Here is a 138,337-nt window from a genome sequence, read left to right on the forward strand (position 1 = left end):
AGGATTTGTTCAGGACATTGCTAGCAAGTCCTGGCCAAGTCAATGCTTGGAATGGTTGTTCCTGGATGCTTTCCAGTGCTGGGGAGTCTTCCAGCTACCAACTTATGCAGGGTTTATCCCCCACATTGTCCTACTCATTCAGTAGCTAGATGCAAACAGCTCTTGGAACAGCCACTACCTTTGACAAAGTTAATGATTGCCTTTTGGTCAAAGACTCAGCTGGGAATCTTTTTAATCTTTTTTTTTTCTTTCTTTTTTCTTTTTTTTTTTTCAGAAGATTAGAACAACAGGGCCAATTTCTTAATGAGACTGCATTCATGCTGGACACACATGCAAACCAACTTTGTGTTTCTTTCACTATGCAGCAGTGGCCAGAGTTGAAATGCTCATTCACATGCTAAAAGAATGATGGGGTTGTACTAGACTGCAGTAGCTTATAAAATCTTTCATGATATCTTTCCTCTTGTGCAAAATTGCCAGGGTGAAGCATAGGTTGATTATAATCTGCCATAACAGCTATGAGGCATAAAACATATGTTCGCTTGCTATAGGGAAGGGAAAAGGAAAGCATAATAAAGGCAGCACCAATACACTCAGGAGATGGTATTGTTAAATTGGTCTGGTTAAATAGATGCTAAACAAACTCCTTATTAGTTTCCTGTTTTCTCCTGGTAAGGGATAGCATATTTTAGCTAATTCAGGAAAGGAGCTTAGGAAAAGCTGGCAGGTCGCTTAAGACAGCAGAACAGACAGCCATCATGTTACTCAAGGAAACAAGCAAATGTACTAGGAGAGCAGCTTGTTAAAAAAAAAAAAAAAAAAAAAAAAAAAAAAAAAAAAGTACAAGAAAAAAAAGGAACAACAAAGCAGTGGGTGAGGGTCAAAGGAAGGGATTAAATGAAAAAAACTCAAACATGTATTACCTAGACAAGATTGAAATTTGGGCCCATGTGAACTTCATGATGTTCAACAAGTCAAAGTGCAAGGTGCTGCACCTGGGCTGGGACAATCCCAGACATGAGCACAGACTCGGGGAAGAACTCATTGATAGCAGCCCTGCTGAGAAAGACTTGGGGGTTCAGGTGGATTAAAAGCTTGACAGGAGCCAGCAGTGCACAACTGCAGCCCAGAAGGCCAACTGCATCCTGGCCTGCATCAACAGGGGAGTGGCCAGCAGGGAGAGGGAGGTGATTGTGCCCTTCTTCTCTGCCCTTGTGAGGTCCTACTTGGAATGCTGCGTCCAGGTCTGGGGCCCCCATCACAAGAAGGATGTTGATCTGTTCGAGCAGATCCAGAGGAGGACCACAAAGATGTTCAGAGGGCTGGAGCACCTCTCCTATGAAGACAGGCTGAGAGAGCTGGGGGTGATCAGCCTACAGAAAAGAAGGCTCCGGGGTGGCCTCATTGCAGCCTTTCAATACTTACAGGGGGCTTATAAAAAAGATGGAGAGCAACTCTTTGCTCAATCAGATAATGACAAGACAAGGGGGAATGGTTTTAAACTAGAAAAGGAGAGATTTAGATTAGAAATTAGGAGGAAATTCTTCACTCAGAGGGTGGTGAGGCACTGGCACAGGTTGGCTAGAGAAACTGTGGATGCCCCATCCTTGGAGGTGTTCAAGACCAGGTTGGATGGGGCCCTGAGCAACCTGATCTAGTGGGTGGCAACCCTGCCTATGGCAGGGGGGTTGGAACTGAATGATCTTTGAGGTCCGTCAAACAACCCAAGCTATTCTGTGATTCTACAAGACCCAAAAAAATTTATTCAAGAGTGCTGAGACCTACCAAACCCATTCTCTCTCATCTTCAGAAGGTTGAGGAGACCAGGCAGGTTTTTAATGACTGAAGAAAGGCAAGTGTTGCCACTGTCTTCAAAAAACAAGATCAAAAGTTTCTCATAGAACTCCAGGCTTGTCATCATGGAAAAGTCATGAAGTAAGTCCTTTGGAGCACATTTCTGGGCATATTAAGGAGAAGGTCACTGGGAGCAGTCAGGTTGGTTTTACCAAGAATATCTGTGACAACTGGAGTACCACAGGGCTCTATCCTGTTCTGTATGACATCTTTATCAATGACCTAGGTCTCATCGTGTTTGTAGATGACACCAGATTGGGGTGACCAATTCATTTTCTCAAGATGAGATTTGCTCAAGATGTTGCTGCCATCCACAAGGACCCACACAGGCTGAAGGAATGTTAAATATATATATATATATCCATTACTCAACTGAATTTAAGTTGTCCAGAAGAGGAAAAGGTAACATATATATCATATATATTTATTTTTTTAGAGTAGCTTTTTCAAAATAAACATTGTGGAGGAAAAAAATGCTGTGCATTTCCTAAAACTATATGCATTACACTGGCCCTTGTTAGGTTGTTACAAAACAACTTCATACCACATTGGGCAACTTCTTGAATGTTATGGAAACAATTGTTCCATTTACTCTTTACATATGACAGATTGGTGACATTTACAAGCTTTCATTAGCCTGGTGTGGGTTTTTGTTGTTGTTTTCCTCAGGGCTTCATCTAACAGTAGTAGATTTCGCCTTATTAGTGGTATATTTTTAAGACCATGCAAATTGAATGTCTATTTCATTTATGATAAATAAATTGGCTAGCTACACCTGCATCAACACTGTGGCACCTGCCACATGGGGCACCTGCCCCATGCAGCAGCAGGACAACATTTTCCCCAGTCTTCCTTTTTCTGCTGATGTATTTGAAGAAGCCCTTCTCCTCTTCAGTGAACGGAATAAGTCTCTGCCTGTGCCTCACTACTCCTGGGGGAGTCTCAGCTTCTGACACTGACAACACTGAACTAGAACAAAGCACAGAGTAATACATACACAAAACCCAATCTTTGCTGGCTCATCATAAACAGCAGGACATGGAGTGTCTCAGTTCACAAGCTGTTGAGATGATAGCTCCCAGGAGAGGGTGAGGACTGATGAAGGGGGGCACAAAAGAGATGTCCTGGCGGAAGCTGGTCTCCAACAGAGTCACAGTCCTGGGCTTGGCCATGCAGATATATCATGGCACAAGGAGGGTCAATTGCCCCAAGAAGGGAGCCAGGACCTGAAGAGATCCGTGGGGCAAGCAGGCCATGCCCTCCCTGAGCAGGACCCACCCCACAGCAGCCATTGAGGGAGCAGGGCAGACACGACCTGAGCAGAGGGGAAGGTTGGTCGAGCCAATTGGTGCACACAGAGACCTGGTGAATTAATCCAGACTAGAGTTTAAAACTGATTAGTCAAAAGTAATTCAGCTACTCTGAACAGCCTGAAAGTACTAGTCAGATGAGACTGTTAGACAACCCTCAAGTTACCCAGAACCTGACCAAAAATGCCACCACAACAGGAAGTAAATTCCTTCATAAAAACTAATTGCTGTTTGGGAAAAATAAATAAATAAATAAATAAATAGATAAATAAATAAATGATTAAATAATAAATAAAAGTGGGTGTAAAATGGCTCAAGGTTGTCTCTGAACACTTATTGATCATTTATTTATCTATTTCCTTCACCTGGAATGACTTGTCTTGTTACTCTTTTAGGCACCATCATTTAGACCATCTTCAACCCTTTTCAATCCTTCTTCCCCTTCTCCTGCTCCCAAGTGAAAACCATCTTTTGAGAGCAGACTCAGGTGCAAATCCTCCCTGGCATCTATCACAAGGCTGAAGGACTTCTCCTGCTCTTTTGAGAGCAGACTCAGCTGCAAATCCTCTCTTGTACTATCACAAGGCTGGAGGAATGTTCTCAACAACCAACAGACAACAGTGAACAATACTTGCTTGAATTGTGTCCTGAACATTGCTGAACTATTTTAATTCCCACTATCAGAATAAACCCAAAACAGACAGTGTATGAGAAATGTCTGAGAACTCTTCTTTGGTGGATCTGATCACATGCACAAGCCAACTACTACTACTAATAAAGAGAGAGATTTTGGTTCAAGGAAAGCAGGGTTAAGACCTGCCCTTCCTCTAGCAGACTAAGGATCCCGTCCCACTCCTAAGAAGCCAGGGAGCTCTCTTTCCTGTTATTATGCCTGCACTAGAGGTGGAAAGTACAGGGTAATTCAAATCACTCTGGCTATAAGTGCTTGAGAACAACAAGAAATAAAAAGAAACATTTGCATGAAGAACAACTAGCTTCTTCTATGTATATCACATACCACATAAAAACAACTGTGAAGTAGCTAATTCTCAGCATCACCCAGAGCCACATCTAACATTGCTGAAAGTTAAAGTAAATATTGTGGGTTAGATTCTCACATTTATATGACTGCAAAGTCTTTTACAAACTTGACATTATTCAAAATATCCAATACACTTTGGATATTTTCTTTAAATTTGAACATTCAGGAACTTTGGCAGGGTATTGTAGCCTAAGATGAACCAAACCAAATCAAAAGTCATTCATTTCAGAAATGCACTTCTTGCATTTTCAATGCCACTTCTTTGCCTACAAATATACGAGACAGAATTTTCTTGGCTGCTTCCAGATGAATGCCTGAGGATTGATCTTACTCAAGGGAGAACCTGGCCATAAATAATATATACAGCCAGATAGGTCATGATAAAATTTAATAACCCTGTTGTAAGCACTTTAAGTACGGACTAGTTCCACAAAACTTCAGTTTTTATAACAGAACTGCAGTAATGTATTTCCAGAACATGTTATTTATGAAACTGTTCTTATTTATAGGAGGGGTATTTTTGTGAGCATGTTCACAACTATTGTGTATTTTAGTTTGCACACTGTGACTATGAATATTTAGCTTATCCAACATAGCAGGAAGGAAGAGTTAGTTGCGTGATCAGTTCATGTGAAATCATTAGCATCTGCAAATTAGGAAATTTAAGGAAGTTCAAATGCAGTAGGGGAAATGATAATCTGAGTAACGTTGTGACTTGCAACATTTGCAATTGAACATTTGTTTGCAGTTTAAAAAGTGGCAAAGCAAAACACAGAGTCTTTGCAGCTCCGATCCATAATCAAACACAATAAAGGAGGAGGGTTTTTTCAAGAGGAGGTAGGTGACTCTCTATTCTTTTTTTTTTTTTTTTTTTTCTTTTGCCACAAAATAAATAAATAGCTTGTACAGAATCTAAATGTTTGCCAAGGATAAAATTAGGTTGACTTATAATACAACATGTACAAAATCTGTATTAGTTTACTGCTTAAGAAAACCTAGGCAGAATGTTTGTGATGCATAAGCCTATTTGATTAAAAACATGAATTTGTATATATATAAAACATCTAGAGCTTTCTGCAAGATTCAGGGAAGACTATGAAATGTCTATGATATCCATTGCTGTATTTATTAAAAGGGCAAACTAAAATGAAAAACAAAACATAAGAATTTAGTGGTGATTAAAACTTACATTACAGTGATGTGTGATTGTGTAAGAGTGCAGTAGTATCTCTGTAGAGCTTAGTACTATTTAACAGATATTTAAAAAAAAAAAAAATCACACTTCAGCCCTTTTAATCCAGATAAAATTAAAAACTAACAAACTAACTAACTAACTCACTAAAACCAAAACAAGCAAGCAACAAACAAAAAAAGCATACTCACTGAGGAGGTTATCAAGAAATATTCCAGCATGGAAATTGCCTCTGCACAGGTGAGTATTTCAGTATGTATGCATGGAACTCGTCTTGTTCATAAGAAACTTTAATTGGAAGAAATTACTGTAGCTTAAAGAAATCAATCACTTCTTGGACAATCATAACTATCTTGAACAGTTTATTTTGCTTGCAGCCCTGGGGACCCCAGGACAAGAAGGAAATTGGGGCAGGTTCAGAGGAGGGCCACAAAGATGCTCAGAGGGCTGGAGCAACTCTCCTATGAAAACAGGCTGAGCGAGCTGGGGCTATTCAGCCTGGAGAAAAGAAGGCTCTGGGAAGACCTTCTACTGGTGTTCCAGTACATACTCTTTGCCAGGAATTGTACTGACAGGACAAGGGTTTTAAGCTAAAAGAGGGAAGATGTAGATTCTATATAAGGAAGAAATTCTTTACTCAGAGAGAGGGGTGAAGCACAAGAACAGGTTGCCCAGAGAAGCTGTGAATGCCCCCTGGAAGTGCTGAAGGCCAGATTAGATGGGGCTTTGAGCAACCTGGTCTGGTGGGAGGTGTCCCTGTCCATGGCAGCAGGACTGAACTAGATGATCTTTAAGGTACCTTCCAATCCAAACCATTCTACAATTCTACGATTTGACGTTTGTTATCTGGCATTTATTTTGCAATAACTAAAATAAATGTTCTTTTCTATACCCTTTCTATTAATTATTATAACTAGAAATATGTGGGTTTCTGTTTCTTGGGGAAAAAAAAAAACAAAACAAAAAAAAAAAAAACACACAAAGTGAATCCTGAAATAAAGAACATGGGTAGTCGATGCAGGAAGGCACCTCTGGAAACTGTCCAGTCCCACCCCCTGCTCAGAGCAGAGTAAGCTGCAGCAGGTTGGTTAGAGCTGTGTTCAGTCAGCTTTTGAATATCTCCGAGACTGAGGACTCAACAGCCTCTCTGAGCAGCTCTGCCAGTGTCTGCCCACCCTGAAAGTAAAAAGTGTATTCTTGTGTTTTAATGGAATGTCCCATATTTCATTTTGTGCCCATTGCCTCCTGTCCAGTCACTAGGCACCACTAAGCAGTCTGGCTCCCTCTCAGTTGATAAGATCCTCAAGATGAAGATGAGCATTCATCTTCCCAGAATGAAGTTCCAGCTCTCTTCACCTCTCCTTTTATGAAAGCTGCTCCACTCCCTTAACCATATTCGTGGTCCTTTGCTGGACTTATTGAGTCCATGTCTTGCTTGTACTAGGAAGCCCAAACTGGCCACAGTACTCCAGGTTGGGCCTCACCTGTAGTAGAGAGGAAGGATCACCTTCCTTGTAGTGCTGGCATCATTACTCCTGATGCCAAGGTTGCTATGGATTGCCTTTGCCATAAGGGCACTTGCTGGTTCATGGGCAGCTTGTTGTTTACCAGGACTCCAAGGGCCCTCTCTGCAAAGCTGCTTTCCAGCAAAACATCCTCAGCCTGTGTAAGAACCCCAAGAGCTCATTTTCCTTTAATGAAATTTATGAAATACTTGTCAGTCCATTTATCTGGCCTGTCTTGGACTCTCTGAAGCAAAACAGAATAGTGGTATATCACTTCTCCCACTTTCGTACCATCTCAAAAAATGAAAATACTGACCTAGAGACCGAATTGGTTCTGGAAAAGCTTAATTAAAGTATCAATGTGAGGTAAATATTTAATTGCCTTGTGTGTGTTGCCCTATTTTTATCCCTATTTCTATGCCTCTGGGTATGCTTAGCATGTGTATGGTGCTCTCCATATGTCCACAATGTATAAGCATCAATTTATGTCCACATCACCCAGAGAGTAAAATCCAAATTTTCATCTCTAGAAGGGTGTCACAAGCAGGAGTGCTTTTCCCAGATCCATTCAAGAAAATAAAGTCAATTGAAGAGCTAGGAATTAGAACCAAGGGACCTTGGTCTCAGGTGGCATTTTCTGGTAGCTTCCTACACTCACACCCTGAGAGAAAAGACAACAGCCTGTACAGACTAATAGGGTAAGAAATTAGAGTGTTTAAGTTAGTATTGAATTGATGCTTTCTGTAAAAACTGCTACAGATACGCCACAACTTTTAAATGTGACCTTGTTTTCCTTCTGGCATGTCAGTACTAAGATCTTTCCAAAGCATACTGCATTTGCCCATGCTATAAAGGATTGAATATGCTCAAGTTCACTAGCATACAATGAAAGAATCCACCTTACCAGGGATATGATCACTATTTCTGAGTAAGTCAAATCATACATCTGGTAATGTTAGATAATAAGCCTAGCAGTATTTTAAATGTTTTCCTTGATAAGATTTTGCTAGTGAAAAATTAACCATATAGTCTATGTCCATACATCTAAAGAAAAGAAAGCTAGAGCTTTTCATAGCTCCAGGGTCATGTAGCACTGACCAGCTCATATCCACATAGCTTAGGTTAGTCTTACAGCAAATCTGCCTTGGAGAGAGCTAGGGGGTGACCTAAGAACTGAGGAGTGTGGAAACCAGATTCTTGAGCTCCCTCTGCATCCCTCCCCCATGCAGTAGCATAGCCACATGCTGAAAGGCCAAGGCACCAGTAAGGCTGGTCAGGAGGAAAAAATAAAGAAAAACAAACAAACAAACAAACAAACAAACAAAACAAACAAACAAACAAACAAACAAGCATAGAGTTAAGAATGAGGGAAACACTACTTATACATGTTCTTGTTCCTGTTAGTTTGATCCTCCAAATAACACTCCCAAGCAGTCTGAGATAACTACACCTTTCTTCTGACACCCTGAGGTCTGTTGAGAGCAGAGAGAGTTTAACCATACCTGTTTGCAAAACATCAATCTGGGAGAAGATGCAGGTCCTGAAAGTACAAAGCTCCTGCAGATGTGGTGCTGGAGCCATTTGCTTGGCTGCCAGGCAGAAGGTATGGAAGAGTAAGGCAACTGAATTAAGTCTCTCTGCAGCTCCTCTATCCTTCACCCTGCCTGCAACCCAGAGAAAATTCAGGAGACCTGGCTATGTGTTGGTACTTTCAAACCTGGTGGGGCAATGGAGAGAACACAGCAATAACTCAACCCAAATCTCTTCTTGTGTAATTTATTTTAAAAGTCAGTCAACAGTGAAACACAAGTCTATTGGGAAGCAAATTCCGTCAGTGCTCTGGTCAATGGAAAGGGACATTTCTTATGAGGAGAGTAAACACAACTTCTACTTCTACTGCAAGCTCACCGACAAGTCCAGATCCTGGACACAACAGTGCCAGCAAGCACTCCTCTAAGCAGGAAGGGCTGCAGATGACTTCTTTGGCAGTGATCAGATCAGTGATCAAATGAGCATTTCCATGAGAAAACATGGAGAACATTTACAGAATGGGCCTGCTGTCATTCATAAGAATTTGAAAGCCCAAGAGTCACAAGAACAGACAGAAGGAGATGACAAGAAGAATGAAGCAAAGACGATAAAGGAAAGGAGACCAGAGAGTTGAGAGAGAATAAGGAAGCAAACACCTAAAATTGAGGGTAGGATGAGGAAAAGAACAATGAAAGGTTAAGAGTCATTAAACAGAAGGCACAAAACCGAGAAAAATATGGCTATATAAAAAGAACAGGAGGTCTTGAGGTTCCTGTGCGCAGTTCTGAGGAGATCACTGAGAGCATGGAAGAGTAGAATAAGTGTTGAGACCCTTATCTTGCAGAGCATTTCAGTGCTGGTCCTCCATACAGTTTGCGCTTAAAATTCTTCAGTATCACTTCCCAGCAGCTGTGGCCACATCCTCACTGTAGCAGGATGATTTGCAAAGAAACGATTGATGTTGCAGAGATAAGCAGAAAGGCATCAGGCTACAGTGAAGAGTCACTCTGTCCTGCCTCAATTTCTGGAGACTGTAATGGACAGGCCATGCTAAGCTATTTCCATGTCTTCTTCTGAAATGACCATAAAAATTAATCTAGAAAGACAGACAAGTAACAAACTATTAGCAAACTTCTTCTTCTCCTGAGTTCATAAGAATTTATCTAACAGTGTTAGAATTAGCCTTAGAAATGCCTACAATCAAGAAAATGGCTACTAGAAAATTACACTACTAGGAAATACTAAAGCAAATAATACCATGAATTGCCATTGCTTCTTAACATAGAAAGGAACAGAAAAACAACTTCTGGTCATAGTGAAAGGAAGTGGTGCTGGTGCTTTCCCAAAAAGAGAAGAAAAAGAAAAAGAAAAAAGAAAAAGAAAATGAAAAAGAAAAAGAAAAAGAAAAAGAAAAAGAAAAAGAAAAAGAAAAAGAAAAAGAAAAAGAAAAAGAAAAAGAAAAAGAAAAAGAAAAAGGAAAGGAAAAGGAAAAGGAAAAGGAAAAGGAAAAGGAAAAGGAAAAGGAAAAGGAAAAGGAAAAGGAAAAGGAAAAGGAAAAGGAAAAGGAAAAGGAAAAGGAAAAGGAAAAGGAAAAGGAAAAGGAAGAAAGGAAGAGAAGAGAAGAGAAGAGAAGAGAAGAGAAGAGAAGAGAAGAGAAGAGAAGAGAAGAGAAGAGAAGAGAAGAGAAGAGAAGAGAAGAGAAGAGAAGAGAAGAGAAGAGAAAAAAGAAAAGAAAAGAAAAGAAAAGAAAAGAAAAGAAAAGAAAAGAAAAGAAAAGAAAAGAAAAGAAAAGAAAAGAAAAGAAAAGAAAAGAAAAGAAAAGAAAAGAAAAGAAAAGAAAAGAAAAGATATTTCTTGATTCCCATCAGTGACCCTGAGCTAGAGGACTGCTCATGAAAGCAAAGCCATGAAGTACCTTGATAAAGCAAACAGCAATACAGATCCTCTTCTACATTCACACAGTCTGATTGGGAAGGTCTATCCTTCCACTTTCTGTATGTATAATGCTCTACCAAAGGTAATATTCACACACTCTGTAAGAGATGACAAAAAAAAAAAAAAAAAAGTAGGCAAAAAAGAGACCCAGCTAGGTATAAAATTTGGTTGCTGCTTTTTCTTTAGGAAATTAAAAATTAAAGAAAAAATAATTTAAAATTAAAGACGCTCAGCAGAAGGAAACAGAAAACCAGATATGCAAAATAAATAAATAAATAAATAAATAAATAAATATTAGAAAAACATCAACAAGGTTAAAAAGACCTGCATATAATCAAAGGATTTAAAACAAGAACTGAAAAATTATTTACTTGTACCAGAAGCAGTGAATAGATTTCAGCCAGATCTCCAATGCCTGTAATGGGAGCTTAAACAATTCACGCATATGTAAAGACCTTATGAAATTATTATTCTGTAGAAATAGAATATAAAATACATAGATAAGAAAATCTGATTAAAGCATAAATACATTCTCACACAGGGAGTCACATATCTCTCTCATCTATGAGCATTTGGTCTGTATATCCATAAAAAATTGGATAAAAATCAGGGAAATAATGTAATATATTTAGATTATAAAAAGATTGATGTAATGATCATACCCCCCCAAAAAAAACATTTAACTCAGAAACATATTCTTCTGCTAATTTTGATTTGGGTCTCATCAAGGCCCTAGGTACGTTCATTACTTTTCCCAGCTTCTCAAATGTATTTTGTAGCCCAGGTTAAATTGTGCATCAGTGTAGTTTAAAATTATTATGGAGATGGTTCTATGAGATATCTTCATATTTTGATTACAAAGCAGATATTCTAGAGGTTCAGCTGAGTCCAGAGTAAGCTTCAGCAAGTTCTGGACCCAAAACAAATGAACAACATAGAAAGTGCAGAAAAAAAAAAAGTATCATATTTAATAGTGATAGAGATGCAGGAAACTATACCTAACAATTATGATTCTTTATTATACTCAGTCTTCTGTGAAAACAGGTGAAAAGTGAGGGACCACAGTAAATAACAACAACTACAAATAAATAAAGAAATAAAGCTCATTCAGGTTAATCAGGAACTGACAGAAATGTTCAGCTTTATGATGAATGCTTCTATTGGAGACATTCAGGAAAATGGAAAAGCAGACCTGTGGTCAGGAAAAAAAAAAAAAAAAAAAAAAAAAAAAAAAAAAGGATTATAGTAAATAACAAGAAAACAAAAACAAGAGAACCCACAAAAACAGAAATACCCTTTGCTTCTAAAAATAATAATAATAACAATTATAAAAAGTGATTCAGGGAAATGCTCCAAGCATTATTAATGCTTTCTTCTTTCCTACATGAAATCTTGAAATCAGCCTGAAAAGCTTTTCAAGCAAGACTGTAGATTTGCCACAGTCAGAAATAAATAAATAAAGTAAGCAAGCAGGTCAGTATTTAATTCCTTCCAAAACCTGACAAAGCCTTTCTCCTCCTGCTTTGCTTAGGTAGTTCATATCTCATGGGTGTTTTCCATGCACACCTCAGATACTGACAGGAGCAGGCAGATGCTTTGAACTTGACTTGGTGGTGATGCCGGCTTTAAAAGAGCACTCACGGAGAAGTGAGACAATCGTCCATAGCCTGACAGAGCCAAAAAACAATTTGTCCACTTTCCAAAAGGTGCCTTCAACAAACAGCTGAAAGCCAGTGTTCACTTTACAGCAGAAGCAGGAGTGCTGCATAGGAAAATTGGCAGGGTCATTCACAGGATAGGGAAGCAAGAGAACATGACTTTTTGATGGTATGGTTAGGACAGATATTGAGAGCAAGCTGAAGTCATGGTCTCTGCACTGAAAACTGAGTGGATGTGTCATAACTTGTGGTGTCTCCATCTCAAATCACTGTGTTGTAATAGCTGATAGTGAGTCTGTTCCGTTCTTTCAAAGAATAGGTGCCTACCAGAAGTCCTGAAGCACAACTTCTGCTTGGTTTTTCTAAAGAATATGTTCTAGGAGTGAATTAACAACTTCTTTCACACTTCTCATGAAGAAAATGAAGCTTTGCAGAAAAAAAAAAAAAAAAAGTGTTCTTTGTTATCACTCTTTTTAAATTATTATTATTTTATTTTTCTTTTCCCTGAAGGCTTCATTACCTCTTTCCAGAGAAGGAAAGATGTTTGATACTCTTGGACTCATTTGGATGAGTTGGTGGTGTATGACACTATTTCATCCCTTGCATGCTGACCCCCAGCGTATGGAGCGTGAGTATGATTTTGCAGACATAGTCTGAGAAATAGGGTTTACTTCCTCATTTATTAGAGATATTTATAATTAAGGTGGCAATAGTCATCTTAGGTCTGGCAGATACTATCCTCTCTACTCAATAACAGCATGTCCTTACTGAACCTGTTCTTTAACCTGTTAGGAATCTGTTCAGCAGAGACAGAAGAATCACCTATCACAAACTTGACATGGAATTGGAGAAGAATGGAGCTGTCCTGGGAGAGTAGCAAGAATTTCCCTAGTTATACTTGTACGATGATCAGCAGTGGTGGACATAGAAGGAAGCAGGTACACTTGCTATTCATTGATAAAAACTTATACCTTTTACTTTACCTCTTATAGACTACATTTACCTTTAAAAAATGGATCAGTTGGAGGTAAAATCTGATAAGTGACTGTTTGCAGTCTACAGCTTGATCTGTCAAGAGCTATGAAAAGCCACCACTGACACCAGGGCATATTAATTAGAAGAAAAGTACCTTGTGCACACTACAGAACCGAAGTTCTGTCACCAAAGTGGGTAGGAGATGATAGCCTGAAGTGCAGCTACAATGAAGTATGAGAAGGAATATAAATGCTGAAAAATCATTATGCCACAAAAAAGAGGTTGTGAGACTAAGTGAGGTGCCTAGATAATTTAGAGAGAAAAAGATCCTTCAGATGAAAAGTGAATTCCCCGAATACTATATTGATGTTCAACATCTCAAGATCTTCACCTGTTTCCCAGTAAACTGGATCTTGCCTCTAGGACATGTTGTTATAAGCTCACACTCTCAGAACAGAAAAGGTGATTGGGTGGAGAGGGAGGAGGCAAGAGGGAAGGCTTATTTAGCACAGAAAAGGAGATGCTTAATTGGAAATACGTACTACAGTAACACCACACTCTTATTGAAGATTATAAGCTTAATGCCATAGACACCTTTCTTAGCCCCTGGGGAGACCAGCTGAGGACTTCTATTTAACCAGGATCCTCTGGTTAAATTTCATCTTGGTTTACCAGTTTAGCCACCATCTTCTCTTATGGGGTAATATTAGCCTTCTCTAATAGTCACACACCAGTGTAGGAAGCTTTTTGTGTACTTACACGTTCAGTGACTCGGCTTCATTCTATATTACCCTCAAGTGTTAAAAGAGGAATTTAGTTCCTGAGACTGAAATATGCGTAGATATATATACACACTAGATTTTGGTCATAGGACTTGTTGCTGACTATCGCTTTCAGAGTCAGTGCCATCTAACACAGCAGAAGAAAAACAGACAAATAGGGTATCAACTTGTTACTTTTCAGGTGAAGAACAGAAATTGCGGGTTTTCAATAGAAGGTAATCTACCTCTGCACAGAGGGATAAACTTTACCATTGAAGTACCAAATACAAACATCTCAAAACATTGCCGATTTATCCCTGAAGGTAATGCTTATGAGCTGGGTAAGGTTTTCTCCTTTTGCATTCTTTTAAAGATAAACAGTGCCATAGAAAACAATTCCTTACATAGTAATTAACTATTCCTTTGTATTTTTTTTTTAAAGGTTGTTTCTTTGTTTATTTTCAAATCTTTTAAAATTATTTGCTCTCTAATGACTTTTCTGCACTTCTGCAAGAGAGTTATTATTAAAAATGTATCAGTAATTACATTATTCTTTTTCTTGCTAGGGCTCCAAAATGTCACTAAATTACAGTGGTTTTAGGACTGGATTCAAGTGACTGTTCTGGCTATTATGAGTCTGAATCTTAGTGCTTGCATCTTTATTAAATGTTTTTCTGCTGGGCTGTGTTGGGTTTGTCAGAAGCCAGACCACAGTGCTAGCAAAAGGCACAGTCTAGAGAACAGTGAAACCCATAAAATGGGAGGAAGAGAGGAAAGGAAATGCTGGTGATAAGCAGATGGGGGCAAACTGAATGTAGTAATCTCCTAATCTGACCTTGGCTCTCACACACAGTAGGGTTCCCGCAGCTGGCATCCACCCATTGTGCTAAGATAATGGTTCACAGATAGAAATATTCTGTGTCTGTCCCATTTGTGCATAAGTCCCAAAGTGGGATTTAGGCAGATCCAAGATTCATAAGTCCAAACCTGGCGTCTTTATGGCCCATTTTCAACTTCCTTCTGAACTCAGTATTCTCCATTAAAATCATTCAGTCACCAGTATTTCTGCAGCTGTGCACAGCTGGGATGCTTCAGATGTGACAGAGAGGATGTGCAGCCTGCTCATATCTGAGCAGCGAAGGCACTGCCCTGCTCATCTTTTCCTGGGGACTCCACAGAGGAAACTTTCTCACGGTGCTGGTCAGAGTGAAAACAGGACGCTGCCTTTTAAAACCTCTTCCCCAGTCAGACCTCACGTCCACATGTGCAGGTTCCCCAAGGGAATCCCCACTGCTTCCTGAGGCACACTCAACACGGGGCGCTGGAGGGCGTCAGAAGCAGAAGTGGAGGAAGGCCCCACCCTTTTGCTGAAATTGGGGCACACCGCAGAATTAAGCAGAGAATTGGCTGAAGGAGAAGGAAGAAGTGGGTCGAGCATGCCTGCACAGCGTAGCTGCGAGGGAGCCTCCAAAGAAAGGAGATCCCCACTTGAAAGTGCTCCAGGAAAGGGCAAAGTTGCTCTCTCCAATGTCAGGGTGGAAAGCTCTAGTGAGTGGGCAGCTTGATCAGGAGGCACCTCAGGAGAGGGTTCCCGAGTGTTGGTCACAGAATGAGAAATACTTCTCTCTGTAGCACCAATGATAGTGTTAAAAGCCCATGGGCTTTGCTTTACCAATGTGAATGCTCTCCTTTCCCAAGTCTCACAGTTCAGAGGTAGGCAAAATACAGTGCGATTGCAGTTTTCTCTCAACTGTCACTGCTAACCTAAGCAATAATTGGTTGGAGATGCAGGTGTAACTAGCATATCCAACCATGTGCCAAGACAGAACAGAACAGAACAGTTCAGTTGGAAATGACCTTCAAAGATGATCAAGTCCAACTGCCTGACCACTTCAGGGCTAACCAGAAGTTAAAGCACATTACTGAGGGCATTGTCAAATGCCTCCCGAACACTGGCAGGCAGGGGCAGCAACCACCTCTCTAGAAAGCCTGTTCCAGGGTTTGACCACCCTCATAGTAAAGAGATTTCCCTAATCCCAGCCTGACCCCCCAGCACAGCTCTGTGCCGTTCCCGTGTGTCCTGTCACAGTGCCCAGGGAGCAGAGACCGGCACCTCCCTCTGCACTCCCCTCCTCAGGACGCTGCAGAGAGCCCTGGGGTCGCCTCTCGGCCTCCTTTCTCCAGACTGGGCAGCCCAGGTGTCCTCAGCCTCTCCTCATAGGACTTGCCTTCCAGCCCTTCTACCTGCTTTGCTGCCCTCCTCTGGATGCTTTCGTAGAATCATTAGGTTTGGAAAAGCCCTCCAAGATCATCTGGTCTAACCATCCCCCTACCACCAATATTACCCACTAAACCATGTCCCTAAGCACCAAGTCCAACCTTTCCTTAAACACCCCCAGGGACCATGACTATTTCAATGCTTGACCACTTTTTCTGAGAAGAAATGACTCCCAATTTCCTACCTGAACCTTCCCTGTCACAACTTGAGGCCATTCCCTGTAGTCCTATAGCTAATTATCTACAAGAAGAGGCCGACACCCAGCTCCTCACACTTTCCTTTCAGGTAGTTGTAGAGAGCAATAAGATCTCTTGAAATATATAATATAAATACTTTAATTTGTAATATATATGTTAATATATGTATTATAAGATATATAATATAAATACTTCGAATATAAGAATATTTCATGTACCTTACTATTCTTTTTTATATCGTGGAGCCCAGAACTGCACACAGTATTCAAGGTGAGGCCTCACAAACACTAAATCCCGTAAGAGAACCACCACTTTTGACCAGCTGGCTATGCTGTGTTTAATGCACCCTAAAATGTGGTTTGCCCTCTGGCTGCCAGAGCAAACTGCTGGCTTGTGCTGAGCCTGCTGTCACCAGCACCCCCAGGGCCCTTTCTGCTGAGCTGCTCCTCAGCCGTTCAGCTCCTGTTTGTGCCAGTGTCTGGTATTACTCCATCCCTGGTGCAGCACTCAACATTTACCTTTGTTGAACTACATGCTGTTGCTGGTCACCCAGTGCTCCAACCTATCTACATCCTTCTGCAAGGCCTCTCCTCCCTCCAGAGAGATAACACTTCCCAATTTAGCATCACCAGCAAACTTGCTGAGGATGCATTCCACTCCTGCATCCAGATCATGGATATAAATGAACTCAATCAGCCCTAGACCTGAGGGAACACCAATAATGACTGCCCACCAGCCAGATGTAGACCCATTCAGTGCAACCTTTTGAGATCTGACATTGGGTCTGTTCATCACCCAGTGCAGCATGAACCTGTTCAGCTCACAACTGGACAATTTATCCAGAAGGATGCCGAGAAGGACGGTACCAAAGGACTTACTAAAATCCAGAAAGATTACATCCACTGCTATGTGGATGCATCCCTCTGTCTTGGAGCAGTCACACAGTTCTTCCTCCTAACAGAGATTGCTGTGTTTGCAGGCAAAAAGGGGTCAGCCATTGAAAACTTCTCCTGTGTGATTTATGATGTTTCTCTCATGAACTGCACTTGGCAGGCAGGCAGGAATGCTCCAGGAGATACCCAATATTTTCTCTACTGGAAGAATTCAAGGTAAGTAAGCCTGCTTGAGTCTTGGAAAGTCTGAATTCTCACTCAACACATCTCACTGCTCACTTTTTACTCAAATACCTTTACAGTGATGAGAACGAGTCAGGCTGTGAGCTTTACATTGAAGGTGAAAATGGCATGCACACAGGATGCAGATTCCAAAATGTGATGATTGAAGGAAAAACTGCTTATTTTCTGGTGTATGGAATTAGCAACGATTCCCAGATCCAGTTCTATGATGAGTACATAACTCTGTATAAAATTGGTAAGTACACAGCCAATGTTATTTTATTATATTACTGCTGTATTAAAAAAAAAGGGGGGGGGGGGGAAGGGGAGAGGGGAATTTCTCTCTGAAGAGAAAAAAAGAAGAAAATAAAAGTGCATAACTACTACAGGTTTCTATACAGTGGTTCAAACTTGGTTCTTGAGAGCTGACAAGATATGTTTCCAAAATTTACTACACTGAACAGACACAGAGACTGCAATAGCAGCTTTGAGAAGAGTGTGAACAAATCCATGGGACCCAAGTGATGAAATGCAATGGTTAATAACTTTCAAAGTCAGCTTTCTGGTGGGCTCATTTCACCATCCCAATAATGCACTGAGAGCTGCAAGAGCAATGTGTCCTAAAGCCAGAGGGAGGGTTCAAATGGCATATTAAGACTGTATTAGTGGATACCTACATGCGAGCTAGGTGGTCAAGTTCTCTAAAACATGCTCCTGGTTCCACTCAAGACGCCCTCAGACATCCACAAGGCTTGCAGTTGTGTTCAGGACTTGTGAGAGACCAGGGTCTTTGTGAGTGTCACATGTGGTCTGAAAACCACAGCGCAGGACAGTTCAAGCAACTGACTCCTGCCTGCAGTCAGTGCAGGCTGGAAAGCCAGAGCTGTTCAGCTGAGCACACCTGCTCCATGGGGGGCTTTGCAGGCACTGTAGGCACTACTGATGAGGTCTCTGCTGACTGTAGTGGTTAGATACCCAGGTCACCTGTAGACAGCTGTATTATAGGCACTCAGATTCAGATGACTCAATCTTCTACATGAATATCACCATGTGGATAAAAATTTCCATCTTCTTTTTTTCCTATGGAGACTTGCATTGTCAATGTGAAATTTAGATGTAGAAGAAAATGGTGCACTGCAGACTTATGAATTATGCAAAATCCTTCATACACTTTTTTGCATGAACTTCAGTTACTTCAATGTCCAACAGCTGTAGCACTAGATTCTCTAGTTTTTCTCTGTGTATTACTTCTGTTTACCAGATAGTATTTGTTACCATTAGTAGTGCACAGCCATTTATAAGCTGCCTCAGCTTCACATGCATTTTACTATGAATGAGTTGTAGCTGATTACAGACCATGTCTACATTAATTTTTTCATTTCATTCCATTCCAGAAAGATTCACTCCTCCGTTAAATGTCAGTGTCAACTGTACTATCGATCCAGCAGGTTGCACAATTACATGGCAAAAACCCCGTACAAGTTATGAGAAACCTGAACATTGTTTTGAGTATGAAATTAACATACAAAATAAGGTAAAAACAATTTCTTGTTTTGAATTTGGCACCATACCTAGCTACATGTACTTACATAGCATGCAATAGTCTCTTTCCTTTGCTTATTAACTTCTCTCTCATAAGCTGTGTAGTGTCCTCTGGCTCTGGTCCTGATGTTCTAATTTCCCACTGCTCGTGAACTTATTTCAAACTAATGAGATTGGCATAGCAGAAAAACAGAGAGAAGGGAAATGTTATGAGGGGTCTCTGTCCAAAGACTAGGAGAGCACCTGAGATGCTGTCCTGCATTTCCTCACAGAAGATGACCATATGATTGCAGCCCAGTGATCCAAAATGAGATTTGTTCCTTGGCACCAGCCTCCAGGCCAGGCCAGGGCCCCTCATGCTCAACCTGCTTCACAGGGTACCTCAGCTTCAACCACCCTGATGGCATTTTGCAGATGCTGGAAAACTCACAACTGCCTCTGAGTTTCAGCACATGGGGCTGTTTTTCCCCATCTCCTCCACCATCTCCCCCGTGATGTCACACTCTTTGACAGCCTTCTCTCAGGCACTGTTCTCCTTCTGGTTAGGACAACCCAATCCTCATCTTTCTGCACAATCCATCTTTTTCTATATGAACCTACCTTTTGAAATCGGAAGCTACTGAAAAAGGAAGCTATTCCTCAAAAAAAAGATACCAGCAACTCAAGGGAAAGTTAATACAGGCCCAGGGCAGACATCTGCAAAGGATGCATTTACTTTTCAGTAAGTTCTCCTCTACTCTCTGTTCAGTCAGATATGGTATTTTTCACCTCCTAAGGTATTTGACAGATTGTGTCCTTAAAATGCTTCTTTCTTTCCATTGATTATAAGAGGAACATAAGATGGCTAACTCAGATGTAAATGTGTAGATATTTTCCCCAAAGTGAGCTGGGAATTATCTTACTGTATAGGCAGAGTACTACCAATTTACCATGGTAACCACAGGAAAAACGCAGGGCAATACAGAGCGTGCCAATTTACCACAGGTGAAGTACGTCTGGTATCCATCAAGTACAACAGACAAGAGGCTGAGGTATCTGATCCTCCTCCACAGATCTCAGAAAAATTTCTTGAACCCACAAGTTCGAAAAGAAATAAGACTAAACCAATATTCTCAATGTTTATTTTAAAGAAACGTATGTCAGCTCTTCTTTTCTCTGTAGCAGTAGGAATGGGTGGGATTCACTTTTCCATAACACCAACTCTCCTGATGTTACATGTCATAAATGTTTCCAGGAGCTCACCTTTCAATGCTTTCTGGGATCCTTACTAAAACCACTGCAGGTGATATTGTTTCCTAATTTTTACACTTATGCTTGTTTCTGTCTTAAATATTTAAAAATTTTCAGGCTTTTTGGTCATGGAAAATATTTGATTCTTGTTAAGTAAATTTTAACTGTATGGAATGTGTAAGTATTTGTCTAATAGAAAATGAATGTGTGAGTATTTGTCTAACAGAATTTGATTGGAAGAAGAAATTTGCTGTTCACATCAATTTTGTGCCGTGTTATCAAGAAGACAGCAGAAAACACATCTTCCAGATCTGCTATGTTTAGAGGGTGTATATAAAGATTGCCAAAGATTTTAAACTCAATTACTTCATGGTCACTATGGCCAACAAGTCTACCAACTGCCACTTCACCCACAAGACCTCTGTTCACAAGCATCAGATCTAGGAGGGCACCTTTCCTAATCAGCTACCTTATAGTACCTGTACCAAATTCATGTTTTCTTCCTTTTCTAAAATGAAAAGGAGGAAGCCAAAACTCTGAATGAAGTGCCATATTCTGAGATGTTACTGGAGCAGAATCTCCATTTGGACTTTCCAGTTTATAATTACTTATGATATTTATAAGTGAGAACTGGAGAACAAAAGAGGAAAAAACATTATTACTTGACAAGAAAATCACAAAAATAAAGATTTATCTTTGTTTTGCAGGATGAGCCTCAAGAAGATAAAAAGGATCCTCCTGTAACAGTAAGTATTCTTACCCTATACATATTTGCACTTCTGCCCTCTTTAGCATGTAAATTACTATTATACAGAACAGTAGTTATTTCTGGAACTATAGCTTTTGCATCAACATAAGAACTCAGGAAGATATTTTTCTGTGGTATTTTCATATGTAAGTTTCTTAATATCTCTCAACAACTTTAAACTTCACAACAGAAACACTCAGTGGTAGGACGAACTAATGTATCAGAATTTAAAATTTGGAGAAAAGAACACTTGACAACCGTGTACCTACAAAATCATACAAATTAGTTTTCCAAACTTTATTAATATTTGCCTCTGGAATGAAATACACCATCTAAATGCTTTGATTTTAGGTAAACGCAAACAAATACGAATTCAAAAATTATAATGTGAAAAAAAAATACATTCTGAAAATCAGAGCACGTGGAAGAAACTGTCCTGTAAATAGAAGCTGGGGTGAATGGAGTGAACCCATAGAGTTTGGTAAGCCCATTGAATATATATATAATATATATAATATATATATATTATTACAGTGTTTGCAAACCTTTCTCTCTTGAACTAAATCTTGAACTAAATATATGACTAAATCTTGATTCTTACTAAATGACGTGGAAGGAACACAGTAGAAACTATTAACGTAGAAGAGATGCTCAAATACTGCGAAATGGAGGCTGATAACAACCTGTGAGCAGTTGTGATTGTGAAGACAGCTATTAGTCAGATGCCAGGGTTATAGGAACTGGCTGAGATAGACACAAACTATCATCTGCCTGAAGCTCTGAGATTTCCTTTAAGTTCTTGAAGATTTTATCACAATCATCCTCTTCCTTCTGAATCCTTTTCATCATTTCCTAAATGTTATTTTTTTAGTTCCACAACTGTCTCTGCTTTTCATCCTGCAACTTTCTCCTTCTCTGGATTTTTTTTTTTAATTGATCTCCACAGTTTACATGTTCAACTTGTTTTAAGATATTTTAAATCAGATGCCAAGCTGAAATCCTTTGGATTATTCAAGATGTTAAGGTGAAATTGGAGTTAATTACCGACAGTCACAAAAATAGATTTTGGGCACACTATGATGTTTCTCCCTTGGATTTTTCAGGTGAAGAGAAAGATTACTTCCTTGTTGTGCTTTTACTTCTGATAGTACTTGGAACAATCGTAGTGACACTGCTCCTTTTTTTTCTTTGCAAAAGGTAAATCAATCTTATTAACGTAGGTATTTCTGTGAAACACATTCTTCCTACCTCTGTAAGCTTCAAGAATCTGGTTATCAATATCATGAAGTGTTATTACCAGTATTGTTTGGGATGGCACTGTGGCACACAAAATCACAAGCGAAAAAGGGAGAAAGACTGATGAAGTTAGGGACTGACGCAAGCAGACCTTGGGGAAAAAAAAAGTCTTTGTTTTTAAGTATTTAACATTGACATTACTTTACAATCATTGACTTCACGTAGTGCAAGACAACAAGGAAGCAGTATAAATGAATGTGTCCTTTGATAAAATTTCTCACATAGTGGTGGAAGAAAATTATTTACACCAGGTGAGTTACTGAAAATCAGTTTAATAAATTATTTAGTGTAGCTTTAGTCACAAAGTAAGCTTAAGTTACTTAAGTGATCAGTGTAAGAAGTTACCCACCAGTCTACACAAAATATTTTCTTTCTTCTCACTTAGTGATTTGTAGAGCAATAAATAACATCCTCAAGGTACAACACAATGTTTGTGTTATATTGCTGGTATTTACCAGTAATTTAATTTATTCTCAATCCCATTTTGTATCCAAAGGTATTGCAGTTTCAAAAGAGTATTTCCTCCTATTCCACAACCAAGAGACAAATTTAACACATCACATGATGAAAATATCCAGGTATGCTTTCTCATTTATTTAGTCAAATTTGCTAACTAAAACACACAAGCTCGAATAATTAGCATATAAAGATGAGAGCCAAATTCCATTAAAAACTAACTTGATCCTGTGCAAAGTATGTTGTTTTGAAACTAGAAATACTCTTTGTGAGTGCTGAGTCCAGAGATTACCTTGTGTGTGTTTGCATCGTATTTTAAGGTCATAGTTATTTTTAACAGATTGGTAATTTCTGTACTTACTGATTTTGCAAGGTTACTGTTTGTGGTTTGAAAATAACCAAATCAAGGAAGCATTTGCCAGTAGTATTTTCTGGTATTGGTGATCATGAAATGCATATTTGCATATATAAAGCCTGATATATACTTATGAAAACTCTTTTACATTGAATCATAAAAAAGTAGGGCTGGAAAGAGTCTCAGAAACTTAACTGGTCTTTCCCTTTGCTTCAGCACAGGATTAGTTAACGACAATTTCAACGTTTTGGGCAAATTGCATTCAACTGACATTCTATAGCATCCTTAGACTGCATGTTATGTTTACGCTTACTTTCAGAATCTTTGTCAAAGTAGTCTGTTTTACTGAATTTAAAATCCACTACTTCCAAACCTTACTCCTTTCCTGTTTACAGTACCGTATGTACTTGAACACTGTCAACAATGACTAACACTCCCAGTCTCTGTTCACGTGTCCTGACAACCAAACTCAAACCATGCATGTTTCTCCTCTACTTGGTCCATGTGAAGAGTCCCTTGCACTGCTCCTGCATGATGGAATGCCCGCCTTGTGTTAATTAGCTATAGATATTTAAGTCACTAAATGAGGCTAGTTATTTATTGCCTACAATTTCAACAGGCAACACCTTTCCCAATAAAGTTTGAGAAGTGAGAACTTTTCCTTCAAGCTTTCACAAAGGCTCCTAAAAGCTACTGTTACTGACATGCCTGTTTTGGTAACCATATACCAACAGGTTGACCTACATATGATAGATACCAGCTTTGGGGTTAATATTAGGTAGACAGCAATATAACTTGGGTGAGTTTTCTCATCCATACGTTACAAAAGCCTGATACCTCATTTCCTGTCAAGCTACCAGAGCAAAGGCTGCAGATCAGCAGTTCACAAACCACCAAATTATAAATTGGTATTTGCTAGTAAAGTAGCAAGTAGTCCTTAAATCTTGCAGACCCTCCATCTCGATGTTTACGCTAAACTTGAGGGACCTCAAAATCCCTGTGCTCGTATTACTGGAATAACACAAACACCACCCAGAGCCCAGGTTATCTTTGTGGATGTGGTTTCATAAACCATGGCATGGGCACTTCCACGCAGACAGCAGCTGATCAGTACTAATTGCCAAAGTTCAAGTTCACAGCTGCCAACCCTGTGAAGGTATTTTTCCCAGTCTCTTACCTGCTGAACACCTTCTATGCTCTTCTTTGCCTATTTTAGTCTTAAAAATTAGTTTCATCTCTTCTTCCCAAAGATGATCACTGGTAAAGATGCTTGAATGATGTAATCCTTCAAAAAGGATAGAGCAAAAATATGTTCTCAGAACTTCCCCATCTAATTGAATACCAGGACTACATATTCCTGGCATTTAGGTCTAATACATTTATGAACTCTTTTTAAATTTATGGTGGTCCTCTGCTTCACCTTTCTGATGCCTGTATTTCCTCATTTTGTCCCTCCTTCCTCTAATGACCTTTTCACATCTTCTCATTGTTTGTCCTGCTTCTTGACACAGCTTTCTGCTAGATCATTGAAAAAACTCATGGTTTATAACTGTAAACTCTGCACCAAGTTTGCACTTGCTTCCTTCACATTTATGTTTAAAGTGTTTGCTTTCCCATTTTATTTGGGTAATATTCTACACAGTTCAGACAATGTTCCTTCATTTTGTTTTAGTGATCTGCCTTCACTTTGTCATTCTTTGTTTATCCCCTGCAACTGCAAGCATTTCTTATGCATCAGAATAGCAAAACCAGTATGCCTTTGAAAGGTGTGTCTAGTATTTCTGAATGTTCCCTGCTCTACAACAATAAATCTGTAGCTTACTGCAAGTTAAAGGCTAATGAATTTTCTCCCTTAGGCAGAGAACATGTTTCCATCCAGCCTAAACTGTACTAAGGAAGTAACTATGGTTGAAGAGATGACCTAACTTTCTAAAAAGAAAACAGACTTGGATTCTTCAACACAAAATCATGCATCATGACAATCTACAAGCATTTAAGGTGTTCCTCACAGTATAGACTAGAAATGAACACCTATGAAATTTTCCCCCATTAAAAACAAAAACAAACAAAAAATAAAATGGAATAGGAAGCTTTTTAAAATACAGGCCTTAGATTTAGATTCCTGCTTTTATATGTAAAATTCCAGATCTTTCTCTGTTAAATGTATTTTTCAAAATAAACACATTTCACTAAAGATGTGCTTCAATAAGGCAGAAAACAAATGCTTTTTTAAAAGTCATTTATTATTTGCCTCTTATGTTCCCACACTGTATAATCACATTGAGAATTGCTGCAGCATGACTAAGGGAAGCAAAATACTAGAAAAATGAACACCTAGTAGTACATGCTGAAATGCACAGCACAGCTAATTGCAGTTCCACTTACAGAACAACCCACTCTTACATAGATTTCTTTTCCCATTTCCTCTGGTTAAAACCAAATTCTGTAGTGGGGGGATGAGATTTGTCATCCCCCTGTTCAAGAACTGCTCAAGTAACTGTCATGCTTGGTTCTTCCTCACAAAGCCAGGCCACCATGCACTCACGGTAAGGTTATGCAAGGTGCTTTATCTCTACCTTCCAAGCCACTGATGTAGAAAGTAAACCAATGCAATCTATTTATACAGACAACCTTTTCCCTGCCCCCCTCCCCAATCAATATAATTACAATTGAAACAGCAGCTTGATTGGCAAGGTCAACATCAAATGACCTGCTCACATCACAAGAGTGCTACCATGACTGAACAAGATAAAAAAACACCTGCAGTAGGTACATAAGGTTTGCCATTAGCCTGTGTACAAAGTAGCTATGTAATGTACTTACATTCATATAAAGATGTTGAAAGCAGTGCTTGTGCCAAGGAACATCATGTTGGAGCCAAATAATCAGACAAAGCCATGTAGTAAATTTAAATACCTCATCTTGAGTAGCAACCTCAGAAGGCACAAAAAAACCTCAGCTCAGTCAGCCTTCAGTGACTCATACAATGACATAGTTTCTTTCAGATACAGGGCAAGTTCTTAAGAACATGACTGGAAGATGAATACCTTTTCTTCCTTTACTGGTCTCCCCACATCCTTGTAGATTACAGAGTACAAAAGCAAGATTGTATACACATATGCAGATCACAGACTTAATTCCTCATACTGCCATTTGAGGTAACGTACTACCTGTTTCTAGTCTTCAGACAATCCTTGAAAGTAGACATTATTCAGTTATTAGTGAAGGCTGACCTACCGTTACCTCTATTTTAAAGCTACACAGGATCACACATATTCCCTGTCACATATCCTAACTGCACCTCTAAAACTGAGCTTCATTTCAGATTAAATCTATCTTCCACAGAGGTACTGACCACTGCTAGAGATCAGGCCAAACACACGCTTGAGTGGCATATCAGCATTTCCAAATAGCAGCAACAATACAATAGACAGGTCACTCAAACGTTAAAGGCATTTAACTGGGTTCCTGGGTTTTTGCATGAATGTCCTGTGTTGCTTCCTATATTAACTTAAAAAATATATATATTCCATTTTAAGTTGCTTTGCGAAGGGCAAGAACATCACTTTTTGACAGCCCTTGCAACTTTGGGTTCTTGAAGTGCTACAACAGAAAAACCCTCATTTTACATCACATGAAAAGCTGCAAATCAATTCCTAAGAATCATGCAAAAAGCCACTTGCAGCAGCCCATCATACACAATCAGGCACAAAGAATGGGAGTGGTTTCTATTAGTACAACCTATGCTTTTTTCTTCAAAGGTCTCACATTCAATTATTTTAATAAAATCAAGCTTATTCTGTTATAGTGCAGTGTAAGTGTATCAGATGAACCATTATCCAAAACAAGTTTTCAGAGAAAAGAGGCTTTCCCACAGCTTCGATGTAATAATTTCAACACAGACAGAGTAAGTATGTTTATTGTTTTACAGCAGAATGCCCCAATTTAAGAACAAAATTGCTAGATGTTCAGCTGTGCAAAATGGTACATAGTGCTTCAGTACAAGTGGAAAAGAATGATTTGTTAGCAAGTACTTTCAAAGACAATTTTATGGTCCTAAAACAGATAGGACTTGAAACTGGGGACTGATCCATGGGCATACAATGCTTTTCTACCTAACTTGGACCCAGCCACTTTGGACCCTGAACCAGTGACGCTGATTTCTCATTGCTGAAACAAGTCACCACACTGAACTGCCAGATTCAGTGTCTTCACACAGGTTACCGTGAAATGGATCAGTTCTGTATGTCAGTTTCTAGCCCCATCTACAAATATCATCTGGCTCCGATAAATAAGACTCACAGGAATTTCTTGAAGGTCAATGGTCCATAATGGTAGTTATTCTACATGATCTGCTCAACTTGATTTCAAATTCTAGTTAGGCTGCTTAAATGACTTTCTTGAATTCATCATACAGCACAAGCACGAAAGCTCCCCCCATGCCTCGGAGAACATTAGACCATGCACCCTTGAAGAACGCCTTTCCTCCCTCATCCCTTGCAATCTTCCTCCAGCAGTCAATCGTTCCAGAGTACATGATATCAGCTGTAGAAAAAGAGCAAAGTGATTTTTAGCTCCTGTAATTGTACCTCAGGTGTCTCTAGCAACTGCCATTTCACTTCCCTATCTACTTCATGTCCCATACCTTGCTTTAAGACTACCACAATACTAGCTCAGGCAACAGAAAATCTTGCTACCTGCCTGCCTAGTTATTAAAAGTTATGTCACAAAAGAATCTGAAGTGTTCTTATGGCATTCATACTGTCAACTCATTGCTTTCACTTAGCTTGCCACTGTAAACAGCCAGCCCATTTACCCAATTCATATTCCACAAAGAGAAGTCCTCAGCATAATTCCTCACAAACACCACAAACTGTGAGCCTTACTCAACTGCCTCGTACTACTTAAATGTAATTAAAGTTAACAGAAACTTATGCAATAAGGAACTGGAAGTGCTGAGGGATGACCGTTAGGAACTCCATCTTGTTAGTGCTGCGTAAAGAACCACACAGAGTAACAGCCTACCTCCTTTGCGTCCCGACTGCATCATCATCCTACGCCGCACAGTATCGAAAGGATAGGAAACCACACCAGCCACAGCTGTCACTGTCTGTGCAATCATCCAGCTGATAACAATATGAGTATTTCTGGGATCTGGCAGCATGCCTGCAATAAAAAAACTAATTAGCTTTTTATCCTCCACATCCTCCTCCAGTTCACTGCACAACAACAGCTACTTTTCTAGCTTTTATAAAACATTGTAAAGCTATGATTTAAGCTGCAACAAGACACTTGATACACTTGAAGCACACTTAGGCTATGTAGAAAAAAAAAAACACATGGAAACCCACAGTATTTTATATTATCAGTAATCAAAATTTAGGCACCAAGATGCTTTCAGACTGGCACGGAAGTGTTTTAATCATTCCCTGGGTGTTTATAGAAATAAGGGTCACTAGAGTAACTCATTGTCCCTATAAATTTTAATGAACTATACACACCAATGATTCCCACACCCAGAAGTCAAGCTTAAACAAATGATTTCTGAAAGCACTGCTCAAACCGATTCTGCTAAGCACACCCAAATTGGTCTGATGTAACTACAGCCACTCAGTGAGCAAAACCAAACTTACAATATTTGTGTATGGTTACCAACAAACATTACTGCTATAAAGAAAACCTGCTGTTTTTTAACTCCAAGTAAAACAAAAGGAAAATTCAAAAGCAGCCTGTATTATCAATACATCCTGAAGATTGGCTTTGAACAGTACCACTGGCAGGTCACACTAATGCTGACCAATACACCCCCTTCTGCCCCCACACTTACGTAAACTACAGACACAGCAAACACAGTGACATGCGAGAACAGACGTAAACAGGCAATACAATTCTGCAAATAGGTTCATCAACTCCCTCCTGAAATTTTACCTTTTGCTGTATCGTAGATTCCAAAGTAGGCAGCTCTATAGATGATGATGCCCTGGACAGAGACATTGAACCCTTGGTACAAGCCACGCAGACCATCAGACTTGGTGATTTTGACTAGACAGTCCCCTAGACCAGAGAATTCTCTGTCTGCACCAGCTTTTCCAACATCAGCTGCCAAGCGGGTTCTTGCAAAATCCAAGGGGTAGACAAAGCAGAGGGAAGTGGCTCCAGCTGCACCACCAGAGGCCAGGTTACCAGCAAAATACCTCCAGAACTGAGTGTGCTTGTCTACTCCTCCCAGGAAGACCTGCTTATACTTATCCTTGAAGGCGAAGTTGAGAGCTTGAGTTGGGAAGTATCTGATGACATTCGCCAAATTCCCTCGCCAGAAGGACAGTACTCCTTGCTCCTTTGGAATACGCACTACGCAATCGATGATGCCTTTGTACTGCTTATCGGCAGCAATTTGTTTACTTGCGTGTTGCACCTGCAAATAAGAGTACGCATTTTTGACTCAATGCCTTGGCAGGCCTGCACTGCGGCTTGGCTTAAGCTTGTTTGGAGCGTAACAGGAAGAGCTGCCAAGCCAGAATGCCTGACAGCAGCTGGGTATGGAGACAGAGTCTGTGGTTACCACAGTAAGCCTGCCCTGATAACAAGCTTAGAAAAACCTCAAAGTCCAAAAAACCCTCTGGGTCAGCATGAATGTTAAGACTGAAAACCGATGTTAGAGCCCTCTCACAGAGGGGCTGCCCCGATAAGTGTCAGCGCTGCTGGGGGGCAGCTAACGGCCGCCGGGGGCCCGTTACCGGCCGCGAAGGTCACGCGAGTCACCTTGTGGCGCCGGGCCGCCCCGCCCAGGTCACGCCGGGCGCCGCGGGGCCGCCCCGCCCCGCCGCCCGCCCTCCCAGCCAACGGGCGGCCGCGGCGCGGCGTCACGTGAAGCCCGCCCAAGATGGCGGCGCGCGGCCGCCCCTCCTCCAGCGCCCCGGCGCCCTCGGCGCGAGGAAGTGACAGCGCGCGCCGCCCCCTCCCCCGGCCCCGCCCCGCCCCCGCGTAGCGGAACCGGCTTCCCCGCCGCCGCCGCGCGCGACCACCGCCCACGTGACCACCCCCTACCCCCCCCTCCCCACCCGAGGGTGGGGGGGGGGCAGCGCCTTTGTCTCGCGCGGGTAACGGGCGCTCCCCTCCCCACCCCCCCACCCCCCAACCGGTTGCCAACGGCCTGAGGCCCGCGGAGGATAGGGAAGGAGGGAAGGTCACCGGGCCCGGCCGCGCCGCCGACCTGCAGCAGGAGCTTGACCCGCTCGATGGGCGCCACCGCCGTCTTGCTGATGGCCGCGGCCACGCCGCCCGCCAGGAAGTCCTTGAGGAAGGAGATGGCCTGCTCCGCCATGGCCGCCGCTGGCACCGCACCGGGGAACGAGGGGGGGGTTGAACCGACGCCGCCGCCGCTCGCGCCGAAAGGGCGGCGCCGCTGCCGCGCATGAGCTAAATGCCGGGCCCCCGCCGGCCACGCCCCCCACCTCGTAGCCCATTGGGCCAGCCGCGCTCGGGGGCGGGGCCGAGCCGTGGGAGGGGCGGGGCCGAGCCGGCTGAGGGCGGCCGTTGCGGCCGTTGCTCCCCCCTTACACCCCCTCCCCCCCCCCTCCCCCCGGCGCCAGTCGGGCTGCGCCGCGTCGGCCCGGCGGAGCGCAGCGGCCGCTCCGCTGCGTTAGGTCTCGTAACCGCCCGCGCTTTCACCGGGCGCTTCCCACAGGCGTGAATAAAGCCGGCCGTGTTGGTACACGGATGACCTGGCGGCCCAACCGCAAAGCTGCGGCGGCTGAGGCGCCCGAAACCAGCGGTTAGGGGTGTGTGTGTGTGCGCTATGCAGTGTCCTGAGCCGGGATACCGAAGGGACCCCTCGTACCCCGGACCCCGTGCACGCAGTTATCTAGGCTGGGACTTTCTTCCCCATAAAACTTCCTGCTGGCGAGAAAAGAATTTCGCTCGTTGGGACTCCGGTGCTGTCAGTTTGCAAAATGAAAGTGAAATGTATGAAACCTTTGCGATAAGAAATTGTTTAGTCAGTGGTTGTCCTGTTCACCTTGGAGCTCAGATGCATCTGACTGGGGGAAATCTCATTTTCTCTTTAGCATCATTCTTTTCCTCGTTTCTGTGCTGCTTTGTTTATTTTATTTTCACAGAATCACAGAATCATCTAGGTTGGAAGAGACCTCAAGATCATCGAGTCCAACCTCTGACCTAACGCTAACAGTCCCCACTAAACCATATCCCTAAGCTCTACATCTAAACGTCTTTTGAAGACTTCCAGGGATGGTGACTCCACCATTTCCCTGGGCAGCCCGTTCCAATGCCTCACAACCCTTTCGGTAAAGAAGTTCTTCCTAACATCTAACCTAAAACTCCCCTGGCGCAACTTTAGCCCATTCCCCCTCGTCCTGTCACCAGGCACGTGGGAGAACAGGCCAACCCCCACCTCACTACAGCCTCCTTTAAGGTACCTGTAGAGAGCGATAAGGTCGCCCCTGAGCCTCCTCTTCTCCAGGCTGAAAATTTTATTTTTCTTTAACTAAAATTTTAGTTTTCTTTAACTGAAAAATTTCATATTCTGCTATCTGCTTTCATAAGAGCTACACAGGGCTAAAAAGGAGGAGGAGGATGTTCTTAAACCAAATGAGGTGTCCCCACATCTCTTCTCCAATTATAGCTGAGATAAAAAAACAAACAAAAAAAAAAACACAGATGAAACTCGTGCTTTTATGCAGCTGTCTATTCCAGAAACTTTACAGAACACAGAGGAATCTTGATCTTGACAAGCTTCTGCTCTAGTTCTTCCTATCTTGACTACGCCATCACAATAGTGCTGTTTCCTGGCTTCATTTAACAGTTAATATTTCCATACTACACAGGTGAATGCTTTAATGCATTTTATGAGATAGCAGTGTTTAACAAGTTTATGCAGGGGAAAAGAGGGTAAACCAGTGGTGATAAACTCAGTTACGCTGAAGAAATAGTGATTTTTATCATTGATTTTCACACATACACGATGTCTATTATTGAATAGTTGGTGTCATGGCCCTTCCAGCCCATCCTTGTAAATGGATGTAGATAGGAGAACAATGTGCTTCCTGAGGAGCAGCCTGCTTCCACAGCCCTCAGTCTTCTGAGGCTTACAAATGACTGAGCCCTGTGGCTGGAGACCACAGCAATGTGATGACCTTCATTCACTTAATTACTAAGGAGAAAACAAGCCCTGGGGCTGAACTGGAGCACTGCTGTGAGGGAGGAAGGACAAGAAAAGGAATCCCAGGAATCAGTTACAGGTTGGTAACGGGAAGAAAATCGTTCATGGGAAGCAGAGGAGTGGCACCTCCTGCATCTCAGGCTCAACCCTGTCTCTAGAGTGGCAGTCAGCCCACCCCCACTTTGGAATGCTGCTGTGCCCACACACTTTCTTACCACATAAAAAGCGCATACACAAGTGGTGGACAATAAAGAAAAGAGGTGAGCAAAAAATATGGAGGAACTACTATAAATTGCATTTGAAACATTTAACCAAATTGTGGACTATGAAAAAGAAGAGGATATGTTGAAAAAAGATGCAAAAAAAAAGTGTATAAAAAATTATAGTAGGAAAGGTAGAATGCAAAGCTACAGACAAATAGTAAATAGGATAATAGTTCTTTATTTACAGTGGAGACTATAAAAATAAAAATGGTATTAAAGTGGATGGTGTTGAAGTTATACCTGCATTAACTTCCTGAAGCGGGGACAAAGCAATCAATGTGCGCTGGTCTAAAAGTTGGACTGTTTGAATTGCACCCAGTACAGAGAAACTGACTTCTCAGCAACGTCAATACTACTGTAAGGCTGCTGATACCATTGGTTTGGAGCCTGGTTCTGACCGTACTACAAGTGTTGTGCAACTACAGTAGGTATCAGTGCCATCAAGTGTTGCCAGCACATTCTTTATTTTGAACTTTACTCAAATTTAAAATAAATGCAATCACTTCTTTTTAAAATTTTAAGAGTAACTCCAGTTACATCTTTTTTTTATATTGATGGGAAACAGAATATACTTACATAGTTACAAGACATCAACCATGATCCAGATTTTACTAGTAGATCTTTTTTTTTTCCTATGTCTTAATGCAGAGAATGACATCTAACGAATTTCCTGTCAATTTGATTTTCACATTTGCGAATCCATGTTGTTCCAGTAAACCTCGGTATTCAGAGCCACTTCTCTCCTTTCCCTCTGTCTGCACAAGCATGTTCAAAGACTGAAGCAAAGCTGTGCTCCTGTTCTTCTTCTCATCATCCAGTACCATTTCAGCCAGCAAAATCCCACAGCCTAATTTAAAAACAAATGCATGCAACAGTGCTAATCCATTATCCAGCAAGAGAATTTCTGCTACCATATATAACTGTGCAAAATATAGGACACAGGTGAGTCCATTTTTCATTTACTCATTTGCTGTATTTTAAATGGCCAACCAATATTAAATGTAGAATCCACTACTCTTATAAAAAACACGGAAAAATCCAACACACATCACAGATGTTTGCAGGGCAAGAGGGGGCTACTGTAGACTTGGTGTGACTGCTATGGAAAGCAGTAAGGTAAGTATAGTAGTTATATTTCTTTGGACTATACTGCTGATCCATGTTCATATTGAAATTGTGGTGGATGGCAGGTATTACAGCAGCAGCTGACATTGCATGTTATTTCTGTACAAACTGAGGTTCTCCTGGTGGGAGCGACCAAGGGTAGAGAGCAGAACTTGAGTTACTCTGTGCTCACACAGCCTCTTCCTCCATCTTCACACCCATGAAAGGGAAGACACGAGCAAGGGGATTACTGACAAACCAATGCTTGTTTTACTTACTGTCTTTTGGACCAGCATCTTACACAGAAGTTTCTCTTGGCACAATAGAGATAGGAGGCCACCAACCCAGATCAAAATGCCAGCATCGTACAGTGATTTTAGTATTAAGTGCTGTACAATATTAATAACTGTGTTCTGATTGTGAAGACAATCCCCTCTGCCATTCCAATCAGTACACTTCTGACATTTAGCAATCAATAAAAAAAAATAATAAAAAATGAAGCATAACACTGCAGCTTGGTAGAGAAAAGATTGGGATTTGACAATAAAATTGCTGGATGAGGTCTGTGTTACTATCAGGTGTCATTGAAGTCCTTCTGAAAGCTTATTGAGATCTCTACATCATCACCATATAATTAGTTACCTTAAGGCAAGTTCAAGCCAGTTATGCTGTGGTGAACAACTGCTTCACAAAGAAAAATAATTAGCCAAGCATATCTGAGGTGATATGAACCTACATTCTCTCTCCCATGGGATTTTTGTCTGAATTCAGACATCAAAAAATTAAATGCATTTCAGTTAGCTTTCTTACAGACTATCCACCATTAAACGTACAATCAATTTCCATACAAAACCCAGGAAATTTCCTTTCATAAATAGGCAAAATGATGCATCTACTGAAAACACCTGTTCTCTAGCAATAGAAGCTTGAGGTGACTAGATGACTTGAATGCCTAATGTTTAGGTATCTCAGGCTAGAAAAATGAACCCTATTTGTCAAGAATCTGTAGTTTCTGTTCTCTCTCACCCTTCTTGTGTGATTCTCCTTTGCCTTTAACAGAGGTGAGTACTACAGTCTCAGATTACACAGCGAATAATAGGTAGAGTGATGCAGGACTGTCATTTTTAAGTCATCACTGTGGTACAACTTTGGAAGACAGTGTCCAAATTTTGTATACCCCCAGAGGGGGGCACAAACAGAATAGCCATTATCTATCTCATTCATCCACCACTTTTTCAACCTGTGATTCTCCACCTCAAAAAAAAAAAAAAAAAAATCCCATGCATCAGATTTCCTCCAAACTGTTTGTTAAAGAAGAATGTGGGCAAGACAGCGTCTTCAAGAAGGCATCAACTGAATGCCATTTCCCAAGGAAGCAACAGAAAACCTACAGCCTTTATTAGCAGCAATTTATTTGGATTTTAAAACTTAGCTCCTTCATTCCTTATTACTTGATTAGTTAACGGACCCAAGTTTTCTTGCACCCACTGCTCAGGAAATCTTTTCAGTGCAATGCCATTAACTCCACCCCTTTCACCAGTCAGCAAACAATACCAGCCTTCTCCAGAAGGACAGAGTTTGAACATTAATGAGAGAAGATGAATTTATGATTTCTCAGGTGACTGAATGATCACAGAACATCTTAGGACAAAAAGGACCGCAAGTCTCCAGCCCTGCTCAAAGCAGGGCAGCTCTACAGTCGGATCAGCTTGTTCAGGGCGTTGTCCTCAGATCTTGAAACCTCCAAGGACAGAGATCCACAGACTCTCTGGGCAACCTGCTCCAACACTTAGTTGTCCATAGAGTGATTCTCCCTTCCCCTCCCCTCAATATCCAGTCAGTCTCTCCCCAGTTATGCCTATGCTCTCTCATTCCATACTGCACACCATAATGAAGAGCCTGGCTCTGTCTTTTTGGTATCTGTCTCTTCAGCAGTGAAAGGCCAGATTTCCTCCAAAACCACCTATTCTAGACTGAGGTACATTTCCTTCAAGGCTCTCCTCACAAGCCACATAATGCAGCCCCAAGCCATCTTCATAACTTCCACTGGACTTGCTCACATTTATTAAGGTCTCACAGCCACCTCCTCTTAAATTCTTTCAGGAGTATTCCTTTGCTCTGCCCAGTCTCCTGACTATGGTAAAAGTTGAGGGGTGTGGATGACGCAAGCCACTTGGGAAGGTAAAAATGCAGCTTGCATCTTTTCTTCTCACTGCAAGACCAGTTTCTAAAATAGAACAGTGTATTTTGTTTGGAGACATCCAGGAATACAGACTACATTCAGACTGTTCAGTAAAGCAGATTTGTCTACAGTTTGTATTAGCCTCCTTTTTAAGGCCAAAGTAGCTAGGAAAGTGATCCTGAACCCACTAGCAACACAGCACTGTATTAATTTAATATTTGCTAATTTAACATTTAGAAGTAATATTTATTTATGAAATATTTTATTATAAGTAGTTTTCATTCATACCTCAGAATACTTTACAAAAAGGAAGTCTGATGAAGAGCCCAGCAGAGCTGCGGTCATACTTTACCACAGACACCATGCCCAAGGGAATAAAGCTCACTGCATATAAACTGCTGCACTTTAATCACAGAGTACACTGAGGCTGTGTGGTAACCAAGCATGTGCTATTTAAGTTTTATAGTCAGCAAGTACACAGGACTTACAGGCACAGGTTTAAGTCTGTGACAGAGGTGTGCCAACTTTAGGATTGCAGTGTTCTGACTCAAACAGCTTCTCGCAGCTTAAAGAACAGCATTATGAACTTTATGAATAACTATGAAGTGAGAAACACCTAATTGCTGGAACGAGTCTTAGGATACCAACCCGTTAAACATAATGGCAAGCCATTAGAATAGAGAAAAATGTTTTGAAAACCGTTTTAAATTTATTCAGTACTTCAACATCTTATCTCTAAATGTCTATGCAGATCAGAGCAGCCGAATTCCACGCAGAAAAAGCTTCTGCTAAGACTTACACCCCTCTCTAGCAGTATTTCCCTGATTTTTGTACAGCTGAAATGCTCTGTACTACACATTCCTCATGATTAACTGAATCACTGTAGCACTTTCACTTCACTCAGTGCTCAAAGAGCAAAGTAACTTCTGATTAATCAACAAGACCAGGTAGATGTAACTCTTGACCTTGCTCATAAACTTTTATTTGCAGAGGTCGGTGATTCAACATAGGCACTGCCTCTATCACCCTGGCTCATCAGGATTACTGTTGTAGGAACACGTGGCAGGACATATGGCAAGAAACTCACAACTGATAGACAAGAAAGCTAGTTCTGGAAAGCAACTTTAATCTCCAGGAAAGCTTCCACCACAAACTGGATTTTAAATCTAAAAGAATGCCAATGAAGTATCAGGAAAAAACAAAGGTTAAGAGTGGTGACCTAAGTGATGAGTTACTTGAGGAGAGGGGATAGAGAATATAATTCTCCAGTTAAAAACTGGAACATGAAGAAGCTGCTAAAATTTCTATTCATACATATTCTCTTACGAAAACTGTAACACCTAAGATTCATGCCAAATGAGACAGAAGTCGTATGTAGTCACAGATCTGTATTCAGAAGAAACAAAACTGGAAGGAACAGCTCTCAATTGCAGCCTGTGGGGTATATATTATGTCTGGAGGTTAGAGACTGCTGAAGCTCGTGACACTACTGCTCTTGTAGGAACATGTTGGAGCTTTGTTCTATTTTCCCTTTTGCCCAAGGCAAAAAAAAAAAAATTCTAAAAATGTTATCCTTGAGTTGCTTTTCAGTAAAGCCCCACAAAAGTGAAAAAGAGGACTACCATCCTGATTTTGATAGAGTATCATTATTATTTTTTAAATTTCTGATAAAAATGAGTAGTGACCACTGAATATACTGCAAAGGGAGAATTCTGTAGCTTTAAGGCCCAAGAAAACAGATATTAATGAGGCTCATGAAAGCTTGTCATTTTTAACTTGCTGCTATACAGCTACATCAACTCCAAGTTGAACATAGTCTGTAGACTAGCCAAAGTGTACAAAAGTTTTTTCATACACAGCTTTCAATCTGCCCCAAATACTTTTTAAAGCATAGAACTCATTCCTGCACAAGCAACAGTCCAACTTTTTATTCAAAGCCTGTAACAACTATGTTTCACATACAGGGTCAAAACAATCTTAAACTGACATCGTCAACCAGCATAAGTGTTATAAAAACTCATCATCCCATGTTACTTCTGTTCACACTAAGGTGACAGATTCTTCTTGAAGCACAGAACAGCATCTAGTAAGGTTCCTGTGATCTTAATTTGTACATCTGTGAATCCGTATTTCTCCAGTAGCTGTTTATATTCTGAGCCACTTCTCTGCTTTCCTTCAGTCATACTGAGGGACTGTAGCACAGCTCTAGCAGGGTGCGTCTTCTGCTCGTCGAGCACAATTTCTGCCACTAGCAAGGCACTTCCTGCATTTCCAAAACAACCAGAAGTGCTTCAGTAAATTATTTCTAGCTTCACATTTTTAGTGTTTTGTTCAGAGACAGTTATAGATAGGTCCCCCTCAGACCAGTGTTTTCACAGACCTCAGTGTCAATCATGAATTTATTCTCACTAATCTCTTCCTGGACAAAAACATTAGTTAGGAGGAAGGGGGAGGTTTGAGCACTGCCTCCACTTCACTGAAGTTCAGACCACTTCCTGATTTTTTTTTTTTTTTTTTTTTACTCTGTCTCATTACCATTTGAACCAAGCAACTCCTTTAAGCATCTGTCATCCCCCAGTCTTTGTATAAGAAAATAAGGCAGTCATCCACAGTTTTTTGTGGTTTATAAACAGGATTATGCTTACCAACCTAGATCTTATTTGGAACACTCTCCTGTGAAACAAACTTCATAGCTACAGTTAATCCCCTTAGATTAAGGAATTAGTTGAATACAGCACTCCAGTTTTTCTCTTGCTTCTTTGTCTTCCCTTTTGATCTTTTATATTGTTGATGTAGGAGAAAGCACAAGATACTTGTGCTTTTTTTTTTTCTCAACCTATATAGTTCTCAAGAAATCTGTACCTCAAGTATTACTGAACTCTGCTACTATTAGCACTACTAACACATTAAACTGCCTCTCCTCAATTAACTTGAAGCCACTTTAGTCAGCCTGCTTGTAGTTTGGATAGAGACGTACTTTGGTAGTTGGTGATACAGTTCTTTGCAAGAAAGGTTGGGTACGGCAGAGAGATAATATGAAGCAGTAGCATGCAAAATCTGCAACTACAGCAAGGGCTTCTTTTATGTATTTTTATTAGAAGCTTTGTTTACTTTTTTATTAAAGAAGGCAAATATGCAAACTTAATGCAAAGTATTAATTCAAGCATAGGCTGCTATGATTAGACAAAAATATGCATTTTTTAATATGAACTTGTTATGACTGTATTAATATGGACCTGTAAATGCATGAGATTAAAAACTTACCTGGTTTGCAAACAGCTGATATTTTACTTAGCAGTACATGAATCTTTTCATCTGGCCAGTCATGAAGAACGCGTGAAAGGATATAAAGATCTGCTTCTGGAAGATTATCCTTGAAGAAGTCACCTGTTGAAAAGGAGAGTTAGTACATTCCTGCAGAAGGAAATGGAAACATCAAGATGGAACTAGGAGTTTCAGTGTGGGTAAGGTAAGAAAGATGAACAAACACGGGTAGCAATATGCTGATTTGTAGTTAAGGATAGTTTAAGAGTAAAGCAGATCACAGGTTAGAATTCGGTAACATGTTAAGATGGAGAGAAAGCTGAAAGCAAGGAGGGAAAAAAACTGAAGTCTTTTGTAACCACCATGTTGATCCTGCCTAGAAATGAAAATCCTGATATAAGGACATACAGCAAGACTCTACTCCCAGAAGTAACAAGTTTATTTAAATTCATACTTCCTTATTTAGCCCCACTCTCTGGCCACAGTCAGTTTGCTGACTCCAGTCAGAAGCACAATGGCCCTATTTAGCATGTGTGAGCCCGCCCTGCCTTGTACTAAAACACGTTTGGGATTGGAGCAGGGCAGCACACCATCCTCCACAGAAAAAGAGCCTGCTCTATGCTTCAGGATAACAGAAACAAGGAAACATCACATTACATTTACCTGATACAAATGTCACTGGAGCTGCGCATTGTTCTGAAGGCTGAAAGTAAGAGATGTTTGCAATGACTTCTGGAAGGTCAAACACTGTAACCTTCATATTTGGGTATATTTGTATTAATTCATGAGCCAAAGCTCCAGTACAACCTGTTGAAAGTTTTAAAAAGTCAAAATCAAATCTTTTCTCCCAAAATTTGCATACATTTTTAAGGATAAGGCTCTATGTAACATTAAGAAATACATTAACTCAGAATTAGAGGTAGCTAGTAAGCTCTAAAATTAACACTGTCAATAACACCTCCCAGTGAACAATGCCTTAAAGCTTGGGTAATGCATTATTTCTTACTCTGTCACAGGCTTGACAATATGACCTTTGATACCACTATGTGTTTGTGCCTTTTTATTTTTTTAAACACCACGACTAATGGACTTGTAATTTGTGGATGAAGTACATTAGAACTATTTACCAGATATAAAGCACTGATATCTGAAGTTTGACAAATACTCTCCAGCATACGAAAGGATAGGGGTGGTAACATCTTGAAGTCTCTGCACAAGTGGCAAAGGTTGTACCAGTATTCTGTTAATTCCTCTGACATGATGTCCACCTCCCCAGGCACTAAGTTTTTTTTCTTACATTGGATCTTTTCCCTATATAGTAACATCCCCTTTTTGCCACTCCAAGAAGAGTGTAAAAGGACACTAACGAGGATTGTTTCTTCAGGTCTATCATCAGTATTCAACACCTCGGTGGTCATCTTAGATATTAATTCGAGAAAAAAATAAAAACATTAAAACCACAGAACAACTCAATTCATTCTAAAAGAATCCAAATTTTTGTACTGGCAGTACCGTGTTTCAAGCCTGACACACAAACACTGAAAAGGAGTTTTCAAAATCAAGATCAGCGAAGCCACAAACCTTATTTTCTTTGTCAAGCTATGTGTCAGCATGTAACTAATCACGACAAATGTTCACTTATTTCATGTTACTCAAGTATCTTTTTAAAGAACTTTGCTTTCAGTTAATTGCACTTTAATTCTGACTTCACAGCACCAGAAAAATAACAGTATTAGACCATTTTACTGCATTCAAGTGGAAAAACGTACGTGTTTTAAGTAACAAAATATGGAACTGAAATCAAGCTCTTCCCTGTAATTTGCACGCAAGCTCAATTACAGACCATACCTCCTAAATCACAAGTAGACTTAAACTGTGAAAGATCAAATGCTGTAGCCACATCTCGTGCTGTCAGGTGGGCAATGCTGTGCATGGCAGCCATAAAACGCTGCTTCACCTCCTGGCTGTGATAATAGTCCTAAGAGGGAAAAAAAACAAAAACACAGTCATTGGCATTTATTTTCATTACTTAGGCATGCTGAGATTATGTTCAGCCAAGGCAGCAGGTGTCCTTATGCATGATTAGCTGATATTTAATTTCAGAAATCTCATGTGAAAGCACCATTGACTAGTTGCCCATCCATGTCTTTTAGTAGTGACAAGCTGCTTCACTGTAGCAACAAGCAGATTTCTGCATCCTCTCCAGAACTGTCACACAGACATCTTTTGTAGGATGTCTCAGAGGACACACACTTAGCTAGTTTGGACGCAGTCTCAGTGATGTCTCGTGCTATTAAATTCAACACTTTTGTCCACTGAAGCTGAGGTAGCATAGCAAGAAGAGATAACCTGAACTGTTTTTAAAGCAACACTATGTCTTTGATATACATTCACTAACAGCTTTTCTCCATAGCAAAATGTCTCCAGACATTGAAACTTTTGCAAAAAAAAAAAAAAAAAAAAAAAAAAAAAAAAAAAAAAGATTTTTCTCCTGCCACAGTCTAAAAATGTTTGTTCTTCCTGATATCAGGAAGATATCTTCCTGATATTCATTTAATTCTTTTATTCTCCCATAATGTGAAAATGATTAGATGAGCAGGCCATAAATTTAGACAAAAAGGTTAAAGCTAGTCACATTTATTTATTTATTTTTAAGTTACTTAAGAAAGTACTCAGTACCAGAAATGTTAGAATGTTAGATATGGAAACATACAAAGAGAAGGATTACCATTTTTAGTGGCAATATATACCAACTTGAAGTATTTACAAAATTACAAACCTAAATAAAATAGACTGGATCCCTCCTCTAGTACATTAACACAAATAGTTTGAAAACAGCTTTGAATATGCAGCCAGCACAGATTGTACTGGACGACCATCAGTAACAAGCAGCAGCACTCAGTATGGAAGGAGTGCATGTATAAGGTACTACCTGCTATTATTGAAAGGCCACACAGCAATCAGTAAGACAAGCTCCAGGATCACTCTGAATATATTAGCTAGATGGGCAAAACTTCAGTCAGAATTTTTCTCAGCACTCAAGATTTTCTAGTACATTCTTTGATTACTCCAGCACTTTAGCACCTAAAGCCTGCACTGCAGGGAACATAAGTCTCATTAGTGAGTTCCACTGTATTTCTAGCATTTCTGAGATTCACCAATTTTCTTAAACAACTCAGTCTCCATTTCCCTCCAGATCAGTTCTTCTGGGTTCTTCACAGCTAGTTTTGGCACAGTGAAAGTTTATATTACCTTAAATAAATCCTCTGCTTTCCTTCCAAAGGCTCGATGGTTCTGTCTGCTTCCCTCTCTAACAGCAGACTCCAGGTTTGTAAAGAGAGGCCAGAGATGATCGTTAGAGTGGATAATGTAGCCATGAAGTGAGTATTCACCATCTGATGTCAGATAAGTATTTGCTGAATCTGTATTACTGTAGCCTTAATGGAGGAAAACAATTGTAACCAGTTTTGTTTCAGCACTTTACAACAGTCTGCTAGTATCTGAAGCCATTTTACCCTGTACAACTGTTAAAGGTGTAGGAAATCCTCATCTTGGCATCACAGGGGTTTTGGTTTTTGTACAAAGATCTCTATGGAACAGTTCTAAAGGCATCCTCATTCTTAAACAATGAACTAGGGACTTTCTTGTTAAAAAGAATGTAGGTGCTGAAGGATATAGGTAAGCACATGGATACATACATATATATAAAATTAAGTATTTATTACTATTTCAATTATATACCTGATATTCAGGGGGAAACCACCAGAAGTTCATCATTCCTGACTGAATTTTTGTTCTGCCCTTAAGGGCTTTCTTCTCGGTGTTTGGTCTTGTCCTCTAACAGCATTGAAAGCTTTTATTCCCTTTTCTCAGCCCTTGACCTTACCATGTAGATGATTCATATGGAAACTTATAAATACAGAGTGCAGGCTGAAAAAGTTAATCCTATTACTGAATATCACATACATACACTTCAAGCACTGTACTGGTCAGGGGCACTAAAAATTAAGAAGCTGTCCATGAAGGACACATTTCAGAGCTCTCATAAAATTCCTGATTCTCTGCTCAAGTTTGTGACTCTGCATGACTGCAGTAGGGAAGTGAGTTTACATGGTCCTTATTTTGGGTGATATATTTGAGCTCTTACACTGCTCCCTGGGACTGCCCATTAAATTTATTAGAATTCAGAGATAATTGTTTTTGCTCTCTGGTGATTTCATTAAATAATGCCTGCTCCCAGATAAAGCACTTCTAGCTGCTAATGATGAACAGAAAGAAACAACAATCCCCCCCACCTCAAATTCAAGATATCTACACCATCAGGTCAGTTCTTGTAACCTTTGAAAAATCTCTTCCAGTACTATATGCAGTTGAGAGTGAGTAGACAGGTATAGAGGTAAGAGAAGGTACCCTTCTCCCCTGACTAAAGGTAAGCAGCATTGTTTGACCATTTTAATCCTCCTTCCCTTCTACCCAGTCTCTTTATTCACCCCTTTTTATTTAAAGAGAAAGGTGGGTGAATTGGAAAAGTCACCTTGTGATGTCTTCTCCAGCAATCCAAGAGCCACACAGGCATCAAGGAGTCTTTCTGTTCCACACACTGAGGTTCCAACCTCGTTTGCAACATCCACAGCCTTCAGAGGACCTTTGGTTTTCAAATAATCAAACATCTTCAGCTTAGAGGCTACAAACAGCGCCTATATGTAGGAAAAAATGTTGTCGTGCTGCATTTAAAAAGACTGCTATCAAGAAACAAAGCAACTACATGTTTTGCCACAGACATTCTAGAAGTACTATTCTACATTATTACTATTATTTAAAAAGGACATAGGGTAACAAAATTCCTAAAAAACTGTTATGACTCGTTTCCTTCCCTCTCAGAGGAGTTTCAATGCCTTAGCCATGTAACAGTATTTAGGACAGACACATGTCTCAGAGAAAGGAACTATTCTGGAATGCAGCCTACTGAGTTTGTATAAAAACTACCTCTTTATTCAGATATTTATCATAACCATTGGTATGGAACACGTTCCATAAATCAGACGTGCTTAACTATCTGAACTGATGCCAATAAGGAACTGGAAAGTTTCATTAAGGCACAGTAGCTGCTTCAGTTACAAGATTGTTCTTTGATTAATAAAAATTAAGTAGAAAAAGGAATGAAGCTCCAAAGCACAACTATACCACATGCTCACCTTAAGATGTATATATGGAATTGGGGAAGACAGAACAATTAATGCATGATAGAACAATTAATGCATGGGCAATTAAGCTGTTTAGGCTGAAAAGTTTAACCAAACTTTTACGGATATACTAACCAGACCAGAGAGAAATGTTAATGATATGTGACTATGTACACCTCTCCATTTGAAATTTATGTGCAATTCTGCACCTAAAACCAAGGAGCATATATAGAGCACAAGAATGGAAGCACAGGCAGCAATCACTGAATCTATTTCTTCGCAACTGCCAGCAGCTACGAACTAAAAAGTTCAAGGCAGTCAAGAAAAATGGATTAACGTTCTATTTAATAAAAACAAGTGGAGAAACAGGAGATTAACTTTGAAAAGGTCTGCTACTGTGTAATTATATACTTTTATCATCTCCCTCTTTTTATGTTTTTCTCTGTTGTACTAATTAGAATGTAGAATTGGGATTTACTAGAATCCAGAATTTCACTATACTGAGTCAATTGCATCTACACTACAGGCATTTGCCTTCCAAGATCTGTTTAATCTTTGGACTAATATGACCTAGAAATTACAAGAGGAATGAGAATGCGGAAAGAGTCAAAAACCTAGCTGATACGAATCATTCTTCTACCATTCTATAATGCTCAGTTCAAAAAAACATCCTTAAAGGTTTGAGTAAAGATCAAACTATGCAAATTCAGAATGTGTTAAGTTTGAGAACATGCTTTAAACCTGATCCCCTCCTGCTCTGCAGCAGCAGGTGTTCAGAATAAACTAAGTGGCAACATCTTTTCCCCTGCAGGAGATTTAAGTCTGACTTACAAAAAGCCTTAAAACAACACTCAAGGATCAAAATGAACTAGATCTTGAGCTTTTATGAAACTCAATGCTTTTGTGCTCTTATCGCTATTCTACAAGGGGAAAGAGAGAAGGTAAGATTTGTGAAGTTATAGAAATAGTCCACCACAACTAGTAGTTCATTTTACAAAGATCCAAGACACAGGAAAATAAAGTCCCACTAGCTCAAGATGAAATTTGGCACTGTGTACTATGATTTTACACTGGATTAGTGGGAAAGGAGAGCTCCTGCTTCTGTTTGCCATTGCCACCAAGTTTTACTGCACAAAACTACATCAGATCACAGTGACTAGCGTACGTAATACGCAACAAAGTGGTTATGATTCTTATTTTGCACTTAACTTGAAAAAATACTAAGCATCATCTCACACATTCAAGTACATCAAAACACGTTCCCTTCGTATGACTGCAAGCAGCACACCCACAGATCTGTAGTGACTGCACTGTAGTTTTCCTTAAGATCTGAGCATGGCTTCCTGCTCTTTCAACAGAACCAGTGTCAACTGTTCTGGGTGTTTCCTTCCATGGGCCAGCCTCCTAAAGAGCTTATTTTTAATATATCTTTAGGTTCAGGTTTGTCATTTCACTGCCACTTGAGCAGTTTTTTTCCACCTCTTCTTGAAACATGAATAGCTTGATTGAAATCGGTGATCTATTTAGCATGACTGCTGCTCATTTCTCCTTCACTATACTGGAGCTCTGAGTAGAAGACTTGGTAGCACTTAATGTCCAGCTACTCATTTCCCTTCACACTTGGCTGCTACACAGAGCACCTGACCTTCAGTTTGTAGCCTATGTCTTTATCAGATATCGCATGGAGATTTTACCTGCAACATGAAACAGGGTATAAAAAAAATTACTTCCGTAATAGGAATAAAAAAGTGCTGTCTTTCAAAGAACTCTAATACTAGCCATTAAAAGTTAAAAAGGAAAAACTGCAACAAGCATTGTATATATTTTAAATGAATTTGGTAAGTTAACCCCATAAAATGTCTTCTTTGTAGTATATCTAAAGGTAACTTACTACTTGATTCTGGTCTTACGATCAGTACAAAAAAATAATGAAAACATCAAAATATTCAGTGGTAAATTCTTACTTAAAGCATTTTGAAGTTTCCCTATAGCATTCCACTTCAGTATTGGAGTACAATCTGCATAAATACATTTCTGAAGTAACTTATTTTGTAATTGGGAGGCAATTACAACATGCATCAGAGCCTCAATCACTGTTGTAGCTAATGAAAGATTATGATTTGAGTTATGAAAGAGTTATGATTTTCATTAAATTGTATTTAATTAGCATGACAAAAGACACATATAAGAGGCAAGGGGGTACTGTTGTCAGACACTCTGGAAGCAGTTTCACTGTTCATACCCAAAGCCAATCGTACACAAACAAAATTAAAATACGCAGATTTTTTTCATTTCAAATCAAGAGAAAGATTTTTATCACATGGGTACTTGAAGTTTCATGGAATAGATAATTGTCAATACCAGAAAGCAATATTTATGTTGTACCAGAATTTTCAGCTTAGATCCTCTAGTACTTCACAGGTCCTTTTAAACTAATTATTATTCTTATCCCAGCTCAGGTATTTCACATTACCTGCTATATATTAAAGTCCAACAAAACAACTGTATCCTTTAGTAAAGTAGTTTTATTTTTTCCTTACCTTTGAGGCTTTAAAACCATCCATCAGGTCTAGAATTTTAGATGGAAGTTTTGCTGCACTTTCTGATGCTCCGTTCTGATTTTCCAAAGGTACCGTAAAGCCAGTTCTGACACTAGAGCTGTTCTCACAGTTGTAAACAGGTCTTGAGGGACACATACTACTGCTGTCCAACTTATTAGCACCTTTATGCTCTGTGAAATTTGATGATTCACTTTCTCCATCACTCAAATTCTCAAAAGTGTCCACAGAAGGGATAGAGTCATGCTTTATATGCTGTACGGTATGTTTGGGGGGTGGATAGTACAATTCTGCTAGCTTTTTGCAGAAGTGATTCAGAGGAAATCCCACCACATTCAAGAAGTCTCCATGGACATATTCAACTAACATCCCACCAAGGGCCTGGATTCCGTATCCACCAGCCTTGTCCCTGGGGGAGTGAAAACAACAACTGAGACCTATGAAGTTAAGATTAAGAGCAAGGTTAACAGCAAAAGGTAGCACAGAACACAATCACTAATACTGGAATAAAGACTAGTGTTCTCAAGTTAGAGGTGGATTAAAGCTACCAGCTAGGCTCAACACTGAAAGTTATCAGTCCTTATATTTACGTTGTGATATATATATATATATATATATATATATATATATATTTTTTTTTTTTCCCATAAGGGTAGGTGGCCTACGGTCCTCAAGCTTCAGACAGTCCAAGTACCATAGCCACAGAAGCTGGAGTTACGTCCTCTGACTGCAGTCAAACTGTGCTGCCATTGCTCACACCCAGTGTTCTCCATGTCCTGGCTACAAAGGAAGGTAACAGCAAGTGTTACTGAGACCAACACTGCCACCCAGTCACCCAGCTGTGTACCGACCCTAACTCTACTCCCCAAGAGGCTGAAGGGCCTTTAGGTATATGTTGGCTCGAAAAAGGAGCTCACACCAAAGAGGACATCCTGGAAACCAAACAACTGTAGTATTTGTCTTGTGGCTCTCAGTCACAGGAATATCTAAAATGAAGGTCAAGAGGATAGATTGCTCTTCCTCAAGAAAGTCCTAATCAGATATAAAATCCACTGCTGTTCCACTCGGCTCTAATTTTTGTGCAGTTCTGAAATGCAGAGTTGTACGCAAGGTGCTCTTAAACGTCATGATAATACTAGTAATTTGGCACAGGTATGCATTCCACAGAAAGTAACCTTGGGAATCTAATGTCTTCAGGTGTAATTATGCAAATTCCACTGTGCAGAATGGAAATATATACAACCAGATAAGCTGTAATAGATCCAACATTTTTACTGTTCACATCTAAGGAACAAGGTAGAAGTGCATTTACTACACGATAACACCAGAGTCTGAAAGCCTAAGTAAGCAACCTTTGAAACCAAAGGTCAGTCAGTCTCAGATCTATTAACTCTGGATAGTAGGCAATTACAAATTGCTTTTGAAAGAAGGCTACTACACAAGATAATTTACTTTTCATCCTGGATTTCATGAGAACAAGTTCTTTAAACTTAGAACTTATTTCCGGAGAGCCTTTCAGGTAGTCTCCTAAATAGAAGCGAAGGAGTCAATATCCCAGCAAATGGGATTTTGAATTACTATAAACTAGGAAATAGGATTTTCCTTTAATCTTGCATTTTAAGCACCTGTGTATAGCTTTTCTCTTGTTCAAAGTATTCTTGTTTTATAACATACTGAAGACTTACACCATCTAAGCTAGAAATACTCTCATCGCTAAATATATTGCTTTTATTTTTAAAATGAAGCAGTATTCCAGTAGGACGAAGTCATTCGGGTGTATGCTGACAAGTAGGCAAAAAAAAAAAAAAAACAAGAATCAAAAGCAGTGGTATCATGCTCCTAGAAAGGATATTAACACCATTTGTCACCTCATTTATTTTTAAGGAGAACTTAACATTCTTGCACTGCATCCAGGTGATTCTCTACTACAGCTCCTAATCCAAAGATGTAAGGCTATGCAGTTAGTAACAGCTCCATTGATCTCTTATGTAGTGTCTTCCATGCCAAAAATTCTGAAAAAATACATCAGTATATACACAGCTCTTATAACTAGCTCTGGCTAATCTGACTGGCTTCTGTGACATGATAAAATTAGTGCTATGCTAGTAAAAGAGGCTTCATTTAGAATAATAGCGTGTATAGCATCAGTTAATTTGTATTAAAAAATAACTCACTTTAAAGACCTCTTGACAAGCTGTAAGATGTTGGCTGTAGCCAAAACATTTTTCGGCAACTGACCTTTCTAGGGAAAACCATGACTTCAAAAGGAATGTGTGTAACAACCAGCAATTAAAAAAACAAGCAATAAAAAAATACCACGCAACACACGAAACAGTGGAGGAGAAAAAGTTATGAAAAGTGAATCAGAGGTAACAAAAGTGCAACATTAAAACACATTTCCTTTGTTATCTGTAAAATTTCAACTTTACTTATGCCACAAAATAATATGTCCACATATACTACATCTGAGTTGTCCAAATAGAGCAAGTGATCAAATAAACTACTGCTGCACTGACAAGTACGACTGGTGCTACAGATGAAGAAAGATGTTTGATTGGGTTATGAGTTGATTTCCAAAGGCAAGAATGCATGTATGACAGTTCCATGTGTCTTGGCCTGTATATTCACATTATTAGAAATACAGGCAAATTTCAGCCACATGGGACAGTCTGAGCTAGTGACTGAACAATAGTAGACACAAAAGAACAAGTTCATCCTCAGTGAAGGAAACATTTAAAATAGGTCAGAAGCAGTACACTAATTTCTTGCATTTTTATTACCCGTGAGACAGTTGGTTGGATATCTAATATCAGCCATCTTCACATATCCACAAATCATATAAGTTCCTTTAAATATGTAGTAGCTTTGTAGAGCAAACACAAGAACTACTGACACCAGTGGTAAAGAAAGTCAGGATTCATTCTCCTGTCTCTTGAGAGAGGCAAAGTTGGCATATTCACAACAACAAACAAGTCAAAGATGAGTTTCCATTGGCAAGGAACTTGCAAAGGAGCAGGTGTGGGCAGGTGCAGGAAAAAGATGTGGTAATGGACTCTGGTGAACACTGAACAGCTCTTTCATAGAGGAAGTAGTCAAATGTAGCTATGTTATTGATGAAAAACAAGATTTGAAGTTAATTCTAGCATAAGAATACAGATTCCCTTACTTCTGTAACACCACACCTGTAAGATTTCTTTTTCAGCTCATAGGAGCTGAAAAGATCTAGCTATGTGCTTGCTAATTTGCGCTGGGAGACCATAATTATTTGCAAAGCCTGAAAGATACATTTGCTTCTATATTCTATAGCTTTAGGGGAAATAACTCTTGGAGAAATCACATAAGGGAAGAAACTTGGACATACATATTCTATTATTATTTTTTTTATTTTATTACTTTATAGTTAATTCTGAAACTGTACAGCTCCAGACTCTGAACATCTCTTACCCAAGTGCAGGAGTCCTTTGCTTTCATTTCACCATTCAAGCAGAGCTATCAAAAACTGCCCAGGATATTCACAACTTTTTCCACAAGGGAAAGATTGCAAAATGAACAGCTGGCTTAGAAAGGCTGACAGAAACCAAGCCTACTATTACACAAGCACAAAATATTTAGGATCGCTATAGTCCAGCCCTCTTTCAACAGAGCAAAGAATAAGAAAAGCCCTTCCAGTAATCAAAAAAAATTAAATAAATCCTTGGTTGGAAAGAGGATCAGGAACGAAACAAAGCGAAAAGTTATCTTTCTGCAGACACGATGAAGGGTATTTTTATAGCCTCACAGTCTACCTTGATTAAGATAGTGCTTTTCTCTCCCTTGTTCATAGTTTAGGTCAGATATACACATTTAGAATTAGCCCGTGTCACCAGTGACTGAATTTAAAATACCACGTCACATCTGTTCTTGATATTAAAAGGACAACTCAATCCAATCACAACAGCAAAAGTTAGACAAATTTTTAATTTTTCATGCAATCAGCCTTTTATTATTTTATGAAATTAAGTCCTTATTATAGTGGGAATAAAAAAAAAAACAAAAAACAACATCAACCCTACAGGAACTTAACCACGTAACTTGTATGGGTGGCTAAGGAGGAGCAACAAAAACAAAACACACACACAAAAAAAACTTCTACTGGTTTACAATATTTACAGGGCACTACATTAGCTGTTCCCTTACAAGCCCAGAGCAAATGCTGCCTGTCCTCTTGATCATATGAATTAAGACCAAGTGGCTTCTGCTCCAGAGAGAAATGAAAGATATTTAACTGCTGATCCTTCAAGCATATGCCATTGCACACTGTTAGCAGAATAAACTGAATTACCCAGTGCTGTTCATAAGCCATTCTGATGTATCACAGCACCGCTAAAGCTTGTCTTCTACAGGAAATAATGAGAACATTCAGAATACTTTGTCCTTACGTTCTTGTAAAAATTCAGTCATTTTCCCTTTAAATCAACTGCATACCAAGGATAGCCTTCCAAAAATCTAACTAGGAATTTGTTATAAACCATATTATTGCCAAAACAATTTTTTTCTGTATAATCCAAATTAATTCCAGCCTCTTTAATAAGCTGGGAACCTTATAAGGCTCAAGGAGCACACCTCATTTACACACACGCACTTAAATCCAAAGTCTACACTGGTTCCTCCTTCCTTAGCAGGACATGACTATATTTATGCCACAAATGAGTGCATAAAAACACTCCCACTGATATTCTTACATAGTCAGAGTTGAAGCTTCGGAGCCAAAAGTCCACCTAAGATCACAAGATACACAGTCCACAGTGCTAACCATGACCTGATTTGCCTTCACTAAGCTGCAGCTAATGAAAGGGAAAAGCAAGTTCGGTGACATCACGATCATTCCCTTGTTGTCTCTAAACAACCTCTTTTCTTTTAAACAGTCCAGTCAACTTCACCTTAAAAGCAGTTAGGCACTCTATTCTCACTCCCATTCCTTCTGTGGAATCAACACTGTCTGTAAGTGGCCATTACATTGCAAAGGTAGAGTAAAGCCATAAGCCAAAAGACATGTGTTCTTGTGCCGTAATTGTAAGCTGGCCACAAGAATAGGGTGAAAATTAAGCTGGTGTTTCTTGCTATGAGAGCAGTATGAACCTAGATCAATCGTATGCCTCTGTTTCCTTTTTTTTTTTTTTTGATAGGTTAAATAAGCCAAGTTCTAGCTTCTTTCAGTAAAGTTCTTCAATATTTTGATTATCCAACAGTTGTTCCATTCACCTATTCTATAATGAGAACTATCCATTACCTCAGGTATCCAGGCTTCCTGAATGCTTCAGTTAACAGAGAGGTACCTGAATATTGTATGGGTACTTGCTAAAAGCCAGGACATTTCAGTCTTCACTTTTCAAATTTATTAGTGTACTATAAAGGTAGTTCAGTTTACCTGGAGGAATTACAGTTCTAGACAAGGTCAGAACATCCACACTGCATCATCTATGCTGTATCATGTGAAACAGCAAAACAGAACGCTAGGCAAAATGCTTTATGCCAGAGGCTAGCAACATACCCTCAGACCTACTCTCGAGTACATTTTGATAGCTAGCTTCAGGGTCTTACTTACATAGGCTCCCCGCTATGAATGTACTCCCATAACAGCTCTTCAGAAAGGTCTGAAAATTTTACTTTAGTTTCTTCATAGAAATCAGTGATCTCTGTCTCTAGTTGATTACCTAAAGAAATGAAAAAGTTTCATTAGAAACAGAAATTAACACGAAAATAGTAGCTTAGAGAATAACATAGGTTTCATTTCACCTCATATTAATTTGAGGTTTTTGCTAGAAAAATATATTACAGCTATAAAATGGTTAATAATGCTCTTTAGGGACAGTGAACTTATCCGTTTACCTCCCCCTCCACATACTCATCATTTTCAGTAAAAGCTGAAAGCTGTAAAAGCTTACATCTTCTATCTTTGTAGTCCTATCTTCAAGCTAACAGGCTGCTCTCCCTGTGCACAACACACAAGTTGATGCTTTTGCAGAACTATTTATAAACTGCTAGCATATACATCCAGCAACAAGAATAAAAAAGTCTGCAAACACCCTTCTAACTTTATAACTGTTGTCAAACTACTCATAACACATCATAGATAGAATTACAGCTGTTATAGATGCCTGACTCTGCAGCTGCATCTTTACTGCAGACTCAGGCATTCAGCAGTGCCATCTGCAGCCATCAGTACAATTTTTGTACCATCTCTCAAGAAATAAGAGGAATATTTCAGCCCTCTATATCTGGAAGTGGTTGTAACAATGTCAAAGGTGCTATAAAATATTGCACACCAGCGTGTGGGCCCCAACATTGTGGGGCTGTGAGGTACACTGTGAGCCTGGTAAAACTGCAGAGCAAGGCTGCTCCAAAATATGTTCAAAAGAAAGCAGCCTTACAAAAACGGTTATTATTAATTCACTCTTTCCTACAAAAGTCACATATTCTGCTACTGCTGTACAAATCATTAGTCTGTATTCTGGTAGCAGTGGACATTTTTGGGGAGGAATGAGGAAGATCTGCAGTACAGACCACAAGAATACTATCCAACTGCTGATGGTGTAAAAATTGAAAAACACTTAATCACACGTAAGAAATTTTAAGAAGTGTTAGTAATCTCTCTTCCTATGTATGTTGTTCCATATTAATACGTAAAACTATCAGCTCAAGATGAAAGTTTCACCTAATGTTTATGGGGCACTTAGCAACAGCATTACGATTAAAATTAAAAGTGTACTCTAGAAAACTCTTTCATTGAATCACTTGAGGAACATGCTGACTTAAGGTATTTTTATTCATCTGAATATACCAAGGCTTAAATCTGTAAGCTACACATGAGACAAGCTGTCATTAGCATCACTACTGCAAGTGTGTGCAATTGCATTTTCTTCTTAGAGTAATCAATGAAAGGCATTATTATTCTTCCTACATTACTTACAGATACAACTTGACAACATTTTATTTATTTTCCAGCAGCTACTCCTACTGTAGAAATATTAATAAGGGTACTGGAAACACTGACCTTATTTCTGTTACAAGAGCTAAGAGCAACCATTCTAATAAAAAATTAAAGTTGCAAAGAATTTGTCAACAGAAAGACAAATGAAGTTTTGGACGAGATCTTGACCCTGACAAAATATTCACTGATGAAGTCTTAACGCAATTATCAGAGGAAATCGCTTAACCAAACACTCCTCAAATTTTAATATTAGGGTGCTCAAAAAACATTTGTTTACTGAAGAAATTAGCCAGTAAATAATATAGATGTATTGGTCTTTACAGTTCAATAAAGACTGAGGCACTACGCCACTATTTTACTCAACTCCTAAAAATAGACTTCTGTTTCCCTTATTTTCTGGAAAGGGAAGTATATCAAAGTTAGTGTGAATCAGATTCTATCCAGTCCCACAGTTTGTAGTACTGTATTTGAACTTCATATAGAGTATTCACACAAGTTCACACTGGTCTTTTAGTTAGTCTCATAGCTTTCAGAGATGGTATTTTTATAGTCTATTGTATTTTGTCTTCTTCCCTCCAGTGCGAACACTGAATGCAATAAGGATGGCTTCTGTGAGGAGTTTTTTATTTACATATCAATATGTTAATTTTCATCTTGAGCAGGAAGCCAATTCAGACTGTATATGAAGAACTTCCACTCTGTTTCTTCACCTGTACAAGTCCTTATGTAAATAATTGCTCATTAAAATACTGAGTTTTAATAAAATGACCCATGTACCTTTACTGCTGCAGTGTATAATAGCCACTCCTGTGAAAACACTGTGCTCTTTCCCACTCAGCCTGTCGCAGAAAACAACATTAAGAAACAGTTTAATGAACCCCATCACATGTAAAAATATTCTACATAATTATGTTACCACAGCCTGTGCAACAGACCATCACATAAATATATCACTTGATGGCTCTGACTTGTATCCTAAACAAATTTATTTTATTTATTTCAATATAAGTGAAAAGACATTAACAAAACAAGCCAAACAAAAAAGTTGAAGACATTCAGTTATGTTGTTCCCAAAGGTGACACAGCTTGGACTAAAAAAGCTTTTGTATGGATTTCATCCAGATACCCAGGGATCCCACAGCAAGCTACAGAAACAAAACCAGAGTGTACAGGAAGACAGCTCACGCTCACTCTTACCCAGCCCAACTCTCAGCTGAGCTGACGTGGAAATCCTGAGCCAGTATGATCTCTCTCATAGTTGGCTCCAGAGTGCCACACTGTGGCTGATTAATTGTGAGGGCTTTAAGGTTTTTTTTTTTTTTTTTTTTTTAAATGTAAAAACAACAGAAGTACAATAAATGCTAGGAAAACTTAAATTTTTGAAGAGACTAATTAAGGAATACTCTCATGACCAAGCTATAATTTGATGTGTCCAGGAGCATCTCACTCTTAATAAACACCACAGGATTTAACATAATTAATTTTAAAATGAAACGATGAGTGAAAAGTTTTAGTCTGACACCTTGGATATGTATTTTTATCTTTCCTATTTTTTCCAGTTTATATAGAATACAATTAACAGGAGTTTAATTTTAAGTGCATTTCATATGCATGATTAAGAGAATGAACTGCTGTACCTTCAAAAAATCAGACATTTGTGTGCAATAGTAGACTACACTCTTTAAAAAAAAAAAAAAGTACTATTTTTGAACTAACCAAACTTGGCATGTTTTTAGCAAAAACAGAGTGTTAAGAAATCTCTTGCCAGACAGATTCCTTTGGGAATCTCCTACTAATAACATATGCTGCTGTCACTTACTGGATAGAGCGGAAAAGCTACTGCTGCTAAGTTAGTAACATGCCACAAAGAATAAGAATCAGCTTAACTCATCAGTGCAAAAAAAATAATAATCTAAAATAGACTTAGAGAGCTAAACTCCAAAAAAACACCAAGCCCTTTATATTCTCCCTAGAAGACTCTGGAGTTACCATGTAAACTCCTGAATCAAGTGGAAAATATTTTGTGTTTTCTCCCCCATACAAGAGAAGAATGACTGACTAGTGGATTCGTCACATCTCAGTCTTTCCTGAAAGGTGATTAATTTCTTTCAGTTTCTTGGAGGAAGAAAAAAAATCCTACAACATACCATTCATCTTAAATGACAAAGTATCCTCCAGGAAAAAAAAAAAAAAACAAAAACAGAGGCCTAAAAAGTGCCAGCCCATCCATTGGAAACAGTGATGGAAGAGATTTTTTCCTCAGTTAAACTACAAATTCAAAAAGCCAGCATCTGGGTTGGATGAAAACTGCAAGATGTACCATAAATGGATATTACTTTTCAACGCATTCTTATAATTAGTTTCACTATGTGACCCTGCTTGAGCAGAGGTGTTGGGTAAGACGACCTTTCAGAGGTCTCTTCCAACCTCAACCATTCTCTAATGAATTTTCTATTGACAGTATTAGCTCTTAATATAAAAAATAATCATCAATATACACATTCTTCTTGGAAAGTGATTAGCAAATTATTTATCTAAGAACATTTAAACTAAAGGACATTGTTTTAAATTGCGCTACCTTGTTTCCTTTCAAAGGAAATGTCCAGTCATCAATGATTGGACATCACTATGTACTCTCTCATACACAGAATTCTTTTTCATTGAACTTCAAGCCTCAAAACACTTCTGTCCTCTTTCCCTACATGGTATATCTCCGTATCTTCCCTTCCTGTACCAACTGAAGCATACAGAGTCTTGTGATAAGTGATTCTGAAAACTAATTCAAGTGAAAACGGAACGGTTATATCTCTTATCAGTTCCCTGCGGTGAAGCTGATCTAAAAGCACATCTAACTCTTAGACAGAACTGACATGGTATTTAAAAATGTTTGAAAGATTTGTAGCCAGACTTCTTGATACACACCAAAGAACCGATAAAGCTGTAAAAACAACTTAATAAACATATTTTGAAACTTATTTGAAAGTACAAACCTTGACAACATCCTATATGCATCTTGCTTATCAACTGGTTTCTCCAGGATCTGCTCATCCACGGACTAAAACAGAAAGACAGAGATACCGAGCTGTCTTCTCACTTTTCTTGAAACTGAGGCCAGAAAAGAAAAGATTTAAACCATGACTTCAGACAAGCCTTCAAAATAAGTCTACTGAGCAGAGCAAGAAGCGCAGATACTTTGGTAGAACAGTTAACTTACTGTCTAGCACCACTACCCTCCAGCAAAAAAAGCTCTCCAAAAGGTAATTCAACTTCCCCTGACTTTCACTGTTTACTGTCTCAGCGGAGATGATAGGCATAAAGTTGCTCGCCGCATGAGGGGCAACATTAAACAGTTCACATGATCTGGACTTCTTGACAGTAAGTCACCAGGGAACAGAATTTCTATTGCACAGGAACCCACATTACAGAGGATCAAAGGCAATAGTTAAGCAATACTAGTGTCTCTGGAAAAACAGTACTAATATTCCTAGCACCCAAGATACCAAACATTGCTTCATTTAGGAAAAAAAATTATAGACACATCTACAGAACCCTCAAAACGCATCATACTTCAGGCATAACTTTTCAGCAAAAATCACTTTCTAAATTTAAACCTAAAGATTTTCTACACTTATCATAAATTAAAACAATGATAAGGCATATAAGACCTCTTACCACAATAGTGTCTGCTCCTATAACAATATCAGGTGTTCTCAGGTGTTTCTGCAAAGGCATAAAGAAATAATGTATTTCTCAAAACAGGAAGAAAGAACAAAGCCCATTAAAAACCTGAGGTGAGAAAGCTTAAGTTGACCAGTTTACAGGTACTACTACACAGACCTGAAAACACTTTCTCCTTTTGCACTCTTTACAAAACAGTAATAATTTGTATCACCATGAAAGTGAAGAAAAAGGAGGCCTGAGCAGACTATTAGCAGGTTACAACTTTGCCAAATACGTTACTGATGAACAAATACATGTACGTCCAGGAAAGATCTAACTGCATTCTCAGTTTTTTCATTCTTTTCATTCTCATTTTCATTTTTTCATTCTCTCTCTTTTTTTTTTTTTTTTTTTTTCCTTTAGCTACACTTTGCTTCTCTCTTAAAAGGAAACATATACAGCCCATTTTGGGGAACTAAGTAGGGGTATATACAGATTCCTTCTAGCCCTTTCTTGGCTTTAAACTAACTTGTCTTACAGGTGAATTTCGATTCACTTCCATGTTAATGAGGTACACAGCTATGATTTAACACAAGTAGACAGGAAACTTGTCTGTAACTCTCACCATTATATTAACACATTTGTAGGGAGGCACTTCTGCAGATATGCTGTTGATAGCTGGAATTAGTTCTATTTAAAGCACAACATTTAAAAAAAAAATCCTTTGTAATGAAGCATTTTGAAATCCACTGAATTAGCATTATCACCAGCATATTTTGCAATGAAAGCCCAGTGTAAGTTAGTTCATAAGTTTGTACTGAAAATACAGTCCTAATGTATTCTCTGAACACCATTCTCTGAAAAAGGAGTAGGCAGAAACCTGGATAACGATTTACATTGAAGATCATGCAATATTTGCTTTGAAGAATGGTGACATCTGACAACATTGTTGGTTTAAAGTGTCTGACATTCCCTTTCTGATATCAGTATAGGTTCAACAAATATATTTCTCTCTTTCAGGGCTTGTATTAAGACATTACAGTACAGTTTGTAAAATCTCGTCAGCTAGACTGCTGAAAAGGTTCTGGTAAAGAACAGCCTTATCTGCTCACACTGCTTACAGACAAGGGCAGAAATCAAATATACTACTTATAAAAGTTGGATTGCAGGTTTTGGCAATAATTAAGATTCAAAATTGTTGCCTTGACTACAGAACCTGAAATTATCAGCTTCTCACTCTTAAAGCGAACATCAATCTCTTTCTCCAGAATGCTTTACAGCTGAATGCCTTGTTTTTCTGATTACCTTCAGCATCTTTATACTCACAAATTCTGAACTATTACCTTGTCACAACTGTTCAGTCGAACTACTTTGCAATGAAAGCTACAGCAAAGCACTGGATTCAGTCAAATAATACCTGTAATAAGCAACTGTCAGGCTAAGATGCAGTCACAAACCTGACTGCTGAAAGGAGATACCAATTATGTATCCCAAGCTGAAGCACTTGTACACTTCTGACAAAAAATGCAAGCTATGTCTGCTTGTAGAAAGCCTGAACTGCAGGCATTGGACCTTCTTTTGAGTAGGAAAGTACATTTCAGGGATGCCATCTCTCACAAATGACAGAAAACATCCATCTCCTTTAAGTGGGTGAAAAAACACTCACAGACCACCTCAGAAGTATGTGCAAATTAAGTCCCTGTAACACACACCATTTAAAGACAAAAATCTCACTGCAGAAATAACTGGTAACTTACTACGTGCATTCTGTTTGCTACTTCCAGGGCCTTCTGCTTTGCAGTTTCTACAGCATATTCATAAGGGGCTGCAAAAGATGACTTTTCAAGCGTCTCCTTAAACCAGGATGGAACTACCTCAAACCGCAGGCCCTGTAACAAAGAAAGGAAAACAATACAGTCAGCCTCATGTTGTTAAAAAAAAAAATAAATAAATTGCTTCTATTATAGGGTTTTGTGTTTTCATATCATTTGTAAGTAGTCCAGAATAAGAAGCCTCACCAGAAATAACTTCTGAACTACTATGCTTATGTTATTTTCCCCTATTCCACCATGATATTAATCCATCCATGGCACTTGTGCAACAGTACTGCATGCTTACAGGATCTTTACCACCTGCAGTTATGTGTTATTATACATGTGATAAGTAGAAACCAAGTGCCAGTTATCTGTGGTTTTGTCAAAATAACAACAACTCTCCCTGCTTCCTGCCTGCAGATGACACACGTACACCTCCTGCACCCAGCAGAGACACTATGCTTCTAATAGCTGGGTGCATGTCTCAACCTCTGTAATTCTCTACATCTCCATATTTTGCAAAAAATATGCTTTCTTTACATTTAAGTTCTAACTTCTCCTACAAGAAGGGCTCTGTGCAATCTATTAGGCATGCACTGAGGCGCCATTCAGAAGCTTCTTGCAGCCAGACTGGTGAGGTCGGTGTGTGCCCCCACGGGCACAATGCTCTGACAGAGGGGATCCAGCTTCTTCATCTCTGTGTGCAAGAATAAAAAGTGACGCTGACCTTATTCCCCTCGCTGCACACACCTAACGCTAACCCCATGAAACAAGGGAGATGGTAGGCCATTTGCAAATTATTTCGGCCCACAGTAAGGCCTCCCAAACTTTCCTGTGACATGCCAGAGGTAGGTGTGCAGGCATTTATGAGTCAGAGCCAGCCCTGCTGCATCACCAGCAGGGTAACTCAATCCACACGTACACCAATCTGCACATAAACCCACCGACACTGAGAACCCCTAAGAAAGAAAACCGTGATCGAAAACAACGAAAATAAAGTTTATTTTCTCAAGCATTCACGTGTGAACTGTGTCCTTCCCCCCCCCCCCCACACACACACACCCCCCAGCCCCTGGGGCACCGCCGGGCCTCCCGCCGGGAGGGGCAGGGCAGGGCAGGGCAGAGCACGGCGGGGCAGGGCGGTGCAGCTATGGCCGGCTCGGCACTCACCACGTTGGTGAGGATCTCCTGGCGGCGCGGCGAGGCGCTGGCCAGCACCACCCTCTTGCTGACCAGCTTCCCCAGCACCGGGTTCAGCGCCATGGCCGCAGACACCGCCGCACGTCCTTCTTCTCCTCCTCTTCCTCCTCCTCCTCCCCCCTCCCCAGCGGGGCGGCCATATAATGGCGGCGGGGCGGAGCCGGGGCAGGCGGGGAGGGCTGGCAGGAGGTGGGCTGGGGCAGTGTGGAGGCAGGGGGCAGTGGGGAGGGAGGGAGAGGCATCGGCCGCTTCTGGCAACCTCTCCCCCCCGCCAGCAGTTGTCGAGGGAAAGTGTTCGGCAAAGAGGTGTTGTCGGTTTTGGTTTGGTTTGGTTTGTTTTGCAGAAAAATGAGATGTTATCGTCACCGGATGATTTGATGGGTATCTCAGCGGATAGGATGTCCCCTCTTTGGCCTTTCGTGTGAAGGAGAAAATAAAAAAGGCTTAATATAAAAGCTCAGATACATTCCCAAAAACTTGCAGATGGTATGACAGTAGGTCATACCTGGCCGGCTAGAAAAAGAGCAAACTATGTACTCTGGCATTAAAAATAATAATATATCTAGTCATAGCAGTTTGCATTCAGTAACAGAGTCTGTTGACATCCATCTCATTCCATCCATATGTACATACATGACCAGCCATGGAGAGCAGCACCAGCAGCCACGCTCAGCACCCACACAAACACCAATGGCCTCATCGTCTTCCCCTCTGGCTGGTCAGGATGAAGGACTGTTGGAGGGAAATACGTGTATGTATACACACATACCTACCTACTTACCTATATACACTGTGAGCCCCTGCAGGATCTGACCTTAGACACCCAGTCTATGCATTAACTTGCTCCCCAAATCCCCTAGTCTCCCCAGCTGCTGGCACCTGAGCCTCCAAGCCGCATCTCCACTCCAGTTGCAGGTACAGATACACAGGCACCCTCACACATCTTTCCCCACCCAGGCACATACACAAATGGGTCTCTCAGTTGATCTTCAGGCCCCATGGACCCTCTGGCAGTCAGCCTGGAGCTCCTGGGTCCTCTAGCAGCCACCTCCCCAAGTTGTGCCACACTCACAGAGACACACACCTAGCTTTCAAGATACTTACCCTACTCACTGGCTAGTACAGTTTGAGGTTTGATAGCCATCACATACCAATTTGCATTCCTTGACTCCTTCCAAGTGCCTCTGTCCCGTGGCCCTATATGAGACCAGACTCATTTATGGGCAGCAGTGACTTGAGATCAGGTCTGAAATTTGTCTTCAGAGACATTTTTGCTCAAATAATCCTAATATATTAAGAACCTAGGGAAGTTATGCTAAAATGAAAAAGGAAATAAAATGCTTAGATTAAATACAACTGTGAATGTGGGTTGCTGTCCTTAATATGTAAGGGGACTTAAGTAGATGTTAACATCCTTATCAAATCCGTAACTCTGAAATAATTCTGGGATAGCTGGAGAAGTGACTAAAAAGAAAGGGCAAGTGTGAAACAGGGAGAGGAACAGTCTCTGCTTGTCATAGAGCTTGTCAGATCTAATTCTTTGCTCTTTTCTCAGGCCAATGAAAAGTGACATTTCTCCTTGCAAAAAAAAAGAAGATACCACAGAAATAGAATCCTGAGTATCCTTCATATGATCCCGTTATAATTTATGATTGAATAAAAGGACAAGAATCTCATCAAGTCACAGAAATGCATGTCTCCTGGCACATACAGGTCAAAGATTTGGAATTAGTCCTCTGGGAAAAGTATTATATCCCTATCTCTAATGCCTGAGTTCAACATAAGCCTAAAGCTTAATTTATGTACCTCTTCATTATAACTGCAATATGAACCAAAGAAAGGGAAATTGCACTTGTATGGATGTTGCAAGGATTTGGGACATAATTCTTATCTGAAGTCATCTTTTTATACGCTGAATTGCTATGTGTGGGATATAAGCAAGTTTGATAAACTTAATTCAGACACTCCAGAAGATTAAGATGATAATGCAAAGTTTTCCATAACAATCCAATAACAGTCCTGATTTTCTTCTATTTCTGTTCATTTTATTCAGTCTTCTTGAGTACTTTCACCACTATAAATGTGAAGTAATGATGGTGTGCCTTCCATCCAATGCATGTACATGTATTTATACAAAGAACAACCTTGACAGAAAGAATGCCTTCTGTTCCTTCCAGCTTGTTTTGATAGATAATAATGAAATACAAATCTGCTGTCTCTAGTAATTTATAGAGGTTATAAGGATGTATCCAACATATATCATTCCTCCTGCTTGTGGAGCCCAATTAACTCAAATGTAAGACAAGCATGATTTACCTCCCTTGACTGAATTCTGCCTACATACTGCTCCTCTGATTTGCACGAAGAACTTTTTGAAAGCTAAATAATAAAAAAAAGAAAAGGGGGGGGGGGGGGGGGATCATGGGGGGATGGAGAATTTCTACAGTCTTTCCCCTGACAGTTCAGATAATGTCAAAAAAATGGAGATTGGTACAGGGAACTTCTTAATATGAAAACAATGATAATGTGGCTTTTTAAATTATTAATTTAAAGACCAATAACTAGTAAATCTGTTACTCTGACAAACATGACAAAGAGTTGAATTAGTTTATTTAAAAGGCAAAAGCACAAAGCTGTAAAAATGCATGCTTTCATTGACCTGTATGTGGTTTATACTGGTCTAAATGTGGTAAAGTTCAAAGTATCCTTTGTGATCAAGCTAAAAATTTTCAAGTAAGCTATCACAGGTCAGCGAGATTTGACAAGTAATTATTTTTAATTAGTCTACAGCAACTTTGCAAGAGTTGGAAAAAATAAGTGTGAGGCTGCAGTGAGCCAACCGAGGTGAAGATCAATGACAACAGCAGTTATCAGAAAAGTTTCTGTCTTGGCTGACCATGCTAGTCAAAGATTAGCTTGTCCAAGGTTGGTTATGAAACTGTTGACTTTTTCAAATATCAGGTGTATTTTGAGCAACAGCAAAGTAACAGTTAGAGCTCTGAACTGTAGAGACCTTTCCTTAATATTTTTGTTCTGGACCTCTCTGCTTTTCTGCCTACGTATTTATACTATGGCCATAACTCGAAGCATGTGGAGAACACTGTGCTAATCAAATTCTCATACCTACATTTATGTATATCGCAATAAGTGTATGTATTTCAACCTGGATCTATTGTTTGGCTGAGTGATCTGTATCAGCACAAGATCAAATTGCTTGGAGGACAATGCATTTCCATTGCAAAGAATATAGAGAATCCTCAGGATATTGCGATGAAAGAAATGAACATTTCATCATTCACAAGGCAACTTGGCATTTCTAGGACAACCTCATTAATTCTGAGAGTGCAGTCTTAATTTTTCAGAAGCCTCTTTTTGGCATTGAAATCCTTGCTGTAGTCCAACATAACTACACAGTTCACAAAGCAATAACTCATGTTTCTGTTACTGTATGGATTTAAAGATGTATTCTATTTCACCAATTAATAATTAGCTCCATGGATTCTCCTCTGTTTAAAAACAACAAACGAATCATTCAACATTACCCACGTAACGTTTTATTATAATATTTTTGCATACAGCTGTATTTAGCTAGCTATTTCATCTGAACCATGCTATTGTAGTGAGCTTCCCATTTCATATAATACAGTATCTACTATGATTAGTTTACATGTTCAACTAGATTTTTGATTTTGAAGGGCTATTCTAGATTTTTAATAAGTTCAGATTTTTGCAAGGTAGGTGAAACACTCTGACTTTCAAATTACTTTGTCCTTGCTTCCTGTAGAGTACTGCTGAAGTTCTATTGGAAAAGCCTAAGATTTTAAAGAGTCATTGTTCCAGACTAAGGGAGTGTTTTCAGTGTGGGAAGTCTAGATTTCTTTCACTTTGCTAGCTCTGTGTTCTCATAGTGCATTTTTAAGAACCTATATCAATTCAGTTTTCTTCAGCTCATGTCTAAATACTTCTTTGTTCTCTTCTATCAAACTTTGAAGTTCAGCAAAATCTTGGTGTGCCTATATGATCATATAATTCCATTTTTATCTTAAGTAATGTGGTATTATAAGCATATAATGAGCTTTTGAGGAAACCACAGAAAGTCAGATTAAACATTATTTTGTTACATACATAGGCTTTATATTATGTAATGTCTCTGTAAATGTTTTTACATATAGTTCATTTCATGACATTCATGCCACGTAGTTATCAAATGGCATTAAGCCTTGCCTATGAAGAAACTTCCCAGTTGAAGGAATGTAGTGTATCTCATGCCAAAGGAACAGCAACCATCTCTGAGGCAGCTCCGTGCCCACCTCATGAGACAAGGAAAAGCACCTACATCAATCATAGTCCGGGGGCATGCTGGCCACTCACAAGATAGCTTTTAACAAACAAATTGTCACCCAAGCCTTGGTGAAGCATTTTTGACCAGCATACTTAAATAGTGCAAGGAAACTCTTTACAAGAACTGGAAAAGGGATGTCAGTGATTAACTGGTTGCATTTGGCCTTTACCACAGAGAAGGTATTGCATTAGGGAAGAACCTAGAGCCTTGAAGAAATCCCACTGGGAACAAAATAGCATCCCAGGGATAAGACCACAGTATGACAGGCTTTGTCCTTTTGCTGTCCTTGAGGATTAGCTGCCAGCAAGCTCCATGTCAGCAACACCGGGCTGAAGAAAGGAATGCTTCCTTCCAGCATGTTTCCACCAGCTGTGCTCCTTCAGGGAAGAAATGGTGTATTGCAAACACTTCCCAGTTTACATGATACAGAAGCAGCATCACAGCTGTGCATCCTTCCAGTGCTGTCTTTCACAGCTGTTGCCACAGCCCAGCATCTGCCACTGAGAAACTTCTCTGATCTTCAGCTTGCTTTCTGTCTCCTTGAGAGATAGCCCAAGTTTGATAGCCCAAGGCCATCAAACAATCTCAGAGGAGATGACAGGGTAGTGCCTAATAACCCCATAATCACTGGGACAGGGGGTTCAGTGTTTGCTGACAACATCCCTAGTTGTTTGTGTACTTGTGGGGCAGAGGATTATTTCAAATCCCTGAGTATCTCTTAAAGTTGCATGGCTTGTTGGTGGTAGCTCCACATCTAATGGCTCTGCTAATTCCACATCTAATCTCAGCGTTTCCCCAGTCTCATTCCTGTTGATGTTTTTATAAGCTCTAGAGAAAAATAAATAGCACATCAGACTGTAAAGAACACTTTTTCTAGATAGTTTATTCTGAAAAACAAACAAACAAAATAAAACCACAGCAACATATAAACGAATTGATAAAATATTTTCAGAAAAATTGTGTTTACACAATGCATATATTACATACACAGCATGTGCACACTACATCTGTTTGTGTGTTTGTATTAAACACATGTACACATATATTTGTCTAAGTATGAAAAACAAATAAGATGTTTCTCTTCTTCTTGTACAGTATGATGATTACTGGAACGATAACGGTTCAGAGGTAGTTAAAATGAAGCTAAGATGCAGAAAAGAGGTTTATAGGCTCAGCTGGAATACCACCTCCTCCAGAAAATGATTTCCCCACCGAGACTCCAAGGTAAAAGCACGTTTTGTGGAGCTCTTAATATGTTCGCTACACAAATCTCCACAAGAGGGCAGTACGTCCCGTGTTTTTTTTCTAAGGTTTTGCTAGCATACTGTAATTTTCAAATAGCTATAGAGAGCTGTAACTGGTAAGGATAAAAAACAAGCACTACAAACACTCGGAAGTCCTAGTCTGAAGTACAAGGACTGCTTAATATAACTGTGTATGCCTCTGTGTGTGTGTGTTTGCATATAGGGGTAATCTGACACGAAGTTAATGTCAATAGCTCCAGTGACATCTGGAAAGTTAATGCATAAACGAGATTGGAACTATAAAGGTGCATCATAAAGATATTAATAGGTGCTAAGATATGTTTGCAACAGGGCTTAAGGCCCCTTCAACAGATTTGCATGACTGTAAGAACAGGAGTAATTCCACTCTGGGAGTCAAATACCTGTATTAAATATGAAAAATTAAAGTGTATTTTAACAAAATCTAGACTAAATACTGTTAAGTTGAAGGGTTTATTTTTGTCTTTTCTCTTCTTTATCTAATCAGGTTTATCAATTAAAGAAAAGTCTGTTCCACTGTATCTTATTTTTTACTCCTTTAAAGGCTTGATTTTGGCAGCAGTACGTAGAAACAGTTGCCTTGTTACAAAAGCTCAGGTACGTTGACATTTTAGGTAAAAGCGTACAATGATTTTCATTATTCACTAGAGAACACTAATACTAGGTGGTAAGAAACAGATGCATTCTGCATGCATATACTATAGAAAGCAGCGTGAAATAGTTAAAGGAAAAATGTCAGCCTGTGGGCAATAAGTAGGAGCTGAGAAAATCGGTGTTGCACTGCGGAAACTTTTTGAAGAAAAGGCCATTGCAACTCCCTAGAGAGTTTCGAATTGAGAAGGTTGTATAGAGTCTTTGTAGAGGTAAACAGTGAGAAGAGGTTTCCAGTAACTTAACTCACATATTTGCCCGTGTTTTGTGAATCCATCCAGGTTTGACAAGGTAATGGAGACCTGCATTCTATTTAAGTATTTGCTAAGGTCCCCAGGAGTATTATTTCCCAGCACATGAGCCTGCCTACATGGCTTTCTATCAGATGAACAAGCTCCCATTAGAAGCATGAAGTTGGCAGAATTAGAAGAAAACTGTCAAGAAGCAGACAGTAACGGGCCTGGAATACCAACATTGCTTTTGTGGTGGAGTTCAATGGTAATGTGGAAGTCTACTAACATCTACATGTCTGAATGCAGTCAACAGCCAATGCAGCTATCACAGAAACTTAGGAATCAGAGCAGACAGTCGACTTGAATGCTGCCAAGCACTAAGACACCTACAGTAACACTTAATATATAGTTTTGATCAGATGAGTTTCACCTTTCGTGCCTGGCAAGCCCACATTTCCAGAGACCTGCATTTCTCCGTGAGATGTTTACTCTGTATCTAGGCAGTGGTTTATTTACCTGTTAATCACATTCCTTTCCTTACAGCAAGAATCTGGAGTGCTGCTGATGATTCCAGCTTTCACACTGAAATCGGCTGTTTTTGAAGAAAACTATTTACAGACATTCTCTAACTGTGGATGGTTTCCTGCAGACACCAACTTTCTGCAGCTTTTTCCAAACTGTCACTTACTGTATTTCTTCCCCCAGCTTCCACAGAGGTTACTTCTTCAGCCCCATCCTATCTCCAGCTTGAACCTGTTTATGCCTCCCTGAAGTTTGTTGCTCTTTCTCCTTTGACAAAGACTTTCAGATAAACAGCGGTGGAGTCAAACCTTGGAGTTAAATTCAATTTGAAGTACTCAACAAAACACTTCCCTATTTTTTCTGGTAGCTCACCTATGTTCTAGCAACAGCAGTTAAGGTTATGAAGATACTGGGAAAAGCTTAGCCCTGGTAACTCCCAGCAGGACAACATACACACTTTACTTTCTGTATCCACATAATTGTATACCACATAATGGTATACCAGAGCCAGGTTATGTGGACACTGATGCAGGAACTGGGGAAACAAAACCATCATAGTTACAGTCCTGAAAATTTCCACAGAAGAAAAAGCTTCCTGAAAAAGAAAAAGACTCTCTGCAGGACATCATGGTGAGTCAAGATAGTCAAGCAGGTGGCTGAGGTATTTATTTATGCCAAAATCGCAAACGGTATTCTGGCTGACAGCACTGAACTTCTTTAAGAAGCCTGAGAGTCTCTTCATTTGATAACATATCTCCAGCTGTTTAGAGTTAAAGATTAAAGAATAAAAGTCATAAGACTTGCAAGCAAATCATGAAAGACTGAGAGTTAAATAGGAGTCCAGACTTTAGACAGTTTTTTTTTTCTCAAATGAAGAAAGAAAGCTTTTAAAAACAATTTCAGCAGAGCATTATCCTCTACTTTATTATGTTCTCCATAATTATACTTTCTAGGTTTGACAAGAGAACACATATGCAAATATTTTACCCAGAATGATTGCAGTCCAGAAGAATATATCAAGATGAATAGCATGACTGAAATTTTGTTCTCACTGACTCCTTTTAATCCTATGAACTGCAGCATAATTGAGGAAAAACAGTACACAATTTATTCTAATAATGAGTTCCTCATTTTTTTTCAGGATGGATTTAATTACTAGAATACAGTAACCAATGCTTATATCCTGATCATTCTTGTGAGAGTCATCATATATTAGGATTTTCATTCTGGGCCCTTAAAAATCTACAATATTAACTACATCTAAAAATTTTTAACTCCTAACAGCTTGCAATGTTTTACTTGCTTTCTTTGCACTGTCACTGAGCTAATGCTTCGAATTACGTACTGTGATGTATAGTGGTCACTACCAAGCATATCATTTTGTGTGCAGAGCTGTGACTGAATTTACCAGTGTTCATCATTTCATGCATACCAACACTGAATTTCACCCTCAAGTGTTCATGCTGTCATACATACCTTTGGGCATGTAGCATATACCTTAAACATCACCTTATAGAAGCCCTACTCTGGTTGGCAGTGATGTAGACCTCATGTTATTTCAAATACTTTGAACTGAAAAAAGAGACAAAAAATTACCAGGTGAATTCAAGACAATCTCTGGCCCTCTTTCATTTATCAGCATAGACACACCCACACAGATCCTGAACCCCAAATGAAGCACAGTCAGTCTAGGGAAGGTTTCTATCAGGGTTTCATGTCCTGAGTGTCCCTTTAGCCCTGATCATCTCTAGGGGCCTGACCCATTCTGCCCTGGGACCAGGATCCCACATCAGCCCTGGGGGTTCCCCCACCTGCCCAGGCGCCACATCACCCTGGGGCCACCAGCCCCTGCCCCAGTGAGGCCACAGCAGGGCTGGGCCCCAGCTCACCACAGCCAGGCCTGGCCATGGCCCTTGCTCAGCAGGGTCCACCCAGCAGGCCCATGTCCCAACCTTGTCTTGGCCTGTCCCTGTCCCCAGGGAAGTGCTTGGGGCTTGGGGCTTGGGGTTGGGGCTGCCCCAGTGAAATTAGAATATATCTTAATATATTCTAATAGGCAAAAAGACAAAAGACAAAATAGCAATGGAAAGACAAAAGAGACAAAATAGCAATGGAAAATTGATTAATTTTATTTTATAACTTGATCTCCCTGTCCTGTTTTAAGTTGGGAAGTAGCCCACACATGACAGGTGCAAACAAATCTTAAATCCTTTCCTTTTTATGTTTTCTTTATTTTTTTGTATAAAAGTCAAAGGAAATTCATAGGTTAAATTGTTACACAAATAAAATATATGTGTATAAAAAAACAACCACCGCCGCCACCGCCACCAACAAAAACAGAACAGAAGCCTGTACATTTGTGTCTTCTTCTCAGTAAAATTGCTACCACAGAGGCAATCAAGTAAGCATGTCATACAGAACCCACATTTCCCAAACTGAAGGCAGTATAGACAATCACTTTTTGACAACCTCTCAAACGGCAGCCTCCATTTATGTGTATGTTTATATATATATATATATATATATATACATATATATATATATATATAAATGCATTTAAGCTCACATCCACTGAACAAGGAGGGTAGCAGTCTTGTGACCTCATGGTGTCCCATGAGGACATGTTTCAAGTGTTGAAGAACAGTTAATTGGGCTACTTCTAAAAAGAATTTATTCGCCTCCTCTCTTAAAACACCCCTCCAAAACTTCACAGTATACACCATCAGACTCAAAAGATATCTGTAAGAAGCAATCAAAGGTTATATTCCTTTCTCAAGGGACAATCCACAAATTGGAATTTTGCCTCATCTGAGCTAATTTGAGACTAGCTTATAAAACGGTGCAAAGAATAGGACATCCCTTCTATTCCTTTTTAGGCACCATTGAAAAAGGAATGAAGTGCTATGGAGAGCTGTGTGAGGCTGGCGAGAAAATTTTCAGTCAGTTGTGAGCATCTTTTCTCTGTTGCAAAAGGAGCAATTCAGTATTTTTCAAAATATAGTTGCTGATGTCCAAAGTGCAAAATCTTTGCTTTTTCAGCTCTGTTTAATGTCAGTTTCAGTTGAGGCATGTTTCAGCACATTTCAGGATGCACAGAGTGCTTGAAGATTAGATTTAAAATAAAACAGAATGAAAATTTGCATTAAAGCTCGGGGAAGTAAAAAAGAAGAATATTTGCAGAAGGAAAAACAAAAACAAAACAAAACAAAACAAAACAAAACAAACAAACAAAAAAAAAAACGAGGGTGAGAGAAGGGGATTTTAGTATAACCTCCAAAACAGTTTCTGACACCATAAAATGCTACAAACAGTTTTGGTAGTGAGAAGGAATTCTGTAAAAGTAGACGGAATGGGGATTTGAACAGCCAGGCAAAGCAATGCACTGCTTAATTAATGCACAGGTTTGCAAAACTAACTGTTAAACTAAAAAGAAAAACAACAACAACAACAACAAAAAAACAGTTAATAAAAAAAAAAACTAACCGTTAAACTAATCAACTAACTGAATTTCCACTTGACGGATATGGGACAACCCAGGAAAATCCCAGCCTGTGATTTTTTTCAGACAGTGTAAGTAAACAGAGGCACATATCCAAACTACTGAAATTTATGTAATGCTTTATGTAATGTACTGTGGTATATTTTGTATGTCTTTTTATTAAAATTATTTCTTTCTTTGGAGGGGTAGAACAGGCAACTGTGTAGGGCATGTTCAAAGAAAATGGCACTGAATGCCCTGGAGTTGGACACTGAAGTCCCAAGCAAGCAAGCAGTATTTTTTTGTTTGTTTGTTTTGGTTGGTTGGTTGGTTTTTGCTTTAAACACATAAAGTTATCCTTTTTCCTTTTACGTCCTCCTCTATCCTGGATCTTGTCTATCAAGGAAGCGGTAATTTCTTATCTCACCTTCACCTCCACACTCATGCTCTTCCTACCCAAGCTGTCAGCTCACATTTCCTGCCAGAAGTTCAGATCCTGGTGAAAGCACACAGGCAGTAATGCAGCATAGCCTCCATGAGGCTTGATGGGAAAGTTTTGATGGGCTACTTGTGGCTAAAGCTGACCTGATGGGCCGAAAATGTGCAGATCACTTAAAGCTAATGCTGTGAAACACACAAAACACCTCAGATGGCTTTTGAAAGGTAGCACTAGGCCCACGCACTTTTAACCTGCACCAATAACTGATGATACTTTAGCAGAGGGTAGGTTGTACAGATATCTCACAATTGATTTTGTGGGTATCCAGCCTCTACAGTGATGAAATTCATGGTGAAATAGTGGTGGAAAAATGGGTTTAAATCATGTCATAAAAGAAGAAAAAAAAAAAAAAAAAAAAAAAAAAAGCCAAATAGGTAGCAGGAGCCATGGGTGATGTCTTTTACCTAGCTGCAGGAGCTCAGAAATCAGTACAGCTGGCAGCCACTGCTCAAGGGAGGCGAAATGTGGTGTGTGAACCAACCATCCACAAAAAGAAAGCCTCCAGCTCACCATTAGGTGAAGAGGCAACGTAGCAAAAGGAAACAAATAGCTTCATCTTGCTTATGAGGGGAAGCTTGTCTGGCTCTGCCAGGTGGGTTTGGGGGTTCTTTACTGTACTGAGAGCCAAAGGTAGATAAAAAGCTGAAAATACAGTAGGAAAATCTTTGTCTTTCTCTGTCCCCAAGATGTATTCTGTAGCAGTTGTCTTTCCAAGTACCCAGGCAGTTGCTGAGATGTGAGAAGAAAAACATCACACAGTATATGCAAACAAGGATATTTCCGAGAGAAATCCCAAGCACAGGACTGCACTATCAACCTGATTATATTTACAGCCTCTTTCCAGGATACTTGGTACATCTCCCACTATCAAGCCTTGCTTTCATTTTCTTCTGCTTTCTGTTTGCCTGTTTGAAAGAAGTACATTTCTGATACCTGGCCATCAGGGCAGGTTTTCAGACAGCTTCTGCTGGCACAGAATCACTGTGGTAAAATTCTCATATATCCTGCAGAAGGTCTGATTAATAATCCACACCAGTACCATAAGGAAGATACGTATATCCTCACACTATGTAAAGCTAAATTGTCTGCTGAGGGGGTGGTGCTTCCACATACAGTCTATAGTGATTTGGTGAAAATGACTTACTGATACCAATCTAACACCAGAAGCATTATTACTGTAGTAGGTCAATGTGGGAAACCTGCTTTCTTAAACCAATTTCTGCCCACTATCCTGAGAAATTAATACCTTCAGGAAATGAAAATATAACCCACACAGCAGCTGAAGTGGTCTCAAACACTGTTAGTTCTAGCTAAAACTAGCTTAGAACTAGAAAGAAATGCTAAATTTTTTTTCATGGCATGATATATTTTGCTTTATAAAACTGAAATAAATAATATCACTCAATCTAACCTTTTCAAAGGTTAGTGTGGTTTGATTCAGATAAACGGGTGAGTGTTGCGGTGAATTCACAGTGGCTATGCATTATGCATTGATGGTAAAATGGCAAGCTATGTTTACTCATTTATAGAAATGCAACCGAACAGTAAAGCAACATATTAAAAGAAAAAAAACAACAACCCCCCCCCCCAAAAAAAAAAAAAACAAAACCACAGCACGTTGCTTAGAAAAATAACTCCCCTTCCCAAACTCCCATTTCAATGTATGCTATAACTCATATACAGTAATATTTCACATTCACTGATGATTTCAAGCATTGGGTAACACTGAGATTATAAAACTTGAAAGTAATTCTTGTTCTAAACCTATCCCTTGCACTAATTCCAGGCCAACCCTTAATTATCTACACTGGTTTTGCCTCAGGGGCTTTTTTAATAAACTCAGTTCCTTTTGTGCTTCCACTTGTTGTCAGAAAATAGTCACTTACTCAAGTAGCATGCACAATATTCATATGGTTTGACTTCTGTCACTAGAGCATGTTACTTTGAGGGTAGACATTCAAAAAGAAATATTTTCTGCCTCTACTCATGGAACTCACAGGTGCCTTTCTGCTGGGGAAGTCTAAGGCTAGAAAACACTTTCCTGCCTTTGCAAATAGACCGTTACTCCCTCTAACCCATCCATAGGTCCACTTGACATCGACCTGGCTGACATGGTCCTGCCAGAAAATAAGCTTTCCCTTCTGGTTTCCAAGCTGTCACTGAGTGGTACTTTAGGGCGAAACACTTGCATCAATTTCTGGTAAAATTCTTTAGAGGCAAAGTAGTAAATGAAGGGATCTATGCAGTTGTTGAGGCAACTGAGGCACAAGGTGAGCTTGTAGGCAGGGTACAAACTCCTCTTGTAAAACAGGCGGACGATCATATGCGCAAGTAGGATAAAGTTATTGGGGGCAAAGCAAGTGACAAACACCGAAAGGACTATAATCGCCAGGTATATGGATCTAGTCTTCTGCCTGTTACCATATCTGTTTGATGTCTGAATAAGCTTCCGAATGATGCCAATGTAGCATCCAACTGTTACAATGAAAGGGATCAGGAAGAGCACGACAAATAGTGTGAGGAGAAAGGCCACCCAGGCTGCAAAGTTGGGCAGCATATCCCACTTGAGAACGTCAAAACAGGTTATAATCCCCAGTTCTTTCACTTCATAAGTCAGATCTGTGCTTTCCAGTGGATAGAAAGCTAGTAGCAAGAAAAGCCACATTATCATACAGGCACCGAAGGCATATCTTTTTCTTCTCCACTTGACCAGCTTCATGGGATATACCACACCCATGTACCGCTCAATGCTGATGCAGGTCATGGTCAGTATGGAAGAATACATGTTGGAGTAGAACATCACAGTCACAAGGCTGCAAAGAGTCTTGCCAAAGATCCAGTGATTGCTCTGGATGTGATAAGATATTTGGAAGGGAAAGCAGAAGGCCAGCATGAGATCTGTGATGCTCAGGTTGATCATGAAGATAACAGAAGGCGTTTTGGGTTTGATATGCAAGCAGAGCACCCAAAGGGAGAACAAGTTGCCAGGGATACTGATGATAGCCACCAGTGTATACACCACTGGTAGGGTGACGGAAATAGCTCTGTTCTGGAGCATTGCAAGTGTTTCATTGTCCAGGTGGGATCCGTTTTCAACCATTATTCATAAGGTGGCCGTTGATCTCTGTAAGCCAGCTGGATCATATCATGAACTCTTGGCTTCAAAACCTAGAGAGCAAAAGTCAAGAGAGAGAAAAGCAATGTGTTAAAACAAATTACAAACATTCTTCTTATGCAACCTGATCTAGTGGGAGGTGTCCCCCTACCCATGGCAGAGGGTTGGAACTGGATGGTCTTTAAGGTCCCTTCCAACCAAAACCACTCTATAGTTCTATCATTCTATATTAATTTAATAAGAAAAAAGCCTGTGTAGTTTGACATTTTTTTTCTGAATGAATTGAATCAATTAAAAAGTTCTCCTGACAAATGCCTCCTCCCTCCAAATCATTTGTAGTTTTACCTCTCTCATTTCTTTCTAGCTTTGAACAGCTACTTTTTCCCTACTGAGAGGCTTTCTGATATTTTTTGCAGACTAAACATTATCATACCTTATTGTTTTGTTATTGTGACACACAGAATATCACATCGCAAATTGAAATGAAATTGATGTCTGCATGAGAACACCAAGCTGTAAGTTTCCCAAGAGCTAAACCCATCTTATCTACTCCGGATGCCAAGACCTTGCTCTCTTGTAATATAGAATATTTTCTGATTTCTTTTTGTCCAACTAAACATAGATCCATTCCAAGTAAGTGCTGTTTTTATTTGTTTGCTTGTTTGTTGTTTGTTTGGTTGGTTGGTTTTGTTTTGTTTTTTAGTTTGAAACTGCTCATAGGAGTCACCTATAATTCTGCAAAATGAGTTTCAGTTTTGCAGTTTGCAAAACAAAACCATGCTTTCACTGTCTGGCCTATATAAACCTTTCCTGGCAGACACAGTCTTTTATGGTTTAGCTTATTTATTTTACAAAATGTAGCAGCATTTAGCAGATGCAAACAGGAACTCATGCCTCAAAGTACTACATGCATGTGGGAATGCAATTTAACAAAAGTAGAGGATCAAAAAAAAAGCAAAGAAGTGGCAATGAATGATGTGAAAGGAAGATAATCAATTATCAGTAAATTCTGTGAAGAGTGGGACTGTGGACCTGAAAAAGATTCCAGGCCAAGCCAGCTGGTAACTTTGGGCACATCTATGCTGATTAATAAAGAGGGCCAGAGAGTGCGTACAAGCACACAGAATTACTTGTGGACTCTGATCATCTCCACTGTTTCATCTCTCCAAGAAACACTTGCCACAAGAGAAGCTAGTTTCTATAAACATAGGCACAAGTCATTCGGTGTTATTTAACCTCAGATCCAGTTAAATAAGACCTTTAATTTAACTGTAGTCATAGCCAGGGAGCAGTGTAGCAGATCTGCCCCTCAGAGAGGTGATCAGCCTTCAGTCCTCATATCTCAACTGTCTGGCAACTACCATTCTGACAAAAGCTTGGCTTTCTGACAGAAGCTCTTATCAAATGACTTTCACAAAATAACTGTTGATGATTCTTGAGACCTGGCAAAGATGATGTTTCTAGCTGAGCTATTGGAAACACAGAAAAAGGCACAAGAAAGTAGGAACAGCAAAGATGTCAGAGACGTGTTCTGAATATATCATGCACATGGCACAGAACAAACATGTTCTGAGTAATAAGCACATCACATGATCACAACTACAAAAAAAAAAACTCTGAGCCAAATCCATTCCAGATGAAATTCTGTCCTTGTTGGAATGATATCAAGAATGAAACTAACTCTTCCAGGGGAACTTGGAAGGGCACTTAACTGACAGTAAGCTCTTGAAAAAACGTAATGCTCTCTATTTTAAGTCTTCTATCTGTGACTTACCATAGTAAACATCTACTCATGCACCCATTATTGCCTCAAAAATCTGTTTCAAGTGACACCTATTTGTGCCTAGTAACCCTGCATTTCCCAGAACAAAGGTTTTATGTATACCAAAGTAACTACAGAGCTTTAATAACAGGCCTTTGCAAGTGAAAGATATTTGCTCTCAGGGACTGAGAGATCTCACCTGTAGATGCTATTCCTACAGCTACTCTGTACTTGGGAGGTGGGAGTATGGGTGAAAACCTCCATTAAATCTATTGCACTAGGCATAAAGCTGTTCAATATCTCTTACACTGAGTTTTATGTTAGGGCTAATCACAAAGGTATTTTCTGAAAGCAGCTTCTGAATTTGCTTTTTCAGATAGCACATGCTGATAATAAATATGCAAAACAGTGTTGGGATTTGTGGCCTGCCTAAAGGTAGATTTTACACGTTTGTGGAGCAGAACTGTCAGTAAAACACAAGTGCCTCCCACATTTAGGCACCTTTTCAACAGGGCGCCTGGATTGTAAAGTTCTGGGCTTTGTGTTTAGATGTTGATAAAAGCTCTCCAAATAGGGCGGGTCCTCTTGGCATGTTTTTTGGTAAGGAAGATGTCCTTCACAAGGAGTGAATAGCTCCCTAGTGTCTTCTGCAGGGGAGGAGGGAGCATGCAGAGCACACAAGACTTGCAAGTTCACAACCTGTTTCACATCATATAGATCATCACTCCATCTTTGCCTTTCCTTTTGCCAAATCTTTCTGGGGCTCTATTGCTGAATTCCTTGCTCATGAAAACCTGGGCCAGCAGAATTTTCTGCACTGTCACACTTACTTTTGATATTTTGCCTTTTAAATGGCCAGATTAAGCTGCTGGACTCACAACATAGCATTTCAACATTCTTCATCTCTCCCATTACTGTTTTTATTTGGGTTTAGTTAGCATTGTACTTATGTTTCTATCTCGTTCAGGGTACTTTTAAGTCCTTCCTCCACCGCAACCACAGCATCTGTCTATCACTTGTGGTTTTAGTTGAAAATGTCATAAATAAAGTGAGAAAGTATTTTTTATAAGCATTAGAATTAGATTCCCTTTACATTTGTGAGTTGCTTTCTTGCAATTTCAGGCCTACAACGCAATTCAAATCTGTGGACCTTGCATGATTCACTGCAAAAGAAATTTTCCTGTAGAGTAATTTTAAAATATCAACCCTCAGCTATGATTTCATAAACTGTAAAAATACACTGTTATATAAATATCCCTGTAATAAAGACATTGTTTTGCTTTTATTTTAGCAACAGCCAGATCTGAACTATGACAAATGAACATATAGGTAGACTGAAAGAAAAACTCAGTAAGGATTCTTTAAGTGAGAAAGTCCAGTCTTATTGCCATTTACATTAGTCCTAGAGATTTTGACAGCAAGAGAGAAATGTTAAGTTTTTCTGCTTGCCTCATTTCTAGAACATTTAGTAAGCAGATTTATTTCAGTTCAATAATAGGTATTAAGAGCACCTGCATCTTCTGGAGTAAACCTCACTAAATCCAGGGAGGATTTTTTTGCTCTTCTTCATACCCTCTCACTCATGGCACTCTACTCAGAAAGCTCACTTGGAACTTCAGTAATACCAGTTTTTTTCTGAGCTATAACCATAAGCAAAGGTGACAGCTGCTTAGTGCCTCTTTTGACAGGGATGGTGATTCCCTTTAGTGGACAAAACATGGTGATTAAAACAGTAAAAGGTGTACTGAAATAGAAAGATTTAAAAAGCGGAAGATGACCGTCTCACTTCTTTGTCATGGAAGAGTAACAACAGAAATGTGTCAACCTTTTTTTAGGAGACTACTAGATAAAACTGATATATTTCCTTTCTCACATCTATTCTTTTCCTGTTGTCAACATGAAGTGCACCTGTGAACAAGAATCAAAAGTCTGTGATTTGACTGAAAAACAGAAATACCATTTTATAAAAAGTTTGTGATTTGACATGGAAAAATAAATTTCAAAACATTCATTGCAACAGAAAGCCTTCCAAAACCTTTTCTGCTTCATTATTTTGGTTCTCTGTCTGTTAAAGCTCTATTGTCTATAATAAAGTCTAATTTCCTGAATCCATTGATATCTTTGCACTTTTAGAAAGACACTATTCCAGCTGAAGAATGTAGGACAGCATAATTCAGACTACAGGAACACAAACAAACAAACATGAAATGCTGAACTCAATTGCAAATATATTCAGAATGAAATAAAATGAAAACAGAGGTTTTATTCTAAGCACTTAAGAAAGCCATATTGGCTGTTTTTAATTAAAGCAAACATGACTAAGGAATGTATTTTATTTTTTATCAAGATAGTATATTTTTGGAAAAAAAAAGAAAAGAAAAAAAAAAGCTGATATTTTTTTCCTTGCTCTTCTTACGACTTATAAAACTGAAATGAGAGTTAAAGGGGTAGGATAGTTTATTTCTCACAAAATTTTGCTAAAGCTGGAGAAAACTTTGGAATCCTATATGTGCAATATTCCTTCTGGGGATTCAACCTCTCATGGACTGTCTGAATTGCTGGTCAGATGACAGAATATTAGACCAGTGTAGAAAACAATTTCCTTTATACACTGCGTATGAAGAGAAGAACAAGCAAGGAAGGCAAAGGGATAACATTCTGAGTTGTGAGAAAAATGACGAACACTTTGATATTTAGATAGAGAAAAGTGTTTTAATATGAGAACAAGAAGAAGTTCCCTTTTTAACACATCTCAGATCTTGCTCCCCAGGCGTTACTGATGTGATTCAGAGAAACACTTATTTCTGTAAATGTTCACGTTCCCCCAGGCCGAGGAATGTCAATAAGTGCATCGCTGACTGGGCACTCCCTACGTCGAGGGTGGGCTTTGCTGAAAGAGGCCAAAGGTTCTGTTTGTTTGTACTTTCTCACCCTTTCAATAAACTTTTGTGGAAATTTTAACTTTTAGTGTTACATCTCTACAAGCCGAGGGTTTCCTTCACCCAGTCAAGATCTGAACATAAGTCTTCTAAGAAACTTCTCTGAATTGTGCCTTCCCTTCCCTGTTCTTTTTGCTGAATTCTTTTTTTTTTTTTTTCTTTGTTTCGGTTGTTTTGTTCAGAGCATCATTCTCACAATCACCAAATGTTGCTGAGTCTGTAGCTATGTTATCACAATGGCATTATTTCACATTAATCTTTCACTTATCTTCTTTTAAAAATGAATACTTTCAGGAAATGAGCACCTTTGTGCACTTGTGTGTGCAAGCACTGATCTGTATTTCTGAGCAAACAAAGCTGAAAACATCCAACTAGTTGCAATATTCCCTACCTATGTCATTTAGTTTAAGACAAACAAAACTTCATATTTTTCACTAAAGATTATTCAGATAAAGTACATAAGAAAACCGTATCTATGCCTTCACTGAAAAAGATGACTTATTTTTACACCGAAAGGGTGACTTCAGAATCTCTATATTGATATTAAAACAAAACAAAACAAACAAAACAAAACAAAACAAAACAAAAAAAAAGAAAAAAAGAAAAAAAAAAACACCTCTTGCAGAGACAAACTTCAGTCTTTATTTAAGTGCATTTGGTCAAAGCAAGCCCTATGGTGGTTATAGTTCTGACCTCAAATAGTTAGGGCAAGGTAAAACATGAGTGTCTTCTCTCCACAAGTATTTCACATTGAGAGGTGAAAATCCCTCTATTTTTCAAGTGAAAAAAATGTAGAAAAGTTACCAGGTTTACTTTACTGGAGAAATACATGCTTGTAGAGCTTGTTAAATGTATCAATCTAGGTAAAAGCAGCTTTATTCAAAACTGAAGAAAAGTAGTCCTATAATTTCTGCCTATTAGAGAGTGCTAGCATAAAATATGTATGTTCATCTTTCCTATAGACACAGACTTTGTAAGTTTATTTTTATTTAAGGCTGATATTTTAATATAACTGTCTTATATTAGCAAAGTTAAGACAGACCCTTATAAGGATTCAACACAACAGTTAAGGAATTCATTCCTACAGGACTCACACTCCTCTGTGGTCACAGTCCACGTGCATGCTCTTATTACCCAACAGCACAAGGCAACTCGCTTCTTGGTGAAATAGTGCTACCTTGCACTTATCATGGAGCAAAAGCATGCATGCAAGCAGTTACTGAAAAATTGCTGATGCCTGTCAGGGAACTTGACGTCATTAGACTCCACTTTTTGTCAGATGGCTACCCAGGGTACATGGCAATGGACAACCAGCTTGCAAAACATCCCACTCTGATGGATGTCCCTGTAGCACAGAGTTATCCTGTGCCATAGGGCCCTCCTGCAGGTAGCTTGCCCCTAAAATATTGTTAAGTAATACTGAGTTTGGACAAAATGGTGATATTTTTATAAACTTTGACGACAAAAACTACCAAATAAAGTCTACATTTAAATAGTACATGAACTGATTTCCTTATAACTTTGCATCTTTTAAATATTGCCTATGTCCAGGATTGACAGACAATAGATTCCAGTCTGCAGTTACTTCACATAGTCCTTTTGAAAGTCAGAGGAAAAAACACAGTCGCCCTTTTCCCTTTGGACCTCAAATGCCAGGAAAAGAATCAAAGCTTAATGGCAGAGGCCATTTGTGATAAACAATATGACAGGTTCCCAGAGGATCCTTCAGTCTTCTGAAAACTCTATGGTCTTATATTGAATCCGTGTGGTATGATTGGCATTTTACAGTAAATAAATATTCTACTAATTCTACTAGTTCTACTTCTACTACTCCTAATTCTACTATTGTACTAATTCTACTAATATATATATATTCTGCTTGAAATAAGTACTTTCTATCTTTTCATCTCTCTCTTCTGTGAAACTCTTATTGAATATTTCCTCTCCTGTTCAGTCCACAAAGAAATTGAGGTAGAGCTGTATGCGTGTTTCTGAAGATTATCTTTACAGATTAAAACACACACACACACTGAAAAAAAAAAAAAATCAACCTTCATACATTGCTTTTTCTTGCAGTTGTATTAAGGATATGAGAGCCTGTAGCTGTTGATTGATTTAACATACACTGGAGTATATAACCAGGTCATTCAACCATGTTTTGCAGGTGTAGCTGAAAGGGCAATTTGGCATGGTATCTGGGACATGTATTTTTAGAACAAAGAATTAATGTAAGGTATTGTGTCAGAACTTAGAGATTATCTTGTTAGTGATGAATCAAAATTCTTAGCTAAGCATCCACACTACCTCTACACAGGCCTCCTTCCACTAGTTGGGCTCAATACATACAAAACATGGTATTGCCTCCTAGATAAATACAGAGGCACATCCCAGAAAGCCACATCAGGATCCCTAACGACTGGTAACTCTAAATGCAGGCTGAACCATTGTTCCTCTTGCTAAGATCTATATGAACATTCTAACTCTCTTCCCAGAGAGAAGCATTAAGCAGCAGGATTTGAGTGTAGCTGGCATCTTGCTTCCCTGGTCCTTGCTACAGCTGTGGAGAAGCATCTGTAGAAATCTCAGGGTCTATTTTAGGGTGAGTTGGGAAGTCTAAATGCCACTGACTATACTGGGTGGATCTCCAGTGACTGTAGCAGGCTCATATGTAGACACTTTCCGTGTAAATGCAGATGGTTGAATCTGAATCCAACTAATTTTGAATATCCTGTTGATTCAGTTCCTGGTTTAATGGAGGTCTTTAATTGCCTGGATTCTGTCAAAGTCTAAATTAGTTCCTTAGAACATAATTGTCCCTTTTTACACATAGATCACTCAGCGGCCACTTTAAAATGACCTGGCCAGCTTCCATGTGAAAAATTAAGTGGTATGGAATAGGACCTAATGCATGATTTTATCCATCTTCTTACACCTGTGTTTCAAAAGCTACAGTCAGCTTTATGCAAGCATATCTGTGTGTGTGTGGTTTTTTTTGTTGATGTTGTTGTTGTTGTTTTGTTTTGTTTTTGTGTAGCAAAGATGCCACAGCTGTGACTCAAGAGAAAAAATATTTTGTCTTCTGCTGGTCTCACTGCTATAATTGCTCAGCACAGGTTGTTTGGGCTTTATTGACTGCTCCCCAGCAAGACTGACTGCTTTACTCTCCCCAAACGTTGCCTTCTGCAATGTACTGATGGTGAACTCCTGACAGACTGGGCATTCTCCTGGTTCACGCTTGAGTTAGAAGTGGTTACCACATCAGGACCAGTGGAAACAGTCTTGGCTGAAAAATGCATGACACAAAGGCCTCTGTAGAAGATAAACTGACATGCATTTGTCTGTTTTGTCTCAAGTGTGATTCTCTGCTCCTGAGTGGGCAAGAAGAGCTAGTTCTACAGAAAGAATAAGTGTCACTTCCTATCAAACCATGACTTACCAAAAGGCTTTGATACAAAAACTAGGCTGTTGGAAGCTTTTTTGTTGGAACCACTCTTTATTTTGTCTGCTAATTCCTCCAGACCCCTTGTCAATACCACTGAAAATAGGTGCTCATGTGTATTCCAGCAGGAGAGGTGTGTCTGGGCTGCTGAAGGGCCAGGAGGCAGTGATGTGTGCAGTCCAAAGCATGGAGGAACCTGGAGATTTCATAATTCTTTAGCACTTTGGGCAATGCTTTTTTGCCTTGCCTGAAGGGAGCAATGGTTGGGGCTCACCTCCAAAAGAGTTCCTGCACTGTTACAACTCTTTCCTTTGCACAGTTTCTCTTACTGCTCGTTGTCGCAACTCAGAGTGCGAGCCCTGAATCATCTCTGTACTACTGGGCTATATCACTGTGTTTCTTCTGAGTGATGTTCAGTCACCCATGGCCTTCCAAATGGTTGCAATTCTCTGCTGCAGAAAGATTCTTTGCTTTTTTCAGCTTTGCCATCAGCAGTTAGTAGTATTAAATCTATTATCATGAGCCACCCTGGATGGTTCTGCTTCTCAGTTATGGTCATATCATGCGAGGAGCGATTTAGGGCACTCGCATGACTACTACGGAGCCCGGAACAGAATTCATTCGTCTTGGGAACAGTCCTGAAAGTCTTGTATCCATGCAACTCCCATCACAGTCTGAGGCAGCTTTGCGTGCACAGCACCTCAGGGCTCTTTGCTCAGAGGGGAGAAGCCAGCTCACCCTGCTCATGCAAACTCACTGCGTTCATTCACACGCTGAAAGAACTGAAAGCTGGCTTCTCTGCAAAAGCTCGTGGCTTATACTGATAACTGCAGCTGTGCTGCTTGTGGCTGGCACAGGACAAAGTACAAATTCGTATGTTCCTGAATAGCACTGAACAGATATACCCAAAAGGCACTGTGGACAGGTAACCGGAATCCCAGAATCAGCTAACTACAGGAGCCCATGGACTGCATGACCTACTTTTAAAAGCAGCATTATATGTGCACACAAAGGAAAAAGACATGGCCAACAGCAGGTGGTTTTTTTTTGCTTGTTTGTTGTTGTTGTTTTTTTGTTTTTTTTTTCCTGACTTCACACTTTTTTTCTGACTTCTTAATTTGATACCAGTTAGAGGTAAGACTTGTAATGTACAAGAATTGAAGATCATAAAATGGGGGGAAAAAATAGAAAGATTTCTAATAAAAGCTCCTCTTCTTGCTCATTTTCTTTGTAACTACTTATGCTATCACACTAACACACAGAGGTATGACAGGAATAGCACCATGAAACCACATCTGCTATTGTTTCATTCTTCTGAAAGTCCTCGAATGCAGGTGAGACCGTAGGTTCAGGTCTTTTCAGCTGCAAGTGTCCTTCTGTTCAGTCTTTGTTCTCCTCAGAATGCCACTGCATTTAGGTAACTTAAATGCATAAATAAAGAAAAAATTGGATTCTGCCCTTGTCTAACATAGCCTTCCTGCACTGAGAAGTATATAAGTAGTTTAAGTAGTATACTTATACTTGTATACTAGTATATACGTTTTAATCAAGATATATGCCAGCATGTAATTATACTTAAGTTTTACATGAAATAATCACAGGCAGGAGTCAGAGTCAAACATTATGCTCTGTAGATAATTTGGGGGGGAACGTGAGTGTGACTAGTCTGTGCTCTTATTAGCAGACAGTACATTGCAAGAGCTTGTTATTGGCTTTACTTGAGTTCCCTTTTACCACTAGCAATATGCCCTGAGATATCTGGACCATAGTTGTCATATGAATCATTGCCCAAATTTTGCAATGTGGAGAGAAAATATGAGGATGAAGATATTCTGCTTTGAAGGTTGTTATTTATTGATCAGTGTATTAAAAATTGTTGTCTTAACAGTAGTTTTTATGGCATTTAACTCTGACTTAATAGAGTTAATTCTGGGTACTCAATTTGTAAACAGGCAGTCCGTATCTCAAAATCTCTTCTGCTATTCAACTGTAATCTGCTCCTTAAGGCCATGGTCAAGAACACACATTCTTGCAGTGTAAGTGAAGGTGTGAATCCTTATCACAGCAGCTACTCAATGTATTTGACTGTAGTCATAGAGGCACAGGAGCTTGCCTACCCTTCTGCAGTGAAGCATTGTGGAACAGCTCCAGCTTACCATGTGAGAAGACATATTCTTTATGATACCGTAGTCCGTACTATATCACAGCCAATGTACTTGGTAGTATGCCCTATTTATGCCCTGCTTTGTCTCTGCCATGACTTGTCTGCTTGCCCACACACTTAAGGTAAATAAACCCAGCAGAGATCTTTTATATGCTGACCACAAGCAAGTATCACACGTCAGTGTGGGGTGAGACCAGCCTTGGTGTGATTCTGATAAAGGAAGGGCCTCAGAACAGGATACACCAGCAAAGTAAAGGAGAGGTGGGAAGCTGTTATGAGGACTAGTATTCTTATTTGTCCATATTATAAAATATATATTATGCACGTGATATTATTATGATAACATATGGTAATATATGTAATATTATATATTAGATATCATTTATATGAGATAGATAGGAGATAAATATCTATTTCTACAGGTACCACAAACTGAAATATCTATTAATCCCATAATCAACACCCCAAGTGCAAGAATTTTAGCCTGTGTTACTGATTCATCATATACATAGATACACACTATTATATATCATACATGATATATTGTACAGTAATAGGTAATAATGTATGCTATTATGTTCTCATTTCATTGTACATCTCCAATTGATAACAGTCTTTTGTTTTTAGTATTATTTTCATAACTACAGTTGAAATTTCAGCTATTTGGATACTAAGCTCTGAAATGATAAATCTTTAAATGAAATGAAAGCAATCATACAGTGAAAACTGTGCTGGAGATGAAGACACTAAAACTCATAGGATATCTAACAATAAAACTCCAAGGTAGTTTTGAAGACTAGTACAATTGCAATCTGCTTAGACACTAATAAGAGTAGAGCAGTAGGAGACAGTGCTTTGGAGGCAAAACATAGGTTGTTAGGACCCCTAGAGACCTCTAAGTGACATGCTTTGAAATATCATCGCATTCCTGAAGTGACAATGTATGACTGGAAACTGATGCATAGGAAACTGATGTGAATGTACTAAGAATAAAGGAAAACTTTGACACAGATGGGTCCTACACAGGAAAACATTGTTCAACATAAACCAAAACAGGCAAGGCTAAAAGTTAAGGTTACAGTTTTTAAACTGAAGACTAAAGAAAGCCAACTGGCACAGAGAAGCATATGGTTCAGGATGACACATACTCTGGGGTGGGAATGTTATTAAATCCTCTGTATTCTTAGAAGAAAAGACAGGAAAAGATATTAATAAAACCCAGGAAGGAACCAGACAAACAACTTCTACAATGTTTGAAGCAGATCACGTAAAACAGCCAGAACAAACCCAAAATACTTGTGTCTTTACAGGTATGCAACAAGTGTGAAAATGCTGAGGGTGATTGCTCCATCTTACAGCTGGGAATCTGACCTCATTCAGCCATCTGAGAAGTCTGATGAATGAAGGTAGCCGCTGCAAATTGTGTAGCCAGGACACACACTGACACAGCACTGCCAGAGTAGGTCATGCCTTTGAAGGATTGGTGCAATTGTATTACAGGAAGCTGTGTGTCACATCCAACAAACAATTCAGCTGCATCAACAAATGATACGGAGTTTAACGGAGTGAAATACCTAAATAGGAAGGCTATAGCTTCAGGACTACGCCATCAATCACATAATGAGGATGGTAAATGTGGCAGCAATGTGCTTAGGAGAGAAAGAAGACTGTGAGCTCAAAAACCATGGAAATAGCAAAACCCTTCAGTTGCCCCTGAATGGACTGGGCAAGTGCACAGAGGTGTGATCCCCATGTACAGGCACCAGTAGTGGGGAGCTCCTCCCCAGAGGAGGTCAGCAGCTAGTGATTAAGGCTTCTCTCTGTCCTCCTGAGCCCCCTTAGCAGCAGGAGCCCTGACCTGGGGTCTCCTGCATCCTCATCAAGATGCTCCTGTGTGCCTGGGGCCACCCCTGGCATGGAGGTCAGCTGTCCAGGACTGGCCTGTGCCATGCTACCAGGCCTTCTCCTCGGGGAAATGGCACACAACCTGCCTGATTGCAACATCCCAGGGCCCGAGCCAGCTGCTGTTGCTCTGTGCTTGGGAATCTGTGGGGAGAAGTTATCTAGCACAACCGAAACCTGCACCAGCTGGAGCTGTCATGCATTAGCAGTGTAGAGCCACGTTCCAGTGACCAACATTTTTTCCTTTTGATTTAATATAAAAATACAGCTCGCTGTCCCCAGAGAAATACAGAATGCATGGAAATATCTGACAATAAATGAGACTTGGTAGAATAAAACTGCAAGCTTGAAACCTGGACTCTCGTGAGGGCTTCCCTATCGAAAGGTTTTCGTTCCCTTTTTCACTTTGTTGTAGAGGCATGGGTCTCGAAAGAGAATTTCCACTGGGAGCTCCTTCACTGCTTGGTCCCTGGTGCTTTGGCAGTGGCTGCACCCTGCTCACAGCCCTCTTCTCAGCAGTTCCTTCTTTTCTGAAACCCCAAGAATGCCCTCTACATCATGGGAGCAGAGACAGGACCATGCTCTCAAAACCCAGCCCACCCTCCTTCTGCAGCAAATGCATTCAGGAACACCAGCACCACCAACTTCCTCACTTGTCTTTCTCAGAGAATTGGAAGTCATTTAATTTTTTTCTATGGCTTTGTTCCCAGCTCTGTTTCAGGACCATGGCTCATGCTTGCTCATGGGAAGCTCATGGGACATGGGACTGTCCAAGGGTTTTCCCAAAGAGCTGCCCAGCTCTGCCCTGCTGTGTCAGAGTTTCTGCACAAGTCTCCATGTCGCAGCAGGCATGCAACAGGCCTGGCCGGGCATGCAAGATGGAGTCATCTGTGCCTGTGATAGTCACCCAGCATCAACGCACATGGGACTTTCACTGTGGTTTGGCAGGCAAGTGGTGGAAAAAGCCAGTGCTCTGAAAATCATTCAGGGAGCTGAAGGAAATGGCTCCAGGTCCCTTTTATTTTAAATATCTCAGCTAGAGTCTTTTATAAAAGTATAAAGGCAACATAAATTTCAGGAAAGCAGCTTTAATTTTTTTTTTCTTGTGTGCATTTTTGTCTCTTGCTCTGCCTCACTGTCGTAAATACATGTGCACAGAGAAGAAACAAAAACCAGAGTTTTAAGCTTTAAAATAAATATTCTTGTTAAGTAAAGGTTGTGAATTAGATATTTATAAAAGAATCTACAAAGGGAAAATTAATTCTTATGGCCCCTTCTAGCACTCCATCCGGCCATGCAGGTGAGCAAAGACAGTGTTCAAACATCTCAGACAGCAAAGATAAGAGCACAGTGATAAAGTATTTTTCATCACATGTTGTGGGAAAAGTTTTGTACAAGCTAGGACATGCTGCTCAGTGCAGGTTCCTCTTTCAGTTCTCTGAAACTCTTTTTAAAAAATTACAAAAAATAATAATAATTCAAAAGCAGCTTCCTCAGTTCAAAACCTCCCAGCACTCCCACACCATCTCTGTAGACATTACCTCTGAGACATACTATAAGGTGCGGTGCACATGAAAGTTATTTGCTTACAGACTGATAGCTTTTAGAGCATTCTGTTACATTCTGTTATAGAATACCCTATGCAAAAACATGGTTTTCTATTTAGTTTTGTTTGCTCGTCTTTTTAACATAGAAGAAAACTTTTTTTTTTTTTCTTTTAGTACTAGTAGAAAGAGGAGACATCTAGCAATTCATCAGTTAAAACCTACCATTTCTTTTTAAAGGTTATACAATCACAACAGGAAATATTTTGAAATGGTCACAGTAATCACAAGACAGACAACTTTTTAGGCTGAACATGTGTTTATACTAGTGCCCTATTTTTAGGTCATGTCACATGCCAACTCCATGCCATCTCTTTGTATTTTAATTGTAAATGAAATAATAATTTCTGCAGTCCTCAAGAATAATAGGATCATACTTCATTCTTGCCTTGTTCTTGTTTGCTATGCTCAAATTCATAATCTGACAGATGCAGACTCAAAATAGCTATTTTTGATTTCATTAAAGGTGAAGCTTTTCTTTGTCTTGTACTTATAGACTTTTTTTTTCTTTCTTTAAGAACCTGCAGCAATTTTATTCATTCAAACAGTAGCTGGAAAAGATGCGAAAGTTGGCCTAAGATCACTTCCAAGGTTAAGTGCTGGGATGCGATGGGCTGAGGCTGACACCCACGCTGAGCTTCCTCATTATCACTCATGCAGAAAGCCATGTCAAGAAGGAGATGAAAATGCTGTAGACATCTTCATTTTGGGAAAATGTCTCTTTGGAATAGCAAGAGATAGAGAATTAAGAACTGGAACTCTTCTGAGATTTGATAGATGGACTGTAAATAGCTCCTTGAGAATGCTAATCAAACTGTTTTGAATTCCACTGTTACCTCTTTCACTTGCTTGATGCCTTTTCTTCGAACAAGGCATCAAGCTCTCTTACACTGTAATGTTTGAAAACCTTTCAGTGACTTCTTAAAACAAAGCTGTAAGCTTGATTAATCAAAACTTATGACAGAAATGTCTTGAATCATAGTGAGTTTTTGAGACATTTTTTGAATGCCCAGCTCAAGAAATATTCAAGGGACTGCATTTGTCAAAACTGTGTTCAGATTTATTTATTTTTTCAAAATAATCATTTACTTGTACCTTAAATTGTGATATACAAATAAGGAGACACCCTAAATCAATTATCAAAATAGAAAATTCTTGCTTTATAAGTAGTGATTTTATTTCACCCAAATTATAATAATACTAGAATATTCTAAAGGGAAAAATATCTGCAAGGTGCAAGGTGCAACTCAGTTTTATGGTTCTTGTAGTAATTAGTACCTACTATAACAAAAGCTGTGGTTGACTTTGTACAAAGGATTTCTAGTGCCTTTTTTTTTTTTTTTTTTTGGTACAAGACAAGCTCGAGAAAGCTGCAGCACCCCAAATTTCAGCTGAAAACCAGTTAAAAGACTTTCTTTAGAAACTGGGTGTAAAAAAGAGATTGTGGTTAGTTTTGCTCGATCATAAAGAAAGACAGACACAGGAAAGCACCAAGTATCAAGAGGCACTAATACAGAATGCAAATCCACAGAGAGAACCTAGCACACCCACCATCTGCACCTCCTATACCCAAGGTTGTAGAAGCACAAGTAGACAGAGGCACCTGCCTGCCCAGGAGTCTCCAAGTCCCCAGTTGAAATGTCCCATACCTTGTTGATTCACAATCAGGCATTTTAGAATAAGATCCAGAAAACCAGGACACCGCGCAGTAAGCAAGCTAGACAACAGGAAACATCTTGGTCCCTGAGAAAGCTGCAGCTTTCAACCCTCTGCTGAGGGTTTCAAGAAGACCTCCAGCTACAGCCATGTATTGCAACTGAAATTTCAGTTGAGTGAAATTTCAGTTGAGTGAAATGAGTGAGATGTTTGTATAGGTTTTATTGGAAAAAAAAAAAAAAAAAAAAAACACAACAACAACAACAAAAACCTTGAAGGATGGAAAACAGAAACAACAGTACTGCCCTTAATCCTCAAATATCACTCAATAGGTATGTGGGAGATATGAATTTATTTCTCTCTTCAGATAAATGAAGTTTGAATCTACACCTCCCACGAGACAGTGAGATCTTCTATTAGTCACTTCATATAAAACATAAAAATTGGATTGAAATAAGAATTATGCTTAGGACACCTTCTCCCTTTAGGTACCAAACAAAATACTATATTTTTTCTTTCTCACCCATTCAAGTTATACCCCAGTTGCAGCATGCAAACTGGTACAAATTCAACCCTAGAAGTAAGCCTGGAAGTTAGGTATGATACCTTTACTCCCAGTCACCACGCTGAGCATTTGTGTTTCATTCCCTTCTGACAGACAAGAGTGAAGTAGGGCTGTTTCTTGTTGCACAAGCATGCCTGATTTATTCAGAGGTTTAGAGCAGGCTGATGAGACTTCGCTCACAGGGCTGCAGGTTTATAGATCTGCTTGCTCTACTTCTCTTGTTGAGATCCTTTTTGTATCCTTCCCTGCAAGCCAATATGGGAGGAGGACAGTATAAAGATCCTATATTTACACTTTACAACATTTGCCTACTGCAACAACTAAGCTTGCCATGGATAAGAGTGGCACTTACTCATGGGAGGTACCTAGAAAGCTGTTTCCCTAACCCTATGCCATAAAAATGAATGCTGTGCTCATGGAGGTACAATGTGAAGCCTCATTTTTGAGGCCAACCTAAAGCTTTTTTTTTTTTTTTTTACAGAACGAGACTCACAGGATATAAATGGAGTAGTTTACAAACACCTCCTTCTCAACTACTTCTCGTGACATCCTGTCACGGCTGGTATGACTAATTCATATCAGTGGGTATACAGATGCATCACAGTAGTGGCAGGGTCACAGAGGATCAGGTAATTTTTAGTGTTGTGTGATGGTAAGTAGCAAGAAATCTTGATAATTTTGATGCAATAAGCAAGGTAGGCTTGACAAAATAAAACACTATTAGAAGGATGAATGAGAAGAACATAAGGCTCTTGGTAGGTAAAAGCCTGCCAAAATTCCACTCCTTCCAAACTGTTGTCATCTTTTCAACTCCTTCATGCTTTTCTGATGAGAAGCTAGATGAAAAATTGCATGATTTTCATACTCCCGGATGGCTGGGAAGATGTATAGATCAACTTATTCATAGGAAAAGAAAAAAAAAAAAAAAAAAGGCAAGAGTATCTAACAGCTTGTATATTAAGAGTTAAGAGGAAGGGAGGAGAAATAAGGAAGTAGCGGTTGAAACAATCTGCTCTTAAGCATACAAAAACTGTGAAAGAACTTGATAACATTTTAAACAGTATATAAACAACACAGAAGAGCACCAAAGTAGGTCTTCTTTTATTTATTTATTTATTTTTCTAGGAGTGGGGGCATTAAGAAGGAGTGGAAAGTCTAATGGCAACCTTGGGAATGGAAACTCTGCAGTTAGCCAAAGAACAAGCACAAATTTCTCACCCAGCCAGCTTGAAAACTAAAGGCACCATTTGTAATTGTGAGAAGAGGCTGGTTTCCAAAGCCTTCCATTGTAGGGTAGCACCACTTTTTTGTACTCAGATATTTAATTTGAGATGGGTTAGATGAAAAGTATATGGAAGAAAATAAATATAGTAAAGTATTTCATCTTAAGACTTACTACAAAAGGCAGCCGAACTATCAACATGAAAGAGGGAAATGCAAACTTCTTTCAAAGAACATTTTCATAATATAATATTTTGATCTAACAATGTTATGCTGATTTCTTTAAAATTATGCTGTATTTGGCTTTCTCTCCACTGGGGAAATACTCTTGTCATTTCTCATCATTGTCAGCAGGGATTCAGCAGCGGTGTAGTTTTTGTAGTACTGAGCCAGAAAAAACTTTTTCTGATACCAAAGTCACTGTGTCTATAAGAAGAGCATTCAGAAAAGTGTCATTGTCTGTATATATGGCATTGCCAAAATCTACAGCAATGTGTTGCCTCTGTGTGAGGGGTTGTAGAAAAGGACTGAGATTAGGGACAGTTTAGACCTAATTTATTTCAGAAGCAAAATAAATGGGAATAAAATTAAAGGTTTGAAAATATTTAATCTCAATCTTCAAAGATATTTAATAGTTTAACTGCCGCAAACTTAACTTTCTGCTTCTACACAATCGCACTTAACACTTGTGCATGAAACAATAAGCCAATGCCTAACTGTCTGTAAGCAATCAAAAGTGATTTTTATTTAACAGCATCACTGATAGTTGTCTATCTTCACCGCCTTTGATAGCTACAAATCAAGAAAATTCAGCTCAGATCTCAAAAAAAGGAAATAAGCACCCACAAGATAATCTCTACAGCACATTTCTTTTGAGGAGAAGAACATTTAGACACTAATGTTGACACCAAGAGCATAGACAGAAAGTATTTCAGGGGAGGCTCTGATGCTCGTGTTCTTCCCAGAAGAAAGTAAAAGGTCACAACGGCACCAGGCTGCCGATACGGGAGGTGAGGTCCAGGGCTTTGTGGACCATCATGGACCAAAAGGGAGAAGGCACACTAAGACGCTGGGCCATACAATACCTCATACGAGCCGATGAATAAACGCAGTACAGAGGAACAGTGTAGGCTGCTCATGCCTGAAAGTGAAAGACTCTGCTGTTTTCAGTACACCTTCTTACCTGATGAATGAGGTTTGTGGATAGGCATGTGGCCTCATTTTTTGGGGAAGGATGTGATGTGGGACAATCCAGAAGGGTAGATTCCCTTCTTCAGTGTGTTAGGTGTGGGTCCTGGGTGACTGTCTGCCAGCCCAGGCATCAAACAATTTTACTTGTTCACATTATCAATAACTTAGAAGCAAGAAAATAAATGGCAAGCAAACAGCTACTTGGGCCAGCTGTTGTTCACTTGTGTTTGAAAAGAGGCTTTGAGCTATGTTCACAAGTCTGTGTTTTCTATCTCACCTTTAGTAAATGTGAGCATGTTGGTTAATTCCAGGCAAAGTTGATGAAGTGTATAGGTCTCAAGATTAACTAAGTTTCTGTGCATTGCATTAAAATATCTTGCCGATTGGATGAAAGTCTATTATTCAGACATTTACATTTCCACAAAAAGTGGTTCTTTTGACTGGTTTCTGCAATTGTATAGGCTTCCTGCATGTCATGGCAGAGGAGTGTTTGCAGTTCCTGCAGACTAGCAGGTTAATCTGAACTGTGAAATTGGTGGCAATGGCAAGAAGCTGCAACGCTACCTTTTTGACTTCAAACACAAGGAAGTCAAATCCCCAGGTGTTCCAGTGTACTTTAGAACACAGTAAAAATGTTTCTACCAGCCTGTTTTTCCTCCTATATTTGTGATTTTATTAGTCCCAGAGCCAAGTTAGAGCAACCAAAAGCACAGGCACAAACGAAGGAGCCAATATTTCTGTAGTCCATTTTTTTCTCTGCTCTCCTCCAGCATGCTCTCCTCTCTCTCCTGACACAGCAATACTCTTTCCACCTCATGACATTTCTCCTACAACAAAGGGATACCCAAGCGCTGCTGTGAGACACTGCAAAGTGTTTTTTTGTTTGTTTGTTTTTTTGTTTTTTTGTTTTTTTTTTGCAGTACTGCAGCAGAAAAAAATTGGATGTGCAGAGGATCCACCCCACTCAGTACTCAGTGTATACATTCTCAATGTCTGGGTAAATCAACCATCTACGCTATTGATATCCAGATCAGTTATGATCTATGACTCTCTGATCTCTTCCTTTTCTCATGCAGGGGTACATGTAGTCATGCAAGAGGGCCCACAGACATTGGTGGGAACAGATAAGTGAGTCAAACAAACATATCAGCCTGCTATATGTCCCACTCACTGTAAGCAAAGAGAAGGTTCAAGTCCAGCTGATGAAACTAAACAAGTACAAGTCTATGGGGCCCAATGTCCTGAAGGAATTTTCTGATGAAGTTGCCAAGCCTCTCTCCATCATATTTGAAAAGTCCTGGCAGTCAGACAAAGTCCCTGGTGACTGGAAAAAGGGAAACATCATTCCCATTTTTAAAAAGGGTAGAAAGGAGGACCTGGGGAACAACAGACTGGTGAGCCTCACTTCTGTGCTTGGGAAGATCATGGAAAAGATCCTCCTGGAAGCAATGTCAATGCACATGCAAGACAAAGAGATGATCTGAGACAGCCAGAATGGCTTCACCAAGGGCAAAATGTGCCCAACCAATCTGGTGGCCTTCTATGATGGAGTGACTGCAACACTTGACATCGGAAGACTGACCAATGTCATCTACCTGGACTTCTGCAAGGCCTCTGATACAGTCCCACATGACATCCTTTTCTCCAAATTGGAGAGAGATGGATTTGATGGGTGGACCATTCAATGGATAATTGAATTATCCATTCAATTGGAATGGATATTGGCTTGAAGGTCACACCCAGAGCACACCCAGAGAGTGGTGGTCAATGGCCCTGTGTCCAAGTGGAGGCTGGTGACAAGTGGTGTTCCTCAGCGGTCTGTCCTGGGACCAGTAGTGTTTAATATCTTTACCAATTATATAGACAGTAGGATCAAGTGCACCCTCAGCAAGTTTGCAGATGATACCAAGCTGAGGGGTACAGTTGATACAACAGAAGGAAGTTATGCCATCCAAAGGGACATGGAGAAGCTTAAGATTTGGGCCCATGTGAACCTCATGAGGTTCAACAAGTCAAAGTGCAAGGTGCTGTACCTGCATCAGGGCAATCCTGGACATGAGCACAGACTGGGAGAAGAACACATTGAGAGCAGCCCTGCAGAGAAGGACTTGGGGGTTCTGGTGGATGAAAAGCTTGACAGGATCTGCCAGTGCACACTTGCAGCTCAGAAGGCCAACTGCATCCTGGGCTGCACTAAAAGGAACGGCCAGCAGAGTGAGGGAGGTGATTGTGCCCCTCTGCTCTGACCTTGTGAGGCCCCACTTGGAATTCTGCATCCAGATCTGGGGCCCCCAGCACAAGACGGATGTGGGACTGTTAGAACAGATCCAGAAGGGGACCACAAAGATGATCAGAGGGGTCGGAGCACCTCTCCTATGAAGAAAGGCTGAGAGAGCTGGGGCTGTTCAACCTACAGAGGCAAAGGCTCTGGGGTGACCTCACTGCAACCTTTCAGTACTTAAAGGGGAATTATAAAAAAAAAAAAAGGAGAGCAACTCTTTGCTCAATCAGATAATGATAGGATAAGGGGGACTTTTAACTAAACTTTTAACTAAAAGATGGGAGATTTATATTAGAGGTTAGAAGGAAATTCTTCAGTCAGATGGTGGTGAGGCACTGGAACAGGTTGCCCAGAGAAGCTGTGGATGCCCCATCCCTGGAGGTGTTCAAGACCAGGTTAGATGAGGCCCTGGGCCACCTGATCTAGTGAGTGACATCCCTGCCCATAGCAGGGGGGTTGGAACTATATGGTGTCTGAGGTCCCTTCCAACCCAAGCCAGTCTATGATTCTGTGCTTCTATAACATGTAAAACTGCACATTGTCCTGTTGGCTTATCTAAGACATATTGTTGATGGAAAAAAAATTGATTAAAAAAGCTGGAAAAAACTTTCAGACATTAAAACTATTTAAAATCTCAAACTTTTAACATAGACTGAACCTGAAATGTCTCAGTGATGATTTTGTGAGGCTATTTTATCCACGGAGACCATATTTTAAGGTAATGTATCGATACAGCAGAGAGTTGCTGAGATCATTAAAAACAGACACTTAAAAGGAAACTTCATTCTTCTTCCTCTTAAAGGCGTTAACAATATCTTTATAACCTGCAGGAGAAACTTGTGACTGAGAAGGCAGATCTTATGAAAGAGAAGGTTCCAGAAATGTTGTTTGATAAGTATGTAAAGATTTAGGTCATGATTTAGGTTCATAAAGAGACATTGTATGCAGTGTGTAAAGCAGAGTTTAGTTCAACTGAAGGGCTTGATCTTGCTCTTATTTAATGCTATCTCATACATAGCAACCAACTTGTGCTAGCTGCACTCATGAAAAAGCTTCAAATTTTTTGACTAACAATGTATTTCTAATGACCATAACAGCACTGATCATCACACTGATTATTTAAGTACTGAATAATCAAGGTTGTCATCTTTGCAGTGACCTGAGATTGAGGACATGGGACGTTGTCCCTTATGAAAATGTCTTTTCTTTCCCTTTCTTGTCAAAATACTCATAATGATCATATAGCTTAAGCAGGTTATTGCTCTAACAGCAAATAAACGGCTGAAGAACCTGGGAGTCAGAATTTCATTGGCAGATTCCCCTGGGTGCTTTGTAGCTTAGTGATCCTGTTAGTGAAAAGCTGGAAGTTGATAAACTGAAGAGAACCAATCAGCCCAGCTGCCAAGAAACTTTACAAGTCAGGTGGATGGAAAACAGGCAAGTTTAAACCTGCCCATTTACAACAGATTTGTGTTGGAACCAGTGCCCTCACAGCAATTCTCCAAAGGCAGAATACCCCACCAGAAAGCTGGGGTATTCTGCCTTTGACTTTGTTCTCCTCATTGTTTGAAGAATGACACTATATCCTATGGACAGTGCACTGTTCAACCCCTTGTTGAATGACAAGCAAATAATTTACTTGTCAGCATTTCTGTGGCATGCAATGTTGAAGCAAAGTGCTCCAAGAAGACCTGCAAATTTCTTCTTTGAAGCCTTTCTCTAATTGGAAAATTATTTAACCATATTGCAAACAGGAAAGTAGGCAATGGAGATCATGAGGCAACCTAGGTTGCCTAAGATCTGACTACCTGTGTTCTCAGAGCACCTGATGTTACATAAAAATGTATTGTTTCAAAGCCATGTTTCTGTTGACTACATCTAGATCTATAAGTGCTCAATACTTCTGCAAGAAAGACCCAGGTGTCTATGAATTCATGTTTAAAAATGAGGAACTTGGAACTGGTGGCCCTTTCTGAAAGCTTAACCCTTTGAAACCAGATTTGAAAAAAAAAATCATGATCTATGAGATGAGAATCGCAAAGATTAAGGCACCAATGAAGAGTTAGGTGTCTAAAAATGAGATCTGAAATAGTCAGCAAAACAATGAGGAACAACATGAAATTAGCACTCATCTAGGGTAGACTATGGATGACTCTTGGAAATGTAAAAACTTGGAAAAAAAAATCTTAGTGAGTTTCCCAGAACTCTCTCTCTCTTCTTCAGGACGACTACCGGGACACCTAAAGCCTTTGGTTGGCTTGTAAAGTCTCCTTTTATAAACGTTCCCTGTTTCCTTTTCTTTCTGAGGACTAAATATGATTTGCTATAATCTTTTAAGATGATTGATAGAAGAAAAACACATCCCTTCCCTTTCTAAATGACAGACTAGTGGTTATAGTCAGGAAATAGAGCCTCCCAAGTCTGACCATGGAAATTATTATCTGATCAAGAGATTTTTTTAACCACGAAATGGCTGGGTACTACCCGTGTTTCATATCAAAGATATGCAATAAATAAATTATTGACATGGTAGCTTAGGAAAAAATGCACAACATGCACAACAGCAAAAGATTCCCTAGCCTAGCCTAGCCTAAACACAGGGGCAGTCATCCGTAAGGGAGCAGACATAGCCTGATCTTTACACTTTAGATTGGCCTTTGGGGTTATCCAATGACTACTGAAAGTGAAATAGTGTCTCTGAAGACAAGATTAGAGAACAAATATTTTGCCTTCTAGATAATCTGTATTTCAGGTATCTGCTCCTCTTTTGTCCAATGACCATTGCTTCATCTTCCATCAAAGTTGCAGCTTCAACAAGTTGGGTGCAAATCAGACCTGAGTGTGGTAGTTAGCATACTTTCAAGGAAGGAAGTGGTTAAGACTTTGAATATTTTCCAAAGAGAGCACCGAATGTGCGTGATCTTTCTCCTAGGGGAGTGCTCTAGAAGAGGAGTTACACGTGCTTGAAAAGAAAGCACTTGTATTTTTAAGGAAATCCAATCTTACTGATGTACCTTAAGCATGCTCTTTACTGGCATGAGGTCAACTCTCTCAGTCCTGTCAAAACCCAATTGCTCCATAATTGCAAATAGATATCTGCTTTATACTTGTCTTTAAGTACCTTAAGTACTGCTACTTTATGTTAGGAGAAGCAGCTCTTAGGGGATTATAGTCAGTGGCTGTCTGAGAATTGTCCCCAGCTGGAGCTGAAGCTCTGAAGTTCCACCTCAGATACATTTCAGACATTTTTCTGCACCTATTTCTTATGGAGATGCTCATTTCTCAGCACCACAAAAGACTCTCAGGCAGAATCTGATCTCCCAAGACATAGTTCAAGCACCAAAATCACAAGATTACTCCATCTTCTCCTGTAGCTCTCCCTCTCAGTCAGCATGTACCCTCCAGCATCGAGTATATCAGGGCTTTTTCAGGCAATAGTATCCCTCTGAATGAGCAGATGGTTGATTTTTTTTTTGTCTGTCAAAAAATTCTTCTGTAGTATCTACACTTAGATGATTGAAGGCTGTACCATCTTCCACATACATAACGGAGCTTTTACAGCACTAAGGCTAAGTCAATATTAGTAAATTAAACACTGTCAGAGCCTGGGTTCAGGCCGTGAAATTCACTTCCTTCTGTGGTTACAATGCTGGCACAGCTTTGATTCACACCAGCTAATGCTCTCTCAAGCAACTTGTGCAACTTAGGAGTTATCATAGACGAAAGACCATTCCTGAAAATGAGTTTGGATGTAGCCATCCTGTTTCAGGGAACAGTTGTTGTTATAGATGTGTCAGATCAGCTGAGGACCAGAGTAGGACTGGTCTCAGCACATGGACGCAGGGCAGAATTAATAACCGTAATAAACGCCTTTTCTGGCTAGACCACTAGAGGGTGTACGCAAACGTGCTTTGCCTTGAAGTTTTATTTTTAGGTTACAGAGGCACGGATATTTCAGGTTTTTCTCTAGAGTCTTTGAGGAAATGAGCTGGCAGGATCACGTTTTGCTGTCCTCTACAACCCACTTACATCATCTGTAACATGCAACCCAAAGTCCATCTTCCTCTCCATTAGCTGCCGTCCAGAAATGTCTCTCTGTTCTCCTCTACATGGACTGGACTGCCAGTTCTCCTCCTATTTTTCTTTTTTTTTTAATTATTATTCGCCACCCCCCACCCCCCCACAGCACTTCTGTTCTTGCTTGTCCACAGTTTCCTATCTCGCCCTCCCCCCTCACTCCAGGAGGATTTCCCGTTGCTTCCACACTGACTGACTGTCACAAGGAGAAATAATAAAAGCACGAAAGGCTTCTCCAGGCCTTCAGCTGCTGAACCACTGTAGCACAGAAATGGAGTCTACTCAGTGTGCCTTCAATCCTGGTATAACAGAACTTCAGCTGAGCACAATTTAGACAATCTCGACATCTATATCTTTTCAAACTTGTGGTTAAACAAACAAACAAATAAACCTACCACCACCACCACCACCAAAAACAAACAACAACAACAACAACAACAACAAACAAAACAAACAAACAAACAAAAAAACAGTCTTTACAAGAGGATTCCTTTCTTCTTGCTTATTAACCTAACAGCAGAGACTTGTGTTCCTGAATATTCCCTTATTGCCTCAGAAATTGCCTCACATATCTAAACTCAGCATGTAACATCCTGCCAAAGAAAATGCAACACGCTTCATCTCAAATGTTGATCAGACTTACAGGCAGCTCTCTAAGGAATTTGTCTAGCCATGGTCACCACTGAAGTTTCCGTGCTGTAGCAGATCAGATTTCCTCTTGGAGAAAGAGCTGCAGAAAGGACCAAAGAAAAATCTTTTAAGAGTCAGCTGCTTCTAAAATATATATATATATATATATATATATTTACAAAGAGCACATCTAAAGATGCTGAACAGTGACAAGTACTGATAATGGTGCCTTTCTTTGTTTTAAAATGCAGTTCACTAGCTGCGAAACATACCTGTGCTAGATTGCTAAAGATGTACAATATCCACATCTGAAGAAGAAAAGAAGATAAAAGAGCACATATTTTTGGTGACTTTATATTTTCTTTTCTTATTGAATCAGGAGCAGCATGAATAAGGTGCAGGTAGTAAGTAACCCTAGCTGCTTCATCATGACAATACCAGTGCATAGTATCTCTTATTATTTCAAGACCTAATGAGGAATTGGGAGACCAAGGGCCTGAGCATAAATTTTTTTTCAATTTACCAGCTGTTGAATAGAAATTCCTCATGCAGTAGTGTAAAAGCATGACAAAAACATACTGCTTTTGATGAACAAGCTCATAGATGCATTGCACCAGCTTGGAGAATGCTTGGGTTTTCCCCAGTCCGTGAGCAAAAATGCAGAATCTCTCTTTTAGGATATCAATAATGGTTAATATCCATTAAATATATATACACATATATATATTGTTACATTAAGAGTGCACAGGATATCTCTCTCACTTTCTTTTTAGTTAAATATTCTGCATCACTGAAAAAGAAAACTGCCAATGGAAACTTTCAGTAAGGATTGAAGGTTTCTTAGGAAAATTGTGTGAGAAGAGACCAGATCAAATTGACAACACCAGATTCCAAGGATGAAGAAAATTAACCCTGTGGGATATTTCTCTTTGATTAACACCATAATGTAGACAAGAAAAAAAATAGTACCCATTTTAAACTTATTTAAAAAAAAATAACCCTAATGGTCGGGTGAGAAGTTCCTCTCAGGTCTCCTGTGTATAGTTAGTAAACCCAAGAGGAACACCAACTTGACTGTCTAGTTCCAATCAGAATGCGAGATGCTGGCAGTAAGAGAAAAAAAAAGGCCAAAGCAGAGTCCCAATAACATTTACTTATAACATGAGCTCATTTTTTCCATAAATTTTTGAGGCACAAATCAAGGCCCTCTTATTTCTATAAAATCATTTTTCAGAGAACTCAGTTTTAAATCTCATCATGTACACTATGAAAAACATAAGATTGGCATCAGAAAAATATGTCAGGTGTCAAAAAGGTCCTTCTGCCCATTCGGAGTCTTTGCAAACAGTTGTTGTCAATGGTGAGGCATTCTGGACTTCTGCTTCAAAACAGCTTTCAAGGTGGAAACTATGCAAATATGTAGTGGAATTATTAGGCTGCAGTAGGCATGCAAATCACCACTACATCACTTAAATGCACTGAGAAACAGTCCTGGTGTCTCTGTGCTTTCAAGCAGGACAGAGGGAGCCCACCACACAGTAACTTCTTAAGGCTGGGTTGTGGGATGCTGGTTTCTCCCCTCTAGCCACTCAGCTAGAAGGCAGCCGGGAGAGACCACACTTACCATACAATGAATGGGTTTTCTAGGTTTTGTTTCTTTTCCATCCTGATATGCTGCTACATACAAGGTATGCCTCCTTCTGACAGAGAGCAGAGGAGTACAGCCTTTTTCCACACCAAACAAAGATGCTGAAGCTGGAGAGAATGCTGAGAACAAAGATTTTAAACCACCTAAGCCAACACCCTATTTTCTACACTTACAGTCATCAGAGAGAGCCAATTTGTCTGCCCGGGCAGATGCATCAGGGATGAAACCAAATCCACCCTGAAAGACAGAAGGTGAAAAAAACATTTTCAATAAACATGCCTGAAGGGATGCTGAAAACTGCAGGCAGAAGCAGTGGGTAAACTGCTGCTGGTGATAGGGAAGTCCTGGGTTCAGTTTGTTCTTCCCCCACAAAGCTGATATGCACTTTCACTTGAGCTATGCCTGGGCAATAAGTGGGAAATGCAACTGCAGGATGGGTAGACATACCTCAGCCAGCTTTCATCTAGCAAGCCGCAGCATTAATAGCAACGCACTTCAGCATAGATGACAAGTATTTACCAGCTAAGGTCAAACACAACTCTAAGGAACAGTAAAATGCTTAGCATCAAACTGATCAGACTAAGGTTGATGCACGTTTCTCCCCATGCTGTAGCCTCTTCCCCAGCAGCATGCTGACATGCTCCCTGGCTGTGTTCATAATGGAAGAGCCGGGGCTCTTGATCAGATCACCTGCACTAGGGAGCTGAGAAACCTTGGGCACAAGTCTGGTGTCAGCTGGATTTGGGTTCAGTGACAAATCTCTGCTCCATAGGGTATTTGAAGGGTGAATTTCATTACAGAAGTCCAAGCACTACCATCTCACAAGTAGGGTGCCAGTGATTTAGGAATGAAGTCCAAAAATTGATGGGACTTATATTTCCGAATAAAACAAATGCCTTGAAAACCTTAACTGGATTTTCCCTACTACTATGCATAACATCCAGAAACCATTTATACCAAACACAAGGCACAATTGCAGAGCTAATCTCCAAACATTAAAACTGATTACAAGCAAAAAGAATTAAAGAAAAAAAAAAAAAAAATCAAATGCCAAAAAAATGAATCTCCAGTATATGACTTTACCCAGGGATCCTCATAGCATGTACAAGCTCACTTTCTGCAGGGTGACTTGGTGACAGCCCGTTATTACAATAACTGCCATGCGGAGGGCTATTTTATGTTTGTGTCTGAACTATTAAAAAGAAAAAAAAAAAAACGTTCACACAAATATTCTCTCTCCCTGTCTATTAAGAGACAACAAATGCAGTATGCAAGAGTGCACTCTGCTGTGAGACTTCCTTCTGGTGCCGCTCTGTCTGAGCTCAGTTTTTATGCATCAAAAGACCCTGATGAAATTATATCTTTTTATGATATGCTTCCACCCTCACTTCTGTGCATATGTTCAGTTGCTGCAAACCTCAGGAACAGTCTCAGGATGACTATAGTACATGACTCTGCAGTAGCTGAAGATAAGTATCAGGTCCAGTTTTATGAATAAAACTGGTCCAAAATTATCTGGTTTTGTTTTTCTTACAGCATGTAGCAGCTCTCTCTTCCTCCTTTTAAAAAGACCTTTGAAGACATACTACGATTATCACTGCCCTCTGTACTAAAGCAAACTGTACACCTGAGAATCCTTATTTTGATCATGATTTGCAAAGCGAACTCCTTAAACTGGCGGTAAGAGTCTTCTTTCTCTTCTAATGCAGTATTTGCTGTGATTATTCTGACCTCTGACTAGTAGTAACATACCTTCTTTGTTATTGCTGCTCTGTTACTATCCCATATATTTCTTACTTTATTTCTAATGCCCACAGTCATCTGGGACAAAGACACACATGCAGTTCTTGGATTCAATGAACTTTGTTCTCCCTTCAGATGTAAATAATAGGAGGGTGAGCAAATCAGTCCTGGCTGAGACTGACTCCACTAAAAAGCAATTTTGAAGAAAAAAAACAACAATCAAGAAGTGAAAAGCTGCAGTCCTTACCTGATCTGGGATGTACAGTGCACCTTGAAAGCCTCTTAAATGACAGAGAAGAATTAGAAATAGTTGAAAGTTTGCATTCATCCAACCACAGGGCTCAGGAAATGACCGTGTATTTTGCAACGATTAACTCCTTCCTCACTAATGTCTTCACTTTTTCAAGTACAATAGAAAAAAAGTCATCTTATCCTTCCACTGCAGTTTGGTAACTAATGCCATACTTTACACACAATTTCTGTTTCACACTGAGAACATGCAGGTGGCCAGAGAAGATGACTCTGATCCCCTCCATGGAAGAGAGAATTTGCAGCATCTTCTGCATAACTGTGACAAAGTACGTTTTACTGTTGTGTGAAGCTTATGTGACGAAACATAGAAATGACTAAGTAATGGCTTGAACAGCTAATTCTCAGTTTTAGAAGATGCTTAGAGCAGTATTCTCAACATGACTTGGGATGTGTCTCCCAGCAGAGCAAGAAAAAAAAAGTTATTTAGAAAGCAGCATCCATTATAGTCTGGACAGGCATTTGGTGTGTATGTGGTCTGAAATACTTCTTTGCACATAGAGTCTTTAGGTGAAAACTGGGAATGCTGGAACATCAGGAGTTAGGTCCCATGCACATAAAAACCTTCTGCCCCTAAAAGACTGTTCCTTTGCTGGATGTACTCACTCAACTGAGGCATTTCTGAGCCTGACAATCCCACGAAACCATTGGCCTGGAAGTTGTGAAGGTCAGTCCCACCAGGTGCACAGCTGCCTTTGGGGAACTGGCACTTCCATGCTGAACCCGTGCTGGCATTGGGGTTCTCTGCATGCAGGCATAGGGGTGATCAGCACCCCAGAATGAATTCCTCCCACCCAAAAGCAGCAGTCTGAGAAAGAAAACATTTCAAAGTCTGGATGGCAACGCTGAACACAGACCTGGGTTTTGTACCCTTCTCCTTTTCTTACAATTTCGAAAACAAGTCCTGGACATGCACACGTGTATGTGACTTACACAGCTCTGAAGTCTTCTCGCCTAGGCACGTGTGTGTTTTATTTTAAAAACCTTATGGGGGGAGGGAAATGTCACTCCTGCACTTGGGATGTTGGTAGAGGAAGAGAGAATAGAAATGTCCCCAGCATGCCCTTTTGTATGATGTTTTCATAGCTACAGAGCCCAGCTAGGTTGGTTTGGATTTTGGCTTGTCTTTGACACAAACTAAATCTGTGTTTTGTGCAGCCCACAAAACAATGCCTGAACCTGCAAACTGCATCTTTTCATGGAGTAGGAGGTGTAGGGGAGGGACAAGTCTCTCTCCCCCTCCTGAATGGGATGCTTACAACTCCTTTGGGACACTAGGAAAGGAGGGGAAACAAGGAGGGAAGACAGGTTGCTGAGGATGAGGCTCAGGTTTGGGTGCTGCTCCAAGGACAAAGAGTTCCCTGCCTAAAACGTGTCAAAAGTTCACAGAATCTACAGAAGTGGGTCTAGTCCAAGCTTCTCAGCAAGGCTGAACACACAAAACAAGATTTGAAGTGTCAGTGAGACTGTGCTGCTTTGGGAATTTTCCATGGGAGATGCACTGTATGAACTACATCTATCAAAGACTTCAGTAACAAGGATCAGTGCTCAGCATTGTCCAGCTCTTGCTGGATGATGGTTTTCATTAAATGTGTTTCTACTTAGATTATTAATACTTGCAAGATACTGTCACTCGGATCTTGGATTCCTCTTTGCAGAGTAGTTGGGCTTCAGCAAAAAGACTGGAAAAGGTATACATCCCAGCTGTGTGCTTAGGGAATTATCCCCAAACGTGGGAGCAGGGACCCAGAAAATGTTCAGACTTCAGCATCTTCCACTCTCCCCACCAGTACTGTGGGTGACTGTGGCTGAGAACACTTTCCCCAGCGTTGCTCACAGCTCCTGTGCCTGGTGCTGAGAGCAGTGCTGCACTCACATTAGACAGGGTTTAGGTTCCTCCAGACAGGCAACCACCGTGGGTGCTTCCTCCCTCCCACAGAAAGCAGCAGAGGCTGGTACTTCAGCCTGAAAAGCCTCTGAGCTTGTGGAGAGACCTGTGTTTGGGTTATCTGAGGCAGGGCTAGGATTGTCTCACCTGGCCCTGGATGCTTGCACTCTGGATGTCTGCACTAGAGCTAGTCGTTCAAGGCACCTTGAATATAGGCAATGGAGAGAAACAGACATTTATAAGGCTCATTCTCTGAGAGTTTTAACAGCCAGCAAGAATTCCTTTTGCTATATATATACACATTTGTATATTTGTTAATGAATTCAACATTTTATAAAACTAAACAAATAAATTCAGAGACATTATGTCCAGTAACACTGACTCACGGTGCATGCTCTGGCAAGGCACCAAGGATTGTGATCTGCCCTAGATGTTAATCCTTTCACACTCAGAACTAACAGGGATACTCATGGTTTTCATTGTAAATGAGTGTTTGGTTTCTTTTTTGGAAAAAAAAAAAAAAAAAAAAAGTAATTAAAAGGGACAAAACATTCAGGTGATTCCTCAAGCTAGGGCTATTTATTATATTGCTTCACATGCAGAAGCATCCTTGAGTTTTGTATAAAACACAGTTACAGGACAGAGACTCAAGTTCTTCTTGCCTTGACTCCTCTCACTTTCACATACAAAAACTGAATCAACTGTCAGTCTGTGTCAGCTGCCAGACTTGCTTCTCACCATGGGCCTACAGGTAAACAGGAAGGAGTTTCAGTCTCATAACTTCAAAGCATGCAAAAATATTGAATCAGACATCCTAAAAGCTAATGAAATTTGGTTTGTTTCATAGGCTGTTATTTTTTAATAAGTCTTCTTTCAGCTCAAACATGGCAGTTTAGAAATAGATCTCCATTGCCACTTTTTGATCCCTAAATCTACAAATATTTCAGATTTTATAACTTTAATTCACTACCTGTGTTAAAGAAGCTTCACCCCCTAAATGAACTTTCTGAAAAAAAAAAAAAAAAAAATCAGCACTTACTTTTGATAAAAAATACAAAATTTGGTGGTACTGTAGTATTACATGATATAATGGGTATTATTCTTATAACTGTTGTTTCAGGATAATCCATATGATGGGATCCATTTGTCCACTTTCAGATTTCCTGAGAAAGCAATTAAGTGCTAAGAAAGCATTACCCTGAAAACTGATCATGTCTTTCAGAATGATTATGAGTGATGCTGTGGATTTTTATAGGTTGGTTGGTTTCCTCTGGGTGAAGTTATGGCCCTTTGCAAACCCATAGTCAGTTTCTTACTGAGCTCAGTAGGGTCAAGAGTTCATCTTCTGAGTCTTCCCTGGAGCCATCTCAAGCAGTTTATGAATATTTGTGTTCCTTCCTCTGTTGGTATGAATCTGCACTTTAACTACGTTCTCCTGGGAGAATGGGTTGTGATTTTGCTACTGCAAGTCATTTAGGAGTACTCTGGTAATTAAAGATTTTTTTTTTTTTTTTTTCTTAAGTGATGTTAGAAAGCTCCTAATTATAGAGCCACTGCAAAGATCTTCCTCTAGTGTGAATCTGTGCCAGCCTTGAGGGTGACCTGAATGTGCCCCTGGCTCCTGGTGCCTATATGAAGTGGAGCGAGGAGTTACACAAGGCACTGAGGGCTCTCTGGCCTCAAGACATACTGACAACTTGCACAAAAGCAGAGAAAAAATAAATGGTCTTGGGGAGCTGCACTAAGGCTAAATGTGGTTATTCCCAGAGGAGCAAATGTGCAGTTACAGGCTAATTCTGTACCTGCTTTGGGACATGCCAACGTGCTGACAGACCCGGCCTGGCAGTCAGCATGAACAGAGGAAGGCCTGGCCATTGGAGCACGCGGCATGATGCTAGCTGTGATACAATAAAAGTAGGAGAGGCAAGCTGTCATTGCACTCTTCCTAAAGGGTTCCTCATCTTGGCTATAGGTGAGTTAGGAGGCAGAGAGAGGTTGTGCAGGTGGTATGTGTGCGTGGAGGTCTGCGCAATGTGGGACTGTGAACAGAGTGCTGATAGATGGGCAACCATTAGGAAGAAGTCTTGTGTGCTGAGAGTGAGGAGGTGGGAAGGTGAATCTGTACAGAAAGGAGGAGCAGAGAGGGAAGTGAGGGGAGGTGGCAGGAGCAAGAGAAGTTGACAGAACAAGTCCCAGAACCGTGGGAAGGGGACAAGCAGAACAGAGGGGAGGAAAGAGAGACTGCTGATGCCCTTTCTGTATCATAGCAGAAGGGAAAGAAAGCAGAAGATTATTCTGTGAGACTTCTGCTTTGTCGTCCAGCACTAGGAGGTCTGGGCAAGTCTCCAAGACTTAAATACTTTTTTGCATTCTAGGCAGGCAAGACTGACAGGCCACAAAATGTCCCATAGCAAGGTAATCTCTTCACAGGGATGGAGGGAAGGTGGGTGACCAGTCAAGAGAAGGAGGAGAGGCCCTCCCCATAGCCATCCTGGTATCTCCACACACCCTAATGCCCACCCAGCAGAGCTTGGAACCAAGCTGTGATGCCAGCAGTGACAAGAACAGAATACATTATTCCAGCCCTCATCTTCCAGGTGGCAAATCTCTTTTTTGCCCTTGCCATTGAGATGGCTGTGGTATGATGCCCTTACACATCCAGTGAGACTCCAGACCTCAACTATCCATTTCAGTGCTATCATGCCACAATCTATGGAGCTCTCCAGATAGAAGACAATTATCCTAACTCTCCAGGAAATAAGCAAACAATCTTGGCCCATTTCTTCTAAACCTAGATTCAGCATCCCAATGTGCTATGTATGTGATCAGGTGTGTGACAGGAGATAAAACCCACCTAACACTTTTGCCTTGCACAAGGAGATATGACCTGTTTCCTTGTACAACTGCAAGGCTTTCATAGTGTCAAACTGTTTCAGCTGTTGGTTATTCATTCTCCAAACTGCACGTTCATGCAATTCTGCCCAATAGAAAATGAAGGGAAAAAAACTCAAACCCAAAGTGATTCATTTCAGTGCTTTCAATCTGACATTTTTGTTTCAGCATAGGAAATGTTTGTCATAGAAAATGAGTACTGCCTAATTCAGTAACAATAGTAGTAGTGTATGGTATAGGTCTTTGCTTTGCTTGAAAATGGTGTTGCATTTCTTAGGGGAGATTTTCAGCTACTGGACTGCAATGCAGTTTGAAGCCATGATCTCTCCAACTACACCTCCTTCATCTCATCCAGAAATATATCTTGCTTTTTACATTGAGGTGAATGTCCTGGCTACATCCCAGAACTGAACTGTCTCAAGACTTTGAGGCACTCAACCTCTTCTCCTCCAAGCACACTCACACTTGTCCCTTGGTTTCTATGCAAAACTGGAGGCATTCTCCAAATGAGACTCCTACTTGTATTTTTCTTTTAGGTTTTCCTGTGCTGTGTGGAAGGAGAGTGGGAAGAGATGAGTGAGACCTTATTGCAGGAAGAAACGTGAGAAAAGCTGGAGGAGAGAGAGAGGGAGAGTGATGATAGATGGCAGAGGGGAGTGAACATTCTATGGTGTGCAAGGAGGAGGGTAGGGCAGGAGAGTAGGGGAAAGGAGAAAAAATCTCTTTGGCAGGAACACACATGGGCCATAGCTTCCAAATCAGGAATGACAGAAAAACAAGGCTAAGGACCCAGTCTCATCAGAAGTACTGTGGCATGCATCAAAGCATAAGTTCAGATGCAGAAGTCATCTTTCCTGCTCTGTGTTGTACAATATATTAAACTATCATCTGTGCAAAATGAATCTGCAGCCTGGTGACTGGTAACTGTTCCTGGGAAGGAAGCAATGTCTGGACTGAGTAGCACAAGGTGCTTCAGTTTCTTGAAGCTCCTCTTGCGAAGCACCAGACTTCTGCTTCCAGTCCTGTGGCTGCCATCTTACAGGATCCCTGTACCACTGACTACTTAGAAAAAACAATTCTTAAACATAAAGATGTGTTTGGACTGAAGATAAAGTTTTCATCGTCTCAAAATAAAATTTGCACCTCTTTATTCATTGAAAAATCTTTAAATGTTTATCCCTGACCCCAGTATAATGAGGATTTTAAAGTTTTGACTACCTTTTCAACAAATCAATGTTTTTTGCAGTCTTAAGATTTAAGCTTTTCCCTGCTCTGCTAATGACCTCACAGCATGCATCTGATGCATGCTGAATCCATGGCCCTGATATGCAGAAACCTCACAATGACACAGCCACCTACAACAGAGACAGCACACGAAATCTTGGACAAGGTTTCCTCTGACATCTCGGAGACTATGTTTTTGGCCCATGTTTTCTGCCCCTTGTTTCCCTCCCCTTGCCATGGAAAACGCTCTGACTTGTTTAGAAGAGCATCTGATAAAACCAAATCACAGTGCAGAGCTGGAAACACCAGAGTCTCTGCTGTAAGAATGTAACATGAACTCTGGGAAAAATTTATCTTTGTGAAAGGTTTTTCTTGCTCCAGCATGACCAGCACAGTTGCCTCTATTGCAGACTGCAGAGAAGTGTATCAGTACATAAGCTGGCTGTGAATAAAACCACCTGCACAGCACAAACTGGCTACAGCCTTAGCCTGAGTTGACTCAGCTTCAAGAAAACTAATAACTGCATTTGGAATCATTTAGAAAATTATATGTTGCTGACTAATTGCTGGCCTGACTAACCCCTACTAGGCAGATTTCAGTTTGATAAACCTGACACTCAGTAAAACTTTAAAAGTGACTTCCTCTTGCTATTATTGCTATTTCAGGGTATCATCTCCATATGTGTCTCTCTTACTTTTTCCTGGCAGTGTAAAGCAGCCACGGAACACACTAAACAGGAACAGCAACAACAACAAAAAGACAGAAAAAAAGAAAAGGAATCAGAATTTCTTCCTTTGTATTCAATGATTGGATGTGTTTTCCCACCAGTCATATAAAATCCAGTTCTGTTTGTCATTTTTCTTTGTTAAAGACATATTTGAATTGCAGCTTAAGGACTGGACTCAGGACTGAACACCTCAAGTGTTATTTCTGGGGAAGGAGGGCTGGGAGGTGGCAAGATCCAAACCTCAGTCCACTACTTTGCAAGGGCAGCTCTCTCCCAGGCAGAGGCAAGTGGAGTCATCAGGAGCTCAGCTGATTTGGGTTGGAGGAAAATGTACTAACTGGTTGCCATTCTCCATGCATCAGTTTGAGCTGGGCCCCCTAGATTAGGTGGATGGGATGCTCTCTGATTACACAACCACTTACTCATTTCTCTGAAGCCCTCTCAAAGAGTGAGTCATATCAAGACACAAATATCTATGGTTCTGCAGAAAGCAGTGGTCTGGTGGTCCCTCTACACTCTTGCAGTTGAGGCAATTGAATGGTGCCCTAGAACTGGACTTTGTCTTGGTCCTTTGCCCCGCAGTTCCCAGGAGCTGCCAATAGGGCCACTTCAGCCAAAGTTTTCCCAGATGGGTATGTTACTGGGACTCAGTTGTGGGGAGACACACGGGGACTGATCAACTGAGGTCAATAGTAGAAAAGCTTTAGTCAAAATCTGTGTTACTAGACACATAAAGGTTCCAGAAAATCTGTGGTGGTCATTAAGGGAGCTTGGTTTCCCTAGCCGCAAGCAATGCTTGTTTCCTGCCACACCTCAACCAACCCAGACAGTTGACTGACTGGTGGGCAGGCTGGCAGGAAACCAATGCTTCCTGCCTGCTTGCTTCCCAGTTAACCAAGCTGCTGGATATATGAAGGAAGAGCAAATGGGAAGGTCTTTCCTCAAGCTGCCCATCTTCTCAATTCCTTGTGGCCTCAAACTCTACCTCTTGAACAAAACAGGCAAGAAAATGGCCAGCTCCTGAAAAGGTTCATACACGTGTCTTCTGGAATCAACATATTTGACTTATTGCTCTCTACTACTACCTGAAAGGAAGTTGTGGTGAACTGGGGGTCACCGTCTTCTTGCAGATAATTAGTGATAGGACTAGAGAGAATGGCTTCAAGTTGCACCAGAGGAGGTTTAGGTTGGAAATTAGGTGACACTTCTCAGAAAGAGTGGTCAGGCACTGGAATGGGTTGCCCAGGGAGGTGGTGGTGTCACTGTTTCTGGGGGTGTTTAAGGCAAGGATGGATGTGGTGGTTAGGGACATGGTTTAGTGGGTGACATTGGTGGTTGGGGATGGTTAGACCAGATGATCTTGGAGGTCTTTTCCAACCCTAATGATGCTATGATTCTATGACTCTATGACTGTGGTTAAAACTAATAGGGTTTTAATGCCTTTTTTTTTTTTTTTTTTAACAAAGACACGTTTCAGTTGTGTCCTGTTTGGGAAGTTGTTTTTTTTTTTTGTTTGTTTGTTTGTTTGTTTTTGTTTTTCTTTGGTTGGTTGGTTGGTTTTTGGTTTTGTCCTTGTGGTGTAGGATGTGACAAATTGGAATCTGTCAAGTAGATGTTTTGGAGGACCCACCATTTCCGGATCACCATTTGCTGAAACATGAGGTTGTAGCTGGCTTTTACAGAGAGGTAGGACTCCTTTAGTTTTCTGCTTCTTTCTAACTACATTTTGTATCACATGGTTGCCGGGAAAATACATTCCCCTGTGTCTGGGTGAGCAGATGCTTTCAAGTCTTGGCTGCTTCCAAAACACACCCAAAGATGTGTTTATTTCAGTCCTCAACACCAGGTGTGATTGGTGTGCAAGAAGGAAGCCTGCCTACTGAGTAAGAAGAGAAATCAAAACCTGAGTTATCAGCTGTCCACAGCCAGTGATCCCACATGCCGAGGCAGGGGGGAGTCACCCAAGCATTTAAGAAGATTCAGGATTAGGCCCAGAGCTAAGCTTTGGAGGTGAGAGACCCGCTTCCTTCAGTGTAAAAAGTCTGTATTTCAGATGTTATGTAAGATACCCTGCTTGTCTCTTACTTCTCACTGATTACAAACGGATACCAGGAAGGAAGCTCTCCACCCAGTTTCTTAATTTATCATGCACCGTTGCTTAAAGGTGTCACCACCGCCTCAACAGAAAACTGTTGTTTTCTTTCTTTTTAAGAAAAATAAAAGGGGGAAAATATAGCAAATGATTTTGCTGCTTGTTAATTATTAATTGTATGGCAGTTACAGCCAGAAAAGCTTTTGATATTTCCAGCCGCACATTTGCTAAGAAATCCTTTCACCAAGATACAGAAAGATTTGGCATTCTTTCTCACAGAAAGGAAGTTGAGTGAGAGATCAAATGAGGTTTGGTGCTGTGCGTTTCCAAAGGGCTCGGTATCGCAGCCCAAATCAGAAATCAGTATCCTAGTTCTACAACACAAGCGTTGGTCAGCACTCCTAGTCTTGTGATTATTCCTGCAAGATCACCAAATGAAAACAGTGAGGGTGAAATGCTGTTCCTGGTTCTGTGAAGGCTAGGATCATTTTGTTGCAGCTCCGGGGGGTACTCAATAATTAATTTCCCTTACACATGGCCATGATTTTATTCCTTAAGTCCATGTTGTTTTTGTTTGCAGAGATGAGCTTGCAAAACCCTCCTGTGCAGAGCAGTGAAGGTTCTTGGGGGGGGGGGGACTTGTCCCGCTCATGCATGGGCTCTCCCTGGGGCCAGAGCTGCTGTTGGACACCCGTGCAGCATGTCCGGTCTTGCAGCGAGCACCGTGGGGAGGGGAAAGAGGCAAGGAAGGAAGCAGGACAGCTTGGGAGGCCTTTATAAGAGTGCCAGGCAGCTGGGGGAGGAGAGCCGTGCCGGGTGCTCAGTGGGCCAGGTGTCCTCTCAGCTGTGTGTTTACAGAGGAGCAGCGGCCCCACATGAAAGCCCGCTGGATCAGGTGCTCCAGCCATGGCAAGCCTTGGGCTTCTATGGGAGCAGCCTTGGGCTCCCATGGATGCTGCCACAGCCTGCAGGGCCAGCTTGCCTCATCAGTGGGGATAGAGCGAGGCTGAGCTGTGGGTAGCCATGCTGGCACCTGGAGGTCCAGAGCACCAGGCTACTTTTTGGCTGTGCCAAGGTTTGCCATGTTTTTCAGACATAGGAGCCAAAATATGTGACAGGCCATGCCCATAAACAGCTGACAAAAGCCACAACACTATTAGACAATGTACACATAACATGCTAACGCCAAATGTACCAACAATGCAAATACTAATCGCAAAGAGGAAACCGAACATACGTAGACAGTTTAAAGCTAATCTGTGGGCCTTCTTGCCATTCAGTTTTTTTAAGTGAGGACTATGTCAACTCATCTGTACTTACCCTTGACCCAGGCAACAATGCACATTGATCTTAGTCCAGATATTCCTTTGCTGCATGACTGAATGCTTATTGTATTGTCTTCTGTCATTTCCTTTAATGGTGCAAACAGGAAAGAAGCTTCAGAAGAATTTCTTTAAGCCCAAGCAGTGTGGTACAGAGCAGGGTGCAGGGCCCCTGCACTGAAGTACATCTCTTCTCGAAGTCAGAGCCATTCCTATGATATAACATTCTGATTCCCCATCAGGTCAGCTTTTTTTTTTGCTGTCCACACTGAGCTGTTTTTAGTGGTGAAAATTGTCTCCTGAAGAAGTTACAATAATGTTCTGGCAAAGCACGGCATACATTTTTCTGTGGTTTGTGCAATCTGAGCTCTAAAATAGCAGTCTTCTCAGGTCCCAAATAAAACTGCAATGTGTATCTATTCCAGATTAAGTGTATTTTCAGTTCTGCAATTCTCTCAGGAAGTTCCTGGCATATCTTCATTTCCATTGCATGTCTCAGGAATGCATCTGCAGATCTTCATTTGTGCCTTTTGTTGAAACTCTTTGCAACACAATAATAAAAATGGGATCAAAGCCACAGCAGAGACTGTTTGATGCCAGCGAAAGCCTAGATAACCCCAAATAAACTCTTCATTTTGGCCCTATAGGCTAACTGGATTACTTTTATCACTATATCATGAATATAGCACACCATAAAAATCTTACAGAAACCCATTTTGAAAGCACGAGAGCTCTGCTTGGTTTCGCCAAATGAGGGGGGAAGTAAGAAGTTTTCAGTCAGAAGTTTTTGAATAGTTGTGATGCCACTGATAGTTGGGGGGAGAGAGCACAAAAAGACCCGTGAGTCACTGTAGTGTCTCTAGGGCAAGAAGCGTTTCTCGAGGAAGACAGAGTTTGGGGTAATACCTCTAAGCCAGTTGCTGCTTGCCACTTGTGCACTGAAAAGTGAGATACATTTCCATTAGTGGAAGCCAAAATTTGAAGACGTATCTCAGCAGAGCTGTGCTAAACATCTCACAGGCTCACAGCATTTGGTGACAAGCCCCAGCTGTCACCAGTGCTGGAGGCTGCTGCCTGCGGCCTAAAATGGAGCACGGCTGGTTTCCGCAGAAGACAGCAGCCACAGGGTGACTGAGAGAGGTGCTTAAGAACTGGTTATGTTGTGAAGGCAGCAGACAAGATAAAAAGGTAGGGTCGTGCTGTTCAGGTGAAGGGAGAGTTTCACAGAGGAGTCCAAGGCAGGGGGCTGCTATGAAGGCCCACTGGTAGATGGGGCTGGTGGGAAGGTGCAGTGCCCAGCATGTGCTCCCTGGCCTGCAAGGTAATGCTGCTGCCATGGATGGGGTTGGTGACCTCTCCTGAAATTGCTCCTTTAGGTAAGAAGGTCTTTTTTTAAGAAAGAAGGCTGAATGGGTGAAGAATAAACCTGTTTTATTAAACAAATAAGTAAATTAATAATAATAAAATGTATGCTTTTAAGCAGCAAGTTATCTGACATACTACCTGAATAATTTTAAGCTTAATTTTAACATAATTAATATTTATAACATTAACGGATAACATGAATCATAATTTTAAGCTTAATTATATAATTTTAAGAAGCATGTTACCTGAAACCTTTTCATTTCATACATAAATCTTTTTGTTTGTTCATTTCTTTTTGTTATTTTCTTAAGTGTTCCCAGTTGTAATACCAATATGAACATAATGCATAAGGTACATAAGGTATTCTCTTAGATACTTGGAATACCTGCTCCATTAAATAAATTTTTACATTAATATATGTTTTTATCCCCACTCAGTTATTCCTCTCTCTTCTCCCAATTCCATCTTCTCAGTCAGGTTCTTACCAGCAGGATTCTGGTCACAAAGTTTAAATTGCTTAAATTTAGTGGGATTTAAAATTATGCTTTTTGGGGTAAGGCATGTTTTCCTAAAAGGGGGTAAAAACCTGCTTGCTTATGCAGGAAGGAGGTCTCAGTACTCTTTATCAGAGCACCTCTGGCCAGCACTGCAGCATGCATTTCTCCTCTCTGTCACACCTGCAACCAAAGAGCACGTGGCTTTGCAACCTGCAAAAGTGGTGGAGGGGGAAGAGGGCAGCACCAGCTAGCTCTGAGGTCCTGCTGGGGAAGCACTTGGTTGCTACTAGGATATTTTTGCAGTGCCTCCCTTGCTTTGTGCTGGAGCTGTCATTCTCAAGACCAAATGTGGACAACCTGCTAACGACCATCTCTGCTCTTTAGACCACCCAGGCTAACATTCAGCTGCTGTTTTCAGGATGGCTCTGCCCAGCTGCCTCCTGTTGCCAGCCCGAAGGTGGGGGTGACTTGCCTGCTGCTCACCACCCCACTGCAGCAAGAGGAGGGGAGGGGTGGGAGGAACTGAGGGGCAGAAGCACACCTTCCCTGAGCAAAAGTGATGAATGTCCTTCCCTTCCTCCCCATGAGTAATGTGGAATTTCCCTTTTTTCTCCGTCCCCCAAAAGGACCCACCCCACACCCCAGGAGATCTGTTTTTACACCTACCACACCTTCTGCGATTGCAAAGTTAGCGAGGTGTGAAGTGCACCTCCAGCCAGAGGAGCGGCCTTGTGAGGGCAGAGGTAACAGTGCCTCCTGGTGACTTCTACAATAACGTGAAGCTCCTGAAGTGAAAAATTAAGATGTTCTCAAGCACTTGAGGGCCACTGCAATTCTCCCACAGGCTGCATGCTGTTACCCACAAATATTACAGGCCTGAGAACAGCAGCCAAATGCAAGCTTGAACTTATTCGCCCTATGCTGAGGTCAATGGAGCAGGTCACTGAGCAGGCTCCCAGCTATTTCACTGGCAGCAGGTGTGGGAGCAATCACTGATGTAAAATACAGGTGTGTGAATATGAATCTGAAGACCTCTGGGGGGATGCCCCAGTATATTTGTGTGGCACCGATGAAGATGCTGAGAATACAAATAACTATCTCAGTTGAGATGGCCACACTGCTGGACCTCTCTGAGCTGCTACTTCTCCTACATGACTTAGATTCCTTTAAAGAAACCGAAACCAGTGGCAGAGAAACAACAAGCCTATCTGGCTGGCGGTCAGTAAAAATTCAGTCCAAAAGCATCTGCAGCAGCATTTTTCATGGTCTTTACTGAGTGATTAAGCACTGAAGAAATGCCTAAGAATCATCTAGCAGGCAAATGAAAAAAGAGCAGATTAAACCAAAACAAAACACACATTCATTTTTGAGAGTTGTTTCCTATTTAGTCCAACCCTATAGCTTTGTGAAAATAAAATACCCCTGCTAGAACTTGAAGGAAACTTTTCTCTGTGCTTAATTTCTTTTCCCCCAGCTGATGTTGAAGTATCTTTAATCTTAAGGATTTGGTGGGAAATTTAAGGACTTTGAACTCCAGTGGCAACTGGGTTGTAGGTGTATGTCCAAGCAGCTGAGCACCCATAAGCCTCCACAAGATCAAAATATTTTGTACTTGCCCAGCTCCCACAGCATGAACTGATTTCTACCAGTCTTCCTACCCTGGTTCACCTCAGATATGGGGGTTATTATTCACCTTCCATATTGACTCCCACATAGATAGATGAGGGGCAACCTCACTGTTTATTAAAGTGCAATGACTTGTTTGTAATTTCTGGTTCGAGAAACATAGCCGCAAATGTGAGACACTGAGTATTTAATGAGTCTGTGGCTGGAAATGATAAGAGATGCTTCCTGTAGGTTTCAGCCTCACGTATTGTTTTTTGTAACAATGGGAAAAAATGAAATGTGTTTTCTAAATCAGCAATTTTATGACACAGTTAGTTTGTGTTCCCTAGCAAGGAACCATTAGGGAATACCAAAACTTATAAAGAGAAAGAATTTGAGAAAACAGGACAAAAATTACGACGAGTACATCAGTAATTTCATCTCTTTGGGCTACAGTGAATGCATTTAAATTGAATTCTATTGAAGGCTGATTTTCTTCATCACACGTATAGAAGCCTTGATTTACAGCACCTTCCTCCCACGTATGCAGGCATGAACTTTTGGGAGCCTGAAACCCCCAAACCCTACTTCCACATGCAGCAGGATTCTCCTTATCTGCAAACGCCCCTGGCTACCCCACTTTCGAGATCAGCTGTGCTGTCTTTTCCCAACAGCTACAGCTGGCATCAAAAACATCCTTCTGCGCCTGCCAAAACAAGACAATTGCTATCCCAGAGAAGGGAAGGGAAGCAGCGGGAGGGATTGCCGACCCGGCCTCTATTCCAATAGCTATGAGAGCTTCTCTGTTGTTGTAACTTTTGCCAGGTCAGCTTCAGGAAAATCAAATTTGCTTATTTCAAAATCTTTCTCCTTAACCCCCATCCGCCCAGCTTCTTCCCCTTTCCCAGGCTCTGGCTAGGTGCAGTGGAGAATTTTTTCCTGTGAAATGTCTTTTCTAAAGGCTGCAGTGCGTGCACCTCCCCGTGGAACCGATGCAGAACGGAAGCATGCTGTTAGGGTTAGCTGAGGCTGTGACTCGGGAAGCACAAGAGATCCTTAAGGACCTGTCTGGCCTTCGCTTTGACTGCCAGAGACAACAGAAAGGAAGGAGCTTTTACTGCGTATAGGGACTTGGGCACTTCTTGACCAAATCCTGAACAGAGGCCAGCACTGAGCTACAGCTGCACGGGAGCATTGCCACCCAAAGCTCTTCCCTCAGCCTCCTCCTCCCTGCAGCAGTTACTTGGCTTGACTGAGGCTTGGCTACTTCTACAAAGCAGTCAGATCAGCAATGAACAATTTCTCTTAGTCACATCTACGGCTCACGGCTACCTTCACCCTTGTATTTTTAGCTAAAATAGAATTTCCTTTTCATCTTCAGCTACCCCAGAAAAGTCTGAGTTTAAAGCTCAAGTGATAATCAACGGCTGCTATAACAGCTTTGTGGATATGAATCACATTAGCTTTGTAAAAGTTGCCCAACATTGTAGGCTAGAATTGTGTTACTGAAGCAATATGTTACAAAGCATGGCAAGGAACACAGCTCATCCCATCTCTTATATAGCTGTACTGGAATAAAACGGAATCTTTTTCTATAAGTACCCAGTTAAGAAGATTAGTCTGGATATCTACATTTTAGATGGTTCAGTTTACGTGAGCTGAATCCTATCTTCTGTGACTTACTGTAGAAAGATGTGTTTAACTTACTGGTATTTTAATTGGTAAAACTCATTACTGCCTTTCTTAAGCAGTAAAGTTTAATATTCTGCATGCAACTTCCCAAAACTGTCCTTGGTGTACTTGTGATATGAAACTAAATTATTTCAGAACAAAGCTGAGATGAAACCTGATAACAGAAGAGTAAAAAGATGTGCCTTCCCTCCCCCCCCCTTTTTTTTTTCATTTCTCCTAAAGAGAGATAACTATTTCATTTCTGTGGGTGTACAGGTTAGAACGGCTGAAAACATGAGCACAAGTTAGTGGTAATTGCAGCAGCTGATTCTCTAGCAGATAAGTGTGGGATATTCTTAGCTATACATGTGAATCTTTCAAATTAAATGTGGCAGAAATACAGCATCAATAGAGTAACACAGAGCCAAAAAGAAACATTGTATTTTTATCCCTTAATTAGTTGAATTTACTACTGTCAGTCCCAAGCATCTAGAAATCCTAAATGGGACAAACACTAAGAGATTGTTTCAAAAATAAGTTTATTTCTTAAGTACTTTCTGTACTTTGTCATTCACTAGGACTTAACTTTTTTCTCTGCAACTGTGAGGATGAGAAACTTTTTCTTAAGAGGAAAAAAGAAAAAAAAAAAGGAAGTAGAATGTTGAAATTGTAATTAAAAGGAACTAATTATTCCAATTTAAAAAAGGTTCCTAGGTGACCTGGAGTTGAACCTAAACCAGTTCTGTTTATCCAAAAAAGATACTTAGGGAAAAGACTAATCCAGCATTGTCAGCTATCTAACATTTGATGAAGTGCAGGAACCCCAGACAGGTGCATGAATATGGGAGGAGCTGTGCTGCTGATGCAAGATGTAGGTGAATCCTTTTCTGAAGGATGTTGTATCTGCAACATGGAGATGTAAGTCACTAGCTGAATGTTTCCAGATCAACAGGAAAAGACAAATAGAAGATGAACATTTATCAAACATAAAATCCCATTTTAAGAAGTAGTTTGGACTATCAAATTTGTGGAAGCTGGGAGATAATACCACTGAAATCATTGTCCCTCTGCACAAGCCCTGTGAGAAAGTCTGTTCAACTACCTAACCATATCCTCCCTTTCCTTTGTGCATCCCTCTCACTCAGAGAAAGGCTGTTGCTACACTAGCTTGGCTGTACTTGACTGTATGGATGTAAAAGACTACTAATATGAACCATCCATAAAAAAAAAAAAAAAAAAAAAAAAAAAAAAAAAAAAAGGGGGTTTGTTTATATTGCTCATTGGAGCACTAGTTGGGTTTATGCTCTCTCAGCCCCACAAACCCATTCCTTTTTTATCTTCTAAGAATCATAGAACTTCGTAGAATCATTATCTATCTTCATAGGATCACAGGATGGTTTGGGTTGGAACAGACCTTAAATGTCATCTAATTCCAGTCCCCTGCCATGGGCAGGGACACCTCCCACCAGACCAGGTTGCTCAAAGCCACATCCAGCCTGGCCTTGAACACTTGCAGGGATGGGGCATCCACAGCTTGGGGAGTCAGCTCTGCTTGTGCCAGACCATGGAGCTATCGTGTAGGTGTGCCTGAGATGAACAGCAAGCCCCAGCGTAGACAAAATATAAAAATCTTTTCCAGGAGTTGCCATCGTGTATAGGATTTGGAAGTTCCAGTGATGAGTAGCTACCCACCAGGTGGAGCCATGCAAGCACATCTTGTTACTGTGAGTGGTTTATGGTGGTAGTGATACCTTCCACAAGTACCTCGTGCTCCTCCTAGTAGAAATCTGAGTTACTCCAGATATAACCCCCTTCATTTTATTTATATATTTTTTTATTTATTTACTGTGTAGTAATAGAAATCAACACTGGGAGGTAATTCTTGCAACTCTTGCTACCATACTCTTTGGAGCAGTATTTTGATACTCAAGAAATAATGTAAGATAAACATCAAGGAAATAACATGAAGGAAAATATTAATGTAATATTAATATGTTTCATACATTTCTGACATTGTCTCTCTCCACTGACTTTTCTTTCCCTCAGTGCCAAAGAGCATGTATTGAGTCCTGAGGTAAAAGTTTCAGTTGATGTTTCATTGTTGAGAGGATTGTATTTATTGGCAATGAGCTGGAAGAATGGTAGGTATTATAGTAATGAAAAAGGTTTCAGGTTTTGGCCAGAGTGACCTTACCAAGACTGACAGCACACTGCCTGGAATAGAAATGCATATATCTGATTTCCTAGAGAAGGAAGTGAGCTCTAAAACCTAGTAATATTCTCTCTTTCTTCCACTTGACCGTGAATTTACTTTTACTAACACGCCTTCCCCCTGTCCCCTTGCCCCCATATCTTAACTGTCTTTTTAGTTTACCAGAAACTGAAAAGAAAGTTATAATCATTTCTCAGCCTTCCATCTCTATCCTGTACTCCCTAAGGTCAGTTTACTCATGTATACCAAGCATTTGACTTCATTTTTTTTCCTTTTCCATTCGAGTCATTCCTGCCAAGACGTCTAATGACCTTCTGGACAGAGATCATCCACAGAGATGAGGAGCCACGAGCAGACAGAAAATCCGGCACTTGAGGAAACAGGAGATATATAGCATAGCACAGGGAGAAAGTAAGAAAGGATTCTCTGTGTATCCCACTTTTGGGAGTTTTTGGGGCTGTTTGGTGTTTTCTCTTGATGTATGTGAGAGGAATCAGGTTGGGAAATAATTATTGAGTCTTGATAGCCTTGCCCAGGTAGCCTTGCAGTACAGTTCAAAAGGCTTTAAAAAAATAAATGAAAAATATTAAAGCCCAACCAATCAAAGATCCACAATGTAAATATCAAAGTTCATTACTGCCTAATGAAAAGCGAGCTAGCCCTGTTTACAAACACTACAAGGAATCAGTCCTCATGCAAGCCAATGGGATAATATGACTGTAACCATCACAAAGTAGGATCCTAAAATACCCAGTTATTAAAGAACCAAAGCTTGAAAGCCCTGAAAGAAATTTCCAAGGAACTACCACTGAATTTCCTCTGTTAAGGGGAACCCGAGAAAGATGAAAGGATTCAGTTTCTGAAGGATAAAGGGTGGCAGTCTCCTGATGTTGGAAGCAAAATGCCTGAACCTCCCTCAAATCTCCTAGGGTAATCTCCCAGGCCTGGAGCTCAGTGCAGACCACTTGGCTTTGTGTGAGAGAAGATCCTTTGACAGAGATGCTTGAGGACAAAAGGAGAGCTGTTTTGGGTTGACTGGGGTCATAGCAAGAGAAAGAGTGCTGAGTCATTTTTGGATTCCTGATGCTGAAGAAGTGGTACCTGCTGAAAACCCCAGTTGTTCATTTCCAGGGAACTGGAAGCACATTCCCATGCTACTGTTCCTGTGCCAGTAACAAAGCACCTGGAACACCTCTGAAGACAGAGACTTTTTTTTCTGACTCACACTAGGTGCCATAAGTCCTCTCATTTTAATGACATGGCTTCATGCTGATTTTATGCTGAATTTTAACCTTATAAATACGATACAAGACAAGAAGTAGGGTTTGTATTTCTTTTTGTTTGGTGTTCCTCACTAGTGAGGACCATGAATGTTTTTTCAGCTGTTTTAAAGATTTTGAAAAATGGACTTTGCATCACCTGCACAAGAAGGTAGAAAAAAGGAAACACTGAACTGCAAACTATTCATTGCAGGAATACACGTTGCTCTTTTCTTCCTTGTGCTTCAGCAATGGGGTCATCAACTTCTGCAGCTAGCTCATATGACTTGTCTATAAATTACAGCCAGGTCTTTGATTTTCTACCAAGTCAGTTTAACATCCATCAGTTAAAAGTGGCAAGCATCCCTATCCCTAAAGACTGGCACAGAACCCATTTCAGTCTGTTTAAGATTAAAATTTGACAAGCTCAGCGTTCAAGCAACTTATTTAAGGCAGGACTTACTTCCTACCATAAGTGAGCTGTGCAGACAGAAAAGGAGATTTCCACTGCGCGTACATAAAGGAGAACAGAACCAAGCCTACTGGCTTTCATTTTACGGCATGGCTTGGTCACATTCTCTATCCATAAATGAGACTGCACCTACACTGCCAGCAAAGTTATGTTTTCTTCTCACAGGATCTTACTAGAAACAAGACACTCTTAACTTTTACTTCATTTTGTGAAGCTGAAACCACACTCATCTCCCTGTGTGGAACAGACAAACCTAAGAGCCATTTAAATGGAATCAGACAGAGTATACAGACAGGTTCCTCAACACAACTAACACTTTCGTATTAGGATGGTTTTGGAAAGACAGTTGTTATTGCACAGAAGATTTAATCCTAGTCACGTCCCTACACTTGCCTGTGAATGGTGAGGTAGTGATAAATCAAAAAATAGATATCAAAAACTAACAATCAAACAAACAGTTCCTCTGATGCACATGGAAACTGGAAAAACTCTACATTGTTCAAATTACACCTTTTGCCTATATTTAACATCAGACATATCATTGCCTGGAAAGGCATTTCAGTATCTAAAACAAATAATGTGAAGTTTATTTGCATATTTGTGTCAGTAATATCTTTAGCAGTATTTTTAGTGTACTAAATTACCAAGTAGCTCACTGAAACTTTGTACTGAAATACAAACACCCCAAGTATTACCAACTAACATTTTGGTTAGGGTGTAGCCTCTGCTCTTAAAGAAATACACTTAAAATTTGGTTGCCTATGTCCCCTTCTGGGAGCAGTATGTCCACATCATACTACAAAAATTAATTAACTTCACAGGTGTGTGAAATAAATGCAAAGATGATGTTCTCAGTGTTCATTGTTTTAACCTACTCTACATCATTTCAAGCGTATCAGCCACAAGAAAATAATGGTCTTCCTAAGTAGTTTTACAGAAGTCATTTTTTGTTGTTGTTGTTATGAGAAACAAAACAGCAAATGGCAGAGTCTCCTTCCACAGCAGATTAGAAAGAATTCTGAGATTTCTGGGAAGTTCAGGCACTGTTGAGTTTTGGTTTTGTTGGGTCAGAACAAACCTACACACACAGGCACACAGGCACACTTTTATTTTTTATTTTTATTTTTTTTTTAATTTTACACCAACCAAAGGTTTTTCCAAGAAACTATGATGTTTCTTCAGATGAAGCAGGCCTTGCACATTGCCTCTGCTCCAGCAGGTTGGTGTTCTTGATAGTTAAGTGCTTATCTGGTGCAGCAAACCCTTGAGGACTGTATCGACCGAGCACGCCTGTTGCCTGCTGCACAGACCATCATGCCAGGTACCTCAAAGCCTCCACTCCCCAGCATGGGCTCCGCAGGCCATGGCCACACTGGTCCCTGTCAAACTCCAAAGCTTTTTTCATATTGCTGGCACTGTGCTCAAGGACCCTGAGAGCCATGATCCCAGCAACATTGTTTATAATGCAGTATATTTCCAAGAAAACAATCTAGGTAAAACAACAGTATTTCTTTGTGAGAGTCACAGAAAACAATCAGATCAGCCCTGCCACCCACTGGTGCCCATGCTCAGACCAGCTCTGCTGCATCCAGCTGGGTAACACAGGAACACACCATTGGGACAGAGCAGGTGTCGAAAGAGCTGGGACATTCACTGGAACAGCTCTATGTCTTCCATTTTCTTGGGAAATTGAGGTACAAAACAGAAAAACAAAACAAAACAAACAAAAAAAGATTACAGCCACTGTGTGTGAATGAGTGAAGATGCAAGCACTTAAACAAAAGAGCACAACTGACTGAAAAGGCAGTATTTCGAACATTCTCCATTAGGAGTTTTCCTTTCAGTACAGAGACACAGATATCAGACTGATGCTGAACTTCATGGCTATGGCATCACATCAAACCGATGGAGAGGAAAAGCTGTAAGACTTCAGGCTCTGCTTTAATCCTCTAATGGGACTTTCTACAGAAGATATGAATTCTGCTATATAACACGTCATCCTTCTTAAAACAGAAACTGGTGGAAAACACTGTACTTTTCTAGTAGTTCGCTAGGGTTTATTCTAAGCTGTCAAGTAATTGTCCTGTAAGGAAAACGGTGGAGGGAAGACAGAGATCAGATTTTTTCACAGTAACTCTTCCACAGAAAATGAAATAAAACAAAACAAAAAATCCCACACCAACAATGTCAACAAAACAAAACAAACAAACAAACACACACACACACACGAACAAAAAAAAAATAAACAACAAACCAAACCAAACCAAACCAAAAAAAAAATGTTTCTGTAGTATCCTTTCTCTCTGGAGAGAAAGAAAGAATCCTTTGGTTGACCATAATGGCTTGGCTTTACCTGAACTATTTGAAAAGCTCTCTATATTGCCAACCTGAGTGCTCATAAGCTCTGAATGCAGTAAACCCTAAAAGACAAAGTATTAATCCAGTAACATGTTGACCAGCTTTGCACAAATACACAGGAGACACTTCACAATGTCTAAGGTCACAGATACCTGTTCAGGACAGTGAAAGCCTTCTGCAGAGGTGTCCATTGCCTACCAGCTGGCCCTGGTGCATCGGTACCAGCACTGGTCACCTTCCTCTGCTCCACTGTCCCACCAGCATCCAATGCTCACCCACCTTCCCTCAACTCTCACCACTCTGGTTTCACTTCCCCTCTCAGCAGCTTGTTGAACACATGTGCATGTAGATGAACAGCAATACCCCCTCTCCAGCAGCAAACACATGAAACACAAGTAAAATTAACTAAGCAACTATCTGCCTTTTTGGTTTTAGTTGTTAACCATTTCTCATTCTGTTTCTCATTTCTGATGTTGTGGGCACCTTATCTGAATTACACACTACTACATCATTGGAAAGGGGTGCTGAGTAAAATGTTTCTTTATGCCTACGTGATTTCAGAATGTAAAATCTGATTTGGGTTCATAAATTGCAGTTCTGAAAATATTACCCTTTCCCTGGTATGGATACATGTACGTAAAGTACTTGGCATTATAAAATACAAGGAGTGGAAATGTGTAACTGAGCAAGAGCTAAACATATAGTTGACTAAATAATAAAAACACTGAAAGCTTGTTTCAAAGCAGTGTAATTTCCTTAAACAGTGAAGTTCTTCACACCTTTATTTAACCATGGTCAGACGAGAATTCCACTTTCAAAAAATTGTGTCTTGATGCTGTACTCAGTTCAATATAGTTTTAACTAATTATACAATACAGAAACAAAAATATATGCATGTCACTTCCAATCCACAGGACTTTGGGGAATCCATAAATCAAATATTCTTCAGAGGGGTTTTACTATTCTCGACCTGGGAGTGATGGTGGATAGTCGGCTGAATATGAGCCAGCAGTGTGCTCAGGTGGCCAAGAAGGCCAATGGCATCCTGGCTTGTATCAGGAACAGCGTGACCAGCAGGGCTAGGGAGGTGATCGTCCCCCTGTACTCAGCTCTGGTGAGGCCGCACCTCGAGTACTGTGTTCAGTTTTGGGCCCCTCGCTACAAGAAGGACATGGAGGTGCTCAAGAGAGTCCAGAGAAGGGCAACGAAGCTGGTGAGGGGCCTGGAGAACAAGTCCTACGAGGAGCGGCTGAGGGAGCTGGGCTTGTTCAGCCTGGAGAAGAGGAGGCTCAGGGGTGACCTTATCGCTCTCTATGGGTACCTCAAGGGAGGCTGTAGCGAGGTGGGGGTTGGTCTGTTCTCCCACGTGCCTGGTGACAGGACGAGGGGGAATGGGCTTAAGTTGCGCCAGGGGAGTTTTAGGTTAGATGTTAGGAAGAACTTCTTCACTGAAAGGGTTGTGAGGCACTGGAACAGGCTGCCCAGGGAAGTGGTGGAGTCACCATCCCTGGAAGTCTTCAAAAGACGTTTAGATGTAGAGCTTAGGGATATGGTTTAGTGGAGGGCTGTTAGCGTTAGGTTGGAGGTTGCACTCGATGACCTTGAGGTCTCTTCCAACCTAGAAAATTCTGTGATTCTGTGATTCTGTGATTCTGTGAGTTTGAGAATAATTTGACTCACTGACGGACAAAGAAAAGTAAACCAAAAACTGGATTTAGGTTTGTATAACTCAAAATGTAATATAAGAAATACCAATCACAGCTTCACAGAACAAATAGTGTTAGATGGGTCTCATTTATTTACATTCTTTCCCATTGGAAGGATCAGTTGAATTTCTGACATAAAATGTTTATCTAATATATGCTTAGAAAGAATGATGGGGAGCATAATTTCCTCAGGCAATTTTTTCAAGTGCCACCATATAATTAGAAAAAAAGAGAAAAAATAATCCTGATGTGAACCTTCTTTACTCAGTCTGGAGCCTAGGACTCCTTGTCTTACCCGTACTGGACACAGAAAACAACTCCCTTCCTTGTCATTATTTAATAAGCCCTCCTCTAACTTTTCTTCTTCAGGCTAGGCAAATCCAATCTCTCCAAGCTATGAAGACTGAACAAATTCTACCACACATCATACACTCCTGTCACTCAAACAAGCTCTGAAGAGAATTGCTTCTTCTCCCAATTATTTTATAAATTCTTAACAAATAAATTATTTTCTTACCTGACTTTTTAACATACATTGAATTTCTTCGGTCTCTTCAAACTGAATCCATTTCTGCTGGAGGATGAGAATAAAAACCAGTGTTTTACTATAACACCTACTTCCCTTTTTCATATCTTTTAATATCTGACAAAAGTTCTTTAGAATAATCACTAAAAGGATACATACTTTTTTCCCACTTTAAAATTCCATTATTAGAAAATGCTCCATTACTCATGGAGCACTGTATGGCTGTTTCACTCACCTTTCATCATGAATACTGCAGTCATCAGAGAAATTTTTCCAGAACAGACACATGGTTTTGCAATGCTGACATTCTAACATATATTCCCCTTCTGTTTAAAACATGGAAAGCTAGAAAGCTACAAAGAATTTCTTAAAATATTAAGTGCAATACAAGTAGAAGAGAAACACAAATATGAGGGAAGCAATATGCTTGTCTCCAAGTTATCAGCCTGGCATACCTCTGTCATTCCCCCAAAAGATTCATTCTCCTTAGTGGAAAATATAAGTAACCTGTTTCAATAGTGCTACTTATTTGAGATTAATGAAATGAATTTCTGACATAGTTGTACTGGGACTTATACTCTGCAGCTGGTCAGATGGATATCTGGTGCAAGAAGGCTCTGATATGACATAGAGCAGTAGTCTGCAAACTTTTTTGATTGTGTACACTTATCAGTAAAAAAAAAAACAGACCCCATCCCCATATATGTATAATAAATTGTGTACATGTACTAATGTATTAATGTTCTGTACATTATAAAACATTCACAAAAATAGAAAATGAAAAGGATGAGAAAAAAAGATTAAATAAACACCATTTATAAGTATATATTTTTGTGTTATTAATAGTACAAAAATAGTTTCTTCCTGTACCCCAGTGGATTGTCTTGCATCTTGTTTTGGAGACAACTGATGCAGACATCACATTAGGAGGCTGCAGTGAGGAGGGTGTTGGTCTCTTTTCTCCAGTGACAAGTGCTAGGATGCAAGGAAAGGGTGTCAAGTTGCAGCAGAGGAGGTTTAGATTGGTGATTAGGAAGAATTTCTTTATGGAGAACATGGTCAAGCATTGGAATGGGCTACACAGGGAAGTGGTAGAGTCCCAATCTCTAGAGGTATTTAAGAGATGCGTGGACATGGCACTAAGGACACAGTTTAATGATGAGACTCGGTATGTCAGGTGGATGGTTGGACTTGATAATCTTGAAGGACTTTTCCAATCTACTAGTCTATGATTGAGTAATGTCAACGGTGGCTAAAAGATCCTTTAACTGACTCTTATTGTCCCTGTGTGGTGATTTCACACTGACAGGCATCTAAGCTCCGCCATGCTGCTCTCTCACTCCCCCTCTTCCAAGAAAACAGGGGGAGAATATACGATGAAAGAAATCAATTCATAAAATCATAGAATCATAGTCATAGAATCATAGAATGGTTTGGTTTGGAAAAAACCTTAAATATCACCATTTCCAACCACCTGCCATGGGCAGGGACACCTCCCACCAGACCAGGTTGCCCAAAGCCACATCCAACATGGCCTTAAACACCTCCAGGGATGGAGCATCCACAGCTTCTCTGGGCAACCTGTTTCAGGGCCTCACCACCCTCACTGTAAAGAAATTCACCCTTATATCTAATCCAAACCTACCCTCTTTTAGTTTAATGCCATTACCCCTTGTCCTATCACTACGCTCCCTGACAGAGTCCTTCCCCAGGTTTCCTGTAGGCTACCTCCACGTATTGGAAGGCTGCTATAATGTCTCCCCGGAGCCTTCTCTTCTCCAGGATGAACAACCCCAACTTTCTCTGCCTGTCTTCCTAGGAGAGGTACTCCATCCCTCTGATCATCTTTGCGGTGTTCCTCTGGACTCGTCCTAATACTTCCGTGTCTGTCTTGTGCTGGGGGCCCCAGACCTGAAAGCAGTGCTCTAGGTGGGGTCTCATGAGAGCAGAGCAGAGGGGGAGAATCACCCTCGCCCTGCTGTCCACGCTTCTTTTGATGCAGACTAGGGCATGTTTGGCTTTCTGGGCTGCAAGCGTATATTGCTTGTTCATGCCAAGCTTCTCATTAACAAACACCCCCAAGTCCTCCTTCCCAAAGCTGCTCTCAATCCATACTCTACCCAGACTGTATTTGTGCTTGGCATTGCCCTGGCCCAGGTGCAGGACTGTGTACTTGGTATTGCTGAACTTCATAAGTTTCACACAGGCCCACCTCTCAAACTAGTCCAGATCCCTCTGGATGGTATCCCTTCCCTCCAGCATGTTGAGCGCACCACAAACGTATGTGTCATTGGCAAACTTGCTGATGGCGCACTCAACTCACTGTCCATGTCACTGAAAAAGATGTTAAGTGGCACCAGTCCCAGTAGCAACCCCTGAAGAACACCACTTGTTACTGATCTCCACTTGGACATTGATCCATTGACTGCAACTCTCTGAGTGCAACCATCCAGCCAAGTCCTTACCTGAGTGGTCCATCTGTCAAAATGCCTATGTTAGGGTTTATTCCTGAGAGATAGATTTTGCATTTGTTTTCTGTTAAACCAGAGAAATTCTCTGCATTAGCTATGGTGTCCCATGCTAATCACATCAAGTAAGGATTTCTCCAGGCTGGTGCAAACTTCTGATATTGGGAACAGAATGACTGCTTCAAGGTCTATGTGGGATATTGAAAGAAATTATTACTTCAGCTACTCATTCACTCTTTAGAAGAACTGTAGTTTAACATGAACTCCTCTAAGAGTGCTTCATATATTAAGCTATAGAACATAGCAGCAAAATAGATTGAGATAATAAGATACACAGCAACTTACCACCTTAGTAAAAATGAAAAAACATATACATCCAGCTTGGCTTTGGTCATGCTAATAGGAAACACAACAACCTGAAAGTGTCAGAGTTGAGAAGATTCAGAAGTGAGAAGTATGCTGGGGCTTTCCGAGAAGTAGAAGTAAGAAAGTGTGTAGATTGAAAACAGTACATATTCAGAGTTCTTCATAGAGAATAACTCTGTATTAGTTTTAGGTGTATTGCTCCTGATAACAATTAGAAATATTTGGCAAAAATACTGATGAAGATAGTAATAGTAATAATTTGCTCTAATTGATACAAACTTGATTTAATTAAAAGTATAAAATATGCAATCAATTAAAAATATAAAATAGGTGTCTTACTTGGAGATACTCCCCTCTCTGACTTTCATTGGGCCACTATTTATGTTACAGTGCTCATGCATAGCACTCCTCAAGAACCCCCTTGAAATCAGTTTAAGTAATATTGAATTTTTCTCTTTTTCTCTATTAGTCTGCTCTCCTCATAGGGATCTTGAAGGTGAAACTTAGATTTTGAATTTTGGAATCACAGAATATCCTGATTTGGAATGGACCCAAAAGGATCATCTAGTCCAACTCCTGGCTCCACGCAGGACCACCTAGAAATTAAACCCTATGTCTGAGAGTGCTGTCCAAACACTTCTTGAACTCTGTCAGCCTCGGTGCTGTGACTACTTCTCTGGGGAGCCTTTTCCCATGCTCAGCCATCCTCTCAGTGAAGAACTTTTTCCTAATATCCATTTTCTTTCTTGGTCATTATTCATATATGCTAAATATCATAATATTGACATCCATGAATTCTTTGTGCATTGTTGGTATTTGATTGGTCTTCAATTTCTTATTGTATCATAAGTCAGACTAAATTCTTTTCATCTGTTGGTGTTAGAGCCTAGTTACTCTAGGGCACACTGCTTGAACTCTTGTGCCTTTGGGTTGCAAATGGAGGTAAGCAGAGAGCAACACATCCTATGTACAGATACTTTCCTAAAAGACACATCTATACAAGCAAATTTCTTTGCTTTAGTGCAAAATTAAAAATCACAGCCAGTTTCCTGCACACATAAGTGCTTAAAAGGAGGTGAAGAAAGAACCAGCTCTTCCCTAGTTAAATAAGTTGGGCTGTGAAAAGGTGCAGCAGAGGTGTGAACAAATTTTTCTGTCTCTGCTGTGTGCTATTTAGTCTCTAGGAGAGGAGCAAAACAGATAAGTGCAGCTGATAACATCTTCAACTGAGGTCACTTCTTTCACATCTTCTGAAAAACTTCACTGTCTGAAATTAATCTTCTAACTCTGGCTGGAGAATTAGTTACCACCTGCCCATGGTCAGCCAGCAGCTGTGGGAAGGAGAGGTCATGGGAGGAGAATCATAGAATTATTAAGGTTGGAAAAGACCCCCAAGATCATCTGGTCCAGCCATGACCCTACCACCAATGTCACGCACTAAACCATGTCCCTAACCACCATGTCCAACCTTGCCTTGAACACCCCCAGGGACAGCGACTCCACCATTTCCCTGGGCAACCCATTCCAGTGCCTGACCACTCTTTCTAAGAAGAAATGTCTCCTCATTTCCAACCTAAACCTCCCCTGGCGCAACTTGAGGCCATTCCATCTAGTCCTATCACTAGCTACCTGTGAGAAGAGGCTGACCCCCAGCTCTCCACACCTTCGTTTCAGGTAGTTGTAGAGAGCAATGAGGTCTCCCCTGAGTCGAGCCTTCTCTTCTCCAGACTAAACAACCCCAGCTCCCTCAGCTGCTCCTCACAGGACTTGTGTTCCAGGCCCTTCACCAGCTTTACTACCCTTCTCTGGACATGCTTCAGGGCCTTGATATCTTGCTTGTACTGAGGGGCCCAAAGCTGAACACAGTACTTGAGGTGCAGCCTCATCAGAGCTGAGTACAGGGGGACGATCATCTCCTTGGTCCTGCTGGCTACACTACTCCTCATACAAGCCAGGATGCTGTTGGCCTTTTTGGCCACCTGGGCACACTGCCGGCTCATGTTCAGGCGAGCATCAACCAACACCTCCAGATCATTTTCCTCTGCACAGCTTTCCAGCCACTCTGCCCCAGTCCTGTAGCACTGCATGGGGTTGTTGTGACCAAAGTGCAGGACTCAGCGCTTAGCCATGTTGAACCTCATCCCATTGACCTGTGCCCATTGATCCATCCTGTCCAGGTCCCTCTGAAAGGCCTTTCTACCCTCTGTCAGATTGACACTTCCCCCCAACTTGGTGTTGTAATCCCCATCTACCACAAATAAAATCAAACAGGTCAGGTTTGTCCTTCTGCCAGGGGGAGCATTCATAGGAACTGCTTCAGTGACAGATCTGCAAACATGGGCATTTGATCATCACCACTGAATTCAGCAGAGGATCCCTGTTCTTGGTCTAAAATAAAGTACCTGAATAAAAGATGAAGCTGAGGTGGAAATAGTTGAAAAACACCATTTGCTTGGCTGCAAATTTCCCTAAGTACTTCTTACAGGTAGTGTCACAAGGACTTCAACCTCAGCATCATTCAGGCTGTAGAATACCACCTACTGTCTCATGCCTGGAGGTCAGACCTTTGAGAAAAACCTTCACAATTAAATTTTTCCTTGCTGGATTCAACACCACAGCCTTCTAGGTCTACTAGATAGCCCTTCTAGAGTCCAGTAACCTTACAGCACAAAGCTGAGTAATTCAGGGTTTCTGGGACAGAGACCTTGGACTGCACATTCTGCCAAAGTCACACAAATAATAAAGGCTGAACCCTTACTAATGAAAAAAGGTGAGATAAAAATAATATAAAACAAGGCATTTGTAAGAAATCTGATATTCTTAGCTACATATTCAACTAGAGTTGATGAATATATTTCAGCTTTTAGATACCTGGGTATCTAAAAATACCCAGTAAGATGCTATCTTACTTCAGAACACGTTTTGCATATTGGGCAATTTAGGTGTTAAAACCAATTTCCTTTGATTTTCAAGCACATCACTTTGAACAGCAGTAAACACTACCACATTTCAGGTGCACAGAGCCTGGACTGAAAGGCTGAATGTGCTGAAACCAAAGACCTCAGATTGATAACCAGTGAAGAGTTGTTCCTATGTTAAGAATATTCTGTATTAACTATGTTGTAAAAATGTACCCTGATAATTTTGGTTGTGGGCTTGATTCCCTTCAGGCTGAGATGGGAAATGAGCTCAAGTTTTCTACTTCCGCCAAGGGAACCTATGAATCCTGAAGGTCCTGTGATCCTCCTGCTGGATGCTAATGCTCAGAGGAAATCGGCAACTGTTTGATCCTTGGGGGAAGAAGCTTCGCTGCTTGTCTCCTGCAGAGAGCTGACACGAAGACCCAGAACCTACATCTGAATTCTATTTTGACTAGTTTAGACTCCTTCAAAGTGGATTTTTTGAACCTCACCTATTTGTTTTGATCCCACCACATACTGTATGTAAGTGTGCCCATATAAAGCAATGGCTTTACACTCCAAATTTAAGTAAAAGTGTGCTTAATTCCTTTAGCCAGGATGGCTTTATGCAGAAGTTTTGTCAGGAAAGCAAATTCAATTTTAGTCTTTTTGACAGGCTTTTCAACTATTAAATTGTTTTCCTTTGTGTACTATGGAGAGTTACTATCAGCTGTCACACTCTTGGATTTAGCAGGCCTCAAGAGCTTATTTTCACATGGATGCTGTTTTATTCTACAGTACTACAAGCTTGTGAAGCCAGGGAGATTTCACTGAAATATAGCAGAGATACTTATTTATTTTACCACCTGTAAATTTAGTAACACAGGCTAAAATAGGCAATGGAAGCTACACACAAAAATTTCTTAGGTTTTGCAGCTTTGCCCAGACAACATTTTTTTTTTCTACACAGTCTTTTGAACAAAACAATCTGGCTGCCATTTTGACTTCCCCTTTTTATACGTCAAAGGATCTCATCATAGTGACATTTTCATTTTCTACACCATGTCCTATAATTCATAACTATGTCTCCTTGCACTAACCTAAATATATTTTTTGCTTCATTTGGTTCAAAGGGTGCTTTGGGGGTTATTTCATAGCAAATTAGGAAAGAGACAGTAATCAGACTGTAGCATACGTAGATGAAAATACACTGTTAAGTTAGATTTCATTACTTCCTTTACAATTAAGATTGCTTGATAAGAATTATTTAATTCTCTAAACCCTTCTAGAAAACTGTTTCTTTATCCTTCTAATGGGGCTGTCATTATACCAGAGGTTACTACTGCCCAAAGGTACGAAATATAAGGCAAGCTATAATAAATTCCTTCTCCTTTTGTCCTCACTTCCCATCATACCTAGAATATTACTGCAAACAGAATAAGAAAGTACAGGTTAAATAGAAAACTAATGAAAAAAGAAGTTTTAATTCATTCAGTTGCTGCAGAAACACCAGCCAAGAAAACCAGCTCACCTACAGTGATATTGTGAGCCTTGCATACAGAATACTTTATGCTCCTGAGATTTAGGTAAGTATTTAGGGACTAACGGGATATGTAAATCCCACATGGAGATGATGTGTCAGATTTTCCTGTGGTGAAGGTAAAGAAAAGCTACATTTAATCTGAAGAAGCTGAAATCAATAGAACAAAGCCCTATTTCCTATCACTTTTAGATTTTTGCCACTTTCATATAACATCATTTTTTAAAGACAATTTATTTTTTACAGCACTCATCATTCTTAATAGTTCTGTCAGTTATGGTAAAGGTAGTTCACAATTAATAACTGGTAAGCTTCAATATATTACTGACTGCTGCAGGAATTGTTGATTGGACATATAACAGCTGGTTTCTCTTGCTCTATCAAATGAACCTTGCAAAAATGGTTTCATTTACTTGCCTCACGGTATTATTATTTTTTTTAATGTTAGATACCAGTTTTTCATATTCTGGTATCAAATTGAACTGTTGTGCTATTTTGACCATTGTCCAGTGTACCTCCCCACTTCTAGCGTTACATTTACAAGCCTGACCTGGTGGTAGCTAAATTCAAAAGAGCTTGAGAAAGGAAATTGTAGCAAGTAGTTATCATGGAATGATTTTCCCAAATTAACCAATTAACCCATAGTTAAAACAGTGCTGCTTAACCGCATGGTCAGGATCCAGGAGCCTGATGGAAGCAGTCCAGGTGTAGGTGATTTAGGCTGCCTGACATCCACTGCAATGTGTTAGAACATCTGAATTCTGAATATCTGCTCATCTGCACTAAGTTCAACAATCTAATCTTTTGGGGAGATTTCAGCCTTGAAACTTCAGTTGGCTGCTGTCAGTATCAGCCTACATAACCTCATAGTTTGTTTCTGACTAGCAGGGCTTTTTTCATATATTAACACTTCAGAATTGTCTATCTACAGATACATCAGGGGAGAGAAGGGAAGGGAGTATGTACCAATTCATCCTAGGGTGGCTCACCATGCCCTAGCACAGAATCACGAGAAGACCCGAGGGTGATCTAGCCACTGTGGACTTTTCCTACATAAATCTGTGTGTCTCTGCTGGCTGTGGATGGAACTTAGGGCAACTGGTATGTATAGTGTAGCGTGTAAACATTTATGCTTGTTTCTATACAAGCATATATATATATATTATTGTATATATATTGTATATATATTATTATATATATATATTGTATATTATATATATACATATCCATATATATATCTACAATATATATAGATATGGATAGATATACATAGAGAAAGTTTACACATATTATGGGCCAGAAACAACCTCTGATAAGACTTGGTCAGTGGTCTGGGCTGCCTGATGATTACTCATTTTATGAAGCTGTCTTAAAGTGGATCTTCATATAAACCGGGTATGTGGTCAACAGAAATGACTATAAGGTACTTTTAAAGAGGTACCAAGCCCTGGAAGCTCATTCTGAGATATACTGAAAGTATCTGGCAGTAAGGAAAGAGTAGTGTAATGAGCAAATCAAATGTGATATGGCTCAGTCATCCTCCCTTTGTTTATCTTTTCAGATTTCACAGTCCCTGGAAAATGAGGAAGAAGGATTGCCAGGAGCAAAAAGCAATGATGACAAAAACTCAGCCCAGCCTTCCGCCAGCTATTCGTCTGACTTCCCTCGATGTGTGTGTTGGGAAGCAAGGCTGGCGTATGGGCATTGCTGCTGAAACACTGAAATGATAGTCTCTAGATAGGTAAGACAGACTTACACCAGAGCAATCAAAACGACTCTGGCCTGTCTGGACTACGTGAAACACAGTGGGGGAGGGCAGGCTGAACATACAGAGGGAATCTAGTCAGCTTAAAAACTCTTCAGAAATTCACAGTTCTACAGTTGTGCTAACTTAGTTTCATCTAAATAAATAAATAAATAAAGTCTGTGATGCATTGGTACCGAATCCTATGACATTCTTCCCTTTGTCAAATGCAAATGAACTGATAAGGAAGACTACCAGTATTAACTCATTGCCATTCTCTGCTTCAGAAATAGATGGAGAGATAGGCCAACAGCTCACGCATTTTACTTCATAAATTACTAAGAAATATTTTGTATTTAAAAGTGTGCGTAAAGGATCAGATTATTTTCTTAGTGACATCAATATGTAACATTACTGCGGAGGAAATACTTAATTTGCAAATGTTAATCTGAATCACATTCACATATTTTCCCTTAAATAGGGAATGGAAAAAACATAGAAAAAACTACTAATCTTTTCGACTTGTACTTATTTTAGGTGATAGCTATTGAAGAATGAGATCATTTGAAACCGTTTCACATGAGCAGCTTCATAAAAACTGAAATAATCAGTAATGCATCTGACATCATAGCACCACAACTATTTAACACAGAGATCTGCTAATGAGTGTAAAAGAATATCTTTGCGCCTTGAATCTGTTTTTTAAGTAGCTGATTAGGCTACAGTGCACTACTGGCTCAACCAGACCATGAATCACTACCACTACAGATGTAAATTCCTCATCAGCAAAAGCAAAAAGCAGATATTTTTGTCACTGATATTTAGTGTAACATAGATGGCAGTAGACACAGTGCACAGAGATACATTAGTAGAACTGGCCTGCTCTGTATCACAAACTCCTAATCTGTGCTAACAAGGGCAATCCTCTGCTGTAAGGATGAGTTAGAGACACTAAAACTGTCTCTTCCTATTGTTGTATTCTACTGATATAAACAAAATACACCAATTAGGCCTGTGGGGAACCAGCCACAGGAAGTAATGATCAATTCCACTTAATTGAAATTGCCCTGCATCAGCACATGTATTACTTCTAATGATACATGTTCTTTCCAAAGCAGATAATCCATAGTACTCACACCTTGTACTGACACAAAGCAATCAAACAGAAGGGAAGGGAAGGGAAGGGAAGGGAAGGGAAGGGAAGGGAAGGGAAGGGAAGGGAAGGGAAGGGAAGGGAAGGGAAGGGAAGGGAAGGGAAGGGAAGGGAAGGGAAGGGAAGGGAAGGGAAGGGAAGGGAAGGGAAGGGAAGGGAAGGGAAGGGAAGGGAAGGGAAGGGAAGGGAAGGGAAGGGAAGGGAAGAGTTAATTAAAGGAAATTAAACTATTTATGGAACACTTTCTCATTGTAGGAAATAAAACAATATATTATATGTGCTTTCCTCTGTTCCCACCCACTTCAGGGCTTAGTTTTGCTTTGTGGGTAGAGGCTATTTAGAGCCTGAAAACATTGCAATGGCTCTTCAGCAGTTATCCAATCTCTTAATCCAAGTCTTCTATGCTGCTGCCTTTATCTTCAAATGCACTCATAAACTGCTCAACTGTACAGTGAATCCTGCTGCTTTCCCTTCAATGTGAGAGAGAGCAAAAAGATGTTGTCTGTTCAGTGACAACAGAAATCAGAAATCACATTGAAAGCAACCAAGGGATGCAATGTGTTCTCTCTGATTTTAAAAAGATACATGCTAGGAATATTTCTGGACACTAAAAAATAGGAATATATGAGCATAGGAGATAAATCATTCCCCAACAGATACTGCTAAATTTTGAACTAAAAAGAGTGGTCTTTTTTTTTTTTTTTTTTTTTTTTTTTTTTGAGAGGAAGGAAGATGGAAAG

General features: G+C 40.2%; 4 protein-coding genes across 7 annotated transcripts; 1 reads left to right on the forward strand and 3 right to left on the reverse strand.

Moving 5' to 3' along the window:
• The first annotated feature begins 4,808 nt into the window (after window positions 1-4,808).
• LOC309882729 (granulocyte-macrophage colony-stimulating factor receptor subunit alpha-like) lies at window positions 4,809-26,747 on the forward strand. Of its 3 annotated transcripts, none has more exons than XM_082770086.1 (12): window positions 4,809-5,043; window positions 12,537-12,654; window positions 12,819-12,964; window positions 13,965-14,103; window positions 17,217-17,346; window positions 17,433-17,608; window positions 18,747-18,886; window positions 20,832-20,870; window positions 21,224-21,353; window positions 21,976-22,069; window positions 22,665-22,746; window positions 24,836-26,747. In XM_082770086.1, the coding sequence occupies exons 2-12, from the start codon at window positions 12,567-12,569 to the stop codon at window positions 24,902-24,904; spliced, it is 1,233 nt and encodes a 410-aa protein (XP_082626212.1). In that variant the 5' UTR covers window positions 4,809-5,043; window positions 12,537-12,566; the 3' UTR covers window positions 24,905-26,747. The 3 variants fall into 3 exon arrangements, with proteins under 3 accessions (XP_082626212.1, XP_082626214.1, XP_082626213.1); XM_082770088.1 differs by having other exon boundaries at window positions 13,965-14,085; XM_082770087.1 differs by lacking the exon at window positions 4,809-5,043 and adding an exon at window positions 5,905-5,980.
• A 135-nt stretch (window positions 26,748-26,882) lies between these two features.
• SLC25A6 (solute carrier family 25 member 6) lies at window positions 26,883-30,372 on the reverse strand. Its single transcript, XM_082770113.1, has 4 exons — window positions 30,193-30,372; window positions 28,908-29,394; window positions 28,005-28,145; window positions 26,883-27,524 (listed from the first exon to the last, which is right to left on the reverse strand). The coding sequence occupies exons 1-4, from the start codon at window positions 30,301-30,303 to the stop codon at window positions 27,367-27,369; spliced, it is 897 nt and encodes a 298-aa protein (XP_082626239.1). The 5' UTR covers window positions 30,304-30,372; the 3' UTR covers window positions 26,883-27,366.
• A 2,050-nt stretch (window positions 30,373-32,422) lies between these two features.
• On the reverse strand, window positions 32,423-60,445 carry ASMTL (acetylserotonin O-methyltransferase like). Of its 2 annotated transcripts, none has more exons than XM_082762884.1 (13): window positions 60,326-60,445; window positions 59,099-59,230; window positions 57,354-57,401; window positions 56,672-56,736; window positions 54,459-54,520; window positions 52,296-52,404; window positions 46,694-47,120; window positions 43,505-43,667; window positions 42,223-42,407; window positions 40,819-40,948; window positions 39,634-39,777; window positions 38,971-39,093; window positions 32,423-33,267 (listed from the first exon to the last, which is right to left on the reverse strand). In XM_082762884.1, exons 1-13 carry the CDS (start codon window positions 60,416-60,418, stop codon window positions 33,053-33,055), a joined length of 1,896 nt encoding a protein of 631 aa, XP_082619010.1. In that variant the 5' UTR covers window positions 60,419-60,445; the 3' UTR covers window positions 32,423-33,052. The 2 variants fall into 2 exon arrangements, with proteins under 2 accessions (XP_082619010.1, XP_082619009.1); XM_082762883.1 differs by lacking the exon at window positions 32,423-33,267 and adding an exon at window positions 37,620-37,969.
• A 9,081-nt stretch (window positions 60,446-69,526) lies between these two features.
• On the reverse strand, window positions 69,527-103,602 carry P2RY8 (P2Y receptor family member 8). The gene is made up of 4 exons (XM_082782614.1): window positions 103,548-103,602; window positions 101,731-101,794; window positions 99,923-100,009; window positions 69,527-74,531 (listed from the first exon to the last, which is right to left on the reverse strand). The coding sequence occupies exon 4, from the start codon at window positions 74,461-74,463 to the stop codon at window positions 73,390-73,392; it is 1,074 nt and encodes a 357-aa protein (XP_082638740.1). The 5' UTR covers window positions 74,464-74,531; window positions 99,923-100,009; window positions 101,731-101,794; window positions 103,548-103,602; the 3' UTR covers window positions 69,527-73,389.
• Between the last annotated feature and the right edge of the window lie 34,735 nt (window positions 103,603-138,337).

Source organism: Aythya marila (assembly GCF_965140915.1).
Source record: "Aythya marila genome assembly, chromosome: 1".
Classification (NCBI taxonomy): Eukaryota; Metazoa; Chordata; class Aves; order Anseriformes; family Anatidae; genus Aythya; species Aythya marila.

What these genes read in the sequence shown, in the direction of transcription:
- LOC309882729 (XM_082770086.1), top strand. Translation starts at nt 12,567, where the DNA reads ATGTTTGATACTCTTGGACTCATTTGGATGAGTTGGTGGTGTATGACA. An exon ending in TGACCCCCAGCGTATGGAGC is followed by an intron (nt 12,655 to 12,818) that starts GTGAGTATGATT and finishes TTAACCTGTTAG; the next exon opens with GAATCTGTTCAGCAGAGACA. An exon ending in GTGGACATAGAAGGAAGCAG is followed by an intron (nt 12,965 to 13,964) that starts GTACACTTGCTA and finishes GTTACTTTTCAG; the next exon opens with GTGAAGAACAGAAATTGCGG.
- SLC25A6 (XM_082770113.1), bottom strand. Translation starts at nt 30,303, where the DNA reads ATGGCGGAGCAGGCCATCTCCTTCCTCAAGGACTTCCTGGCGGGCGGC. An exon ending in GGGTCAAGCTCCTGCTGCAG is followed by an intron (nt 29,395 to 30,192) that starts GTCGGCGGCGCG and finishes TCTTATTTGCAG; the next exon opens with GTGCAACACGCAAGTAAACA. An exon ending in AATCTACGATACAGCAAAAG is followed by an intron (nt 28,146 to 28,907) that starts GTAAAATTTCAG and finishes TTTTTATTGCAG; the next exon opens with GCATGCTGCCAGATCCCAGA.
- ASMTL (XM_082762883.1), bottom strand. Translation starts at nt 60,418, where the DNA reads ATGGCGCTGAACCCGGTGCTGGGGAAGCTGGTCAGCAAGAGGGTGGTG. An exon ending in GCTGGAGAAGACATCACAAG is followed by an intron (nt 42,408 to 43,504) that starts GTGACTTTTCCA and finishes TCCTCCATTAAG; the next exon opens with GCTACAGTAATACAGATTCA. An exon ending in TCCAGTGACATTTGTATCAG is followed by an intron (nt 39,094 to 39,633) that starts GTAAATGTAATG and finishes CCTTTTCAACAG; the next exon opens with GTGACTTCTTCAAGGATAAT.
- P2RY8 (XM_082782614.1), bottom strand. Translation starts at nt 74,463, where the DNA reads ATGGTTGAAAACGGATCCCACCTGGACAATGAAACACTTGCAATGCTC.